This window comes from Eutrigla gurnardus (genome assembly GCF_963514095.1).
Source record: "Eutrigla gurnardus genome assembly, chromosome: 2".
Lineage (NCBI taxonomy): Eukaryota > Metazoa > Chordata > Actinopteri > Perciformes > Triglidae > Eutrigla > Eutrigla gurnardus.
Genome location: NC_139916.1, coordinates 27,448,059 through 27,592,237, shown reverse-complemented (window position 1 = coordinate 27,592,237; position 144,179 = coordinate 27,448,059). Strand labels below are relative to the sequence as shown.

General features: G+C 41.4%; 4 protein-coding genes, 2 long non-coding RNA genes and 1 pseudogene across 7 annotated transcripts; 3 read left to right on the top strand and 4 right to left on the bottom strand.

Annotated features, from left to right (window-relative positions):
- Positions 1-20,883: 20,883 nt before the first annotated feature.
- LOC311021243 lies at positions 20,884-22,407 on the top strand. Its single transcript, XR_014597997.1, has 3 exons — positions 20,884-21,146; positions 21,905-22,033; positions 22,150-22,407. It is a non-coding gene; the product is annotated as an uncharacterized lncRNA (long non-coding RNA).
- Positions 22,408-22,564: 157 nt separating this feature from the next.
- On the top strand, positions 22,565-23,900 carry LOC311021236. The gene is made up of 3 exons (XR_014597996.1): positions 22,565-22,788; positions 22,891-23,009; positions 23,589-23,900. It is a non-coding gene; the product is annotated as an uncharacterized lncRNA (long non-coding RNA).
- Positions 23,901-58,027: 34,127 nt separating this feature from the next.
- On the bottom strand, positions 58,028-60,912 carry LOC311028508 (P2Y purinoceptor 1 pseudogene; annotated as a pseudogene). Its single transcript has one exon. The product of its transcript is annotated as a P2Y purinoceptor 1 pseudogene (transcript).
- Positions 60,913-67,358: 6,446 nt separating this feature from the next.
- Positions 67,359-73,065, bottom strand: LOC311028514 (CCN family member 5-like). The gene is made up of 5 exons (XM_084033135.1): positions 72,980-73,065; positions 72,118-72,334; positions 70,124-70,372; positions 68,701-68,930; positions 67,359-67,656 (listed from the first exon to the last, which is right to left on the bottom strand). Exons 1-5 carry the CDS (start codon positions 73,034-73,036, stop codon positions 67,393-67,395), a joined length of 1,017 nt encoding a protein of 338 aa, XP_083889261.1. The 5' UTR covers positions 73,037-73,065; the 3' UTR covers positions 67,359-67,392.
- Positions 73,066-87,980: 14,915 nt separating this feature from the next.
- LOC311024575 (serine/threonine-protein kinase 35-like) lies at positions 87,981-99,594 on the top strand. Its single transcript, XM_084027038.1, has 3 exons — positions 87,981-88,586; positions 89,885-90,614; positions 97,025-99,594. The coding sequence occupies exons 1-2, from the start codon at positions 88,094-88,096 to the stop codon at positions 90,589-90,591; spliced, it is 1,200 nt and encodes a 399-aa protein (XP_083883164.1). The 5' UTR covers positions 87,981-88,093; the 3' UTR covers positions 90,592-90,614; positions 97,025-99,594.
- Positions 99,595-109,312: 9,718 nt separating this feature from the next.
- Positions 109,313-132,819, bottom strand: LOC311021744 (3'-5' exoribonuclease HELZ2-like). Its single transcript, XM_084022512.1, has 20 exons — positions 132,603-132,819; positions 128,531-130,096; positions 127,146-127,329; positions 126,425-126,532; positions 124,760-125,271; positions 124,050-124,676; positions 122,429-123,224; positions 122,192-122,267; positions 118,657-122,044; positions 118,404-118,489; positions 117,621-117,746; positions 117,387-117,539; positions 117,159-117,303; positions 116,943-117,071; positions 113,976-114,168; positions 113,417-113,563; positions 113,096-113,305; positions 110,959-111,115; positions 110,085-110,252; positions 109,313-109,997 (listed from the first exon to the last, which is right to left on the bottom strand). Exons 2-20 carry the CDS (start codon positions 129,883-129,885, stop codon positions 109,885-109,887), a joined length of 8,673 nt encoding a protein of 2,890 aa, XP_083878638.1. The 5' UTR covers positions 129,886-130,096; positions 132,603-132,819; the 3' UTR covers positions 109,313-109,884.
- A 1,570-nt stretch (positions 132,820-134,389) lies between these two features.
- Positions 134,390-138,225, bottom strand: stmn3 (stathmin-like 3). Its single transcript, XM_084025937.1, has 4 exons — positions 138,124-138,225; positions 137,090-137,256; positions 136,199-136,394; positions 134,390-134,662 (listed from the first exon to the last, which is right to left on the bottom strand). The coding sequence occupies exons 1-4, from the start codon at positions 138,194-138,196 to the stop codon at positions 134,607-134,609; spliced, it is 492 nt and encodes a 163-aa protein (XP_083882063.1). The 5' UTR covers positions 138,197-138,225; the 3' UTR covers positions 134,390-134,606.
- Positions 138,226-144,179: the final 5,954 nt, after the last annotated feature.

Here is a 144,179-nt window from a genome sequence, read left to right as displayed (position 1 = left end):
TAGTCGGACGGCACTGGGATTCACTATGCGATCGATGGTGTATGGGCCAATGTACTCGGGAGCCATTTTCCTGGAATCTGTGTGCAGAGGAAGGTCACGTGAGGAGAGCCAAACTTGTTGGCCTACCTTATAGTCTGGAGCAGGTGTCCGGTGGCGGTCGGCGATCTGCCGGTTACGGGCAGCTGTCCTTTCCAGAGCGGCGTGGGCTTCCCGCCAGACCCTGCGTGCCCGGCGGAAATGGGCCTGGAAGGTTGGCACCGCCACTTCGGTCTCCTGACTGGGGAACAAGGGGGGTTGGAAACCATTCATTACCATGAAGGGGGACATACCGGTAGCAGAGCAGACAAGGGAGTTGTGGGAGTACTCCACCCAGGGCAGGTGCGTAGACCAGGAGGCCGGGAGACATGATGCCACACAGCGCAGGGAGGATTCGAGGCTCTGGTTAGCCCGTTCCCTCTGGCCGTTTGACTGAGGATGATAACCGGAGGTTAGACTGGAAGCAACTCCGAGGGTCTCACAGAAGGACCTCCATACCCGTGATGTAAACTGGGGGCCTCTGTCGGAAACTACATCCTGAGGGATGCCATGAAGGCGAAACACGTGCTGAACGAGCAGGTCAGCTGTCTCCATTGCAGACGGGAGCTTGGGGAGGGGGACAAAATGGACAGCCTTAGAGAATCGGTCGACTATGGTTAGAATGGTTGTTTCCTTCGGACGGGGGGAGTCCGGTGACAAAGTCAACAGCAATGTGCGACCAGGGGCGGTGAGGGATGGGTAGAGGTTGGAGGAGGCCAGCTGGTGCACGGTGTGTGGGTTTATTTCGGGCACAGGTGGAGCAAGCTGCAATGAATCCCGGGTGTCAATTGCCATGGTTGGCCACCAGAAGCGCTGTTGAAGCAGGAAGAGGGTCCGGTGAACCCCAGGATGGCAGGCCATTTTGGAGGAGTGTCCCCACAGGAGCACAGGGGCCCTTGCAGGTGGTGGTACGTATAATCGTCCCTGGGGGCATCCTCCTGGCTCTGGGCCCTCCTGCTGGGCCTCCTGGACCAGCTGCTCCACCTCCCATCTCGTTGCTCCGACCACACAGGAGGGGGGCAAGATGGTCTCTGTGACTGCCTCTTCTTCTGCTGGAGAAAACTGCCTGGAGAGGGCATCGGGCTTGACATTTCGGGAGCCGGGCCGGTAGGTGAGAGCGAAGTTGAAGTAAAGGGACCATCGAGCCTGACGGGAGTTCAGCCTCCGGGCTGAACGGAGGTAGGAGAGGTTCTTATGGTCCGTCCATGATGAAGGAATGGGAGGCTCCCTCCAACCAGTGCCGCCATTCTTGAAGCGCCAAAACGACTGCCAGCAACTCTCGGTTCCCCACGTCGTAGTGTCTCTCGGCAGAGGTCAGGCGGCGGGAGAAGAATGCGCAGGGGTGGAGTTTCTGGTCCGCAGGGGAGTGCTGGGAGAGGACGGCCCCCACTCCTGAATCAGAGGCATCAACCTCCACAACGAATTGCAGGGCAGGATCTGGGTGGACCAAAACAGGAGCGTTAACAAACTTTGTTTTAAGCTTTTCAAAAGCTGCCTGGGCAGCGCATGACCATTCGAAGGACTTCTTTACAGAGGGTAACTGGGAGAGGGGTGCAGCCATGCGACTATAGTCCCGAATAAACCTTCTATAAAAGTTGGCAAACCCTAGAAACCTCTGTAGTTCCTTGCGGGTTGCCGGAACCGGCCACTCAGCAACTGCTTTCACCTTCTCAGGGTCAGGCTTCAGCTGCCCTTTCTCGACCACATAGCCTAAGAAAGAAATGGTTGACACATGAAATTCACATTTTTCTGCCTTCACAAAAAGCTTGTTCTCGAGGAGTCTTTGCAAAACGAGCCTCACTTGGCGCATATGTTCATCATAGTTCTTTGAAAAAATTAAGATATCGTCCAAATAAACAAAGACAAATCTGTTCAGCATGTCCCTTAAAACATCGTTCACCAATGCCTGAAATACAGCTGGCGCATTTGTCAAACCAAAGGGCATTACTAAGTATTCGAAATGTCCCAGATGTGTGTTGAAGTCGGTTTTCCACTCGTCTCCTTCACGGATTCTGACTAAGTGGTACGTTTTCCTCAGGTCCAACTTTGAGAATATGGTGGCATCGTGGAGTGGAGTAAAGGCCGAATCCATGAGAGGGAGAGGGTATTTATTTTTAACAGTGATGTCATTCAGTCCTGTGTAGTCTATACAGGGTCGCAATGTCTTATCCTTCTTTTCCATAAAGAAGAAACCCGCCCCTAGAGGGGATGATGAGGGTCGGATAAGGCCTGTCGCTAGAGAGTCAGTGATGTAGGTCTCCATAGCTTCTTTCTCCGGTTTTGAGAGGTTGTAGAGCCTCTTGGTGGGATGTGATGAACCAGGGAGCAAATCTATGGAGCAATCATAAGGCCGGTGTGGTGGTAGTGCCAGTGCTCTGTCCTTACTAAAGGCGTCTTTAAGGTTGTGATATTCTCTGGGGATGTTGGTCAAAACTATGTTCTCAGGTGGCTTAGGTGTTTGGAGAACTTGTGTTGGGACAGCCGACTATGTGTGGATTGTGAGTCTGTAGCCATGGTAAACCAACAACTATCGGGTTGAGGGGAGAGGAAATAACATAAAGCTCTATGTGTTCATGATGGTTGCCGGACAGGATGAGTTTTACCGGGTTAGTCTTGTATGTGACATGCTCAATGACTTTACCATCTATGGCCAGCACCTTCCTAGGGGTCTCAAGTTCGTACACTGGTAGGTCATGAAGCTTTACCAACCGTGAGTCGATGAAGCTGTCGTCCCTTCAGCCCTGAGTCGATCAACACCTGGACTGGAAGACTCTGGTGGGACCAGTGCAGCATGCCGTTGGCCCGAATTCGCTGAGCGGGAGGAGCGGTTGAGGAGATTCGGCTCACCAGCGCCCCCCTGCCTGCTGGCGAGCCTCGGCTTTTGGCACCACTGGGCATTGGGCGAGGTAATGCCCCTTTTCAGCACAGTAGATGCAGAGGTGGTTCCTCAGTTGTCGCTGCCTTTCTTCAGGGGTCAGCTTGGCTCGCCCTAGCTGCATGGGCTCGTCAAGGACCGCTAGGGCTGGGGGAGCAGGGCCTCCTCCGGGGAAACTGGAACATGGGGTCGAGGGTGCGGCGATGGGTCCCATGGAACTGGCTGAAGAGGTGATAAGCCTCATAAGCAAAGATTCTGCTTGGTATCGGCACATGTTGCTGTTGTTTTGCAACCACTTAATCAAAATCTACAAAACAAACATGATAATCAACAACAATAACAATAATAATGATATGGTTTAGCTCACCTCTGGCAAAATTACCTGTGAAAGGATTGCTGCTTCTCTACTACAGGTCCAGGCACTGACAGGATTTTTTCCAGTCGCTCAATAAATTCTTCTGTCTGGGTTAACACGTAAAGATGAAACGTGGAAAAACAATATTGTCACTATTTATCAATTCCTCTCTTTCCCCCATCCTCTGCCTAAAAGTACTGTTACTTAACATTTGGTAAGTCATGTCATTCCTCCCATTCACCAGCATTTCTCTGTCAAAAAAGACTTCTTCCCTAATAGTTGTCATATATTACTTACAAATCTTTACAAAAATGTAAGTATGTTTTGGAATATAAATTCTAGAAAATCGTGATTTCCAGATATTAGTCACTCCCATCCTGTTGTTTGCAATTATTTGAAGACAAATAAGATATGTGTGCAAATAAGACAAAAAGAGAACACCGTACATACCTTTGTGTCACTGAATAAAGTGAAACGTTCACTGTAGTGTCTTTGAAGGGCTGGATCAAATCCTCTGTGCTTCCACAGATACATTCTGTTGGACAGAACATGTCCACTCTGTAGGTCTCTCTCCAAATCCTATAATATTAGATATATTTATATTAATTAGAAGATTACAGCCTAACAGTTTGTGTAATTAATGAATGCCATATAGGTTAAAAAAATGTACAGCTCACTGTACTGATGCTGTTACCTTTATGTCTCCATCTGTCAGAATTTGGTCTGCTTTAACAGACTCAAGGATGTCGTCTCTGTTAAAGACAAAAGAAATGCCCAAATTGGAACAAGATCTTAACGTGTCTAACTTTGACAGTGTTCACATTACATGACCAAATATATCAAAGTGTACATTGCTTATAGCTAGCCTCTCGCCTTTTCATATGTAGCTACAGGCTTAAAAACCTGCTTTGTGTAACAAGGTGAAATTTGAATTTTTTCAGTAATAATGCCTACTCATGCTAACCTTAATGATGTAAAAGATGTTTTTCTAAGATTAGTTGGACACATTAAGGGAAATTCCTGCCTGTTTTTCTACGTCTTTCACAAACAAAACCATAACAATTATTGCTTCATTCCGTGGCAGAAATTAGTCTGATATGTATGACATAATTCTTACACATCTGGGACAAGGTTGCATCCATAAAAAAAAAAATCTTTTGAAGTCCAGTCGCCCTCCACACCAGCACACTGAAAATGCAGCCAGTTTTTGCAAGCTGTGCATTGTACCCATGGGTAGTGCTTTATGTGGTCATGGAAGACACTGGTGAAAAACAGTGAGACAACTTCACTAATACTTCACACTTCATCTTTAGAAATACTACAAAATTGGTCCATAATTCCATAATTATTCCAGGTTGTCATTTCTGATGTACATACCTGGTTGTCCCAGTTGCTCGCTGGAACAAACATGACTTTATTTGCCATGCCAGGCAATGGCTGCTGGAGTCTGTCTTTTTGGCCTCAGCTTGCTGGAGTTTAACTTCTTCCTGCTCCATCAGTAGCATTTCTGCTGCAGTAAGTGGGAAGTCCTGTGTGACAAAGACCTTTGCTGTAACCTAAGCATTTGCTTTATTACCAGTTAAGATTTTGACACATGAAGATATCAAGTAGTCTAACCTTAGCATTCACATCTTTGATCATTTGCGTTGCATGGTGCAGACGAAGAGCCCTGCACTGGCTGAGAGTCAGAGCCTCCGCAGTGGCCTCAAGATTTCGCACCTCATTCTCAGCAGCCTAGTTAGTAGCAAAACGATTGATTTTGATAAACCCACAGACCACCAATGCTGAACAGGAAGTCAAGTATCTTATAGAACTGGGACTTACAGAACACACAAATACTCCACAATTAACAGAGTCTTGCTGCTTCCACTGTGAGGGATATGTGACTGTCCAGTCTTGAAGGCCGCCTGGAAATCTGAAGACGTTTCTAAAAAAAAGAAGGTGGCAATAGTTAGGTATTATCATACTGTCATATTACCTTACCAATACATTATAAATGTTGTATGTTATGTGACTCACTTTAGAAGGGCCATGTCTTTTATGCTGATTTTTGTGTAGGAAGCAAGTGAATCATATACACGTATCTCTTTTGCTTTGAAGTCAAACACCTACAAGGAAAATAAAGCTTTAGCTCAACTGACATTACAGTTTAAATGTAGGGATTTAGCTCATTCTGTATAATTTCATGTAGGCTGCTCAACAAAACCACTTCCATAAGAAATATCATACAGACCTAACCTTTACCTATCCAATTCCATATAAGCAAAAATATACATTATAAGCTTTAAATCAGTGGTGGCTCACCCAAAGAATGAAATGGTTCCCTGTCTCTGGAGAAGAATGACCCACAATTCTGGGGAGAAATAGCTTGTACGAGACCTACAGCATAACAATAAAATCAGGTAGTACAGCACAGTCCATGTTAATAACATTTGTGTTTGTTTCTTTCTTTGTTTTGTACAGTGTCTTCTATTAAACAAAAAAAGAGTCAAAAAAGGACCTACAGGGATGCGTTTCACTTCTCGCTTGCTGACTCCTCCGCTGTTGACCATTCGCGGTGCTAAAGATCCACACTGTAACAGAAAACATAGCATTTATGTTTTTAATAAAAGTTAAAGAAACATTCTAAAATCATAAAGGGAGGAAATTAAAATGTATCACCATGTTTTCTTGTGCCAGCTGTGCCACTCTGTAGTTAACTGCCTGGGATTTAAAAATGTTTATAATACAATTCAGAGTTTGTGATAACAGTATAAAGTAAACATTTCTTCTTCACAAACACTGATGTCCTTGCAGTTCATTTAATTATATATTAGTTCAAAAGCAAGATTTCTTTGTTAAACTTACATCATCAGTCAACCATGGCATAACCATTGAAGACTGACTCAACAACTCCAGTGGGCAAACACAGACAATGTCCTTAACTGTAACTGGAAATCTCCTTGTGGCATGAGTCAGTATCTGCTTCTCATCATGCGACCCAGACAGTAAATCCTTCAGTTTTGCCTTAACACAAAGATTATGACAAAATAGTAATTGTTGACACCTTCCATTTATTACTTGATTTTTAGACTGAAGGAAAATGGCTCAGCGATCTATTAATTACCTTGTCTTTATCTTCAATAGCATACAATTGTGCTTTGAATGAAGACTTGCTGTCCGGTTGGATGTTGACAGTGCCCTCTGACCTTGGAAGGAGATTTTCCTTCCCCTCTAATGAATAACCAGGAACAAAGTAGTACTTTTCAGAAAAACATATTTAGTTTGTAACTACATTTTTCACCTGTTTGGACCACATCATAACGATTAGATACAGTTCTATGTTATGGCATATTACTATGTAATATTGGATATTGACCAAACTTACCAGCAGACTGAAGTCCCAGCATCCCACACAGACCAATACACAATTGGGTTTTACATAGGGCCTCCATTTCAGCCTTAAAACTGTTGTTTATCTTTTCATTGTGGAGGTCGATCATCACCCTTACTGTCTGCTTGAAATGTGGCTCACTCATTTGACAAAGAGAGTACTTGACAGCTGCCAGTTCATGGTTGAACTGCTCAGCAACTGCTGAATTAACTTTGGTCCGTAGGGTGGGACAGATGTTGAGGCTCCTTCTGGACATTTGTGGTTGCTCTGATGAAATCTGTCATAGAGTGAGTATCGCTCATTGGTGCCTGTGATTGGATGTTTGGCTGACATCCAGTCACTGTCTGGTTCTTCACCCACTGCAGGTCAGCCACCAGCTCTTTTTTTGTTGCCCGCTGTACATTGTCCGATGTTGGGGCACAGAGTCTTCCATCGTTGTCTTTAAAGAACAGTTGTTTGGTACGGTTGTTGGTGTGCCTTGCAACCTGTCCTGCTACATCTGATATGTAACAGGTTGGGAGGTATTTAAAGCTGAGCAGTCCATCTGCGTGGTCTCTTGCAGACTCTGTCCAGAAGAGAAAGTTTAAATAGTACACAACACCGTGCACACGAGAAATGGAGGACACCACCTAAAGAATAGCACAAAAGATTTTACAGCCCAATCATGTTATTGGACATTAAGAAATATTTCAAAAGTCATATACTAAGCTAGTTCTAACCACCAGCTTTCTGAAGCTTCACAAAGAGTTTGGGGTAAACATCCTTGAAGTTCAGGAGCTCCTGAAGCCTGTTTATCATGTCACGGCCCTGCTGGCCTTAACCTTTCATCCCTGCAGGAGGTGCTGGTGACGGTGATGAGGCTGATTGGGTGCACCTGGGCTCAGTCCTGTAGGAGGCTTTAAAACCCCAGCCCAGCTCAGTGCTCTCGCGCTTCGCCCTGCCTGCTGATGTACATTTTGGTTTGCTGTCTTTTGGTTTTACATCCATCATGACATCCACACACCGCAGCCACTAACCCACATTTACACTACTGATTATACAGATGAACATACCTCATCTTTTGTCTCTTAAACTTAAACTCTTGTGTTAATAAATTACTTCATTTATTGGCACTCTTGCGTTCCGTTGTTGCTTTTGTCACTGCTTTTTGAGCCAGGCTGTGACAGTCTTTAAACACAAACACAACTCCACAGGTACTGTTCCTTCCAATAAGTCATGTAAAAAGTCCGGTGGAAAACCGGTTACACAGTGAAAGTAGGTTAGTTTGTTTAGAACACAATCCCTTTTCACTCCATCAACAACAAGACCATCAGTCTCTTTCACTCTTTGAACAGCTTCAGTGTGCAATATTTTTGTTGTTAGTGGAAACAAACCATCCTTTAGGGTGGATTGCCCTAATGTGGGACATTTTTTGCTTTTCAGACTTCTGTAGAATATTACGATGTGAAGGCAACACATTAAATCCACATCCCATACCTTTTTGAAACCCTCAGGGGGTGTCCTAATCAAATAAAAAGAGAAAATACAGATGACACATTCATAAAAGAAATGATATAGATATCAGTGCTCTAAGTGCCAAACTGTCTTAGAAAATGTGCAGCTTCCTAATGTGGGACAGTCATTTGCCTAATGTGGGACACTGTAAAGTCTGTTAAAAGGTCTAAACCATGGTGCACCTTCATTCATGAATGATAGTAAAACTTCCTCAATAAGTAATTCTGTAGGTTATTTTTATGTTCAGTCATTATATCATTTGCAATGTTGTTCCTGTTAAAAAAAACAAGGTTTATGATGAACGTTGGAAAATTGAGCATCATCAAGCAAATAAAACAATATGATGGTTTTGATGCATTTATTATGAACTCATGAAGTATATTTAAAGGTAAATATATAAAAATGTTGCATCTAGGCCTATTACAATATAACAAACAACAGCAGATAAAAACAGCAGATAACAAATGGCCCACAGAAGTTAATAAGTCACTACATTTCTGGGAACAGGCAACCTTTAGGCTACATGTAAAGGCATTGTCGTCGTCAATCACCCCATTGTCCTCTGCACAGCTTTCATGAAACCAATGGGAACAGACTGCACAAGAAATCCACTCCTCTGTTGACTTGGGATCATCTGAGTCGCCATGAGAATGCTGACAGACATTACACGGATCCTGGTTGACTTGACAGACTTTCTTGAGTGTTATCTTTGCTGTGGATTACTTCATTGATTTCTTTGCTGGCTTTTGCTTTTGCTTGTTTTTTAGTACTTTTTCTTCAATGAAAGAAAAGTGGTCATCACTGGTGAGATCATATGACGGTGGCTTTGCCCTCTGGCGGCTGGTTGTAGGTCGTTCTCCGACCGGAAGGGTGATCAGAGACTTAAAGGAGACCTCTGGCTGTGTTGCTACTTCAACTTTGTGTGCCAGAGGTTGTGGGGTCACAATGGCGGACAGAAGGAGGTGCTGTGGAGATTTTGGAGGAGGAGAGCTTGCTGGCTGAACAGCATCATGCAGAGGGTGGCTGGGTAGGTGGGTGTCCTCCATCATCATCATCATCATCCCTGTTATTGTCATCACACAGAGGATGGCTTGGAGTTGCGATTGCAGGCTCTAAGGGACTCTCCGTGGTGTCTGATGGCATGAAAAGAATTTTCTTGATCTTGTCTGGGTTGAATGGGAAGATCCCTGACCCACGAAATCCAGACTGGGCATTTGAGGGTGTTGCAGCTTGCCTCCAGGCCTTGGAAAACAATGGCATGAACAACGCCCTGTCCAGACGCTTCCCTCCACTCTCCCTGGTGACCCTTCGTCCCTCAATCCTCCAGTGCTTTAAACTCTTGAATAGAGCTCTATCTGCAGGCTGCAGATAGTGTGTAGTGTGAGGGGGAAGGCTAAACACACATACATTGTTGTCTTTCATCAAATTCAGAAATTCAATGTTGTACACATGGGAGGAGTGGCCATCAACAAGGAGCAAGTGGGGTCGTGGATCATCTTTTGGCAGGCTTTGGAGAAAAAACTTGCCCCATTCAGTGAATAAGTCGGGAGCCCCAAAGAGCCAATCTGCCTTCATCCTCTTGCACTTGAGGATGACAAGGTTTGGGCCATACCAACCACCAGCGTTGATGCTGGAAAGGCAGGTTGAGGTTTCTCCTTTTACCCCTCAGTGATCTCAAAACGAGGTGACCCAGCCTCGGCAACCACCCTGGTGGAGAGGAAGTGATCCTGGAGCCCAGTCTCATCACAATTCCAGATATGGTCTGGATTGTTCTCCAACCCCAGTCTGTCAATTGTGTCCTGATATTTTTTGAACCACGTATTCACAACAGTGGGGTTAAATCCAGCAGCTCTTTTGGCTGAGAGAGCCTCGGGTTTCCTGATCCTGAGTTTCTGGTTGCGTCTCAAAAAAAACCCCCTAAACCATTTGTAACCAGCCTTTTCCTTTACTTCACTGAATCCCCTGATTCCTTTCTTGGTGGCAAACTGGTAGGACCGTTGCTGTGTATCACTCATCCTCTGGGGGAATCCTCGTTTTGCTAATGTGACTATCATCTCCCCAACCTCTACCTCATCCTCACTGCTGATGATCGGCTTTCTCCCTATTGTGTGCTCAGAGTGACCATTACCTTTTACCCTGCGCTGGAGAGTAGACTTAGGTACGTTCCATGCCCTAGCCAGCAGTCTCAGGTTAGGGACCCCACTATTCTCAATGACCTGCCTGTACTCCTCTATTGCTCCTTTCATCCTGTCCTGCTTCCACTGATTTAATTTCCTTGTCTTATCCTTTGCCTGCCTCTCTCCCTGTGTCTTTCTTGCCTTCGCCATTGTGATCTGAAATACATTTTATTAAAGTTAACACTATATTTATGGAATAAAATGCCATATTGAGTTGCTCCCTACTCCCTTCACACACACACAACCGCCATAAAAATGTCCCTCGCACTTAAATATCTGTAGTAATAAAGTATTTCAATACTGCAAAAGATCACTAATAACATGTAAATAACCATTACTGTTGCATAAACCATGCTCCACCACACATTCTTGACTGGGTTGAAGTTTTACAACTGTCCCACATTAGGCTAATCATACTGTCCCACTTTAGGACACATACTTGTCCTAAAGTGGGACAATAGAAAAATCAATGAAAATCAAATATATAGTTTAAATATACACCATGCTATACAATTTTTTTATGAACAAACATTACATAAACACATTAAGATAAAAATTAGCATGATTATTTTGATAATAATTAATTTATACTCTTAACTCCAAATTGGTCAAAACTGTATGTCACTGAACTTCTGGTAGCTTTCACAGCAGGTACTTCCTGTTTGATGATTGCCCCGCCCTAATTTATGACCGGACAGTTCAAAGGTTAAATGATTTTGATCACATGACACTACAGCTTTGGTGTTCCCATAGTTTCACTAACATTCATTTGTTTGGGGAAGAGCCACACCCACTGGAGCTCAGGTGTCCCACATTAGGCAGTGTCCCACATTGGGGCAATCCACCCTACAGAAACAGTCTGAATGGCATCATGGCTGGCGAAGCAGAATCTACAAAATTTACGAACACGAAATGACTCTTGAAACCCAGCCAAAGAATGAGCTCCTAAGCTGTCTGATGACACATACAGGACTGTGCCTTTGATACAAGTACCCAACCTATCAATGTAAAATTCCTGGTTTTCAAGTACACAAAGCTCTCTAAGTAGTGGTTCAAAAATTAGTCATGGACATCATGACATAGGCTACCCCTTAAAAACCAATCCACCCGAGCTAGGCTAAAACCAGCTAACTGTTACAACATCAATATTACTTCAAGCTACGTTAGCTACTGCTACGTTAGCTAACTTAGCTGCTCCTAATTTACCAAGCAGTAGCTAACTTAGCTGCTGCTAACTTACCAAGTTAGCAAAAGAAAGACGAGGAAAAAGCAATTTTACTAACTCAACCCACCTTGATGAGAAACTGTAGAGCAGGGGTCTCAGACCCGTGGCCCGGTGGCTAATTGGAGCCCCCGGAATGATATTTTGTGGCCCCCCTACCTGAAATCAAAGCTTGGTGTTAGTGCGGCCCGCACATTTTTTTTCTTCACTTCATCTGCGTGAGTCGTTGCCCTGTGCGCTTTGTATTTTTTAATGCTTGTGGGCTACCATAGCTCAGGCTCGTGACAACAACACGAATTAGCAACGTTGGTCACTTGTACTGTAATTTACGGACTATTGAGCGCACCTGAATATAGTATATAGCAGGAGGAAGTAAGAGAAGCCTATGTTCAGAAGAACCGTCCATGTTCTGCATGTTCTGAATTGTTATTAGTAAAGATTGAGAAGATTGGATCGGTTGTACATTTTTTGTGGAATACTTGATGTGGCCCAGTCTCACCCAGACTCTACCTCCAGCGGCCCACAGGTATATTGAGTTTGAGACCCCTGCTGTAGCGCATGCTCCAGTTTGGAGAGTGTCTCTGTGCAGCGGCTGTGGGTTTCTCTGTCACCTGCCGGGATATAATCAGCTCAGCCTCGTGCTGTGGACAGGGAGGCGGGGTCATGAGCGACATCGCAGTTACATTCAAGTGTAAGGGATATCAGAGATATCAAGAAAAGGCTTTGAAAAATATTGTTTTCCCTCTCTTCTATTTTCAAATAACTTTTGATATAGGTTTTGCTGAGCGAGCAGAAGCAGGTCCATCTGGTTGCTTCTGGTGATTAATGCAAATAAAGCTAAACATTGATTATAATATCAATTATTATTATATAATAATTATGTGCCAAACTTTTAGCTCTAACTTAAAGCTAACTATCTAGTTACCTCAGATTCCAGCGGGGTACTGAGCAGATTTGGGTGTGGTGAATGAGAGAGAAAATGGCGGCCAGCAGAAATGGGTTACTTTGGAGACGTTAGTTGAAGTGCCTACATCAGCCACAAGTGATTATCTGAACATCCTTTTGACTGACATTCTTAATTTCAGTTAAAACATGTTTCTTAATTTGAAAAATGTCACTAGTTGAGAAGACATAAACACAAAATTCTCAGTTATCACAACTATTTCAATAATTTGTAGTCATACTGACAACTAATTTTACAGTGTACTGCTCCTCCTCCTGCTACTCCTCCTACTGCTGCTGTTCTTACTGCTGCTGTTACGGGTCCCAGGCGGGAATTCAACTGGTAAATCATTGACCAGTAGAAGCAGGTTTCTGTGCAGTGTCCGCAATCTTCCTTTGAATGACATACACTGGATTGTCTGCTACTTGCTCCTTCACTACATATATCATCTTCTCCCAGTAGGAACGTAGTTTGCCAGGCCCACCTCGCTCTCCCAGATTTCTAACCAACACCCTATCACCAGGCTGCAGGACCACTCCCCTCACCTTCCGATCATAGTAGGACTTTCCCTTTGCACTCGAAGACAGGCTGTTGTCGTATGCTTCTGCCATCCGTTTCTGCCACTTCTCAGTGTAACCTTTGTGTGTCACTGGATTCGCCTCCTCGGCCAAACCAAACGAGATCCACAGGAAGCCGAGGGTGTCGACCATAGAGCAGATAATGAGGCCAATAACCAGTAGACCCATGGCGGGTGCAGTTATATGCATATACAACCTGTGGGAGGTGTTCTTTCCATGCCTCCTTTTCTTTATCTGTCAAGTTTCGCAGCATCTGTAGTAAGGTCCTGTTGAATCGCTCTGCTAGATTACTTTGAGGGTGATATGGCGATGTTCTGGAATGTCCCACTCCCGAGAGCTGTCCAAGGGTTCGAAACAGTTCATTCTCAAACTCCCGTCCTTGGTCATGATGGAGTTTGTTCAGGAATCCAAAACGTGGTACAAAGTCATTGTATATACATTCTGCTGCCGTCCGGCCAGCCTTGTTTTTTGTAGGATAGGCCTGAGCAAACCTGGTAAAATGGTCGATTACTACCAGGATGTACTCGTAACCCCCTTTGCTCTTTTCCAGGTGTAAGAAGTCGATGCAAACTAGGGGTGCAGAAAATAATCGATTCAAAGATGCATCGAGATGCTTAATGGGACGATTCTGAATCGATGCAGTAACGTCACATGATCGATTATTGCGTTTCCCGTTCCTGCTGGACAATAAAGTTGTAAAGTTCAAGTTGCATTGTGGGTGAAGGACGGACAAGCGAGCGAACACCGTAACCATCATAACATGGAGGAACGCAGTAGCGGCAGCCGATGCGCGATAAAAACAATCCACACAATTTAAAAGCGGATATCTGGGAACATTTCGCATTTCATGAAGCTGCTGGGACGCGACGACAACTGGACAAGACCCATGCTATTTGTAAAACTTGCCACGCTAAATTCAAATACTTCGGTAACACCGCTAACATGAGGAACCACATTAGCCCGTGGCACGCTGAGCTAATGTTAGCCTCTGGTCACAACGGAAAGAAAACTACTGAACCAGCACAGCCAAAGATCGACGAGTCCGTGAGAAAGCCATCCAAGAGAGCCCAGAGGATAACTCGGTGTGTAGGAGCTTATAGTGAAGGACTTACGGCTTTATAGCGTCGTCATTAACGTGAATGAGGAATTAAAATTAAAACACGTTGGTAGGATTGGCCTATAATTATATTTTTCTTTACAACTTAATGTAACAAAACATGTGAAATTTGTTAACATCTGAATTTAAAAGCAGCTTTCTAAATAAAGAGTTCATATTTATCTGACTGTTTGTTTTAATTGATGAAAAAGCCATTTGTGGTAATATAGAAAATTGAGGATGAAATGCATCGAGAAGATGCATCGAGATGTATCAAGAAGATGCATCGAGATGCATCAAGATGCATCGTAGAATCGAATCGAATCGCATCGTAGACTGGTGAATCGTAATCGAATCGTGGGGGCAGTGAAGATGCACACCTCTAATGCAAACCATCTCCAAGGTTGAGTTAGACTTCAAACCATTCATTGGTGCATGAACATGGACTGAAGGCTTCTTCTGCTTGATGCAACTACACTTTTTGGTCACATATTCTTCGACACACCTTTTCATGTAGGGCCAGTAAAACCTCTCCCTGGCGAGGTGAAGGACTCTCTCCATGCCCACATGCCCCATGTTGTCGTGGAGGTGTTTTAATACCACAGGTTGGTATTTCAGAGGTAGGACTAACTGCTTCCCATCCATTGTTCTTCTGTATAGCAGTCCATCCTCAATGTGCAACCTGCTCCACTCATGTAGGATCTTGCATGCAGTTCCTTTCATGGTTCTTCTGATGTCATCTGTCAGTTTTGTATTCGTCTCTTTGAGCTTATAGATCTCTCCAATGTCAATATCTTCTTTCTGAGCTTGAACCAAGTCATCACGACTTATGCTGTGTAGAGGGGCACAAGGCTGTAGGACAACATCTTGAGAGGAGACAGCAAGAGCAGCCACCCATGCCACATCTTTCCTCTGGGCTGCTTGACTTCCTTCCCACGCTGCATGCACTACATCCTGTGACAATTCTTCTCTGCACGTTGCCATGAACTGGTCAATATCAAGATGGACTCTGGACAGAGTATCTGCATCCATGTTGACTCTTCCTGGCCTGTACTTAATGTCAAAATGGAAGTCTGACAATTCTCCCACCCACCGGTGACAAACCGCATTGAGTTTGGCGGTGCTCATGACATAAGTAAGTGGATTGTTGTCAGTGAAGATGGTAAAGTGTGGAGCATAGAAGAGAAAGTACCTAAATTTTGAGTGTAAGGAACTCCAACTTGCCTTTTATGTAGATGGTAGTTCCTCTCTGCAGCTGTTAATGTCCGTGACCCGTACCCAATGACTCGCAATTTCCCTTCCTGTTGTTGGTAGAGAACAGCTCCAAGACCTTGTTCTGATGCATCAGTATGCAAGACGAACGGCATGTCAAAGTTTGGGTATGCCAAAACTGGTGGTTGAGTCAACATATCAATGAGTTTCTCGAGTACACTTTGATGTTCAGCAGTCCACTCTATGGGTGTCCTTGATGACAGTTGAGGTCCCTTGGCTTTAACTTGTCCCGGCTTGACTGGTTGTGTTGAGGATTTCCCTTGGAGCATCTCATGTAATGGCTTTGCTATCTTTGAGTTCTGGATGTACGACCTATAGTAACTGAGAAACCCGAGTACCCTTCTCAAATCACCTACGGTCTGCGGCATTTTGTCTTTCAAAGCCAGCACAGCATCCATGTCCTTGGAGTCAACTCGAACACCATCAGCAGAGACAGGGCAACCAACATAGCGAACTTCCTGTTTGAATAATTCACACTTTCCAGGTCTGAGCTTAACCCCTTGATGTTGCAGAGCCTGGAGAACCTTGCGGACGACTTCCACATGATCCTCAAACGACCACGAGTAGCAGAGGATGTCATCGAGGTAGGGTATACAGCACTCGTCCCTCAGAGAACTCAACATCTCCTCCATACTTCTCTAGAATGCTGCTGGCGCATTTGATAGACCAAATGGGATTCTTACCCACTCATAGAGCCCCCAGGGTGTGATGAACAGTGTTGGGAACGTTACTTTAAAAAAGTAATTAGTTATAGTTACTCACTACTTGTTCCAAAAAGTAACTGAGTTAGTAACTGAATTACTTTATAATAAAAGTAACTAGTTACCAGGGAAAGTAACTATTTGCGTTACTGTAAAAAAAAAAAAGTTGCTTTATGTCAAAGAATTCGGGTTTTTCTTGTAATGAGATGGCAAACTGTAGTCTTGTAGTCTACTCCTATAGTTGCGTAGCGTGTAGTCTTGTGTATAATAATTGAGATCGCATTCTCCGCACCTCGCATGCGGGAATAATTCAAACTTGAGGAGAAATTATACAGTGGGAGACGCTGTGTCTGTCATATATCACAAAACAGGGCCAGAGCGCACAGCAGTAGACATAATCCAGCAAGTCTCGTATTCGAGGTAGTGGGTGTCTGTCCGGCACAGTTTTCTGATTCAATAGGCGGTAATGTATGCAGAGGCGCAGCGTGCCATCTTTCTTCCGCACACATACAACTGGAGCTGCAAAGGAGGACTTCGATTTCACAATCCATCCCTTCAAGGAGATCTTGAACATATTCCTTCACCTCTTTCAACAGGGGTTTTGGTATGGATGTGTACGCCCTCTGCACAAGAATGTCATCTTTCAGATGTATCACCCTTTGCAAGCTCGGGTTGCATCCAATGTCATTCTCATCTTTGGCAAAAGCGTTTTACTAACAATCTCTTGCTGATTTTCCTCCAGGTGATCAAGGTTCACCGACGGATGCCACCTTGGGGGAGTTGACTGAAGAGGTTGAGAGGTAACCTCGTTGACTGCTGCCATGAGTGCTGTTTTGCTTGGAGAGTCAGCTTCCACAACCCTTTCAATACACTGTAGGGTGCCCAGGGTTGTCCTACGTGGCAAGATGATGACATGGTTGGTATTGTTGCCAACAGCAATGGTGACATATGGTTCCAAAGGATTCTGCATTTCAACCAAACCTGCTCCTAGATCTAACTGTTCTAAAGGCTGACTGTCCTCGTCGGCTTCGAACAGCACCAGACATTCGGAGGAGTTCATAGCTGGGGGAACCTGGCATCTCACCCAGCTGATTTGTCCAGCTGGAATGACCATGTCCTTTGTACCAGTTCTTAGGCACCCTTGTGACATGTTTGGCTCCACTGTCTGAATAAAGCTCACCACTGCTTCCGCTTGCTCACTCGACACACTGATGGCATGCTGAAACAACTGGATCAGTGTAGGCACTAACCGTTCTGGTTGTCCCTCAACCAGCTGCTCTAGAACATTAAAGCCAATTAATGGTCTTTCCATGGTCAAGATGCTGACTAAGAATGGGATGGCAAGACTTGGGTCCTCATTCCCAGGTAGGTTGGTCATTATGGGAACCCATCCATCAAATGGAATGAGCTCTCCGTTGACGGCATAAACCTTTAGCTCATCCTGTCCCTCAGTGATCTCAGACATTGGTCGAATATCCAGGTCAGGTAGGTGTAGGTCTTTCCAGGCACGGCTTATTATACTAATTTACTTGAATCAAGCAATGCAGTTACTGCCAAACCACTTAGATGACATTGCATCAGAGCCTTCTTTCCTATTAGATTGGCAACAGCTTTACGTTTGGTACATTGTGGTTCAAATGAGAATTGAGAAGATGATTTGCTTTGTTTGTCATTACAATCAGTTTGAGTTTTGGGACGTTTCTCTGGTCCGATCACTGGGTGCCCCGTGGCAGTGACCGGTACGAGTTTCCCTGACTCTTCTGTCTCTTTAAGCAGCTGACAGCTCTGTGGCCTCCCTCCCCACATGAGAAACAATGGTTACAGTCTGGGCGGTTTTGTTCAACACATTCTAGACAACCATATGGCTTATCTCTCTTGGGTCTCATTTTGTTTTGAGAATATTGGTTCAACACATCTGTTGGCTGTGGTTTAATTTGTTGTTTCATTGCCTCAATCATGATTGTGAGCTCATCTACTTTGGCTGCAAGCTCCTTAATTGGGTCGGCCTTCAACTTGGTTGTCGAGCTATCTTGCCTACTGCACTGTTCTTTTGTAGTATTAAGACTCAAATTGTACACCATGTGTACTGCAGCTTGCCGACGAGAGGGACCTATGCGCTTTTGTCTTTCACTTTCCTCACTGGTGATTCTCATTACATGGTGCAGAATCGTCTCATCACTTACATCACCACTTGATAAGAGAGGTCTTATTTCCCGTGTTCACGTGTGTCTCTTCCGTTGTTTAGCTTAGTTTTGTGTGTTAGGTAGTTAGGTAATGAGGCTTTGTTAATTGCAGTGTTATTGATTGTGATCATTATTACTGATTTTAATAAATCTTATCATATTATAACTAGCGGTCTCTTGTGCTTGTTGTGTATATGTCACTGGATAACAGCAGGTTGTGAAGGCTAGTGCTCGAATTTCACGCCTTTTTAATTTTTCGATTGTTTTTATACTTCTATGCCAATGATCACGATGATTGGCATGTGAGTATATAACCTTTATATTCAGACTGAATACAGTTTTAGGTTATCTTTTCCCTGATCCCAGGGTGGTGCCCTGTTTATTCATGATTATATCATGATGATATATTAAATATAATTATTAATATCGATAATCATATTGACATTAATAATCAACTGTTGATAACCAAATCTGCTCCTGCTACATCCCCAACAACTGTCTTCTAACTCTAACAAGTCCTTACTCTGCATGAACGAACTGATGTAGTCGAAGCAACCTTCATGGTCTCCTTCGTGGAGATCAGACTGTTCCCAATCTGACACTGGACCCACCTCTCTGGCGATGTGAAAGAGCTCTCCAGCTGACAAGGTGAGCAGTGACTTCCTAATGTCCCACACTAGGCTCTTCCTCCCACTCTCCGACATGGCAGTAGCTTTTCAGTCTTTCGCGATGAATCACACAGTTCAGCAATGGCACAGTCTCCGCTCCGGCTCACCACCTTCGGCACTCAGCTTGTATCAGCCTCAGTCTCAGATGTCATTTGTTGATCAGCTCCAGCTCCTACCAGGAAGTGGTGCCGATCCCGGACGAGCCCCCAAGATCTGTTACGGGTCCCAGGATAGGGCACCGTAAGGCAGATATACACTCACAGGCCACTTTATTAGGTACACCTTGCTAGTACCGGGTTGGACCCCCTTTTGCCTTCAGAACTGCGTTAATCCTTCGTGGCATAGATTCAACAAGGTAATGGAAACATTTCTCAGAGAGTTTGGTCCATATTGACATGATAGTATCACGCAGTTGCTGCTGGACTTCAAAATATTTCTTTTGTGGATGCAACCTTGTCCCAGATGTGTAAGAATTATGTCATACATATCAGACCCATTTCTGCCACGGAAATGAAGCAATACTTGTTATGGTTTTGTTTGTTAAAGAAGTAGAAAAGCAGGCAGGAATTTCCCTTAATGTGTCCAATTAATCTTAGAAAAACTTCTTTTACATCATTTAGGTTAGCATGAGTAGGCAATATTACTGAAAAAATTCAAATTTTACCTTGTTACACAAAGCAGGTTTTTAGCCTGTAGCTACATATGAAAAGGCTAGAGGCTAGTTATAAGCAATGTACACTTTGATATACAGTATGTCCTGTTAAGGAAAGCAGGTACGACAGCAAATATCTCTAATTTTATCCAGCTCAAATATCCAATCACAGTTCACAGGTTTCACACACAAACAATCACCATGTATATACTTTACACAATTATATTTAGATTTTATACATCAATAAACATTTCAAGGTATTTAAATAACCTTCTTTGTAATTTTTTGCAACATACTAAAAGTTGGCATTTGGCCCCTTGTAAAGATTGCCATCAAGTCACCTTTTTCTGGCTGGGATAAATGAGGGTATGATGCATATGTATGTATGATAAATATGTGTTATTTTGCTCATTGAATATTATGCCATTTATGTCAATTTGATGGTCGGCCAAGTGTGTGGAATGCGCGTTGGTGGATAGGGCCGGACTTCTATGCCATTGTCTATATATGGGGATGGGGCGAGCGCTCGCCCCGGGGGCGGAAATGCTTGACCGAAATCCGGTATTGGGAACCTGCGCACGACTGAGGCCCGACTGCTGGAAAAATACCGTGACCCTGTCGGAATTTAACTGTTTTTGTGGATTAGCTTTTTTGGGGGATCATGGGGGTGATGCAGGACAAGGACATTTCTTCTGGCGTGCGTTCATGGAGGGATTGCGCCGCGTAACAGGATACCCGCAGCGGCGTCTCTTCAGACTGTGAGGCAAACATTTCCCTTTTTTTTTTTTTTGTTCTTTTGTCGGTAGTTCAGGCTTGGTCCGTGTACTTTGCGGCCAATGGATTTTCGTTTTGAAATGAGAAAACCAAAATCGGGAAACGAGCTGTTTCCCGATTACCATATAGAGATAGGAAAACAAAATTCCGAAAATGACCCATTTTCCGAATTTTGTTTTGATAATAGAAAACGGAAAACGGTAAAACGACCAGTTATCTGATTTTCTTTGATGTGCTTAAACATGGACATGGGGAATTAAAATACTGCGTGGAAATCTTCTTTCTCAATTTTGCGAAGATTTTTGTGTTGTGACCCGGAAGCTATCAGTAGTTGGCGGTGTATTTAATTTGGAGCCAAGCTATCAGTAGTTGGCGGTGTATTTAATTTGGAGCCAAGCTATCAGTAGTTGGCGGTGTATTTAATTTGGAGCCAAGCTATCAGTAGTTGGCAGTGTATTTAATTTGGAGCCAGACATCCTTGAGACGCACCTCAAAATGGCATTGCACGAATATGCAGGTTTTATTTCAGAACACCGAAATAATGGAATGTCCTGTGGGGATATCGCCACTGCGTTATGCACCCAGTTTGGAACTACACGGGGGTTTTCCGAGAGGAATGTGCGGAGGTGGTGTGCTGAGCAGGGGCTTGTCAGGGACTTCTGCCCTGATAGTCAACTTGAAGTTGAAGTCGCTGAAGGTATTCTCGAGGTAGGTTTTTTTTTTTATCATCCACCTTTCACGATTACCGCTTTTGTTAAACATACAAAGGAATGCTACTCTTACATAAAAAGCTGACCACAGTTATATGCAAAGTCGGGCATCTGACTGGTGCTAATGCAATTTATGGATTTAATTCATAAACACGTTGGTTGTTAATCAACAGAAAATATTTCTGTATTTTTAAAAAATGCACGTCTTAATCACATTATTATCAAATGTAACATTTAGTATAAAATTTACATTTAAACTAAGATGATTTATTATTTATAATTAAATATATATATTTAAGCAATATAGTAGGCTGCGAGTGGGGTAGGTAAGGGATATTCCCACGGGTGGTGTTCGGCCGTAGGTAACAGCAGGTAACAATATCCCTTACCTACCCGTCGCACGAGGACTATATTGCTTTTATAAAACAATTTTATATTCAACCAATTAACATTTCAACACGAAGTTATTGATTTAAAAAATGTTAATTTCACCATTGTTTCTCCGCAACAAAAAATAGTTCCAGTCAACGTCTTGGTTTGGAATTACAAGAACTAACAGTTATCATCAACGCGCTTTAGAGTGTTTCATCGCAGAGTGATTTATTAGCTGTGAAAGTCCGAGTTGGGATGTCCTGGGATATTCCAACTCATGGAACGTCTCTCGTCCAATCAGAAACAGCTTAATAACTTGATAGAACCCAATTGTTTTGTATATATATTATGTATGCTAAACATCATACCTACCCCACCCCCCAGACTGGATCGTCTTTTGGTCGAAAAATGATGACTGGATATCTATCCGCAAAAGGGGTTAAAGCTTCTGAAGGCAGAGTGGGCAATGTGTTGAGAAGTATTCATCAACCCTACCACATTGCAAGACAGCAGGTAAGGTCAAATAGCATTGTGTTTTCTACATTTCAATAGAACATACGTGTTGAGATTCTAATCATACGAATGAAAGATTATTGAGTTTTTATTATAATGTAATTCTTATATTTTAGGGTGCCCGGAATCTGAACCCCATACCCTACAATGCAGAATACATGGGTCACAAGCTGCATGTAGATCAGAATGAGAAGCTTGTTATGTTTGGAGTGACTCATGTTATGGCCATCGATGGTTTCAGCAAGAAGGTGGTTGGTCACTCCACCATGCCAATAAAGAACAACATCGTGATTTATGAGGAAGTATACCGGTAAATTAACTTCACAGACTTTGTAAGGTGGAACCCAAAGTTGTCTCCTTAGGAGGACCCAAACTTGAACAAGTACATTAAAAAAGGTTAAAACCTAGATTTGTAATATGGAAATAATTAATTTGGAAAAAACTAAACTTTTTCCCTCTTCCAGTTTCTTAGTTCATTTTCCAGTTTTACTATTATTGATATCATTCCAATTTTGACCAAAAAATGTAATTGTCACTTTAGCTGGCCATGGCTAAGAGACTGATGCTGTTTATGTATATTTTATGTTTGTCTGTGATTTATCTTCAGGCCTGCTGTTCTTTCCTATGGACTATGGGACCAGGTCAGAGTTGACTGTGGGAAAGAATTCTATCTGGCTTTATTCATCCAGGAAAAACTGGCAGAACATCGACACAATACTCAAAGGCAGCCCTACCTTCAGACACCTTCTACAAGGGTAAAATAAATGTGTTGTTAAAAATGAATCCTGGTTTCTCGCCATTGAGGCTTATTTCTAATGAGGGCAGGCAGACTGACACTATCCTTATAACCTGCACAGAACCATGTGATAGAGAGAATGTGGTCGGAGGTGAATGCTCGAGTCAACTACCCTTTGAAGACAGCTCTGGTACAGCTGGTGGACCAGGAGGAACTGGACATGGAGGACAACACATCCAGGTATTGTGTGTCGAACCTGACATGCCAGCTGGCTAGGATTGGCATCACAAATGTCGTACAGGCATGGAATGCACACAGGATCCCAGGTATGATTAATTTCATTTTACTGGCTGTATTACAGGCATAACTTGCTAATAAAGCAGTGTAAATTAATTTTGATGTTCTATTGTAGAGTTCAATCTGAAATGGATTCACAAATGTGTAGCTCAAATTGCAACACTGCAAATCCAGTACTTACTGCAGAGGGGCAGATTCAATTAGTAAAACATGTTATTAGTTAGAATCAAGTTTTTTGGACGTTGACCATGTTCTTGCTATTTTAGATGACTTACAGGTTTGGAGTTGAATGTAAATGAATACATGCTCAAAGCACAGACATTCATCTTTAATTTTAGAGCATTTACATTGGGTGAATTTTGTAGGAATGACCCCCATCTGAATGAAGCTTAGTCATTATTGTCAACTCCAATATGCTGTGAAAGACAACTAAAATAACAAGTCAAAACATCATTGGCAAAATGATTACCTCCCCACAAGTGTAACCCCTTTAATCTCACTACTCACTTTACTGTCTTGCAGGAAGGGGAATACCAAACGAACTGGCTAAAGAAGGGTGTCCTGCAAAACTTTCTGAGGACCTTCTGCCAGTCGGTGCAGTTGCAGCTGACCTGTATCAGCAGGAAATGGGATCAGCCTTGAAAAGAGAATCCATTTTTGGAAGTGATCCTTTCCCCTCTGAAGAAGCCCAACAATGGACTGAAACTGAGTTTGGTTCTCTCTTTGATTTGCTATCCCTCTACCAAAATGTGGTTAACCATAACTATGGCCCTTTTAAAAATGCAGTGAGGTCTCTGATTGATATCACCTCAAGACATGTGCGACCTGTTACACAGTGACCTGCAATGTTCAATGAAGAAAAATAACATTTTATTACAACAGTGACAAAGTGGAAGTTGTCTTTTTTTCTTTTTTTTTTAAACGGTCACACAATATAAACATTACAACAAACAACATCTTTCTGGTCATGTACCCATAATAACATCCAACAAACAAACTGAGGTAGTTCCAGTAATGTAAACATAACAAACAATTGTCTATCAAATCTATTCAATTATTCTCTCCTTGAAAAGTGACAAGGCAGCAGAGAGACCCTTCACTTCATGTATTTTATTTTCAAAGTCTCCTGCCCTGCATTTCAAGCAGTGGTCTGATGTGACTAACCACAGCTCCACACAGGTACGACATCCAATTATCGATTCACAGCATGTGGCGAACATGGGATCTGCCATTACAGCTGCAAGGTTAAAGAAATATACATTATAAATTGATGCAGAAAATAACATTTAATTGTTAGTTGCAATATAGAAGGAAATTCACTGTAAGCAATCAGAAGTGTGTTTTATCGCCGAGTGAATGTTGAAGATGGCGATGAACACCCGTGACAGCTGGTCAGCGCAGTGCTTGAGGGTGGCAGGTGGCTATGTTTTGTACTGTAGAATGACCTACTGTTACATATCTTACACGTACCTTTACACACAAGACATGCAAAGGCTTCCTTTAAGGGCTGCAAACCAACATTTGCCATGATCTCCTCCTTTTGAGACTTGGCCAGCTGAGACAGCTGGTTGATTGAATCAGTGACCTCTTGGAGACTCCCGGCGGCTTGCTTCAGCTGGTCAACACGTCCAAGGACCTCCTGCAGGCTTGAATCTCCATCCCTTCGACTTAAATGTATGAACAGAAAAGGAAGGATTAAAGATTTTTTTCAAATGGTGCATATGAACAAATGTTTGAATATCTTTCTGAATATTTTATAAATCTTTATTTTACTCTGTAAAAGCGTCAACCTATGAGACATTGTTGAATCATAATGACTTCATTCATGATCACTCAAAAAAGCAGACCAAATTAAGTTCAAATAATAATTATTCTTCCACTCTACTTTCTTTTCTTTTTCCTTTCTTAACTTTTGCATTACACTGGTATTTCCTTCAGGAAGTTTTAGTTCATATATGAATTTGCCTACAGATCAAATGTTGTATTACCTTGTTTTAGCTCTTCTCCCATTCTGAAACTCCACAAAGTCACTTTCAGGCACAGCATATATTTTTCTTGAGTTCTGTTTCCAGAACTGGGAACCTAAGAAGTCAGAAAACATTAACTTCACTTCTGTTTTTAAAAGGGGTCATTGACTTTTTGGGGGTATTTCACACGGTTCCTTACGGTCTCCGAATAGGGTATGTAACATTGGTTGGGCTGTAAACAAACACGTGTTATTTATTTGAATGAAACACAGTCAGGGACATGAAATAACGTTAGCCACATTGCCAATAAACTAAGCCATCACATCTACCGATAATAGAAACAGGGAGGATACGTTAGCAACAACATAATACTACAGCTTGCGGTTGTAATGAACAAAGGGTCAGAACAGCACCTTTCCAGCTACATCTTCTTAGCAAATCCTGCTTTACATACCTACTGGTTTTTAATTATGAGATTTGCATATGAAAGAAGTGTCAATGGACTTTAAGGGTTCATTGTATGTACATTTTACCCACTGAACTGTCGTTAATCAACTGTGACAAGGTTAATTTGTTTTTTGCAATCAATGACTCCTTTAAAAAACATTAAGGTTTATTAGAAACCACAAATGAGAAGCAAGTTTCTGATCATACAACTTACTTCTTGTGCCCTCAGAGTCCATTATTTCGTTTCCTTGGGTGTCCGTCAAGGTAATAGGCTCATCAGAGCCCACGGCATCTTGAACTTTGGCCGAAATTCGTTCAACGCAGGCCTCAGCTTCCAAAAAGCGCACAACTACTGTCCTGGAAGGACTGAGTTTCTCATTAACAATTTCTGCCAGATGGATTGACCTGGGGATAAATCAGACCGTCTTAAAATCACACCTATGGGCCTAAAATGATATTTATATATTATAGGACGAGATTTTAGCAGCAGAGATCAGTTACATATTTAACAAGTAACCTTTGGAATGATCTTCCCTGGAACAAGCTAGCTCCACTAGCTCGTGGAGTTCCAGCTCGTGGTGGTGGTGGTGGTGTTTCAGTGGAAAAACCAGACGCAGAAAAAGATGTGGCAGAAGCAGAAGCCAGTGAGGGTCGGCGCATGAATCCAAAAGCAGGAGCACCAGCAGCGGGTGGAAGGTGCTCTGCATCGCCGTGGACCTCATAATGACTGCGATTAGTTAGATTAATTATTGAAAAATGGCCTGCTGGCTCTGGAAATATTGCCGTGTTGGAGTCGTCCGTGATATAAAGACTGCTGCAACTGACCTGTTTAATAGAATTAAATGAAAAATACCATAAAGGATTAAAAAACATTGTAATTAAACAGTACAAATACTATGCTAATCCCGTGTTTCCATAACAAATATACATCACAGGTCAACATACTTAAAACAATTCATATATATATTAGGGCTGTGAAATGATCAACAAAAAAAGTCTGGATTAATCTGTGGATTAATCATGATTTATCACATATTACCGATTTTCTCTGTAGGCCTATATTAATCATGACAAAAGACGGATATATACATTTAACATGTTTTCTTTTTTCATTAATGAAAAACTAAAACAATGGTGCTGCAACTCAGCAGTTCTTTAATAATAATTATACCGGTAATAATAATTAATTTTATTTGTAACGCACTCCTCAGAAGTTTGTTCAGAAGAATCTCAGAGCGCCAAGTCTTTAGCAGTTCTCTTTGCTTTTCCATATGGAACATTAATATATCATCATCCCAAAAAGAATTCGGGCTTTTTAGCTATTGTTTGGTTGAATTCAAATGTTTCTTATCTTTTCAAATCAAACAGAAATGATTTGGGCTTCTTAGCCATTGTTTTAGTGGATGGTTGAAAATGTATCTTTATTGTCAAACAACCATTGACCACACCATGACACAATCTAGTCTTCCTTTCGCCAGCTGGTGTGGCAAACTACCTTGTTCACATTCCCTGACAGTAAAGCTGACGGCTTCTTTAGCACCATGTGTCCTGTGACTGACAAGTGACAACAACGTCTTTCACACGGCATCGTGGATGAAGGAGTGGCTAGATATTTGCGAGCCCTGGCAGTTAGATTTTAACGCTGTGAAAAATGCTGTGTGAGCATTTTTTTTGCAATGGATAAAAGTGTCAATTATAAGTTGAAAAGTAACATCACCTGAAAAATCCTGCAAATTTTGTCTGCCGACATGTCCTCTTGCTTCATAGTCAGCCGTTTGGGTCCGCGAAACAATATGAAGCTCTCCATTTCCATTCCATGCTTCGGTTAAGCTTGTGAGAGCAACTTCCGGGTCACAAAACAAAATCTTCGCAAAATTGAGAAAGAAGATTTCCACGCAGTATTTCAATTCCCCATGTCCATGTTTAAGCACATCAAAGAAAATCAGATAACTGGTCGTTTTACCGTTTTCCGTTTTCTATTATCAAAACAAAATTCGGAAAATGGGTCATTTTCCGAATTTTTGTTTTCCTATCTCTATATGGTAATCGGGAAACAGCTCGTTTCCCGATTTTGGTTTTCTCATTTCAAAACGAAAATCCATTGGCCGCAAAGTACACGGACCAGGCTTGGACTCAGGACACCGTTTTTGGAAGGTTTGATTTTGTGGTTGAGGGTTGGGGTGTATGGACGCTGGGTTTGCAAGGGTTGAGCGTGTGTTGAGTGTCTTTCAATTGATTGTTAACGAGTCAGCTTTCGCCGTTAAAAAAAAAGAATATTACGTGTCAGTGCGCCTGCCTTCACGCGCAACCAGTGTCAACTGAATATAAAGTGATTCAATGCATATGGTGGTTTCATCATTTGTAAGTGCAATATTTCTTTCCATTCCTGTCACTGATAGGGAGGCCAGGCCTTCCGTTGGTTTTCATTAGTCGGTACTGCAGCCATAATTTTCGCAACATTGCGCAACCGATCCTCCCGAAACCTTATTTGTGCATTGTGGCAGCGAGCGTCTAATTAAATAAGGGCGTGAACTGTTACACCCTTTAATACGCCAAAATCCTCACCACAGCATCTGTACTAAATACAGGTTATGGAATGACTCATCAAGAATGCTAATGCTACATGTCATATTATCCTCACACACACACAATAAGACATATTAACAACCAGTAACTTATTACGTTGTGCGCTTATTACAATGTCATCTTAATAAAGTGCACATTTTTATAAACAGCGTTCGGACTTAACTTTCACCGTGTACCGGAGCATTTTGAAACCGTTCCCGCTAACTTGGTCCCAATTATCAATGCACACGTGTGCGCAACATGGCGTCTCCATGTTATTAGCATAGGGAGATGTCTCGCTAACTTTCTCAGACGTACACCTGTTAACAATTTTAACACTCAAACAAAATACCAAATATCCACATAAACACATTCAACTTCAACAGTGCATATTTTACAGGTTTAATACAGTTTACCGACCTGTTAAGGAAAGCAGGTACGACAGCAAATGAGGACACGCATTATTTACGGTCCCCACAACAACTGGAGTGACACAAACGTTCCGCCCCACTGTCACACATTATACTCTGCTCTGATCATCCTGTAACCTGTCCCCTCATTAAATATAAATGAAAATACAAAAAAAAAATACATTTAACAATTCAAATGATTTATATTTGAATTTCCTGCCGAATCTTTATTAAATAACTCAAATCAATGTGCTCACACAGTCTTAGGTGTGCCACACTGCTCCTACTGCTGCTCCTCCTACTGCTAGTAAAAAATAAAGGACTATGAAAACTCAAAAATTCTAGGTAACTGGCTGCAATAGATTTTTGCGTTTTGAGTTCAACTAAAACTCAAGTTTTGAAGAAAACTACATACATTTAAGAACAAATTATCTTTTGTTGAGATAACTTATAAATTACCTTTGAGATACTTAAACACCTAAAATTCAGCAGTCTTAACTAATTATTTTTGTTTCAGATAAGTTACCTCTCAAATGCAACACTTGTTGACCTGATAATACAAGCATTTATAAAAATGTGTTGACCTGATAATACAAGCATTTATGAAAATGACCCTAACCCAGCAAAACTTTTTCATACTCTCGCGTGAAACTCGCGTCACGGAAAAAGCTGGGTACACACGGAAGTGGTGTCTAAGCAGCGGTAGCGTTAGCAGCAGAGGACAGAAGCTATCAGGCGAGTGTTCTTTTAAATAAACTCCTGGTGTACTTACAAACTTTCAAATGCCTTGTTTTGTGAGTACAGGTCCTATGTGTACTACTGCAGAAGTTTGATACCATTCCATGCATTATTAGTAGGGAAATTTACAAGATATACAAGATGTACCGTTCGTGCTTAGTACTAAGCCATTCGGCTGATAGCCCTATCTTGACGAATGTTGACCATCGCTAAAAATGCTGCTGAGGGGGTATTTGGCTGGATGTCATGGTGGAAAAGACCTAGGGTGCATTTTACTCTGAACCATCACAAAAGTTAGCAAACTGATGTAGTCGTAGTGAATCCACTAACTGGACAAAGTGTAACATGACTACTATGAATATTTTTTTCCTTGTAAGTTACTATATTAGACAAGATCATTTTACAATTACAAATACATATTTTTTTTTACACAGGGTATATACAGGAATCCTGAAGCTAATTTCAATACCTTTTTAAGACTTTTTCAAGACCATCCCAGTATTTTTTAATACCTCACCGCCACTTCAATATGCAACATTTACATCAGTGACACTTTTAACTTAACAGTTTTAGTTTGTGATAAAGACTACAGACCACTAAGACCACCATGTTACAACAGAATTCAAAATAGGCTGGGACTCAAGGGCAAAGTTAATTAAAAAAAAAAAACAAAAAAAAAAACATTGCTCCACTCTCAAAAAACAACAATCAGGACAGTCATGACATGTTTCTTTTTTGTAGATTTGTTGAGCGGCTCATCAAACATTATGACGAACTGCCCAGCCTTGTTGATTGTGTTGATGAGCTCCTGCTTGAAGTATGGTGCTAAGCCAAGTCGTATAATGTAACCAGATTTGTCCTTACCACAAGCAAAAGTCTTGGCTATGTCTGAATCGGGAAACATGGCCCTGAAAACGTCAGCCAAGTTTTCGTTACTGTTAAGCGAGTGGTGTTTCTCCGCTGTGTGGAGACACCACAACACCTCCGCACACAGCGTTGCTGTGCCGCCCAGCGCCACCCTGATGGCCTGAGGTCGTAGCCGTAAAGTTAGGTTCAGGTGCGGCTGCCGGTGGTAGTGTGACGGCACTAGGTTGTGGTAGTGCACAGAAAGCAGCAATGGAGAGCTGCCGCTCTCGGCGGCTAGCAGCGGCTTTGTGGCTAGCACAACACATGTGGGACCTTAATGCCTTAATTCCCATAGACACGATGTTAATCCTCTTCTTGCACAGTGTACAATATGCCTCCTTAGTATTCCCCTCCACTGGCTGCAGCCATTCTTTGAAGTCCGGCATGTCAAGCCAGGACTCCGCAAACTTGCACTTCCCCATGACCGTTCACCAAGCCTTCTCTTCTGTTTTTTCGCGCTGAGAGCGTCATGTGAAAAAAAGTGCGTTCGTAATGGGCACTGGGAGCGCCAGAGCGTACTTTGTGAATTTCCGAGTGCACTCTGGCGCTCTCGGAGACGGTTTACGAACGCACCCACAATAGCGTAGTTTTTTATTTACATGGTGTATTAGAGTTGGGCGGTATCCAAATTTTGATACCGTCAAACCTCCTCCCTATTTTACCCCGGTATACGGCATTACCGTGACTAATTAAAAATTATGACGTAAGGCTCAGACGACTTCACAAAAGTCCATATTGAAAATAAATTAATCTCTGGTCTACGATTTGAAAGGGAGTGTTAGGGAGTGTTTATTGTGGCCAATTAATTGGCCATAATAAACACTATTACTGCTTTGTACATGTTGTGGAAGTCCCGGAAGACACCGGGAAACTAAACGGTGTCCTGCCTGAGTTCATAAGCGGAGGGAATGTTCCCATTCATTGTCTATGTAAGAAGCCGTGTAATGCCGTCGCGGAGCAGCGAGCTTCGAGAGACGGTGCCGCCGCCCGCAAGCTCTCGATAATCTTTTAAACTGACCGTTGTCGATCTAAAATAAAGACAGATTCAGCAACTGCATAGCTTATTTCTAATGTTTTCAGAAACACATTTCGCTGAACTATTTTTATAAAATTAGAGGGAGGTGGGAGGCTGCGAGGGGAGAACGACAGAGCTTGGAGGAGCACAGAGGGGAGGGGTGTCTGTGTGTGTGTGTGTGTGTGTGGGGGGGGGGGGGTGCTTTTTTCAAACCTTTCAAATTGTAGACTAGAGCTTTAAATTACATTAACCATGTCAATCTATAATTAATATGGCTTGTCACTTAATGGTATCGTTTATTAATGGGAATATTAATTACCACTGTGCTAGCTATGTATAAACATTAATATGGGTTAAAATAACAGCTTTAACGTTACCTCCCCACGGCTCTCTCCCAGCCGGAGATTAACAAGCCGCCGGTGTCGCCGCAGCCGCCTCTCCTCTTCCTCCAACAAAAAATACATAAAAAAAACAAAAGCAAAATCTCTGGCTCCATCATTGTGGTCTGTCAGTTGTATTGTCTGTGTCATCTGTCAGTTGTGTTTTCTATATGTCATCTGTCAGTTGTATTTTTAGTTGTGACCGGTGTTTTTCCCAGGCATGGCCGGCAGAAGTGATGACGTCGTGTCGCAATCAGGAAATGTTCCGTAGGTTAGACCGTCCCATTTACCCACGGTTGACGCGTTGCCTCCGTAGACCACGTAGTCCTCCGAAGGCTGCAGCCCCTGAATTGGGACACAGTAATAGTGTTTATTACGGCCATGAATGATGAAACATTATGAGTGTAAATGCAGCGGAATTTTGAATTTTGACAAATCTTTCAAATCGTAGACTACAGCTTGTTTCTCTGTCGAGCTATGAGCGTGTGAACATGAAAGAGGCGGCGTTTGCTGTTTGACCAATCACAAACATGGATCAGTCCACGGCAGTGGAGCGGCGTATTTCACGTATGAGGAGCAAACCATAATCTTACAGAAATATGAAGAAGTTAAAGATATAATACAGGCAAAAAGCAACAGTTTCATCTGCCAAATGCAGGAAGGACAGTTGGCAAAAACTCACCGACTATGTGAATGCGGAAGTCGTATTAATAGTAGTATAATATGACTGCCCATCATGAGGGAACTACTAAATCTGACTGATTAAATAAATGCATTAACTGCGCTGATAGTTCAGTGGTAGAACTACCGCCCCATGTACCGAGGCTCTCTGCAGCGGTCCCGTGTTCGAATCCACCCTGCGGCCGTCTTTTAAATCATGTCGTCGCTTTCTCTCATCCCTTTAACTCTCACGATGTCCTCCCGCAATAAAAAGCAGAAAAAATAACTTTAAACAAATGAATGTGTTGCTTTAATGTATTCTTATAACGTGGTGTATGACAATATCAGCCTCATTCTTTCAGCTGGAATCCCGGGGGTGTAAAACGGATTGGGAGCAAATAAAAATAAATATAAAAACATAATTCAAAGGTCAGTAGGCTGTACGCTGACACAGATAAGTCATGCCCTCCGATGAGAATCTGTATCTAATATAAACATCGTCAGGGAAAGAAAAAGGGTTTTGCTGGTCTCTGAACACTAAGAGACCCTCTCACGATCCACAAGCTTCTTTTTTTTTTATCTTTTATTTTTTTATTTAACCTTTATTTAACCAGGAAAACATCTTATTGAGATTAAAAATCTCTTTTTCAAAAGAGTCCTGGCCAAGACAGGCAGCAGCACAGATTTGGTAACAGACAATCATTTAAAAACAACAGAGAACATACAAATAGAGCCACAGTTAAAACATCATCAAACAAAGCATGTACAGACAGAAGAGCCAGCTTCAACATCATTAAGTAATGCCTTAAACATGTTCATAGAAACCAGCTCCTTAAGTTTCAGCGCATTTTGCAGCTGGTTCCATGAAAAAGGAGCAGCATAACTAAATGCCCTTTTTCCCAGTTCAGTATGAACTCTAGGCACATCAGTAAAAACAAGTCCTCAGAGCAGAGCTGGTACTTTCCTGTGCTTTTCTGAATGACATACTTCTGCAGGTATGTTGGAAGAACACCGAGGATAGTTTTATAAATTAAGATATGCCAATGATGGAGTCTGCGGGTGGACAGGGCAAACCATCCAACTCGAGCATACAAAGAGCAGTGGTGCGTGAGGGTTTTAAAATTAGTAACAAATCTCAGTGCTCCGTGATAGACCGTGTCCAAAGACTGTAGGCATTTTGAAGATGCATTCATATATAAAACATCACCATAATCCAACACAGACAAAAAGGTTGCAGCAACAAGTCTTTTTTTGGCTTCAAAAGAAAAACAAGATTTGTTTCTAAAGTAAAAACCTAGTTTTATCTTTAGTTTTTTCAAAAGCTGCTGGATATGAGGTTTAAAAGAGAGAGCCTCATCAATTATAATTCCCAGATATTTATATTGAGACACAGATTCAATGACAGAGCCCTGGAAAGTGGTGATAGGAGGAAGGTCAGAGGGCTTTGATTTAGCTTTTGTGACCAGCATGAGCTTTGTCTTTTCAGCATTTAAAACAAGTTTTAAATCATACAGGTTACGTTGCACAGTGTTGAAAGCAATTTGGAGCTTACAGAGAGCCTGATTTGGGGTAGACGCAGAGCAATATATCACAGTGTCATCGGCATAAAAGTGAAAATTTGTGTTTGGGGCTTTACAATCCAGACAATTGATGTAAATAGTAAATAATAAAGGTCCTAGAACCGATCCCTGTGGCACAGCCTTGGATACATTAAGAGAGCTAGAAGTAATGCCTTCTGCTCGCACACACTGCGAACCAAGAGAGCTGATTGGTCAGTAGGCTGTGTTTTTCCTCCACATTGATCTACTATGGCGATCTACCCCGGTAAGAAGTGAACCAGCGTCGTAGGACGGAAAACCCAGAGTTAACCCTGAAGTTACCTCGCTAAGGCCAAATCCTGCTCCGTAGTACAGGCCCCAGGTGCAATTACACTGCACACAAACAAAAAAAAAAGCAGACTGATCCTAAAAACATCCTGGTTTGAAGACAAATTAAAACAGTCTAAACTACAACACAGTTCAAAAGCACTGTAATAACAATCCTGAGCTTAGCAACACTAGACGTGAGACATTACTTATGCATGGCAGTTTTAGCTTCAGATGATTGCTTTTCCACCCTAATGTTAACATTTTTAATCGTGTGAAAAAAAAAGTTATTTTCTGGAAAAAGAAAAAAAAAACATCTTTCTAGAACTGTAGGAAAATAACCCTGACAGGGATGAGTCCTTTGCTTTCAAAACAGGCCCAAAAGCCAGCCAACATAAAAAATAACAAAAAAAATCAAATGTAATGTAAATAAAAGGGCGGGCTTGTGGCTAAGAGTGAGGCCTTGTTGTCATCAGGCTTCTTACGGCAAGAGCTTTGTTTTCAGGCTCCGCACACGGTGTGAACAACAGTAAGCTCCATAAAGATGTGCTGCACTCTTTCAAACATCTAGAATGTCTTGGGAACTCTATGTTGAATGTATAAAGTAGGCCAAACAGGTAAGCAAAGGCAGTGGGAAGGTCTGGAATGTCTTTGAGCACAATAGTCTCCTCCAGCACCACAGCAATGCTGTTAACAGTTTGAAGCATCCACGAACACGGAGACAGTCTTGTGTAAACCTGTAGTTTACAGTTAATGTTCTATACAGTTTTTTTGCCTGTGATCCTGATTGCTATTCATTTGTACATGTGCTGTAGCATGATAATTAATGTGCACTGACCAAAAACAGACATTCTGTACTCGCCAGGAATTTCAGGAAAAGCTTCTCTGAAGTGTCATGGAGAAAAAAACGTAGACCTTCTAGACATGCCCTGCTTCGATGCATTGTGATGTCAGATGTCTGGAAATTGGACAAAGGAAAGACATCCGACATTTGGTTAAAAACATTGCAGCTAAGATTTATTTGACACTAGTTTAACCTGTCTTATAATAAAGAAAATATATAATAAAAATCCCCAAATATGAAAATCAAAGTTCACACTTAAATCAGGTTCTGTTACAATTACATAGAACAATTACATGTTAATAAAATGATTCAACATCACTCTGTTAAGCTTTTATTAAATAAGCTAAAGACACCTCAACCACTAAAGTGTAATCAATAATTGGGTTCAAGCCTAACTCTAATAAGCCCCTCCCCTCTCTTTTGGAACCAGCTCTCACCCTGGGCCGAAGACACTCTCTCCACTTTTCAGAACCGGCTCAAAACCTTCCTCTATGAGCTTTTCATAAGGGCTGGCTCAGGTAACCCTGAACCATAATCAAAAATAAATTATGTTTATTACATGAATTCACCTGTTCATCAAGAACACCCAAGACGCTCTCCATGTCTTGTCCTAAGGCCCCTTTCCTGGCACGATAGAGTTTGAGTAGTCAAGGACAATAGGTGTTTGGGGCTGCTCTAAATGTCCCTAACAGGTCCTTGGTAGTTACACAGTAGAACTCACTGCAAATATGTGGAGCATGAAAGAAACAACAACAAGAAGACGCACACAAAAAACAGCACACATAAATGCAACCAAACCAAGCAATAGTTTTGTGATATCAAATCGTTAGCTTTTTCACACACACTTTTAATTACCTTTTTATTAAAGTGATGGTTCGGAGTGAAATGCACCCTAGGTAATTTCCACCATGACATCCAGCCAAATACCCCCTCGGAAGCATTTTTAGCGATGGTCAACATTGGTCAAGATAGCCACTATCAGCCGAATGGCTTAGTACTGGCGCTATGGTACAGTGGGTATATCTCGTAAATTACCCCACTAATAATGCATGGAATGTTACCAAACTTCTGCAGTAGTACACATAGGGTCTGTACTCACAAAACAAGGCATTTGAAAGTTTGTAAGTACACCAGGAGTTTATTTAAAAGAACACTTGCCTGATAGCTTCTATCCTCGGCTGCTATGCTACCGCAGCGTAGACGCCACTTCCGTGTTTACCCAGCCGTTAGCGTGACGCGAGTTTCACGCGAGAGTATGAAAAAGTTTCGCTGAGTTTTTATAAATGCTCGTATTATCAGGTCAACACATTTTTATAAATGCTTGTATTATCAGGTCAACAAGTGTTGACAAGTGTTGACCTGATAATACAAGCATTTATAAACATTTAGCGAAACTTTTTCATGCTCTCGCGTGAAAGCATAGCAGCCGAGGATAGAAGCTATCAGGCAAGTGTTCTTTTAAATAAACTCCTGGTGTACTTACAAACTTTCAAATGCCTCGTTTTGTGAGTACAGACCCTATGTGTACTACTGCAGAAGTTTGGTAACATTCCATGCATTATTAGTGGGGTAATTTACGAGATATACCCTCTGTACCATAGCGCTAGTACTAAGCCATTCGGCTGATAGCGGCTATCTTGACCAATGCTGACCATTTGCTAAAAATACTTCCGAAGGGGTATTTGGCTGGATGTCATGATGGAAATTACCTCGGGTGCATTTTACTCCGAATCATCACTTTAAGAAACAGGGCAGGCCATCTCTCCTGGATTTCCGTGACCATGGGCTGCACCTCAATCATCTCCTTTCTCCTGAGGGAAAATGTGAGTTCCATCTCCTGACTGATAAGTTACATGTCTTTCCACTTATTTTTGGTTTCATCCACCAGAACACATCTTTCATCTTCTAGAGTGTCATCATCAAAGTTTTCTGGATGCTCAGGCAAATGATTGACTTCGCCTCGCTTTGGTTTTTTCAAGGAAAAGCCACCTTCATCAGAATCTTCAGACCGCCATCTTCTCCAGTTTACACTCACCTCTTGACAACCAGCCTGTCAGAGCTTTGCTCGGTAATTCCCAAGCTTGTACTTGATGCTTGTTGTCCAGCCATCATATCCTGTTCCACTACCAGGCTCCTTGAGGCATGGATGTTTGCAGATAAGTTCAGAAGCAACTGATTGAATTTGACTTTTATCAGGGTAAGCTTTCAGAGCAAACATTTCTTGTGCCAGCTTGTCTGGAATTTCCATCTCTTGTTAGACTCGGACCTTTTCCCCGTTTAAAAAAAAAAAATGTCTCATATACCTTGCGCAGTTTTAACTCAACATGCAAATAAAGGAACTTGAAAAGGAGAAGGCCACTCTAAGGCACTTCGCAAAATGGTCTGAATAATGTAAGATGTGCTGTGGGAAGAGTTAGGCGAACTGATACTGGCTGTATCAAGAGAAGAGATAGACGCTTGACTTGGTGTTTGTGATTCATCACCACCATTCTAAACAATGTGCAAGACAGCCTTTTCTGCAGGCAACTCTACCATGTACATTAAGTTGGAGAGTGCATTCTCAAAGTATGGATCCTCATATTGTACAGAGAAATCACCTTCTAGTTCAAGTTTTTCCCGTAGCTCATCAAGTAGTTGCTCCACAGATTCAGGTCTCATAGTATGTATAGTATGTGTTGTCATACATACTGGTGGTATAAACTGTGATTAGATTTAGATTTAGAATTAGATACATGGTTTCATTTTTCATCTCCTACACTTTACACTCTGGTCCAAACCGCATCACTGACAGAGCGTCATGACATAATAAATTGCAAAAATGAGTCGCTAAACTTGAACATCAAAGACATACATGCACAGTATACAGTATATATTTGTAGGACTGCTTATTTTGTTTAATAAATGAGCTCCAGTTCGACTCCATTAGTTCCGCACTAACGGAGTCAACAGAGCTAACGGAGCTAACGTAGCTAACTGGTAAACAGACGGACATTTTCAGCAGTATGGGAGGCATATCTGATGCCAGTATTGGAATCGGAACAGCTCTAGTCCGGTCCAGTGTTATATATTGATGACTCTGGCTGTTTAATTTTAACTTGGTAATACATTTTGAGTTGCTAACAGGCTACCTTGCTAACACGACATACACAAAGTGTACAAAGCCCTCACACAACAACCACAGGTAGCGAGTGAGCTCGGTGTGTCTGTGTGCTCCCCAGTGCCCGCTCATACTAGGCTGTGCACCCATTGTTAAGTTACTGGCATATTTAAACGAGTCCTTCCCATTTGATTTATACATGATTAATGCATTGAAAGAACTCTCTTTAGCCAAGAGAGGGATACTTCTCCGGATCCTAATGTTGAGGAGGGCTCCGACACGCGTATGTTGGAGGAGGGCTCGTCACACATATGTTGGAGGTGGAGGGCTCCGTCACACTTATGTAGGAGGTGGATGTATGTAGGAGGAGCACGACTTTAGTGAGAGAACATTAAAATGAGCAAGAATAATACAAGACATCCTTTTCTGTGTTGTGCCATTAAAGAAAGTCTGATAACAATATGAATGCAAATCATCTTGGTGGACAAATAAGACCTGCAATCAAACAACAGCTGCAAGAAGTTCACTATAAGGTGGATGTGGTACATTTTGACCAAAGTGGACTTACTTTGATGAGGAAGTTTGTGACGGAGGAGGAGGTGCTGCAGAGGTAGGAGGAATGTAGCCATACAGCACGTTTCCATTTCTACACACAGAGGTTCTTTGACACATCTTCAGGCAGATGCACCACTGGAAGGTTCAGCTGGAGACAAACACACACAGAGCAGCTGGTTAGACATCCTGACGGTTGTATTGGATTGTATTTTATTTTATTTATTAATTTAACATTAGCCTTATATAAAACAAGGAGAGATGCAATGAGTCCAAAACCACAAAATGCTCATCTTTTTTTAATGCAACTCTTCTGCTAACTGTCCCTAACCTCTACTGAGTATCTTACCGGTGCCTGTCTATGTGGACCTGCTGTATTGAACAGGACACTTGGCTGCTCAACGCTGTGCGGAGCCGCTCCCAGGGGGGTGCACACATCATATATACCGCTCAGCTGAGGCTGGACAGTGACTTGTGTCCCAATGGGGACAGGAGGAGGAGAAGGAGCTGCTGTCGGAGGACTGGGCCCGTCCCACCATTTGATGAGGTCAGCAAAGACAGAAGAAAACTGTTCTCCATAGTCCATACTCTCCTGCATATACATATATAATTCTACTTCTTCACAAACATTCATTTTGTCTGCAGACATGTTGGATGCTGCTCTGACTGAACTTCTGAAGAATGACTGTCTGGTGCAACGTGCAACCTGTGACAAAATGGACAAGAAGCTGACGTTGAGACACTTTTATAGGATGTAAAATCAGGATCAGGATAAATACTTATTTTGAGCAGTTTTTGCTGGTGATACTTTTGACAAATGTGCTCAGAGAGATAACAGTAATAATATCAACGTATCGTACGTATCACCACGGGTCACCTCTATACTTACTTTACAAGTGACTGACGACTCTGTTCGCTCGCTAGATCAGTGATTTTCAACCTTTTTTGAGCCGCGGCACACTTTTTACATTTACAAAATCCTGGGGCACACCACCAACCAAAATGAGACAAAATGACACTCTAACACAGTACATATAATACATATAGTTAATAATATAGTTTTTAAATTTATTGTGGGCCTGGCGAGCAGTACAGGAAGGACGAGACGGGAGCCCAGATTACGCAGTGACGCAACTCTCGTGCCCCATACACCGCACGACAACGAGAGCTGCCTTTATTTAACGCACATACCACATGACAGAAACACGGCACACCTGACCAACGGACACGTCACTCTCAGTGACGGTGTCAACAACAATGAAAATGAACATGTTAATAGAACACACACACAACCATATAACATCCCGAACCCATTAACCCCACTTAGCCCTAACAACAGAATAACTTAACAAAACCCCTTTTGTCAACTGACAACCCCAATTCCCAGAATCCCCCCCGCGGCGTGGCGCCATGTTCCGGAGCCGCACTTCTGCCATACTTCTCACTTAGTGTGAAACCTGGGCCTGTTTCGATGAACACAAAATGGATATCCTGGCAGGAATGGTAGAAGGACACACACGAAGCTCTTCCTCAACAGCTCTCAATCTCTCTCTGTTTTTAGTTTTTATCGCAGTCAAGCTTGAGAAGCTCAGCTCACACAGATATGTGGTTGAAAACGGGAGCAATGTCAAAATAGCTTTGTTGGCCAGAAGGGGGAACTCCTTGGCAACAGACAACCAAAAACTGTCCAAAGGAAGATCAGCAAAGTTTAGCTTTAAACCGCGATCTTGTTTCAGTTCAATGAGTTCCTCTTGCTCCTTTAAAGTCATGTCCTTTCCAGCAACAGATGCTGAGCTGTATGGGTCCCTAACCCAGTCAAGGCATTCTGTGAAGGCTGAAGAGAAATAAAATGACAACTTCTCCTCCAGAGTTTTCAAATGTTTGCCAATCACCTCGCACATTGCAGCAGTGTTGCCATCATGCAGTTTCACGGTGAGTGGGAACATCTCAAGGTTGCCACGCTGCACATGTTGTTGCCAGAGCTGCACCTTTAAACGGAATCCGTTCATTTTATCAGTGCTTGTAAGCAGGTTTTCATTTCGGCCTTGCATCCGTGTGTTCAGTTCATTCAGATGATGAAATATATCAGCCAGGTATGCCAGCTTTGCACACCACTCATCACTTGAAAGCGGCTTTGAGAAATCGGACCTCTCGTCTGTCAGAAACACTTTCAGTTCCTCTCGCAGCTCATACACACGGGCCAGCACTTTGCCGCGCGACAGCCACCGGACCTCCGTGTGGAGCAATAAGACTTTATGTTCCGCCCCCATTTCCTCACACAAAGACGCAAATAAGCGAGATTTCAAAGGTCGCGTCTTCACAAAGTTCACTATGCGCACAACATCATCCAACACAGGAGCTAGATCTGCTGGTAAGGTCTTTGCAACGAGGGCCTCACGGTGCAAAAAACAGTGCGTAACAGTAACATCTGGGTTTCTTTCTTTGACCCTACTTACGAAGCCTTTGATGCGCCCGACCATGGCTGCGGCTCCATCAGTGCAGACACCTGTGCAGTTTTCCCACGTAAGCTCGCTTTTGTCAAGATATTCCGACGTGACCCGAAATATTTCCTCTCCTGTTGATTTTTCTGGCAGTGCCTTGCAAAATAGGAAGTTTTCTCTAATGGCTTCTCCATCCACAAAACGCACGTTGGCCAAGAGCTGACAATGTCCACTAATATCCGTCGACTCATCAAGTTGCAAGGCAAATTTCTTACTGATGCGCATCTTTTCCAAAACAACAGTTTCGATGTCCGCAGACATGTCATCAATACGTCTCGCAATTGTGTTATCTGAGAGAGGCACTTTAGCTATCTCTTTGGCCGCGTCAGGGCCGAGCATCTCATTCACAATGGCTTTACAAGCTGGCAGTATTAATGTTTCTGCCACAGTGTGGGACTTTTTTGTTTTAGCTACGAGTTCAGCAACAAGGTAGCTAGCTTTGAGGGCTCTCTCATTTACCTTTGTGGTTTTTCTCAAAAGAGTTGCCTGTTTCTCATTGTTTGTACGTAAGCGTACAAAATAGTCCATCGGCTTGTTTTGAACGGAAGGGTGTTTCGTTTGGAGATGGCGTTTAAGCTTGCTTGGCACCATGGCGCTATTGGATAGCTTCTCACCACACACCAAGCACAGCGGACTCTGTGCCGTTGCATCCCCGGTGAAAGTAAATCCAAATGAAAGATAGCTTTCGCTGTATTGCCTCGAGCTCACCGTCTTGTCTTTTTTCTTTTGTCGACCACTCATACTTGGGCCTTCATCTGGGTCAGAATTTTGTCCAGGGCCCTGTTCGGCATTTGCATTTTCCCTTCTCAAAAACTTCTCCATCACTTTTTTTTTCTTCGTCGCTGTCACTTGCTCGTCTTGCTTTGATCCCAAACTGTCACTGTCAGGTGTCGCGCCGCACTAACTATTGTCTTTACAGGCATTTAAAGCCCTCTGCTGCCACCCACTGAACTTAGAAGAGTATTACATTATCTGCGACTCTTTATTACACCACAGACACCCGACAATGGTTAATTTTTCGCGCCGGATGCTGCGTCGCGCAACATGCCCCTCCTACCGGGAGCTGCGTAGCGCAACATTAGCACTTCTGCCGGCTGCTGCGTGGCGCAGCATTTTGGACAATTCTTACAATTTTCTCTGAAAACCCTCAGGCCATGAGGTTCTTTTTCCTAGAATAGCATAGGATTTTAGCAGGCGTTTTCAGCAGGCGCTTTAGGAGTAAATGGGTTAACCGTTAAGTGATATTAGAAAATTTCCCACGGCACACTAGTGTGCCGCGGCACACTGGTTGAAAATCACTGCGCTAGATGATGAAGTTTCGAGGACGAGAAAGAAAGACGTCTCGATCGGGTCTGCTGGCGTTCTGAGCTCCAATCCTGCCCCGCGTTATTGACTGGTGTGTGGCTGACGTCATTCTGTGATGAGCGGGACCCATTATTAGGCCTATATGATTTAGTCATATGAAATTAGTTTTTTTATTATTATTATTATTATTAGTAGTAGTAGGCTAGTAGTAGTAGTATTGTTGGCCTTACAATACACCATCATCCATCCATCCATTTTCTACCGCTTATCCTGTATTTAGGGTCACGGGGGGGGGCTGGAGCCGATCCCAGCTGATACACCATCATTTCATAGAAAAACAAAAAATGTATCCAAAAATAGACACTCAGTTTAAAAGCATAGTTCATGATCAATACTTCAGAATTTCATTGTTGACGAGATCCATGAATCCTGAAATCACTGTCTGACAAAATTGTTGAACTTTATCACATCAAGATTAAACAACAATTATCACCAGAATAGAACGTTTTATGAAATGAGCTTCATATGAAAGTCCTTGTGACATTTTTTTTTTTTGTACCTGTTTGTCCACGTTTATGTCTTATCTAGAGATTTCGAAATTAGCATTCAGTGTAGGTGGCTACTGATAGTGTTTCGTATAAGATAATCTATTAGTCATCACTTGGTCCTGTCAGGTCCTCTCCATATTAATCATGTAGGTAGCATATTGTTCCAGTGGTCATCGAGCGTTGTTTCGGTTTCCCATTCGCAGTCACTCAATGCTGTGTGGATGTTGTGGATTGTGAAACTGAAATTGTGCAAATCTGGTGATAACATATCAGACCTTAGGCTAGGCCACTTGAGAGAGTCCCACCTGCAGATGACGTCCACATCTACTTAAAACCTCAAGGTTATGTTATTGAATGCTTAATCGAAAAATGTCAGGTGTATTCATTATGTCGGTTCTTGAGTTTTTATGAAATCACTAAGTTTCCCGCCACAATTGTACATTCCATTGGCAGATCCAGTTTTAAGGCCTCCACCAGAGCAAAAGTTGTGTACTACTCTATACTTGATCCTGTTCTGCCTCAGCCATATGAAGCAGCTTCCGTTCAGGCATCAGGAAGACTCAGACAACAAAAAAATAGTTACAACCTTACTCAGGATTTATCAAGCTTCTGGTTTCTGTCCTTTAATTTCCTCCTTGTCAAAAAAACACTATGAGCTGTCCCATTAATCATAAAGGAGATTGTTGGTAACAAAGGCAAAGCACTGCAGAAAAAGTACCACGACAGTCCGTCACTACAGGCCAGAACTGAGCCCATACTATGGCTTTCAAAGAATTGGAGCACTTGTTGTTCCAATGACTCTAGCTCCCTCGGTTGGGCTTCTTCCCCTCTTCCCCCACCTGCCACTCGAGCATAGGCTTGATGTTTTGTCACTAGTCCACTTATTATCAAATCGTCCATTCTTGAATATTGCTCCAAGTCGACAACTCGTCGCTCCAGGAGTTATTTTCATGTCCTTCTCCTTCAGTGTTTCACAGACATTGACGAGACTATGGCGCACCTATGTGCATTTTTAAATTTCCCCAGAGGAAATTCATATACGTAAAATTTTGCATTGAAGTGAATGGGACGGGCGGGAAAAAAAAGAGCAATCATTGTAGTTTTTCAAACGTCTTCTGCTCAGGCATACTTTCACGAAACTCCATTTAAACTTTAAACAGTAGACACAGGTCTTGTGTATTGGTGTATTAATCCACGTTTCAATAGGTCATATAGTTTTTGATCAATCAATTTTCAATGACCATGATCGTTTCGGGAGAAATTATGAAATTATAATGGGTGTTAGAGTGTTAGAGTGTGTGACATCATCGGTCAGAGTGGGAGAGAACCCCAAAAAATTTCAGATTTTTTCTCTTTCCAAACTCCTCCCGGCCACAATTTACACTCTACACACATGATTTTTTCCAAATTTGTAGACAAACTGTTTCTCACAATGTGCTCAAAAAATCTGTGAGATTTACAAAATTTGAATTAGCAGGCTCTAACTGCAGCCACGTCTGTCTTTTTCCTCATTGACTCCAATACAAAATTTTCTGAGAGAAGCAGAGAGAGGACCCCTGTTTTAAACTTGCAACTGTCTCCAAAATATTTACTGCAGAAACACCAAAATCATATCAAATCGTTCAAGAAAGCCTTACAGCGATGATGGTCTGTTTTTTTTCTGATAGGTGCTACCCTTTTGTCAGAATGTGCCCAAATGTGAGACCAGTGCAGTAGCATAAAATTGCTGTTTTTCTGCATGTTTCTGTCTGCCTCAGCCTGGGGTTCCTCTATCGTCATGGCAACCACTTCAAGTTGCCCTGGTGAACTTTGAGCCTCAGGCCAGAGCCACAATTAAAGGCATAGTTCAACATTTTGGCAAATTGTCATTGCCATAATCCCTATAGTCACAGCAGTAGGTTCATTACCTTTATTTGTCTGTGTAAACTATTTTTAGCTGCTCAGAGCTACGCTACGGAGGCTAATGGGATTTCTTGGTTTCCCTCATCAAACTCATCAAATACACAATGTAACAACTCCAAAATACTACGTGGACAAGTTGTGGCCTGCTCTTTTTTGAATTTTGGCAGTGTTTGCACCACTAGAGGTAGCATGAGGCGGTTTCTCCAACCCACAGAAGTTGCCTAGTTAGTGCAATTCATCCAGGATGGCACATCAATGTGTCCCCCAGCACAGTGTCAAGAGCATGGAAGAGATTCCAGGAGACAGGCCAGTACACCAGGAGACGTGAAGGGGGCCGAAAAAGGACACAACCCAACAGCAGGACCGATATCTGCTCCTTTGTGCACGGAGGAACAGAAGGAGCACTGCCAGAGCCCTACAAAATTACCTCCAGCAGGCCACTGATGTTCAAGTTCCAACTCAAACGGTCTGAAATCGACTCCATTAGGGTGGCGTGCAATGCAATTGGCATTTGCTAGAGATCACAGAGATTGGCAGATTCACCATTTGCGCCCTGTGCTCTTCACGGATGAGAGCAGGTTCACCCTGAGCACATGTGACCGACGTGATGCCGCGGTGAACGTTCTGCTGCTGCAACATCCTCCAGCATGACCGGTTTGGCGGTGGGTCAGTGATAGTCTGGGAAGGTATTTCTTTGTCGCACAGCCCTCCATGTGCCATGACCGGTTGCTGGTAATGACTGGGCCTGGTGGTCGCTAATTGATAGTAGCTAATTGCTACAAGCTACTGAGTAAACCAGCAGGGCTCACTCAGGACATCACAGGAGCAAGCCGGGAGAATACAATCCACCAAAAATCACACTTTTAATGATCAATTAAAAGTGTCAGTGGCACACAACTTACAACTTACACACTTTTTCAAATTTCGCATAAGGGTGCTACAACACATACACACTAACAACAAACAAAGCCAAGTGTTCCTCTGCAGCTGTTCCTGCTTTCTGACAGTAGATGGAGGTGTTACACAAGGAGTCACCATCCACTCACTGACATCCATCCTTCTCCTCTCTGGCCTCCTCTATGCTCTCCCTTTAGTCTGGGGAATGAAGAGGAGAGACTTCAAAGGTCTCTTCTCCAGTGAGACTTTACACTTTGATGAAAGGTGTAAGGCATATGCTTAACAAAAAGCAAGATATTTAAAAAAGGAATATTGTGTAAATGACGATCAAAATAAGAGTGTTACTCATAACGAAGTTGAAATGGCAATCGATAGAGTAAAATTGGGCATCTGGAGCTGAAAACAAATCATATGAGATACTATCCATCTATAATACCAATACCATATTCCAATACCAAAATCCCAAAGCAGCGCCACGGTTTTAGCTAAAACAATGCCCATATAAACCAATTGGACAACTCACACAGGATGCAACGTCACTATAGCTGGAAACGGTGTAAACCAGTTGAAATGGACTCAAATAGGAATGCAAAAAAGATGCTCTTATTATCGTCTTCGAAAACGCCCTTTGAACTGGACTGATGATCCTGAATTCTTGTCTCTGTAATTTATTTCATACCAGTTTTCTCCTGTTTATCAGACACAATAATTAATCTGATGTAGTTAATATGTGTGTCATAATTAGAGAAGGCAACCAGATGATCCAGATTCTTTGTGGTTTTGGCTCTCACATGTGACAGCGCTAATACAGAACTTTCCCTTTCTAATGCCAGTTTGCAAAATAAGTCATTGCTGTTGAACACACAAAAGGTCGATTGACAGCCTTACAGAGGCAGCACACACAAGGTGAGGGTTAGTAGGACGAAAAAAGACAGTGAGCTTTAAAATGTAACCAAATCCATACACGCACAACAACATGCTGCGGCAAATAAAATGACTGAGACTCATAGCAGAATGAATATACTGGGCGTGGTTCTGCAGGTTTGCCATGTGTGTGAAGAAGCCAGCATGAGAAATCTCTCGTCTGAAGTGACCTGTGGTGAGGAAGAGGCAGCTCGTGGATACCGTCTCACCCAGTGAACTGTTGTTATTCTATCAGCAGATGCTTGACTGTATTTTAGGCTGAATAAGTCATTTCCGTTTACATATTTCTTGCTGATTCACTGCATGGACTTTTTTCCAGGTGAAAACACTGGTGGTCTGGCTTTGGTGGACAGATGTGGAGAAAGGAGTGAGGTCGACTTTGAGGGGAAATGGAAATTGACTTGTCGTGATAAAGTGAAATGTAACGGAACAAACACATATATCATGTCAATATATGAAGATTGGCCTGAAGCACAGTTTAATATAAATGGAATCATCAACTTTCTGGCCCAGTGTAAAACTGGTTTGTGGGATTATGTCTATAAATAAACACCTAAGAGGACAAGTGACGTGGAGTTCTCCAAGACTCTATTCTGGGATCTCTTCTGTTTAACATCTACATGCTGCCACTCAGATTAAAGAAAACCCCAAAGATACAATTCACCATAATTATGCAGATGGAACACACATTTACATAAACTCATCACCAGGGGAAGGAGGTCCAAATTCAATTGCAGCACGTCTGGTCCTAACCTGATAGATGATACGCTTACATCTCTCTAAGTCCTATAGGAGAATACACTTTGAAAAGATGACTCACGAATGGAGTAAGTGTTGGGCCAACAGTCAACAATTTCATTGCCTTTCACCATGAGTTAACATGAACAACATTCACAGCAATACTAGATGTATGAAAAATATAATATTGCTCTTAAATAATGAATCAAAAGAATATGTCCTTTTGAGTTGGGTGTTCCAACTCTATTGCTCCTCTGTATTGAGGAAGAAATGTTCAACCTCCTGTATGCGTGTTCAATGTCAGGTTCTACTACTACTACTACTACTACTACTACTACTACTATTACTACTACTACTTCCCGGGTAAGTTAGTGTGCGTTTCTTATCTATGTCAGAATGAATGAATCTGCAAATCCAAGTCCTCTATGGCATGTTTTACAACTGGCCGTAAGAAGTATATGAAATTAACTGTCATGTATCACAAAAATAAATATTCACTTTTCTGAGTCAACATTTCTTTTGAACTCTTTTTTAATATTTTACATTTGAAACATGAAAGCAACGCAAAATAAGTGAAATGTTCCTTTAATTTTTCACCACCATGCCGGTCTATTATTTTACTAACCAGTATTAACAATTAGATTAATGATTAGCAAAACAATTAGCACAGTTTGTCAACAACTGTCGAGCTGCTAGTGTTAGCATCTTAGCTAGCATTTAATTATAACTTTAGAGGTCTATTTTTCACATTAACAAAGAGCACCAAAGTACAGGAAACATGAAAAACCTTCACATAGCCTATCTCCATTTCCATTATCTCCAGTGTTGTGTGAATTTAAACAGCATTTATCCTTTATTTTCTCCTCACTGTGGCTAGCAAAACAACAGATTAGCATGCGACAAGTGCAACAACTCACCAGAGTTCAAAGACATTTTTCACACGTGTTACACAAGCACTCACTCAATGTATTGGACAAATCAACGACTGGATGTGCCGACATTTTCTAGAATTAAGCAAATATAAAACTGAGGTGGAGCCAATGAGAAATTATTAAAAGTCACAGCTCAACTTCAATCAGCAATGAACCAAACAAACCACACACCCAGCCAGATATCTGTTAATAGTCAAGGACTCGTGGTGGATTGTGGTCTTTGCACTGGCTTCCTGTCAGTGAAATAATTGATTTCACAGTACAACTGTTTCATAAAGCACTGAATGGTTTAGGGTTGCCAAAATACATCTCTGGTCTGCTGCTACATAATGAACAATCCAGTTCTCTCAGGTGGTCTGCTTCAGGTCTGCTTTCTTTCCCCAAAGTCAAAGCTAAACATGGAGAGGCAGCGTCCAGTTTTTATGCTCCAAATGTCTGGAATAAACAACTGCAGTTCAGCTGCAACTCTCACTCAGACTTTTCTGTTTGTTGCTGCTTTTTATTCAATCATATATGCTGTGTTCACACCAATCAAAGCAAATGTTTTGCACAGTTCAACTACATACAAAGGCAATGCAAACAGGTAAATAGATGTCATTTCGTATATATACGATCCAGAAAGATGAGACATTTTGTTGCCTTAAAAAGGTTATAGTTTATAGCAGGGATGCCGTTTTAAGGTGAAAGAAAAACCTTGCAAATTGATGTGACATATAGTCTCTTTGCTTTCACTGCTATGCTCCACTGACTTAATGAGCTTTGCCACTGCATTTCAAGGGTTATATCTTCGCATTTAAGAGTGTACTTTTATTGTGACCAGCCTAAGGCACACCTGTGCAATAATCATGCTATCTAATCAGCATCTTGATATGCAACACTTGCCAGCAAAATTTGAGAGAAATAGACCTTGTGTATGTAGAAAAAGTCTTAGATCTTTGACGCCAGTTCATGAAAAATTGGAGAAAATACAAAAAGTGTTGTGTTTATATTTTTGTCCAGTGGATAATAATTAAGATATTTTTTTGCATTATTTTTATCCTACAGCACGATAAAAATATTGTCCGTTCGAATGTGTTTGACCACTACAATGCGCACGCAACTGCAGTGATGTCAAAGTGGTGTCAACTCCAAAATGGTCAATATAATCTTTATAACTCAAAGTGACTACTAAAATATAATTCAGAATCAACGTGAATGACGTCGCCGTCAAACAATATGTGACGTGGAATATAAAAGCATGTAGGACCAAATGCAGAACCTGAGGACGAATCACGAATAAACAGAGGCCCCAGGTGGACGCTCCAAGGACAAGGGATCATATAGGTGCATATCAGCCACTAACAGCGACATTTATTATTTTATGATTCAATACAAAAGCTATAAAACAGCTGTGGCCAAGACAGCAGTGCCGGATACGGCAATCAGGGAAGGAAACTTTGTTCTACTAGAGCTGTGCAGACTGCTGGCTATTTTTATTATTTAACTCCAAATTGAAAGAAATTGCCCAGAACCAGGTCTCAAGGATGACTCAGCACTCCCTCTAATGAAACACTCCCAAATAAATCACTCATTAAACTATGACAACTATGAGCGTTCAAAAGTGAAAAATGTCTTATTGGTCTCAGGAGATTGCCCCCTGATGGCCAGCAGAGATAATGCAAGGTCAAGGCATTTCAGCTTTGGCTTCTCCAGAACCAGAGCCCGCCTCCTGGTTGGGCCCCACTGGGCTCAGGTCATTTGCAGAACTCTAATCAGATGCTGTCTGATGGGCCAGTCATTTCCTCCATGGGCGGCATCTGTTTTAGTCGTCCATTAGCACACTCTGTTTTCATTTGTGTGGAAAAGCTCATACCAACCCTGTGTTTTCTTACTGGTTTTTTTTAGTTTTTTTTAACTGTAGTTATATAGTACATGAGTTTCAGTATACTATATATTTGTTTGGAAGATTAGCAGCCTACCATTTTCTACTACAACTTGAGTCTGACTGAACTCAAAGGTGATGCAGGCTTCTGTTGCCATTCCGTAACCATGAAGATTAACAATTGAACTATACAATAATAACAACAATAACGCATAACAGGAAGCCCAGGTAGCCTGAAACAAAGGAAAGTAGGCTAAAATGTTCAATACTAACTATCCTAAAGAGTATTGCATAGCTTATTGTTTGGTAGGTGATTGTATTCTCATTGTCATGAGTTTGTTAATAATTCATAATTCTGTTCACTTTAAGAAATCATGCTGGCTTGTTGGTAAACTAGCATGGTTGAGTTCGCTTAACTGGAGCTTTTTCGTGCCACGCATTTGGAATATGCAAATGTATTCACCTTAGTATTTTGGCCTGATTTGTGACTTATGTGACTTTATGACTTTAGTGCACGCAACGCACATTAAAAATCATAAGACATGCTAATGGGATTAAACAAATAATACAAACTCACAATCCTGTTTTCAATCATTTCCACCACAGTTACACACAAGCACAGTCAAAATAATAGAGACCTATAGAATATCATATTGTTAATAATGAAAAAAACAACAACCATAAATAAATGAATTAGTGTTAAAGTAAGCTAAATGTAAACGTGAATGAACAAAATGCTATTTCAGGTAATGCTGAATCTTTTTCCCAGAATACTGAACCTTTATTGAGATTTATAGATGGATAGTAATTGCATGTATATGTTTAATACAAAGCGGTGTGTCGACAGATCAGTGGGATCGGCTGGTGGGTTTTGCACTTTGGAGTAGTTATGGTAACGTTGAGCGGCTGGCTGGCAGACACTGGGCTGTTTGGTGCCTGGATGTAATCTTACTCACATTATCGTCAATACTGTGATGACTTTATTGGTTGGAATTTGGTCAACACTAGGATTGTGATATGTAATAAAAGATTAATCACACATTATTCCCCTCATCATGAACAATGTAGTAAAAAAAGTTATTTTCTATTTCAGTTTCACTTGAGGTTATTTCAGTGACATCAAACACTTCTATTCAGGTTTCAATTTCTAAATACTACTACAGTACTACATTTGCATTTGTTTCCACAGTAGGTACTTCATGATAGTATTGGAAAATGGAGTTTTATACCAAAGTAAGTCATTTATCAGACTAAGTGACCACCCCGTCCCGGTTAGTGTGCCGTACGGTGGAGCTGGCTATGAAGTGTCTACTGGAATATTATTGATTTGTTATCATATGTCATAAGGTTAGTACAGCATGTTGTAAATTACATCTTTAGAGAGCAAAGGGAAATGGACAGGCCTTGGAAGCTGCCGTTTTTAACATGAAGCAATCTTTGTGTGTTGTCCAGTGCCAAAGCCTGGAAATGACACTGTGTTAAAAAACCACAAGGGGATTAGTTGATGTTGATACAAGTCCAGATGGGTCAATGGATTTAAAAAATACTTATTATGCTTTTCTGCCTCTTTCCTTTAGTGTGTTTATAGTTTTTGCATATAGAATGTCTCCAGAGTGTCAAAGTCCACGTCCAAATAGAATTTGTCTCCCCCACAGGAAATCTGCTTCTGAACTGCTTCAAATTCCTCATTAAAATCTTGCCTTTTCTTGCGCAAAGTGGTGACATCACCAAGTAACAATATCTTTAATAAAATCTGCCCAGCTGTCTGTTTGTCACACCCTTAAACAAAGCTAGTCTCCTGAACAGACAAACTTCTAGAGGAAGCCACTGCCAAATCACAGCAAAGTGGGGCAGTTAAGCAATCAGAGCAGACTGGGCTTTTTGGGAGGGAGGGGCGGGAGCTAAAACAGAGTGTTTCAGAGAGAGGACGAGAAGAGCTGCTGCAGCACAGCCTGATGGGAAAAATAAATGGAAGCATGTAAATGTGTTGTAGTAGAGAGCTGAAATATGAGTATGCACAAGAGAAGCAGCACAATAGTTCCTCTTTAATAATAATAAATGATTAATAATAATAATGGGTTGAAGGCTTGTCACATGCCAAAACACGGCACAGCCATTTATATTTTTACAACTCTGAACTTTAGAACCACTACTACAAAAATTGTATACTTTAACAGTTAGACGATTAAATCTCTTGACGTTGACACCCATATTTATTTTTTCCAAAATAAGGTCTCATCGGGAACAGCGGGACTTTGCCTCTCTATTAGCCAGAGTAATTGAAAACACCTGTGTGAGTTTGGGTCTTCTAAGAGCCTTCACGAGTATGAATGTACTGTCTTGAGGGATGTGATTTGAGAGGCTGCTGAGCACATAGCAGCGATATGTTGATTCATGAGATAATGTGATGTATTTCCAAGGTGAAGCAAGAACAGCTGTGGCTCATGCAGAGGAGCTCGTACTACTTGGAAATCTGACGCGATGGTGTGTCACAAACTGCAGACTAGCAGCAGCACGCTCTCCAGTCGTCCGACAGCATGTTGTGGACTCTTGACAAGCCGAGGCTGCAGCGTGCCATTAGGCTGGCGAACAACTATGTGAAGCTCCTGCTCACTGTTCTAGGACTGCTCCACGAAGAGATCGTCAGGGGCCATCGGGAGCTGGAAGCCTTCATCGTGGAGTCCAACCAGGGTTTGGTGGACAGTCGCCTTGCAGCTTCCATGCAGCAGAAGCTCCAGCGAACCGTCAAGTACCTGAACGACTTTGAGAACAGGCTGACTTGTAACCTCGGCCCACTGCGCCTGCAGATCCAGCTCGACCCAGCACAGGAAACACGCTACGCACAATGCATCGCTGGCCGTCATGATGCCTGTGCTATTTAACACGCTGGAGTCGCACACGACATCCGACGCTGCGCATCTGTGTTGGGAAGTGGGAGGAGAGCAGTCCACGGAAGTGGACCAGCAGTTTGAGATCCACGTCGAGAACCTTCCCCAAAACTCTGCTGAACATGGCCAGGTTACTAAATCTATATGCCAGTCATACTTCCTACAGGTCGACAACCTGCTACCTAACTGCTACTAAGTTCTCTGTCAAGAGAGTAGATGCTGTAAACCAACTCTCCACCGTTTTAATGCTGCCGCTCAGAGCGCTTCAAGTTGAACATCTCTGCACTGATGAGAAAACCTCTGGTGACGACTCTGTAGAAAAGGGAGGAGAGGTTTGATTTGTCTGTGTCCGTCCTGAAAAGTGAAGCCAAGGCTGAAGTGCCTTAAACTTTTATTCTCTCTACTGGCCATCAAAGAATAAAATATGATCTGGCTCAAAATCATATAACGTTAGTTACCTCTTTGACACTCTTTCTTGTTAACCGCAGCTAGTTCCTAAGCGATGAAAGTGGCAAATGTGAAGCAAACAGGAAATTGTGAATGAACTGAAACGATAATGACTTTTACAAAAACAACACATCAAATGGCAACAGAAAAGGGGGCCCTGCACTCCACTCTTAAAACACCAGCACACAGTATGTTGTCATGGCAACATCACCTGTCCAATGATTAGAGGGAGTCAATGTCAGACTGAAGATGCCAGCGGTGTGTAAAGAGTTTACAGTCCTGTCTGATATCAGGCAACGAGAAACATCCTTAAAAAAAGTACATTTGAATGTCTACAACTCCACGACATGTAGCAAACGCCAGGTAATGCTGCTAAATGTTTTTAGGTGAGACTGCTTTGTCAGTGTCATTCATAATTATAATTCACAATTATTAGAAGTCAGAATAATATTGGTGGTTTACTTCCTTTCTGTGGTTTTCTGTGGTGGAAAAGGCTGGTGTCAGTGGTTGATGTCAATCAGAGCTCAACAAGGAAAACGTCATGATCTCATGACAGTTGATGGTTGTGTTGCCAGGGAGACGGCACTGTTTAATTAAATTCAACCCAAACCATGCACCACACAGTCCCGATGAGACACATCAGTAAACTATTATTGATTTAGATATGAGGATGTTTTCCTCTGAACATTGTTGATTAAGTCATACTGTTCATTCTATGTATCTTTCTTGTTTTCATTGCATGCCAGTGAAATAAAAATAAATGTTCTTATTTGAGAATCCCGATGATTTGCTGTGTGAGAGCAAACAAACACTATAAATCTTGTCAGTGCACTATAAATAAATGTTTATGCAGCCATGTTTGTAATCTCTGATAATCACCAGATCCCCAGTAGAAATCACCAACTGCTGCAGAATGAAACTGAGATTAATGGCCACCGCCACTTAATGGACCATACTGATTCTGTTTTTAAGAGAGCCATGTGGAGATGGTATCTACCTGATTAAATGATTCAAGGATTGGAATAGATGTGACAATCTGGTGGAAAGTATTTCCTTTTCTGACATGATCATCAGGAACATAATAAATGCAACCAGGAGAGAAATATCAGCATGTGGTACATAATTCTGAGCTTTTACCTTCAGGGAGGCATTCTTGTCATATAAACCATATAAAGGGGGAAAAACAATGCTGCGTTCAGGTCGGACGGTTTCCAGCAGTCTTCAAACAAATTTACAGGAAGTCACAGAAATAGGGTGTGGCTGCTTTGAGTGACAGGTGTCACTTCACGTTGCAGGAACATACAACATTTATGAAGTTGGTTTGTGGACTTTTGTTTTAAGGCATTTTACATTTACATTTAGGTCATTTAGCAGACGCTTTGGTCCAAAGCGACTTACAATAAGTACAGAAACACAACCAAGCCCACATTTTGGTATTTTGGCTGCCGCCCTCTTGTTTTTTAGCAACCAGAAGTGATAGGAAAGGGTGGAGTGTAGTACAAACTCCGGTTCTGAAAAGTGAAGCCAAAGCTGAAGTGCCTTAAACTTGCATCCTCTCTGCTGACAGTTTCAGAACAAGTTCATGGTTGTTTGACCATCAAATCCTGGAAATAACTTTCTTTAGGTTTGGCAAGACGCAACAAAACAACCGCTCCTTAAGACGTTGGCTCACTCAAACACAACGTCAGTCAGAGAAAAGCTGAAGCGGCAGGATTACGCAAACAAGTGTTTCTCCAAGCCTTTAACAGTGCATGGCCTCTGGCTGCAGCTGATCCTGGTGTTTCCTCTATGCCCATCCATCACGCCGCTCTGTGTTTCTCTTACCAGACTGCGTTTACAGAATCGGACAAGGAGTGGGAGAGAAGCTGAGCGCGATGGTAATATTTATCTGTGGAAGACAACACGTCCTGCTCAGACACCATGAAGGCACAGAGGACACGGATGGAATGAGCTGTCTGTTGTGGGCCGCTGGCTTTGAGACGTGACTGGACTGGGTTTCTGATCGGGAACTCTCAGTGGTTGGCGGTAGACCTCTGCAGTGTGAAGCAACAGGAAAATCATTTCACCACAAAGGAATGACGCCCGACAGTGTTGAGATTCAAACTAAGTTCCTGTGTTTTTTACAGTTATTACATGACACACTGCAGGCTAGCATTCTTACACAATAGCCTGCTTTGGTGGGGAAAAGCCTTGTGCATATTTTATTTCTGCAGAATGAATTTCTGCCTGCAAGTTCAATCAGAAACCACTTGTGGCTTTTGTGTAAACGTCAATAGGCCACGGGAATGTTGGACATTTTTATTGTGTTGAATGTTCCTGCTTATAGCACTTGTCTGATTCGCAAGAATCGAGTGATTACTCACAAGCCAGGAAGCCACATGAAGGCTGCTGGGGCAGAGCAGGTCATGCATCAGTATAATCCCCCAGTTCACACGCTTCAGGCGGCGACATGCCCTTGACTTGCTTCAGGAACACAGGATGGCCTAGGTCATTACGAAGCAGTTCCAGATAACCCTCAACAATGGATGACATTACTTCTTTCCCAGTCATGATCGACAGTCATATTTATTTTAACTTTCCCTTTCACTTTGGTTTCAGAGAAATAAGTCAACGGATAGGCCCTTTCCACAAAAAAAATAAATTGCTCCTCATCTGTGGAACAGCGACTGCAGTGTCATTTTGCCGAATGAATCTGGCACCGATAAAATACTTCCTCCTGGTACTGTAATAGTACTTTTGAAGTGAAGTGACGCGGTGGTGACAGTTTTCCTAAACCTAACCTAGAGGTTTTGTTGCCTAAACCCAACAGGACCGTTATTTAAAGCCCAAACATGATGTTTTTCCTCAAGCCGTTGGTTTTGTTTTCTAAACTAATTTAGTTTCGTAGCGTAATGTCGTCCAGACTGACAGAAAAAAAATGTGGTGCAGGTACGGACCGCATTTCCAAATACAATACATTAGTTTGAATGCTTTACTTGTCCTGAGTCTGTTAAGGAAGTGGCCCACTACAACGGTTACACTTCCATGTGGCCACCGCTCTGACCATCCTACACTCATTTGAACGGAAATGTCTGTTCTACTTTTATTTGAATTCTTTGGCTTAGCTGTTACCCCTGGGTCATTCCATGCCAACTCACCTACATTTCAGGAGCCTCCCCAGGTCACTGCCTCAGATTTTGCTGGAAAAATGTAGATCTGTATGTCTGTACCCACCATGCAAAATTCAAGCCTTCAATTCGGCATAGTTTCAGAAATACAGACATTTGAAATGTGGCCACAAAAAAAGCCATGAGCAGAAAATGCATTTTTTTCCAACTTCAGGAAGTTATTATTTTATAATGGATTGATCTGCTAATAGTGCAGATATTTACTAAATGGCATCCACATGTTTCAAATGCATCAGTTAGCCTCTGGGAAGCTTATTTACCACTCTTATTTATCAATCATAAATAATCAGATATGAAAACAGATTTCATAGGCCCCTAATTACATATACTGCATGGGATGACAAACTGTTAAGTTGGAGATGACTTTTGGTATTTTGCAGTTCAGTTGGCTCTCCTCTGGACTTTGTCTTGTGGCTCTATGGAAAACATTGTGAGGATCACTGCTCTAGGAAGCTAAAAATGGATTATTGGACAAAACGATCTCAAATAAGGTGGAACTATGCCATCCTGAGAATATGGAACTCAGATTTTTTCCCCTCATAACACAGAAATGATATTGTCATGATCAATTCTCATGTATATTTTTGCCATAACACAGTCAGCCCTTTCCTCCAAGGGCTATACAAATGTTTTCCCTTGATTTGACCGTTGTCTTTCAGGATCTTCACATTTTTTCTCAAGATTTTCTCACGTAAATTAATCTACAGACCAATTTATTTTAATGAACATGTCTTCATAAATACATTTATATCTTATATATCTAAGAAAGTTTTTAGAAATATTCACTTTGTTCCATATTCAGGGGCTCATAAATCTGAAATGGAACTAGCAAAGTGATATTGCAGATATTTATCAACTGGTATACATAATTTCAGATTAAGCATGCCTGAAGAATGTTTGTTTTTCTGTAGGCAGCGGAAAGTGGCAATTTGGCCAAATATGGAAAATATGCAGGGGTCTAACCCCTTAAATGGTTATGTGACATTGTATTGTATTCATAAATGGTACTTTGGGAACATTGTCACACGCATGATGAAAGGGATGTGTTTGTGAATTTCATGAAGCGAGGAAGGGGGGATTTTTTGGGGGGAGGAGGGGGGAATTTCAAAGGTCTGTAGTTCTAAAACTATGAGGAAGTGAAAACGAATATTTTGCATGGTGGGTAGAAACATATATCTACATTTAAGAATTCCCCAGCAAAATCTGAGGAGGTGACCTGGTGACCCCTAGGAGAGTTGATCCTCCTTTGTTCCTCATTGTCTTGTTTTCTTTTCATTTTATTGGTGTGATCAAATGAAATTACACTGTAAATATATTAGCTATTTTAAAGTGGTGCCAACCTTGATTTTTTTTTAAATAAAATACAAAATACAGTCACTATTACGACTAAACTAAATAACTGGAGATGTACAGGAACAGAGAAAACACCGTAGCTTCTGCTTCCTGAAATGATCCCAGCAAGTCAAACTTTATTTGGAGAGCACATTTAATAAACAACCACAGTTGACCAAAGTGCTAAACAAGCAAGATGCGAGGTAATAAAAAAAAGGTAAAAATGCCACATAGAATTGGTCTAATCCTCTAAAAGAGCTCCTAAATTGACAGACATTTTTCACGTTTTCTGACGTTTTATAAATTAAATGATAAACCGATTAATAAACAAAATAATTAACACATTAATTGATATCGAAATATATAATTTTAGAAATGTATAGATTGCAAACACCACTGTGCAATCTTAATATTCTATCCACTATCAACATTTCATATCAATATTTCATCTATGCTATTTTCTATGTACAATAATGTGAATTCAACCACGCAATCTGTCTATGATTGTTTTTATAATTATGTATTTTTTATATTTACTGTTACCTACTTGTGCATTTCCCTGCCCATTTTTATTTTGATATATACATATTTATATCTATTTTTTTTATTCATTGCTTAAGAAAATATTGTAAAATGCCTGTCAATTTTCAAAAGCTTTAATAAGATGACCAATTGCAACCTCCACAAGTGTATATACATATATATATATATTCTGTATATATAATTGCATAGATATATACAGTATATCTAGTATAATAAATACTCCGCAGTAATACTTCATTGAAGTAAACATTTTCATATAGTTGTTTGACTTTTTACAGCGGGGTATGTACTTCTACTTCATCGCTGTTGCAGTTCCTCAATAAATCCATGTGGTTTCATGAGCGGTGAAACCGTGAAGTGTGCCTCTGTTACATAAACACGGAAAACACAGAGCACTGCCAGAAAGATCAGACGCGTCACCTGTAACACTGCAGAGAGAGAATGATGCATATCACCAATTATAAACAAGGGCCTGCAGGCTTCACACGACACTTTAAATGGAGCTTCTCCTTTTTTTTTTCTCCTTTTTTTCCCCGGCCCATGAACCGGCCCAGAAAAGGCCAATTGTTTGGCCCAAAACACTTTAGTCAGAAATATCACGTTTTTTTTCAGGATCCTTCACCATACGTCAAACAGCTGCATAATACGAGCACCAGCGTGGCACAATACTGAATAGTTGATGCAATAAATAAGTGCATTGTGTGAGATATTAATATGAGCTCCGGCTGCAAACCAAACCGTATTTAGCAGCCTAATCATTTGCAGCAGACAGAGAGATCATACTATTGTACTTGATGTCCGGGACTGTGATACGCGGGGACTCAGCCCTCGGCTGTGCGTCTTATCTCCATCAGTTTGGAGCAGTGATGCAGTTGTTCCGTCAGTTGACACTTTATCCACCCAGCACCCGTAGAAAGCCTCCTCCGTCCTACACCGTTGGTTCGCCGTTGTTTACGCGCGAATCCGCGTCCGCTTCCATCGGTTTGCGGTAAAGGACCGCGCCTCCCAGGCCGGCCAGAGACTGCCGGGCCCGCATGTTGAGGCGATGCAGCTTCATGAGGAAATCGTCGTTGCCGACGATGTAAATGAGCGGGTTTATCGCGCTGTTCAGGCACGCCAGGCACCGACCCACCTGATGCGCAATGTAGATGTCGCGGAAGCTGCGGTGGCAAACCCCGTTCCGTTTCAAAATCCGGGTCGTCAGATTCACATTTCGGAACACGTGGTATGGGATGAAGCAGACGGAGAACAGGATGACCAGGATCACCACCAGCTTCAGACACCGCTGCTTCAGCAGAGGGTTGACGTTGGCCTTCGTGGAGAGAACCACGACGACGTGTCCGTAACACGCCAGGATGATGACCAGCGGGACGGCGAACCCCGTGACGGTCCAGCCGATGCTGTACGGCAGGTAGTCTGTGATGTGCTCGTTCGCGGTGGTGTCATAGCACGCGTCCGTGGAGTTGAAGCCATTCTTGTCGAAGAACACGTCAGGGAGGATCTGAACGACGACGAGCAGCCAGACCAGCGCGCTGATGGCCAGCGAGTGGCGGCTGGTGATTTTGCCCATCACCCTCATGGGGTGCACGATGCCCAGGTACCTGTAGATGCTGATGCAGGTGAGGAAGCCGATGCTGCCGTACAGGTTGAGGTTGAAGCAGAAGCGCGTCACCTTGCAGAAAGGCTGGCCGAAATGCCAGCGGCTGTTGTGCGCGTAATAGTGCACGAGGAAGGGCAGGGTGAACAGGTAGAGCAGGTCCGCCACGCCGAGGTTGAACATGAAGATGTTGATGTTTCCGATCTTGTTCCAGCTGTTCCGCACGCTTCTGAGCCCCCAGATGTTGGACAGCGTCCCGACGAGGAACACAGTGACGAAGACGGGCGGCAGAAAGGCGTGCGTAAAGTTCAGGTTGACGCTCTCGCACGCTCTGGGTGTGATGTTTCCAGACATCTCTCCGCTGCTTTTTGGTGTATCTTTAATTCAGAACGAGCTTTTTTTCTTCTTCACGAAGATAAAAGAGCAGCATGTGCCCGACTCACTCGGATCAAACATCTCTGGGAAGTACGCGCACGTGCTGCAGGATGCCGAGGTAACGAAAGCAAAAGATGCAAAGATTCCCGCCCACTTCCGCGAAGAGCCGTGCAGCGCGCTCGGAAGTAGAAAGGGGAAACAATAAATCACAGACGTAGACAATCAAAGGATTTATTCCTGAGGAAATTACATCCTACCTGTCACGGCAGAATATTGTGCACGCGCAGCTAACTGTCATACACATCCCTTTTTTCTGCATCTATGGTTACAAACATGCTATTTCACTGCGACACACAACAACATATCAAAACGCTCCCTCCCTCTTGTCAAACACTGATTGCGTAACAACTCTTCACAAGGGAGTGTGTACTAACATGTCAATCAAATGTGGATGATCAAATATCACTAAGATATTCATCCTCTGCTACATTCTGATGAATCGATGTTTCAAAAAACAGACTTAATTGTGGTTTTGTGCAATGTGTTCTTGAATTAAGAAACGATCATCTTATGCTCTCTCTAGATGCTCTCTCTAGAGCCATGTTTATAACATTTTACTAAAATGTAGCTTAACCATGTCATGTGATTTGAAATTAACCACTCTGACCACACAGTCCAGCCATATTGGTTTCCTTGTTCAAGTCCAGAAAGTCTCAGTTTGTCGTCGCTAATGATCACACTGATCATTAGCTCAGTGTGAAACCGCTCAGTGAACTACATCTCTGCTCTCACACAACATACACAACACAGCTGTAAGCTGCAATTTCCCACTTTCTGGTGCATTCTCACCATAACCTACTTAAATCATCCGTGCCACCCATTTGTTTCTCATCTCCACCACCTTTTTTTTTCGTTTGTTTTCTCTGTGTAACTTCAGAGGGAACTAAGCAGACTCGTTGGAGATGAGCCAGGCCTGCGCAGAATCGATCACCGGCGATCGCCGCACAATGCATGCCGGTTAGTTTTGTGTAAGACTTGATCCCGACTTGCTCACGTCATGCACACGTGGGCAACGGTAACCTCACGAGATCAAGGCGGCCGCAGGTTTTAGAGACAGGCACTGCAGTTGCTCTGAACCGACTGAAAGCCCCGGTGCATGATGGGAAACGCCATGGCTCTCACCTCATCTAAGAGCTGATTGGCTCTTAGTTTTGAGAAAAACAGCACCTTTAGTGGCAAATGCAAATTTCTTGTATGAGTCAAATATTTAATGCTAGATTGTGGGCTGTTCTCAGTCTCATGTTGCGCAATAAAAGTTCAGTCTGTTAACAAACATATCTCATGTGGTTGATAATAATAATCATCATAACAACGATAAAAGAGGTTATTTATAAAGCCCTTATCAAAACAATAAATTAGCCTACGGTGTGCTTTAAGAGGCAGACATAAAAAAACCCCGCCAGAAACACACACATTTAATACAGTACACTATAACTGTCAAACTTTACTTATGTGAACTAGAACCTATGATACTACCTCAACAGCAGCTACACTACTGCAGCATTTATATATATATATATATATATATATATTTATATTATGTACATTACAAATACTTAGTTGCATTATTTTATAGGCTACTTTCTATTTTTATACTTATTTGACTTTTTCTTTCTCTTATGAGGCAACTGCAGTTCGAGATGAACTGCTCCTCGCCTGGAAAGTAGACGAGAGCAGGCGGAGCAGCAGGAAGCTGCGCTTCAGTCGGACAGTTTCCATCAGCCTTCGAAGATTTGACAGGAAGTCATAGAAAAAGTTACATCCTGTTAGACGTAATCTGAAGGCTTTTTATAGTTTGTGACCACATTCACATTTATTTATATTTGTTCATAAATATCTGTGGAAATCAGAATCAGAATACTTTAGTAACGCCTCGGGAAAATGTACAGCTGCAGTTGCTACATAAGAGAAATAAGAGAGTAAAATAAGTATAAAAATATAAAGTATAAAATAATGCCACTAAATAAAAGTAATGTATAAATATAATGGATGTATATAAAACATTATATGGTATAGTCGTGTATCTGTTGTTAAGGTAGTATGATATAATCTAGTGCACATAAGTAAAGTTTGACAGTTAAACTGTATTAAATGTGTATCTGTTTTTTTTATGTCTGCCTCTTAAAGCACACCGTTTTATGATTATTTTTAATTTTATCAACCACATGAGATGTTTGTCAACAGAATTAACTTTAATTTTACAACATGAGACTTACAGCCCATGATCTAGCATTAAATATCAGACTCACACAGGAAATTTGCATTTTCTACTAAATGTGGTGTTAAAACTGAGCCAATCAGCTCTTAGCGTGATGAGCAATGGTGGTGCGCACAGGTAGTGAGGCAGGTGCTACAGGTGCCGTCTCCGCTGTTCCTCAGTCAAACAATAAGTTTGCTTTGTGTTTTAAAACCAACGCAACACAAAGGGCAATGATCGCAGACTTGATTCAGGCATTCATGGTCATAAGCTACATCGTTACCCTCCTGGTTTTATCTTTACGTTGTTGTTGGGCAACCTGTTGAGCAAACCTACAGCAACAGAGAGAAAGCAGTGTTTTTACCTGTGATACATGGAGTCAGCTCATCTCCTATTCCACGATATTGAACGACGGAAAAGCGACTGCTCCTACAAAGCAAGTCCGATCCACGGAGAGAGACAGGCCATCCAGGCAGCTGGGGAGATCGGTCAGCTACCTCGTTGTCATACTCCTGCTGGCTGGCGATGTCCACCAAAACCCAGGGCCTAACTCCAGCTGTAATGGTGATTCACGGCACGCTATTGCGTCCATCAAACAAGGTACTGTTGATCCGTCTAACTTCGAGTTGCCCCAGCAAAGTGACAATAATCCACCATCTTCGAAACTTTCTGTCACACCGACAAATGTGAATGGAGTGCTCCCAGCTATGTCCACCATGCGTAGTAAAATTCCCAATCACAAACAACGCAACTTTCTGCTACTCCAAACAACCAACCATGCGAAAGTTCTATGGGATCCGCGCGCAAAGCCCAAGGGACTACTTGGGGGGGCATTTTAAACATCCGAAGTGTCGCTTCCATAACGGAGCAACTCGAAATACTGCTCATGGACTCAAATCTCGATTTTCTTTGTTTGTCAGAATCATGGCTGACGGACTCATCACCTGACACGGCATGTATTGTACCTGGTTATAATGTTTTTAGAAAAGATAGGAAGACTGGTAGAGGAGGTGGGCTACTGATGTATGTAAAAAAAACACATTAACTGCAAGGAAATTGAACTGAACTGTATGGACATGGAATGTATGGCAGTACGAATGATCCTATCTACCAACATGTCTTTTACTGTCATTTGTATATATACAAATGACAGTAAAAGACATGTTGGTAGATAGGATCATATGAATACTTGAGAAAACTTGAAAGAATTTGACAGAAACAAAGAACTAATTTTACTTGGTGATTTTATACTGGATGGAGAAAGAAAAAAGAAAAAAAACTCAAAGATATTACAAACCAATTTGATTTAACACAATTAGTCCAAGGCCCCACTAGAATCACTCCATCATCTCAAACACAGATTGATCTAATATTTAGTAACAAGGCAGAGAGAATAATTAAAATGTTTAATTTTCTGACCGGGCTATCAGATCACAATTTGACACTGATCTCCAGGAAACTAACTAAACAAAGGTTTAAGTATCAACAGGAAAGTGAAAAGGTCTTTAACGTCATACCAAAGAAGCTTATCAATGACTTTGAAAGCCAATTCAGACGACTTTCTTGGAGTGAGTTGCTTGACACAGATAACGTTGATGATGCTTCTGAGAGCTTAATGACCATGATTAACAAAGTTAAAAGTGAATTCAGTAGAAATATCACTTACTCTAAGAAAAAGCAAAACTTGCCCTGGCTTAGTGAACAAGTATAGGCTTTAATGAGGCAGACGGACTATGCATTAAAATCTGCAGTTAGGTCTGGGTTAGCCCACGATAGGAGACCCTTTCAACAATTGCGTAACAAAGTTGGAAAAGAATTGAGAAAGTCTAAAGCAAATGTCTTTATCAACATCAACATTATTTCCTCAAAAGGAAATAGTAGGCAAACTTGGAAGAACATTAATATGGTCCTTAAAAAGGAGCATAACAGTAATAGAGATAAGAGGTTTGAACTACAAGTACAGGGCAATTTAACTCAAGACAAAGTCAAAATCTGTTCTGAGTTTAACAATTATTTTATTGATTCTGTGCAAGACTTAGCGAAAGGATTTGGACCCAGAGAGAAGTGCATTACATCGCCTAATGATAATCTCCCACTTTTTAACATATCTGAGGTCACAGAACCCTCTATAGTTAAAACCATAGGCCATCTTAAGAACTCTAAGGCTAAAGATGTTTTTGATTGTGACTCTGCATTTGTGAGGAAGTATAAAAACATCCTCTCCACTCCAATTACACATCTAGTCAACTTGTCTATTAAACATCGTTTTTTTCCCATGGCCTGGAAGACGGCAGCGATAACTCCTGTTTTCAAGGCTGATGATGTAACTGATGTCACCAGCTACAGACCTATCGGTATACTCCCTGTTATCTCTAAAGTAACTGAAGTGATAGTATGCGACCAGTTGATGGACCATTTAAATCAGGGCCATTTTCACTGCACCTATGCAATTTGTTTTTAGAAAAGAAACACTCAACTGAGACAGCAAACCGCTACTTTATTGAGCAAATTAAATCCAGCCTTGATAATGGGGGTGTTGTTTGTGCTGCTTTCCTTGATTTAAAAAAAGCTTTTGACACCGTAAATCATAATGTTCTGTTGTCAAAGTTATCCAAGTTTAATTTTTCCTCTAAAGCTCTGACATGGATGGAGTCTTATTTAGATTCAAGGAAGCAGTTCACCAGAATTAATGATGCATGCTCCTCATTTGCCAATAGTTCAATTGGAGTCGCACAGGGATCAATTTTAGGACCAATTTTATTTAGTTGATATATTAATGACCTGCCTCTGATTTGCTCAGACGTTCATATCCAAATGTATGCGGGTGATACAGTAATCTATACGCATGCCAAGAATAGAGAACAGTCTGCATCAAAACTTGCAGTGCTAAGCAAAGTGTCAATGTAGGCAAAACTCTTGGTATGTATTTCTCCAACAAGAGAAATGCACAGCAACAGCCAGACATCTTGGTCAAAGGAGAGGTGATTAAAATTGTTGACAACTTTAAATACCTGGGCATAATCATTGATTCCAACCTAAATTTTAAAAAACATATTAAGAAGATATCCAGAAATGTTAGAGCGAGTTTGATTACTTTTAGACATATTAGACATCAATTACCCCTACATACTGCTTAACTGTTTATGCATTCAATGATTCTTTGCCATTTGTCCTATATTGTGCTACAAGCTGGTCCCAGGCAGGTGCGGCCGCCTTGATGTCGTGAGATTATCGTTGCCCACGTGTTCATGACGTAAGAGCAAGTCGGGATCAAGTCGGACACAGAACTAACCGGCATGCATGGTGCGGCGATCCATTCTGCGCAGGCCTGCCCTCGAGCCTGCTGTCTGCGGATGCGTTAAACGGCAGTGTTACAGCGGAGGGCCGTACCGTCACCTGTTTTAATACGTCCATGATCGTATCTAACATCTGAAATTGAAATCTGACCGATGTCCAGTCCGCCCCTGTTGCTGGCCTTTACTCGTTGACCAAGTAGCTGCAAGAAACAAACTTCCTTTAGTGCTTTAAGGCGAGTCCACACCGGACCGAAAATCGGCGTCTTTGAGAGAGTCGGCGTCCGTGACATGAGTCTCCTTGGTGTGGTCGCTGGAATCGGCCCACGTCGGCGTTCATTTCAGCCGATTCAAATGTGTAATCCGCTATTCGAGTCGGCCATATTAAGTAGCCCGACTTCATTTACCGACGCGAGTCGGGCAGTCGGTGTGGTGTGGGCCCTGCCTTTAGGGTGTGTGTGTAGGAAAGCAGGAAAACACGGAGTGGTTTCCTATTGCTGTGGGTATTCTCTTACTGATAAAGTGGAACAGATTTGATCGTGAAGCAATGAAAAGTGGTCCAAACAACTATTTTTTAAAAGGAGGGGGGGTTCCAACCTCATATATGGTGAAGACGCCCATGCATGGTGTGAGTAACTTTACATCCTGGTACCCAACACACAGAGAGACCTGTTGTTATAGTAACGTTACATCCTGGTACCCAACACACAGAGAGACCTGTTGTTATAGTAACGTTACATCCTGGTACCCAACACACAGACATCGTAGCTTCAGAGAAACAACACTTACCTAACTGTTGGTGGAAAGTCTTTATCATTATGTATTATCACAATCTTATCTTTGTTTGACAACAAAATGCACTGTTCTTGACTTGCAAAATGTATATTTTAAATCGACAAACATGTGTAATTCATGGAATTCAATTCAAACGGGATCAAAACATTATTTGTCTCTCGCTGTTAATTTCTGAATCAAGGAAGGGGCGGGACTTAGCCTCTCTACATAGATATGGAGGGCTCATTCTAAGCTAACAATAACACAATTACTATTCTTAGTTTCAAGTGATTATGAATAAAAAACATGATTATAAATATTACATGAAATTTGTGGCAAGAACTTCTACACACTGAATCCCACACACTGGACCTTTAAAATATGCATAGGGTGTACAGTGGGTCCAGGTTCATGTAACTCAATGGTGAGAACATTTTTTTTTTCAAATCAGTCTACATTTTGCCCAACCTTTGGCAGTAAATGTTTCTCATCCAGATTGTAATATTTTCATCATGTTGAAACGCTGGCTCAGCTTTTCTGTGTGTGGTCACTCTCCTCACAGATGGGACCCGCCCATCTGTGTTGTAGCCGGATGCATCTCATAGCCAGGACAGGAGACTGCGGCAGTTGGAGATGCTGCAGGAGCAGGACTCGATCATCATCACCTGCAGATGGGCGAGTCTGTCGTGGGGGCAACGGAAAACCATCTGCACTGTCCTGGTGAGGGAGGGGCTGCAGCAGCGTCCCTCAGGACACGTCAAGGCACAGTACCTGGGACGGTAGGCTCTGGTGCTCCAGCAGCCCTGATGGTCCAGCTGAATGGACAGAGGTGAACTGAAGCTGCTCTCACACGACCCCGGACCCTGAAATACACAGTGACCCAGTGACATGTTTAATATCATAATATTGTACCGAAAAAGGCTGCTGTTTAAATCCAGATGTCTGCTGTGTGAAAGATCGACTGTGAGGGAAACTCTGGCATTACAAGTGATACGTGGAATAAAATACATTGGAAAAAGGACATTTTAAACATGCAAAGGACATAAATAAGAAAATAACTCTAAAAATACGGATAAAGGAAATAAAGTTTTATAATAGTGAGGTGAGTTTTTGAATCATAGCTTGTAGGTCTTTTTACGTGATTTTGTCAACGTTAGTGTGGAGTTACTCCCAGCCATCCAGAGGTAGCTTTAAATATTGAATTAAAAATGTTAGCAGCATCTAAATGTCTGGTTGTTACATGTGCGGTTGTCAGAAGTTCTACTGAATCCAGAAAGGGTCATGACTCTTTCAGAGTGTGTGTTTCCCTTTTACCAGTGATCGTGTTAACTGGTGACTTTCACCTTCAGCGGCTGGCGTAGATAACAAACACAGATGTTATCTACAAACACAAATGTCTGCAAGTTATTAAACATGTGACTACCAATGGACTGGTTGTAGCGGCCATTTTAAAACTCAATAATGTCAAACCTTTGACTCTAAAGTCTAAACTCGTGTCCCAATTCAGCGGCCGCGTCCTAAGACTGCAAAGGCCGAACCAAGCAGTCTCCTAAATGAGACGTCTGTTCTACAGAGATTTCCTGTTTACGCCACTTTTGCTTCTCCCGTCGCCGAGCAACCAGCTGCTGTTTACCATTAAGAGCATAGATTTTATAACTATTGTTATCTGATTAAAATGGAGCCAATCATCATATTTGGTCATTAATATTCTTACATAGCTTGACAAGCTGTTGTACGTAGTACATCATCATAGTTTACAAACTGTAAATTTTTTAATGTACAGTATTTTCAGATAATTATTGATTTTGTAATGTTTTATCTATAAAATATTGACAAGTTTTTCAGTGGAACTTTACTTTGAAAAGTATTGGAACTGATTGATGTGTGTTATTTAATTAAGCACTGACCGGATGAAGCCTTCGGAGACCTGGCAGCAGAGTCTGGCATGGCCGGACCTGGCACAGTCTGGTCTCAGTGTGCAGGCGACAAGCCCAGTTCCTGTTTGTGGTGCGGGTGGAGACACCTGGGCCACAGCTGTGGGAGCAGGAGCTCCAGTCGGAGGTCCACTCGATACAGTTGGAGATGGAGCCAAACAACGGTCCGGACAGCCCACCCCCGTAGTCCTGACGCGTCTGCTCTACGACCCGAAAGAAACACAGACGAGGAAAATATTTGCCCTGTGCATCAAGCTGAAAGTTGTTTGAAGCGGTCAGCTTTGAGTCAGAATATTCAGCACACATGTGGTCTGAAATGTTGTAAACATGTGTTCAGCTTGCTAAGAATAGTTTCCCACAGCTGTTTGATCTTCCTGACTCTTCTTTGGTGTTGAATCCTGAAACATTCTGGTAGTCGACTGTGAGCCCATGTGTCTAAACACATGCTGACCTGGATTTCAAAGCTGCCTCCGGTGTCGCCAGCTCAGATTTCCAGCCCAATCACAAATTCAAATCAACCCAATTCAACGTTGACATGGACCAGTGTAAAAGAATAGAAAACATAAGCACACAAAGCTTCATGTCGGCATCAAAGAACCAAAAATAATATGTTAGATAAAATGGTTATTGCAACCACACTGTATATAAGAAGTGGACGTAGTCATGGTGACGTCATCCATTGGTTTGTGGACTATTTCAAGCTCGTCATTTCGCCATCTTGGAATTTTTGCAACCAATGAATGGAAAAGAACATATTTGGACTGCGGAGGAGCGATTGGTGGATCTGATGAACATAGTAGCGGCAACTCGAGCAGCAACCCCACTGGATCTGGATCTGGCAAGTTAGGTCTGGCTTAAAATGACCATTGAAACAAACAAAAACAGAAATGGTTCACATGAGACACGAACAGCAGTCTCCTGGGTGAAAGTCCATCTACCACCCTGATGTCCTTATCCGGACATCCATGACTAAATATGTTTCCCTTGAAAGCAGATTTGTTGTGGGAGAACCCTCATTTTTAGGAGACCAGGCTGCTATTACCCATTGTTTAACCAGGACTAGCTGCGAACCCAAAAAAAAAACAACTGAAAACTGAACATGAAGAAATCCTGAAGAAAGTCTCTGGAGCACAGTTCACATTGTTGTTGGACAGAATGATATTCATCAATCATTTCACAGCCTGCAGTTGTATATCACCTTTTGTGTGCATGTGAAAATAAAGTGCATGCACATTTGAATTTTGCAGCTGTAAAAAATATTCTGTACACATGTAAAAACTTTTTGTAGCTGTAGAAATATTGTGTGTATGTGTAATAAAAATATGTGCAGGAATATTGTCAACAGTGAGGTTTCACAAAGTCTAAGAGACGAAAACCATTGTTTGGTTCACATTACCTGCTGATGGATTTGGGGAAATACTGTTGTCCAGGCCTTTGCACACCCACTCTTTGCAGCAGCGGCCTGGTAGCCGCACCAGCTGGGCGCTGGGGCACTTATCAGTGGGGCTCTGCAGATCATCACTGCACAGGGGCACGCAGGTCACCCCTCCCCCCAGACAGTGGCAGAGCTGGGCACAGGAGGGTTGAAACACTTGTCCCTCCTCCAGCCTCCTTCCATTCATCTCACAGCCCAGCTCGTTCCCACCTGATCACAGCAAAGGGAGGATTTAGGGGAAGTGAGGTGGAAGTTAACTTCTGCACCTATTATGAGGTGAGTTATGTGAAACATGTACAGACAAATAACCTGCAGGAAATTCATCCAACCAGCCAGAGATACTGTTCTCCTTATCAAACAAGTGATTGTCTTTGCTTGAAAAATGACTTCAGCCCTCATCACATCGAAACACGTCACAACAGGCGCAGCCGCTCCAAAAACACCTCCTGTCTGAGGGCATCAAGTTAAACCAGCTGATGATCCTTTGTAGCGGGTTTGTGTTTGTGCCTCCTGCTTGATTCGACTGGCTGACTAGGCCAAGTGTGACATAAGCCCCTTTTAGACAGACGATTGCACAATAATGGCAGAAATATCCTTAACCAGAAGTCATTATATACATTTATTGTTCTCTGTTACTTCCATATATGACCTTCTGCGTCAAGATATGGGGTAACGCATATAAAACCAACACTCAACCTACTTTTAAATTACAAAAGAAAGCTATGAGAACTATAAATCGATCAAAACCTTCAGAGCCACGAATGCTTTTTTTATTCAGTTAAACACCCTTACATTTTATGATTAAGTGAAATTTAAAATGGCACAAATCATGTTTAAAATGCATAATAATATGCTTATGAAATCAGAGAGAGTCGGTATGAACTGAGGGGATTGGTGTTTTTAAAAAACCTCAAATAAGAACTAATATTAAACAGCGATGTATTTCTGTCATCAGGTGTTAACCTGTGGAATAACTCTGATGATGAAATAAGAATGTGTAGTTCGATTTTCTCTTCCAAAAATATGTTTAAAACCAAAGTACTAAAAGAATATATAAATGTGTTGTGAAAGTATGCTTGTTTGATCTAAATCCTTATGGTATAACTCAGACCATGTAGTCTAAAAGTTGTCTTGTTGAATTTCTTTTCTCATTCATTTTGGTAAAAAGGGTAGGCATCATAAGTATGAGCTTCAGCCTACACCTTTTCGATTAGCACTCCTCATTGTATTATGTATTTGTGTATATTAAGTAAATTCTATCTGTTGAGAAGGGGGGGGGGGATGAAATGCTAATCGAATAAACTGAACTGAACTGAAAAAAAAAACTGAAAGGCGAGTCAAAATATGTTGCGAACCAGTGCGTTTAGATCGAACATTGTTGTCGGCATAATGCCGCAGTGGTGTGTGCGTTTAGAGTGAGAGTTCCCACAGCGCGGCCACGGTCTCGTCTATGGACTCGTCGGCCATGTGACGTAATCAATGAGCGTCGGAAATCTGATTTGCTTGGTGTAACAAAACAACTACGAAAGGTGAACTTTTGCTCGTCTCGCATATTTACACGACTCTTCAATTTACTCTTCTCAATATTCTGCTACGCCTTTCCGCCATGGCGAGCGTTTAGATCGACAACGGGGCGGAAAAACAGCGGAATACTCTTGCAACAAAAAGGCAGTCTAAGGGGCTTTTGATGTGCAGTGAGGTTCCATGCCAGGCCCTGAAAAGTCGAAAATATTTAAACTTTCATAAAAAAAAAAAAATCAGGTGGGTTTCACTGGGCTGGGTTTCTTCAAAAACTAGCATACTCCTGCTTGTTGCTTTCTGCTCTCAATGGTAGCTCCCTACCTTTGATGATAGATAGCATAGTTAGCATAGTCGTGGCATAGCAGTTTTGTCAGTCGTGGTAGCACTTGCAGCTCTAAAGAATCAGTTTCTAGTTGAGTATATTCTGTTCGCACCGACACACTGTCCTGGCCCTCCCGGAAAGCTGGCGCTGTAGTCACATTGCAGCCCTCGGCGGGTGTCACAGGGCAGCTGGTGGGTGCAGGCCTCGCCCTCCTGCCTAGCACACACCTGACAGCACCCGCAGCTGTCTACCACCAGAGGGACACCAACAGGACAGCGCGGCATGGTGGGTGGGCACTGGCACGGTCCAGTACAGAGTTGGCACCACACCTAAGTGAGAGTAACAAGACACAGCTGGCATTTCCATTATCACTCAGTAGCATTAGTGCTTTATGAGATCTGGCTCTGCTGATATTAAGTCCAAGATACGCCAGGGAACCAAACATCTGTTTCCTCCTCTTCAGTGGCGACACGAGGACAATCTCAACGCTGACAGGCTTCAGAGACACAGCGTCACGAGTTGAAATGTCAACAATATAATAATAATAATAATAATAATAATAATATTAATAATAAAATGTGATTTTATGACGTTTTTTTTAAAAGGTCTAAAAGCAATATGTCAATTCTATCAATATTTTAAAAAACATGATAAATAAAAAAATTAAGTTGAATAAAAGAAAAATTGACATTGACGGCCGTTTCGTGTAAACTAGAGTAAAACTCATTACCAACTACGGCAGTGATTCCCCGTCATGATGACAACAAAATCTACGTCATTATGAAAGCAGTGGGGACATCCCCTTCCCAAATGTCATCTTGATAAGATGAAAGCAAGCATTCACATAGATCACAGAGGCCCACTTGACTGCGGTCAACTGGTTTCTGTGATAACCTCTTCAAGTGATTGCATTTTGACAAACAGAAGGACTACTTTTGTAACTAATCCAACATTTCACAGAGGACGAGGCTCACCTGAGTGATGATACACGACAGCAAGCAACAAACCAGCTGGGCATCTCTTCTGTCCATCTTCCTCACCGTTTCTTTCTGTGCTCCTTCTTTTGTCCCGTCTACCTCCCTTCTCCTCCTCCTCCTCCTCTAGACAGGAGTAGATGTATTATGAAAGAAGCCTGTCTCCAGTCCTTTATACAGTTTAGGTTCACAGGTGGTGGGCTGCAATGTAAATAGTTACTGGAGAAGAAAAAAAAAACTCCCAGGCCCATCTCCACAGCAGCAGTGCTTTGGCTGTGTCCCCTCCTATTTTAAGCGTGCTGCCATACAACCTCCAAAAAAATAGAAAAAGGTTGTGGCTAACCAACTCACAGCTTTTCTTGGGAATTTGGAACTTTATGAGAAATTTCACTTTGGTTTTGGGAAAAGGCACTCAAAAGAGACAGCTCTGTTAAGGGTGCATAATGATATTCAGATGGCCTCTGACGGTGGATATTGCTCATCACTTGTGCTCCTTGACCTTAGCTCTGCCTTTGATACTGTTGATCACCATCTACTGATCAAGAGATTACATGATTGGTTGGGTGTTTCAGGTACTGCCCTAGACTGGTTTACGTCATATCTTACTGATAGGAGTTTTGCAGTTTCATCTGGAGACTTTCTCTCCACATCCTTACCTCTGTCATGTGGTGTTCCACAGGGTTCAGTGTTAGGCCCCATTCAATTCACCCTATATATTCTGCCTCTCGCTCAGATCATACGCAGTTTTACCATCAAACATTACTTTTATGCAGATGATATACAACTTCATTTCACTTTTAGACAAATTGAGACGGCCAGTCTTTCAAGACTCCTTGACTGCATTGATGCTATAAATGGATGGCAGAAAACTTTCTACAGTTAGATACCAACAAGACAGAGGTGCTAATCATAGCTACTGACAGAAGTCTACCTATGATTAACCAAAGCATTGGGTCCCTGTCAGGAGCTGTCTGCCCAAGCCTGACAAACCTTGGAATGACATTTGACAAATCTCTGTCATTTGAAACTCATTAAATCACTTACTAAATCATGTTTCTTTCATCTGCTCAATATCAGCAAACTTAGGGGTGTGCTAATAGCTCTCTACACTGTTCTTGATCTAATCTGAAGGCCACATGAAGTTTGGAGGTCTGTAGCGATTGACTCTGCAGAAAGTTGGTGACCTCTGCCTACTATGTGCCTCAGCATCCGCTGGCCCCCGCTCCATCTTTTTACGTGATCTACCACTTCTTGTTGAGTTGCTGTCGTTCCCAATCGCTTCCACTTTGTTATAATCCCACTGACAGTTGACTGTGGAATATTTAGGAGTGAGGACATTTACTTGTTGCACAGGTGGCATCCTATCACAGTACCACGCTGGAATTCACTGAGCTCCTGAGAGCGACCCATTCTTTCACAGATGTTTGTAGAAACAGTCTGCATGCCTAGGTGTTTGCTTTTATACACCTGTGACCATGGAAGTGATTGGAACACCTGATTTCAATTATTTGAATGGGTGAGTGAATACTTTTGGCAATATAGTGTATCTTGGCTCTACGATGACTGTTTATAAAATTGTCCTTCTCCAATGTGTTTCATTTGCACTTTGTCCTTTGAGGTTTTATGTAGAGCACTTTGAATTGACGTGCTGAAATATGCTGTATCGATGAACCTGCCTTGAACTTTCTTTGCTTGAATTTTTTTTTTACGTCTCAGATTTAAACATCGTCCCTTTCTAATGTTTCCATTGAGGCTTCTGTCTCGACTTATTACACTTCAAATAAAGCTGCAGTAATTCATTTCTGATCAGCAGGAGATTGGATTTGTTATTGACTCTATATCATTGTAGAGTGCCTCAGTAAACCCTCAGTGAATCATGTATAAATAGGGTTGTGTTGATGAAGGTCTAAATAGGCAATGGTGTGGTAACTCCCCATCAACTTATATCTTGTATTTTATTTTTGTATTCTGTATTTGTATTTTTCCAACATCTCATCTTAAGTCTTTTTGAGCACCCAAACATGCACTATATAAGTCCTATGAATTATCGTTATTTGTAGCTGCCATCAAGGACAGTTGAATAAATAGGTTAAATAAATAAATAAGTTAATACATATTTGAATCAATCAATGAGTTAATACACATACATAGTAATACATACACAAGTTAATACATATAAATAGTAAGACATAAGAACGATTTAATGTCAACTGCCTTTGTTTTGTTTTATTTGTTTTCTTTGAAGTTACAAGTCTTAGGGGCTTGAAGTGAGTCATAACTCATGTCGGAACCAAAGTTCTGAAGTGACAGACGGGGGCGGGTTTACTGAAGGGATTGTGATTGTTTTGGGGGGAGTAACATTATTATTACTACTACTATCTCGATAAGGTTTAAAATGCATTGTATTTACCCACCACTCTTTGTTTGAATGTCAGAATGTTATGATCTAGTGCCCTAAAACATAGGAAGTCAGAGACATTTTTTTGCTAACAGCCCCATTTTCAAACTATCGCTCGAGTAGGCTAGTTCAGTGACGACACAAAATGACTGACATTCATTCGTCTCACATGAGCAGAGACCAAGTCAGACATCGAGTAAGCTGGTCTGTGTCGGTTATATGGGAATGATGAATGCGTGAACACGTGAGTGAGTATGGACCCGGAGGCAACCTCTGGTTCTGAAGAGTGAAGTCAATGCTTAAGTAGCTTAAACTTGCATTCTCTCTTCTGGCCATCAAGGGGCGACTCCTCTGGTTGCAAGAAGAAGTCACATTGTATAGAAGTCTATGAGAAAATGACTCTACTTCTCTCTTGATTTATTATCTCAGTAAACATGAGTTTATGGTCTCAATCTCTAGTTTCACATCTTCTTCAATAAAACATGATGTTCATTTCGTTGAATATGGTCCATTTATTTAAAAAAGTAATATCAAGAAGAAAGAAATAGATAACTCCTCTCAACTGGATTTAAACTGAGGTAACGAGTCTGTTTTGTTTTGATGATCTTCTCACCTCTTTGTTAATTACTAAGACACTTTGTTAACAGCTTCACACCAGAATCCAGAAGGTTGCTGCACACACAACACTTTTTATTGCAGATGTCATGTCCAGAAAACACACGTGTCTGAGTGTGTAGCTCAGGATGTAAACTGTTGAAAACTACTGTTACTGCTGAGGACAGATGAATGTGTGCAGCTATGATTGGCAGAAACAATGCTGGCTGTTTGTCTCCACCTAGTGGTTGAAGTAGATCAATGACTTTAACCTCATTCACTTATGTCAATGCTGTTCGCTGAGTAAAATGTTTTTTTTTTTCTTGTGCTCCTTTTTGCAATCAGTTACTTCCACGTTTTGGAAACACTAGACGATACTTTAGTAAAGGAAAGGCTATGACTAGCACAGAAGTCCAATAACAAACGACCACTCGGATTAGATCAGGGAGGCCGTTCCTTCCAATCACGCTGCTCCAGTTTCTCTATCGTTGCCCACTTGCCAGTGCTGTCACAGACTTCCTGTAGCTGAACAGCGTTCTTTTGCAGTAGCTCTGGTGTGTGGACCAGGGGGAGCCTTTATGCGGATAAAACTTTGAAAAACAGAAAGTGATGTCAGAGAGACGTAGACAGGAAAGTTGGATGGATTTATTTACTTTAAATCTAGCTTTGGATGGATTCATCCAGGATGTCAAATCGACTCATAGGTGAAAAACAAGTTAAAAAGATGAAGATAGAAGCTAAAGCATCATGTTCTGTTGTTGTTGCTACCGACAGGCTCAGGTTGTTATTTACTTCTTCAAACCAAAAACGGCAGCTAGCTCTCACCAAATACACCAGACTCCATTGACAAAAACAATCATTTTTACTGTGTATTTATTTAGCTTTGACACATCCCCCCACCTCCTTTAACCCTTGAACTAGCTAATAACACCATCAATAACGTTATAGCCTATTTTACCCAATATAATATAGCCTACCTGATAAAAAATACTTCTAATCAAAATATATTAGAGTACAACTATACATGACAAATTGAAGTTCTACTCTTATTTCCCTCTGTACAACATCTCATAAAACAAACTGTATCATGGGGGGACCCTATAAAAAGGCTCTAAAATCAGTGACCTGCTCCGGAGCAGATTAGCTCAGGTTAGGTTATTGAATTAAAATGCTCATTTTAAATATTCATTCATTAGAACTGAAATAAACGTTAAATAAGCAAAACTAGACAATTAACATTTCAATCAGGCGACATATTGCCTAAAGCCTATGGAGGACTAAAAGTGCCATAATTAAATCATTAAATACACCACTAAAGAATTAATTAAATGGGTCATTGATTAATTAAATGTGTCATTAATTCATTAAAATACCAATTTGTTTAATGTAAAAAAACCACATAATTGTTTCACTATTTAACTAATTATTTCATGGTCCTGTGTTGCAGTGCTTCATGAATTTATTTTATCTGTCAAACTCGCCCATCAAAGTCAGTGGGCGGGGATAATGCGAATCTAGTCTAATCCATTGATTTGGTCGGAAGTCTTGAATCCGAAAGACTGTGTCCCAATTCAGGGTCTGCAGCCTTCGGAGGAGTCTCCGAAGGCCTTCGAAGGCTAGTATTTTTTTGCCAGTTATTTATTGTATTTTCCTCCCCTCAGTCTCAAGACTGCAAGAGTCTTTGCGCAGTCGATGCAGAGGGAGTCCATATGAGACGTCTAAGGCTACGTGTATTAAGGCGACGGCAGTATTCTGTTCCTGGCCCAAACTCTTTATGGCATATAGATGGCAACCATAAGCTCATTAGGTCAGAGATGGACAATAAACAATGCATCATTTTATAGATGTCATTAGAATGTTTTTTATAATAAAATTGTGCTTTTTTGTGTGTCCACAATTGCCTGACAGGTGGAGACTCGTTGTCCATGGTGGGGTGGATGGATTCAGTCGTTTAGTGGTCTACCTGACTGTGGCTGGCAATAATAGAGCTAGTATGTTCTTACAGAGCTTTATCACTGCTGTATGGGCTGCCATCACGGTCAGATAAAGGGGGAGAGAAAGCAGATGTAGCAGAATCCATGATCAGGAGCAGAGGTACCGACAGGAATTCGCACATCACAGGCAGAAGTGTCCACTATCAGCGGTAAATAAATGTTACGGCAACTACGCTCACACAACAAACGTACCAGTTGAATGTACTTCTTTAGCATATGTCACACCTCAATTAACACCTTGTCATTTTCATCCTAAACACAGAATAGAGAGGATGTGGAGAGATGTTTATGAACATGCTCTGGACCTTTTCTATCAGATCTTTACTTCATTGGAAGATCACTGAATCCAGACAATGAAGTCCATCTTTTCGCACTGCACCGGATCTTCCTTCCACAAATCCAGCAAAGCCTCAACTCTTTCAGAGATGCTTGGAACCTTCATGGTCTTAGAACCGAAAGGAATCAGTCACCACAGCAACTCTGGAGAAGATACAGAGAGCAAGGGCCTATGGAAGTTCCTACCGAGGTTAAAAAAAAGATCAACTTCAACACTTTTTTGAACTGTCTGTTTCCCCAAAGGAATTATAGGAGAAAATAATGTGCCACTTTAAATGGTTATAGTCTCTTCAAAGTCTCCTGAGCTTTCAAAGACCAACCTCTGAGCTGTAGTTTCTATGGTGCATAATATGCATAACTATATTTTACAAAACTGAATAGGCAACATATAGAAGATTGATCATGCTTGTCATCCATTCAGGATTATGAAGACTATGGGATCGACTGGAACGGACCTCACAGACTTCATGGAGGCACTGTGCCAGTCCCTGAGGTTCTGCTGGCCCGTGAGCTCTCAGACGAGGAGGTTGCCATTTTGCCAGCTCCAGGAGTTTCTGTAACTGATGCACTTGGATTATATGTAGAGACTGTGCAGGTTTTGTTGAGAATCATAGCAGACTGATGTCCAACCCATGCTTTTATTCAGCATCTTAAAACAAGCAAGCATACACTGTAAAAGTTTGCTTTCCTTAAAAAGAAAAAAGAGCTGTTTTACTTTAAAGCTCATAAAAGGGAGTTTATGCACACTACTGCAAACTACTTCATGAACATTAACACACTCCTTTTCTTTCCGTCTCATTATTGGCCACAGAATGAATAACATGAATGTTATTTTGTTAACACAGAAAGCTGAATATGCAGAACTGTTTGGTTTCAGTTAATGGAAAAAATGTGTTGAATAAAAAATAAATTGTAAACTACTTCACAGTATGTTAAATGTTTTCAAAGACACTGAACTTGTGTCAATTGACCTCACCTAGTGAACAGTGCATTCAATGACATCTGTCTGAAAAACAACTTAAACAAGTCCAAATCCAGTCTGTGTACTATTTATGGCAGCGACAAGTGCTTTCTCAAAGTCAATGTAGGCTTTGAAATGAGCTGGCAGCTTTAGTGTTTCAAAGCATGTGGAGGACGTAGGAAGGGTTCCACCAGAAATCTCCACTTTCAGTTCAGGAGGAAGCTTCTCCCAGCCAACCCAGAACGTCAGCAGCTGAGCCAGTGTGCCTGATGAAGCTAAAATCATAACATGGATTCAAGACAACATTTAGTTAAGTTTAGTTGATCATATCGATCCATGAGACATAAGCATTTGTAAAGAGAATGCATGAGCCAAATACGGTGTTTTACCTGAGGTAACACTGAACTTAATTGCTGCTATCAATGCTATGAATGACATATATTGGTAATTTATGTATTTTCATCATATAATAAAACTCTACAGTTTAACATGTCCTTGATTCAGGTGGGATTGTCTAATGTACCATAAGACACAGTTAAAAGCTTCTCCCTTAAGTCACATTTGAACCAGCAAACTAACGATGTCTGATATTTCTACTACCCTCCACTCATTTTACAATAGAGACTTGCTAGAGCTAAGTAACTGTGGAAGATGCACTTTCACTTTGCACTGATACTTTTAGCAGCTATGTGGCCCTCCTGAACAGTTAGAGGTTGCTTACGTTGTCTGAATGCGACCCAGAGATTTAAATGTCACTCACAGGACTTGATAGTTGCCCAGGGCCTCCCCGGGTGGGCTGCGATTCCAGCGGCAGTCTGGGATGTCCCCGTTTGGCGTGACGATGTTGAGGGTGTCGTTGATGAGGTTGTACTTCAGGATGCGGTCGTTGGCTGTGCTGGAGGTCAGCGAGGGAGAGGCATTGACCTGAGAATGACATGGACACAGATATCTGTGTTTACATTTGAAGAGAAGGTAGGACCCATACAGGCATCATCACATTTCTTCCAATCCCCATATAGAATTTCTTATTGGCCAGGAAATTGTGCTGGTGGGTGCGAGGGAATTTTCTCTATACCCGATTCCCTCAGTGTAAGATTAATACATGTCATTTTATGAATAGGTTCACATTTAATCTTAGTTATTAAGTGTGTGCTTCTCCAGGTGAGGCGAGGTCACAAACAAGACACAAGCGTGTCTCTCAGGGCCGAACACAAAGTTCTTACCTTTAACCTAGACATAATACAGACGCCGTGGCGGCTTCCTCAAGATAACTTAGGATAGCTTAACTTAGCATAGCCTTTATGCTTTCCCAGGAGGGACAGGAGGCAGAATTGGAATTGGCACAATCGGCATCGGGCATCAACTCATACATATTTGCGTAACAGTGGGGTGCAATAACAGCAGTGGTCATGAACATACATTCAAAGAAGAATGAGTTCCCAGAGATGAAGCAGCGGCACAAACAATGAATTCCTTGACGATAGAAAAGAGTTTAGCTTCTAAGCTTCTGTCACGCCTTGCTTAGAAGAACACTTGCAGGAATAATGAACCAAGGACAGCGTTACTGACCTAATATCTGGTACATGTTCTTTTCAGTCCCTCGCTGCTTATGTTGCCCAAAATCGATCAGATAGGTGTCTGTTAACAGAAATAGTTCAGATCTAACCTTGAAACCCAGCTGTCAAAATGAGTGCAGTAAAACATGACAGCCACATGACAAGCACAATATTTACAATGTAAAAAACATTATACAGTGATGACAGAGGCATCCTATTTTAAGTTAAAGACTAGCTCTTATCAGCCTGTATGAGCTGGTGCTACTCAGTGAAAACAGCAATGTGTTTCAGTAAAGACACCTTTAGCACCCATTTGAATACAGAAAAGCACACGTCCAAACATAGGCACACAAAGATCAACCTCGAGGGCATTTAAAGATGCTTCACACTCAAGGAAAAGGAACGTGGAGTCACTGTGCAAGCATGTTAAGTGTCTTGGGGCTTGGCAAAGTATGCAACAGGAACAAAGATCTCAAAGCTGAGTTTCAATTAGTAACTTGAACGGATGTTGATGCAATTGCATGTGAATTTGCATGTAATAACTTGTGTTAAATGACTCACCTGAATAAGTCATGACAAATTAAATGGAATTGCTTGATGCATCTCTGACTATGAATGAGTCCCTCACTTAAAAGAGAATCCTTTCGAGGCGGATTTGAAGTGACCTAAGGATATCTTCTTAGCTAAATACAGGCCTCCGCTCTAACAACTGAGCTATCGAAGGGTGCTAAAAAACCAATATCCACTCCTAGAATGATTTCTAATACTTGTACTTTTCAGCTGTTTATTATCACCGTGTTGTAACAAGCAGATTATATCACATGAAACGCTGTCGAGTAAGTGATGATGATAGATCAGTGTATTGGGAGTAAACAGATGTAAGTAAGCATTTAAAGTTGCTTATCTCTCAAGGAAAAGAAACATGAGGTCATTGTGCAAGCATGTTAAGTATGTTTGGCCTTGGGAAAATACAGCGAATAAAACTATTGGCATTATTAAAATGTCTAGTGTTATTTATACAAATTTAACCCATTCGCACATTTCCAACTCTTCTAACTACTTTACCTTCTTCTTACTGAGGCATTGTAACTGGAGACAACAAACACATTATAAAACTGTCTTCAAATGGAACTAATTTTCTCCAATTATTATCCAATAAATATCACAATATACAACAGCAAATATCAACATTACAAATGTTTGTTTCGTGTTAGGATAAAACCTGCTGTTCCTTCCAAAGCTAGTTATCTAGTTATATAATGGCACAATCTCTACAATGATACAGCATCCTTTGGACATGTTTCACCACATTTGGTCAAAAGTCAAAGAAGTCTGCATCACTCCGCATGTCACTTTACTTTGATGTTCTAAAAGTGTTGGTTTTTATTGCTTTCTTTTATATTATATATTATTTATTATTATTTAATATTTAGATATAAATATTAGATGTAAATATTGTTTTAACCAGTAAAAATACAAACCGGTATGCAATGGCAACAATATAATACACATATCCAGTGTTGTATCTTTATACTCTTTTTATTAGTGAGATCCATCTATCTTGCTTTTTCCAGGTCACTTATTAATCTCACAGAGCTGCTTCTTTTTTTAGCACCTGTATGGTGGGTCTAGTTTAAAGACCCCCTCCAGGCATGTTTTTAAGTATATAAAAATAATCTGCAATGCCTAATATTTTGTTTAACATTGTTTCCCCAAATAAAAAGTAAAAAAAAACTCTGAAATTGGGCTCTAAGGACATCCACTGCTCTCTCCTCATGGAGGAATTCTGAGACACTGAATATTCATGATATGCAAATACCACAGGCCGCGCGCCCTGACCATTTTACCATCCACAGTCATCCTAGGAGAGGGATCTTCTTTTTGAATTTCCTCTATCAAGTTATCGTGTTTCTCCCATTCTATCATTTAGTATTTTGGGAAGGTTCTCCTTAACGTAATCGGGAGCTTGAGCTTGGGTGGGAACTGTCGTCACTGCTGCTGTTGAGACATTGACCCCACCATCAACATAACATCTACATTTTTAGTTAGTCATTCATACAAACGACGCCAAACGCCAGCCTTTAAACTCTCCACACACGACCACATTGTTGATTCCCCCCCCCCCCCCTTGTCGCCCCCTGTGAACTCTCAGTGAAATGTGGAGACAGGGCAGAGCCGTCCTCCGTCGAATAGCTGGGATAAAAATAAATAAATAAATAAAAAATCTGGTTCTTTTTCATCCCCTTGTGCCCCACCGTTAGACCCTGTTATAATGAACTGGAAGTCATTAAGAGTCAGCAACACCACCTCACTTCCGGCTGGTGGCAGCCGGGCGAACGTCGGCACTCCCCTTGGTGACCTTTGACAGACAGACTCTGAAAACGACTGCATCTTCCCATCTGATGGTTCAAACGCAGGACAGGAAATTATTATGAAGGGATCATGTCACACGTTGTATTTTAATCAGAATATCTATTACACATTCATACCTCCAGAGAACTCTGTAGTAATCTGGCCTGCCTGCAAGCTCCAGAAGACTTTCCCAGAGTGGAAGGTCTGGCTACTGGCCATGATTGAGACGGACTTTAACTTCATTCCAGCCGGCGCAAAGTCAAACTTCCAGCTAATTCTTCCCATCGAGGAGCCTTCTGTTCAAGCAATGTAAACCTGAAGAAAGAAATACAATCTGCTCATCTGCTGCAAATTGTTCCAGGATCTAAAAGAGGTGGCTCGTAGTATGAGCAGAGTTTTTTCTCATTTCCTACAAGCCCTTATTATTTTACACCAGTGTAGGTCTTATTTCCTCATCTCAGTCATGTTCACAATAACATCAAACGAACTGCAGCATCTAAGTGCTTGTTTTGACTCTTCTGTGAAAAAACAGAAGGTGCCTTCTCCGACCATTAACACCCACTCTTGTGTCTCAGCGTGGTTCTCAACAGCATGATTTAATCAAACAATGACTACAACTTATTTAAAAATGCAAATGAGGCCTATTTTACATATTCTAATGGAATCTAAAGTGTTCTTTTGTGTGTGTGTGTGTGTGTGTGTGTGTGTGTGTGTGTGTGTGTGTGTGTGTGTGTGTGTGTGTGTGTGTGTGTGCGTGTGTGTGTGTGTCTGTGTGTGTGTGTTTAAATAGCACTCCACCAGTTTTACAAATCAGTTTACTCATTAAGGTGACTACTAGTTAGCTTGTAAAAATAAGGTATATTATGCTTGATGTTTCTTTGCCTCTTCCACAAAAACTTCCAGATATTCATGGTCTCCAAAGGATGAATCCTAATTGACCTGGGTGAACTTTAATCTACCACATCTTCTGGTCAAGTTTTTATTTTTTTCCCTGAATACTTTGGCATATGACTAAATACAGTACATGCAAGACTATTGGCATTCCCATCAGCCTCAGCTGTTTTTTGTGTTTAGTGCACCATTATGGGCCGCGAAGCCTGCAGAGAGTGGTAAAGACTGCTGAGAAGATCATCAGGGTGCCTCTATCATCTCTGCAGGGCATCTACCACCACAGATACCATAGCAGAGCCTGCAGTATTAACAAAGACTCCACGCACTCCCAACACAGGGGTTCCCACATGTATGCCATCTGGCAGGAGGTACAGGACAGAATGTCTAGCTTTTATCCTCAGACCATCAGACTCATTAACAGACCAAAGCCACTGGCCTTGCCCCCACCCTAACCCACCTCTCCATACTGAAAACTTAATTTAGCTTGCCAATGTTAGTTGTTAGCATCTATTCAACACAAGTACCAAAACTTTATGTGAGCATAATAATAAACAATGCTGATAGCATTTACTAGCTTCTCCTTGATGAGTGAAGTTTTCTGTGACGTTAAACTTGCCTATCTCTTTCAGCAACTTAATCCTAGTTAACTTGAAGGAAAACTGCTCATAAACTCCTTGATTTGGGTGGTAAGAACAACCAAAATGTTACAAAAACACACGCACAGACCTAGGAAATCTGGTGGAGAGCTGGCAGCTCTGACAGTAGTGGTTCTCCACTCGCTGGGCTCCCCATCGGATGTCATCGGTGCTGGGACTGAGGGAGCTGGAATTCTGGGTCGGGCCTTTGCAGCGGCTGCAGGGCAGACAGTCGACCCAGGAGAAGAAGTCCTGTTTGAACCACCTGAGCAACTCCAGCACCAGGAAGTCCTCTAGTCCAAGTTTACATTCTACGGACAGGAAAACAGGTCAGTTGGTTGGTTTGCATACAGCATGATCCAGAAATTGATCATTTTGAATGAATAAAGAGATGTCACCTGGATCAGCCTCTGCTGCCTCCTTCAGCTTGTGTTCAGCAGCAGAGGACAGCTGTTGGTGAGGAATGTGGCTCCGGGCTTTTGCTGCAGCTCAGGGTTTTCATACAGCATCACGTGTTGGAAGTTTGACTGGAGAGTCACAAAGAAGCTCATACTGCTCTCCTGACAGAAAGACGAGAAAACATCCAGATTATACACAAACCACAAATGAAAAATCAAAACAGAGACAATCTGAACTGAAGAAGGTATGCATGGGTGTTTATCAGAGTTGGGTGGAGCTGAATGTTATATTTCACTTTTTAAAAAGCCCTAGCCATCCCAAGTGTATTACCAATTTCTTTGTGCCCTCCCCTTGACTTACAAAGATGATTGCTTGTTTGACAGATAAAATAAATACATGAAGCACTGCAACACAGGACCATGACATACTTAATTAAAGAGTGAAATAATTATGTGTGTGGTTTTTTTTTTTCAGATAAAATGAATTGGTATTTTAATGAATTGATGACACATTTAATTAATCAATGACACATCTAATTATTTCTTTAGTGGTGTATTTAATTATTTAATTATGGCACTTTAAGTCCTCCATAAAAGTCACGATACTTTTAAACTCAATAAATACAACTACATTTTACACTATGTCTTGCTTTGTTTTTTTTTTGTTTTTTTTTTCAATAAATCTTTATTGACATAAATATAATCAATACAAAGGCGGTTATTATTAATTTACCTTCAAACAAACAATTGAAAAACAGCCAGGGGGTAGGCTATTAAATAAATAGAGAGAATAAAGAGCACAAATCATATGTTTTCATAGCTTTCTTATTATTCGAGTCACAGATACTTTGCATGTACTGTTCCGTTTCCCTTTGGAATGCCAGAAACAGGGTTTAGAGTGACTACATTTAGCTTTGTGTATGTGATATTTCCCTAATATTATTATCAAGTTTATGACATACAGTTCTTTCTGTTTCTTACTTTTGACATCGTGGACACCAAAAAGTACATTGTTCCAATCTAAAGAAAAATCTGAGTCAACCTTCAATGTGATGTAACGCATTACTTCTTTCCAGTAGGTGGCAGTAGAGTTACAGTTCAGTATCAGGCTCAGACTCACACAGAGAACAATTCACACATAAATCTTTCTTAAATTTTAACAAATAATGTTTGGCAGGGTAATATCTATGAATTAGTTTGTAAGACACTTCTCTCACTTTATTTGTAATTAGGTATTTGTATGGAAGGTTCCATATTTGGATCCAGTTCAGTCCATGAACAATATTAGACCAGTACTGAACAACAGATGGAGTCGTGGTAATATCAGTTTGTCTTTTTAGATAATTCCTTTTTTTAGTTTTAACAGAAAAACACATATGCCCTACTGGTGTTAATATGGGATCTAAAGGAGGACAAACTGGTTTACCAGCACCTCTTAATAGAGTTAGGATACCAGAAGGAACAGCATCCATTACAATTGTAAAGTCCCTTGGGGTCACAGGAATACGTTGAAAGGAATTCAGTGTAATTTAATACATTTCCATTATCATTGAGTAGTTGGGTAACTAAAATAAAGTTATTATCAAACCATGAATTAAGAAATAGAGATTTATTTTTATATTTGATGTGTTGATTGTTCCAAATAAAGCATCTATGTGGAGAGAAGTTGTGCATATAGATTAAAGACCATGCCAACAGCATTTGCTTATGAAAGTTGGATAGAATTAGGGGAAGTTTTTCTATTTTATAATCACATAATAGCACATATTCAAGGCCTCCAATGGTAGAAAAAATAAATGTGGGTATAAAATTCTAAGTGGATGTAGGATTATGTAAGAACTGCTTTATCCAGTTAATTTTAAAGGTATTGTTGAGGGTAGTAAAGTCAAGAACATTTAGACCACCAGACTCATAAGTGTTCATAATAACTGATTTTTTCACATAATGCGTCTTGTTTTTCCAAATAAAATTAAATAATAACTTATCAATGGCACTACAGATTTGTTTTTCGACAGACAAGGGCATAGCTGCATAAGTAAGACGAGACGATCCTTCTGTTAGCAGTATTCGACCTTTTAGAGATAAATCCCTTTGAAGCCATTGGTTTAGCTTTTTCCTCGTCTTATCAATAATCATATTCAAATTTTCAGAGCACCTATCTGTCTGATTTTTTATAATGGTAATCCCAAGGTATATTGTATATATATTGTAAATCATTGAATCTGCTTTGTTTTGCTATGAACCTGCTTCGTTTGTGACGTATCCTACGATGTACAACGTCATCTCCTCTGCTCGATTCGTGCTTCGGTACACGTGCCCTAGCTGGGATCGCGCGCACGTGAAGTACCATGCTGGACCAGACTTGGGGGAAGAAACCATCCGTCAAAAACAGTTGGGGTCGTTTATTATAAATAAAGTTTTGTAGAACAGACCCAAACGACGCATACGTTTTTGACGATAATGAAGTGTTTATCGCATTATATCACAATGTTTGAACGAACGCCCAATCGTTATTACATCTAAATTGACAAGCAACGTTACAAAATTGGAAAGTTCCATTTATTTGGTGAAGATAACGTTTACAAAGATTCGCATATCTACGAACACAAACCAGGCGGAAGTGCTTGAGTATCAGAGGGCCAAGACTTCGTCATACTGGATAATGGATGTATTACGATACTAATAATACAAAAATATCACATTAAGAGACTTTGTGTCCTCTGCAAAACAAACATACAAGATCTATACAACCACAAAACAAACAGAAAGACACGCATTTATCATTTCTGATTTTATTTTGAAGGTCCTGATCGGAAACGTGGTTTAATCACGGCGGGCTTCACTCGCCGTTCCCTCCGTACCGCCCCCCTCCCCCTGCTCGAGCCGGTTACCATTCCGTTTGCTGCTGAAAGCTGAGCAATGGATTGTGAGGTTCTTGTCGACATCATGTGGATGTTTTTCTGTTTAATGTTTGAGTCGTGAAGGATTCGAGGGGACGTATGGATACAGTTGGTGGCGACAACTGGCGGAGACGCACGAGGAGCGCGCGAGCCTGCTGCAAACAACACACAGGAGCTAAAGCTGACGAGTCCGGTGTGCTCCGGAGTCTGAGCGTTGGCAACACGGAAGACGGCCATGACATGGAGGAGGACATCGGCCTCTTCAAGCAGGACAGTTTGGAGCGCCGGGTTATGGCGCCCCGCTACAGCCTGCTGCGGGAGGTGGGGAGAGGGACGTACGGCGTGGTGTACGAAGCGGTGGCCCGGAGGTCCGGTGCTAAAGTTGCCGTGAAGAAACTGCGATGCGACGCGCCGGAAAACGTTGAGCTCGCCTTACAGGAGTTCTGGGCGCTGGCGAGTATGGAGAAGCGGCACCAGAATGTGGTGCAGCTGGAAGAGTGCGTGCTACAGAGGAACGGCATGGCACAGAAAATGAGCCATGGGAATAAACGGTCCAAACAGTACCTGCGTCTGGTAGAGACTTCACTCAAAGGTGAGGCTCTTTAGCCCTCGTACGCTAGCTGAGTTGGTTTAAATCAATGCCGAATTAATATCCAGCCCATAATACTCCAGAAACTAGTGTTATGCTGTGACAATAGGCCGGGTGGTCATGCGATATGTCCCACGTAACGTTAAATCGCCAGATATGTGAATGTAGTTTGGACTAATAACCCCGAGCAGGTATTGTTTTGGTCGCCATGACGCAGGCTCGCTGGGGGGGATGGGTCGATTTCGAAGGAGCTCTCGAGGCTCACGCTCACTAAAATGGAGTCTGCTGAGTTGGCTGTATCGACCCATTACTTTGACGCCCATTGTACTTTTACCAAACCCACCACACCAACAAATATTTCTCCATTTTCTAAATCCTGTCTTCGTGTGCTGTGTAGATTCCTCTGTGCTAATATAGAGCATGTTTTGTGCCTTTTTAAATGTATAAAGCTCTCTATATAAACCACCGTTTGGTAATGGTGTGGAAACGTGGTTTATCTCAACTATCGCCTCCTTTATAACTGTAGCACCCGGTCTGTATGTAAGTTAACTGTGCAAATCAATCAATGGCCTGTATTGAGTATTGGGCTGAATGATGCATACACATCAGTTTAATTGGCTCACAGTAGGTTGTTTATAATGTTATTTATAACAGTCAGTCAGTGCAAATCTAAAAAAAATCAGTTAAATGCTCCAAAAACCCTGATAAAGTGAGGTAGGACAGCTCCAAAGAGATTGGCCATTTGCCTGGAAACACCCACAGTAGGTGTGCATATTCACTTCCTGTTGGGGAATTGAAACCCAGGACTTAGGATAATTTTCCTTCCTGCTCAAAGATCGCAGGATACTTCATCGCCCAAGGTGTCACAAAGTTCCTTTTTTGTTTGAAGTACAAGTTCATCTTGTTCTTTTGTCAGATGTATCAATTTGCACATTTGTTTGTCATGTTGGCGGGTTAGTAAACAAACATGCAGCTTCTCTTGTTTGACTGTAATGGTAATATTTAAGTATCACTAATGCAACAAATATTAAGTCTTTATATTATACTATTTTTCGTATGTTTTAAAAGTGGTAGTCACCGATGCCAGTTGTTGCCAATTGGCAACCATTTTAGAAAATGGCAACAATTATTCATATACAATTGCAGGAAGTTGGCTTAGTCTAATAAAGCATAATCCATAGTTGCCCAGCTGTATCTTCTCAGGTTAATAATTGATCATGTTTTTCTGTGCGCATGCAGCTATTTGGAGTCGCATGTATGGTTGCATCGCCGTGTGATTGACTGATGTCCATCCGTTGCAGGTGAGCGAGTGCTTGGTCCTCCAGAGGAGCCCTGTTACCTCTGGTTTGTCATGGAGTTCTGCGAGGGCGGCGACCTCAACCAGTTCATCCTGTCCCGGCAGCCTGACCCACGGACCAACAACAGCTTCATGCTCCAGCTGACCAGCGCCGTTGCCTTCCTGCACAAAAACAACATCGTTCACAGAGACCTGAAACCTGACAACATCCTCATCTCAGAGAAGTCGGGCATTCCAGTTCTCAAGGTGGCCGACTTTGGCCTGAGCAAAGTTTGCGCTGGTTTAGGAAACCCCAACGAGAGCAAAGAAGATAAGAATAAAAACCTTAACAAGTTTTGGTTGTCATCTGCGTGTGGCTCAGACTTCTTCATGGCTCCTGAGGTGTGGGAGGGCCACTACACAGCCAAGGCTGACATATTCGCCCTCGGCATCATCATCTGGGCCATGGTGGAGAGGATTACGTTCATAGATGCCGAGTCTAAGCGGGAGCTACTAGGCACATATGTGAGACAGGGATTGGACATCGTGCCGGTGGGCGAGGCGCTGCTAGAGAACCCAAAGATGGTACTGAACATCCCGCAGAAACGCAGGTCGTGCATGTCTGACGGAGTGAGGAAGCTGCTGCAGGACATGCTCGCCGTCAACCCTCAGGACCGACCCGATGCTTTTGAGCTGCAGGCCAGAGTAGACCAGGTTATGTGTGCTGCATGACCCTCAACCACATTGTTTGACAGGTACGTAATCTTCATTTGTGTTTAATGTGCTGCCTTTTCTGCCCTAAATGTGGAAATAACATATGTATGTGGATCACAGTAGAGGGTGACAGATGGGGGATTTTTAATATTTCTGATATGATAATAACCATTGAAGAAGACAAAGCCATCGAACTGATAGTAATGAATATGGATACCTAAATAAGTATGTACATCTGGAACTGAACATCAAACTACCATCAAGTATGTATTGGCTGGCCTGCACGGCAGTTACTTCTACTTCAGTGACTAAAGGCATTCCCCCTTCACTTAAAAGGTTCTCATCAGATAGCAAATATACCATATATGATTTTCATAGTCAATTTCCATTATCAGTATAATCATAAACATCACCACCAAATATCACGTAGCTCGCTGTCGTGGTAGTGAAGAGAAAAATAGAGCCTGATTTTAATACAGGATTCAAAATGCATATGATTTATTTATCACTTATTTATGCAGGGAAACCATATGATTTTATAATTACCAACAAATAAATCCGTGAATATAAATATACTTATTTGTCATTCAAGTAATGAATCATACACCAGCAACGTGGCAAAAAATCTTCATATTTAACAGATCAACAAGTATATAGCAGGGCTCCAGACTAACTTTTTGCATTGGTTGCACTGGTACGCCTAACTTTTTTTTTTAAGGTGCACCAGCACAAAATTAAGGTGCACCCACCTTTTTCATCGCGTTGCCTTTAACGCCAAAAAGTCCCCTTTTTAACGCTCTCCTTTTACATAATGACACCCCCTTATGGCCTAGGTTAACTGCAGCACAATCAGCACCCAGAGCACCCCTTTTCTCCAGCCAATCTGCACACTGATGCCCAAACGCAGTAAATGCTTGCTTTGTGGCATAAATTCCTCAAGAATAAAAAGATCATACAGGTCACTAGTCTATAGATTGCAAATGGAAAACTGTTTATGTGATCTTAGCCTAGCCTACTTATATTTTTACTTCATTTTTAATAATATTAGGAATAGGCTACTATACAATTTCCTATTCATGATGTCTCATGCTGTAATGTGGGCCTTCAAACACTGTGCGTGTCCATGCTCCACCCGACATGTCCAATTAACATGTTGACCGGCCTCCCTTTATGCAAAATGCGGCAGTAGACAATAACGCACTCCTTCGTAGAGACGTCTGTGTCGCCGTCGATCATGAAGGACGTGTACGCGGCGTTTCCAACCTCAGCTGTCTTGTTCTTCAGTCTGTCAGTGTTTTTTTTTCATCAGAATAATTTCTGACTTAAATTTAGTGAACGGCAACTCCTCCTTTGCAATATTGTATGCGACGTTGAATTTTATAATCATTTCAGATTCCTCAGCGGACCTGATTGATACAGCCTGACGCTGAAATGCAGCTGGATGAGGGGCCGCTTTATTAACACACTTATCACGGCATGTAGTATGCTTTTTGGACATATTGCGCTTTTTCAACGTCTCAATGCGAAATGTTGTTGACTCCTCCACAAACGCACTATTACTGGCCAAATTCTGACCGCACTCCCGACAATAAATGCAGTGCATTGAGTCCCTTTCTTCATCGTACATCAGCCAGGGAAATTGCTTCAACCAGTCCTGTCTGAAGGTATATTTTTGGACTTTTTAATTAGAGTCTCCGGGCTAGGCTTTCTGCCTCTCTTCATTTTCGAAGCGCTCGCATTTGCGACCAAAATGGTCGCACTCTGGAGCCCTGTATAGACTGTGAATTGAATCGACTAGATCGTTGAAGTGCAGTGACGTGTAGCCTGTAGTGGTTTTTGGTTCTCAGGGACCAATGTGAGGTTAATGGCTTTGCAGCAGGAGTGATGCGTTTAAATGCTCTGCTCATGTCAGAATCTTTCTCCTCAGGCCTGTAATTTAATTGTACTGCAGAGGACTAGTGTTAAAATTAATTTAAGCCGTTATTCTGTGGGGGAGAATAACTCCATTTGGACACAGAGACCTTTTGCATGCACCAAAAACTATAAACACTAGGGCTGGGTAAAAAAATTGATTAAATCGATTTTGGATCGATTTCATTTAAATTTTGCAATATCGATTCATAGGGCATGAGATGGATTTTTCCCCATGAAGTTTACCCCTCGTGCGTGATGCAGCAGTGGCGCGTTTACGTCCGGTTGACGTTCATTCATGCGCACAAGCGTGCAAGATGGCTGACGCAGGTAAAACTCCGCTCAGCAAGCCGTCCCAACTTAAGTCTGACGTCTGGAACCATTTCGGATGTAAAACAACAAAGGACAAAGAGCCGGATAAAACCAAAGTGGTTTGCAAGATCTGCCAAGCGGAGGTCAGTTATTGTAGAAATACTACAAACCTCAGAAACTAGTTGACAAGGTATCACGCTACGCTAACGTTAGCTCCCGACAACAAGCCGCCCGGGGCAAAAGAAACTGAGGGAATCACTAACATTACCAGCCGATTCTCCGCGGGCCATAAAGATAACAGAGGCCATCGCAACTTTTGTTTGCAAATATTGACGCCCGTACTCGGTAGTGAAAAACGAAGGCTTCAAGCAGCTCGTTCAGGTGTTCGATCCACACTACGTTATGGTGCAAGGTAAATCTGACTGAAACAGTTATCCCCATGATGTATACGTGTGTGGAAGACGACATACTAACGAAAATGCAGTCAGCAGAGAGAGTCGGCAGAACTTGTGACACTTGTGTTGTTTATGGTGAAGAGCAAAAAATAAAGTACATGTGTATTTTGTAACACAGTTGAGCCATTTTCATTATGTAAGAGTCAATCGAATCGAATCGATTCAGGACCTTATGAATCGAAATCGAATCGATTTAGGGAATTGGCCACGATACCCAGCCCTAATAAACACACCAAAGGAAAGAGAACAAGAATAAAATAATAATTCCTCTTTAATGGCTCTTGCAGAAAATGACAATTGACGTGTGAGGCGTGGAAGCATGTTCCATGTTTATGTGCACAATGATGGTAAAGAGCCAGGGTGGGGTTGTTTTTAGAGTCATGTTTGTTAACTTCACTGACTGTTCTGAGTCTTATGCAACCAAAGCCCAGCCACCTCCCCTGGCCCCGGGGCCACAGATCCATCAGCACACACAGCCTGTGTTTTCATGTACCAGCTCCTTTTGTTCTTCTACATAAGGGTTCACTTGATGGTGAGCTTCTTGTCCCTTAACTGAGCCAGCAGAATCTCTTTATTCCGTGCATGTGTGAAAGACGCTGTATGGCAGTGTTTGCTTTTGTTTGTTCGTCTTACATCATGGCTTGCTCTTGGAGGGGGATGGGTAGCGTACATGTCATGTGAGCAGTGTGGGGGTGGGAGCTGCAAACACCCCAGCTGACCTGCTCTGCTTTCTGCATGTCAGTCTGCTGACCGTCTCTTCCACCTGTCATGACAAAACGTTGCCAGCAGTGAATTAATCAGTTGCTGTTTATTGATGTTTAATTCTGAGTAGCGTGGCCTTTGGGCTGTTCCTTTGTTAGTTAAAAACATAAAAACACTCTTGAAGGGGTGCTACCGATCACAAAACTCAAATCACTGTTTTGAGTCTAGAATCAGATCAGTAAAAAAAGGAGCAAATATAACTTTTAATAGCCCAATGAAATCCGTTAACGTTTGTCCAGATTCCGTTTTATATTTTCACAAATTCTGTATTTTGCAATTGAAGAGCATTTTTTTTTTCATCAGATGGTGTCTAAATCATGTGGTAGATGAGTCAAAATTCAACACCTCAATAAGAAAATATTTACTGAAGAAACTTTCTAGTAGTTCTAATTCCTTGTCATTCAGTGACCCTGCAAATGTGCAGACATTTGCAAATGTATGTATCATTTATGACAGGCCTCCAGAGTGGGACCAAAACATTTGCACATGTGACCAAAAATGTGTGAAGTGCAACTAATAATATCCCTTGGCTGCACCAGTGCGTCTAACATTAAGGCTATACACCACAGTATGAGCCAATAAGAGGCAGAGTAGGGGCGGGCCTTCGTCCCTGATTGGGCTCAGAACCCTGTAATCTGCTTCACTGATTGTTGGTGGGAAAAAGGTCCTGTCTCATCCATCTGACTCTGAGCAGGTGTTGCAAAAAGGGCTTGGTCTTATTTTTAAGAACCGGACGTTTGATTCGGCCTCTAGTCCCCCCCCCCCCCCCCCCCCCCCCCCCTTCAAACAACTGCAGGGCTGGACGTCTACTGAATATACTGTATATGATTCTGTTTTACAATGTCCCGATTTGATTTGACATCCATTAATTTAGAGACATTCCAATACCAATTTGTCTTGGTAATTAAAGAGATTTTCAGAGAGCTAATGCTGTAAATTGTACAAAGGTGGAACTATCTAACCTGGAACAGTGTCACTCTGCGGTCAGACAGAGGCAATAATTCAAGCAGTGCAACGAGAACAGACGTAGCGTGGTTCCAGTATATTAACAAGTCATCACATGTCCTGGCTTATGAACGTCGCCTCAGTTATTTTTTGGGCATGTGGAGAATTTGGCGATAATTTGACTGTAAATATTGTCCCCGGTGCAGTCCGATTGGACTCCGACGTCCTTGCTGATAGCATTTGTGGGTGATTTTGGGTTAAATGGTTTCAGAGATTTGTGGCATTTCCACAACATTTGACCTCTAGTTTCACATCTTGCGTATGGCTTTGCTGTTGTCCTCATACTTTAGTTTTGGTTCACTAAGGCAGAGGATATGGGAAACTAGTTTTCTCCACTGATTATCAAACGCAATGGCATAATTAACTATGTTTTATCATGTTAAACACCCCTACTCAATCCTTGCAACATTAGTGTGTTAGCAGAAGTAGCATGTAGACCAGGGTTCCCCAATTAGTTTTCACTGAGGGCCAAATTATGTCCAGGTTGCCAAATCGAGGGCCAAATTGTCTGTTTTTTTTTGTTATTATTATTGTTGCTGCTATTATTAGAAGTATTATTATTGTGATGATTAGTACTACCAGTGGTAGTTGTAGTAGCAGATATAGTAGTAGTCATAGCCTGTGTTGAGGGACAGATAAAAATGCACATTTGAAAGAAAATAAGTCCAATATCAACGATATTTATTTGAATGCCCCTGCAGAATATTTTGATCAACAAAATATGACCAGTTTGATCAACAACAAAAAACAACAGCACTACAGCAAGTGATGGACAAGAGGGAAAAAAAGATTGTATAACAGTGGAGTTAATGTCCCTGCACACACTACAGAGGCATCATTTGTGTTTGAAAAACCATTTCACTTCAGATTTATTGATACTGGAAGTTTGAATCTGTGAATATATTTCAAACTTTACCGAACTCTTTACTTGACCTGATGGCAGGTTAGTGCATAGTGTCACTGGGTCCACACGGACCGGACACTTTGCTCTTGCGGGCCGGATTTGGCCCGCAGGCCGCTAATTGGGGATGGCTGATGTAGACAGTATAGCTAGCTAACATTATAACACCACTGGTCAACCTGTGATCTACGGAGATAGAAATCATGTGTAAACTAGAAATTGAGACCATAAACTCATGTTAACAATGTTTACTGAGATAATAAATCAAGTGAGAAGGAGGGTTATTTTCTCATAGTCTTCCAAGCAATTGGAGAGGAGTCGCCCCCTGATGGCCAATAGAGGGAATGCAAATGTATGTCTTCATAATGGGGACATTTTGGCTGGTCAACACTTCATCAACGGGCCTGTTTGAGAGTTCACTCTTGGGTTTCAAGGTTCATGTAATAATTGAGGGTGGGAGTTAGATGTTTAGTTTGGATGGTTAGGATAAGAGGCCAGGGAATGCTATGTCGATGATTGTCCTCACAAAGATAGAATTCCAGGTGTGTGTGTCACTCTGCAGTGGGCATTGCTTGTAAGAGTCAGATGATACGCTGCAATAGTGTTTCATTGCTGCAGTGACTCAGCAAATCTGTGTTTATAGGCTGCTGCTGCTGCAACCCCCACCCTCACTGCTGCACAGTACGACTCAGTGTTTCAAATCAGGCTGGCAGACAAACACACACACACACACACACACACACACACACACACACACACACACACACACATTGTTTTTAGGCTGTGTGAAACAGCTGGCTGTTGGGTGAAATCCTCCGGGGGTCCCCTAAATGAAAACACAGCGTGTTTAGATCGCTCGTCGTGCGCGAAGAACCGCCCATGTGAGGTTTCCAGTCACGACTATACGTTAGGTACTAACGTTATGAATCACAGAGAGACTATGAGTCAAACGTAACAACTTAATGCTTCATCCACACACTGATCACGGTGCTGATTCCAGTCACAGGGTTGGTTCTCTCTATAAGCCTCCCAGTACACCACATTGACCGTTGATCCACCTGTTTTGATACACTTTTAATGTTGTTTTTCTTCCGTTTCTCTGCAGACTTGTGATTCTACCGGAGCTTCTACGTGAACGAGGGTCTCGCTGTTTTAATCTGAAGACTGTGAAGATACAGGAGAAGTAAAGGAAACGCGTTGCTCCTGAAGTTTGGATGCCGAAACAGGATTTTAGTTTTCTTTTCAACTTGTTTACAGTGAGGTCGTCTGCCAATTCTGATAGCAAATGTTTGTCTTGCTCTGAATATTATACAAATAATAATAATAAAAAGCAAGAAACACTACGTCTGCTGCTTAGTGGGATCTTTAAGCGATAAGGCCAAGGACAAAGGTCTGGAGAAATTCAAAACACGAGGGTGACACTGCTGAGCCAACCTCAGTTGAAGCTATGGTGCAGCATTAGTTTAGTTTCTTCAGTGAAACACGGCCTTATGTTGGATGTTTTACTCTGCTGACTGTTAGCATTGTATTGCGCATACTCAATTGTCTCGCGATGGCATTTTTTCCGTCGTCACGACGAGTAGACAATGTTGCCATGTGTTGCCCCGGTGAGATTTGACGGCTTAATATACCGACAGAACACATTGACTACATTTACATGCCAAATATTCCTGTTTTTGCCCTTATTTGGAAAAAAAACAGTATTCCCACTAAGCTGTTTACAAAAATGTTCTACAAATATTCCCATTTCCATGCAGCCGTGCATATTCCCATTAACAGTAGGCCTTTTTTCACAGCAGCTATTTTGTCCTGTCGAGATGGGTAAACGGGTGTTATTAATCACATTAAATAGGGCCCTGTTCCATGTAGTTGGACCAGGGTCCTGGTATTAACGTGCTAACTCATTGGAATGACTGAGAAACACTAAATGGAATGGGGCCGTAGTTAACTTGATCATTTACACCTGTTTACCCTGCCTTTACATGTCAACATGGCTGCTGAGTAAAGGGCCTGTAGGCAATAGTAGTGGAATATGAGTGAGCATGTAAACGTAGTCGGTCTCCGGCCTTCTTCTGTTGTTGGGTTTTCATCGTCTCTGGTCTACATGGAAGTACACTACAGGGGTTATTGAGATGGTGTATGTAGGTTTAGATTGCGGTATCGATATAAAAATAATATATGCAGTCAATTTGCCGTAAATTCAATTGGAACTGTTTTGGTTAATCTAGTGAGTTAAAGAGTAACTAAAGCCCAGAGTTTATACCCTGGAAATGTAAAACATGCCTCTATGGGTTTTTTTTGTTGTATTTTTTTGGAAAAGCTTAAATGCTGCAAAGTTAAGCTGAATTGTAGTAAAAGAGTTTGGGTTTTCCTGCCCATTTTAGTCATTAAAATGTGTTTAATTTTCAAAATGTGAAAATAGCTTGTCATGGAAAGGAACTGTGTCTAAAAGAAAAGCAGAAACACACGATGCAGTGAATGTTTCAATAAGGAGTATGTCTCATCTCCAACGTGACTTTACTTTGACTAGAAACTCAGTCGTTTTTTTCCAGCCTTTTAATTGGATTGAACAGACACTTAATCTCACTGTTTATGCCTACGGTGCCTTGGATTTGCTAGTCAGGTAAAAATTGGCTCAAGATCAGCTGCTGTGTTTTTCTCTGATTTGGCGCTCCATGTACATTATTCAGGGTTTATGGTCTTGATGATTTAGTTTCTTCAATAGTTTGGGTGTAATTATGGATGAGGAATGATGCACGTAATACACTCCCCACGCGGTCATTTGGAATAAGGCTTATTATTTAGAGACAGTATTTACTAAATGTAGCTGTTTTTCTGTGGACCATTTGTGGTGAGTAAAATGACCATTTAAAGGGAACTGGAGACTTAAAGTTTGAATGGGTGCCATTCATGTGAAAGGAGCAAAAACTCTACAGGTTCGACTATGTGATGAAAACAATTTGTCTCACGCTGAGAAATATTCACACCTTGATGTAATCAGTCGCAGGCCTTTGTGAGGTTTAATCGTGTCTGAGATTAAACCTGGAATGTGAATAGTTTAGAAGCCTTTTAAAACATTTGTACGTGAACCACAGCTGGATATGTGTACGTTGTATCTGTTAAACCAAAGGTCTGAAGTCTGTCATATGCTGAACTGAACTGATGTAAAAGAAGCATGTTTCTTTTTAATTGTACTACCTCACGTTTCTGCACATCTTTTGTACTGAGCCATAGTTAGGTTTTCCAACAAAGACATTCCTCAGTTAGACAACCTGGCAGTTTTTTTCTTTTCTTTAATGTCATTGCTGTGTTTCTTGGTTGGTTTGGTTCACTTCTTTCTGTTTTTGCTGATGTATTTTGGGGATTTTTTTTTTTTTCATGGATCCAGATGTTTACACCCCTCGAGCTCAACACAGGCCATGATAAACTTTGGTTCATTTCTTTAAAATGTCTGTGAAACCCGTACCTCGGATCCCCGCTTGGCTGACATGCAGCGTGTGTGATTCTGCAGGGCAGTAACGATAATCTTGAACTGGAGACGAGCTAAAGGGAGCGCTCGGCTCCAGATATCCGCTCACACAGCAGTTCTCTAATCTGATTTCTGATAATCGCTTTTATTTGACTTTAATGTAGAGGAATGTGTGTAATATGATATTCAAGAAAACCCTCAAAATATTCCTTTTGGTGTCTGCTGCCTCCTGTTTTGGAATAATGTACCTGGGTCACTTGTGTAACACTCTTCTATGCAACTCTGCCTCGCTGGATACACTGTGGAACAATTCAGGCCGATTGTGTTTTTAGTCCTCCGCTTCTCCCGGCAGGAACTATAATATACAGCTGGGCCGCGTCATGTTCAGGTGATCGGACCCTTTAACTTAACAGAACTGCTAGCCTTTGGTTGTAAAGCCGTTTTCTTGAATTGAACTTTGTACATATCAGGACTCTGTTTCAATAAAGGTTGGAAATACCTCAAATCTGTGTGGAAACGTGACATTTTGTAGGAGCACAGAAATGCATAGAAGACGTGGGAAGGCTTTCAATAACAAAGATTCATAATTCACTTGTCAACAAGTCTCATGAAAAAATGTCATAATAAAAGATTCATAATTCAAAGATTTCCATCCATTTCCAAAGAAGTCCATCTCATGGGACCTTATTCCAGAAAAGAGACGGAGACAAATCTTTTTGTTTTTTAATCCCATTTGAAATATGCCATCAATTGCACATATGTTCGTCAATATAAAAGATAATTTCGCACCTCAACAAAGCCATATTTGGTGGTATAACTTTTGAAGTATACGACTGGCGTCTCTCTCTTAAGCTCCGATCCCTGTGTGCCTTCTTTCTCTTCCCGGCTGACAAACCGTTGCTGGATAAATACGACAACAAAGTCATCTTTTAAACTAACAAACCCTCATGTGTGTAATTCTTGGTACAGTTCAAATGGGGGACACTGGAAGGGGTGGCACTCAGCCTCTATTGACCTGGATTCTTTGCAATAGGGCCAACTTTGCTCTTAATAATATCAATATATCATTATTGTTCTCATTTGCCCCCTTTCATGTGATTTCTTGACAACACTCTGTTAAAGGGCAGTCACTAAACTTGATGTTTTAATTTTTAATGTTTAATGATGTGTAAAATCAACCGCTTTACCCGTGCCCACTCCTGAAATCTCATTGGCTTCCCCGTATCTGATAGGTAGTTATGCTGCTTTCATGTGCTGCATCCCACTCGTGAAGTTGGAACTCAGACAATGTCATGTTCAAGTGCTTTGTTGGGACGAATTGGAAAAAATGGTGGACTGAAGGTTTGTTTTTACCTGCGTATTGATTCCATTATGATAAAAATAAAATGTTGTGGCAGAAGGAACCAACAGTGCAGGTTAACGTAAACTAATGTAATAACTGCATCACGCTAGCAGCCTAGAGTCCGTCTGTTCCCATGACAACGTCCACTTCTTCTCATAACCATTCAAAGGGCAACAGTATGTTCTTCTCTAGAAGTCCCCAAATGTCTTAATTCCCTGATTGTGTCATTTCTAAGTACATTTGGTAAAGCAGGGTGGTTGTGATGTATTATGGGTCATACTTAGCATCAGGTTCTCTGCCTTCTGACCGTGAGCTCTGACTAGTCTCACTAGCTGGAGTTGACAAGCCGTGATCTGTGTAATTAATCACCAACAATGGAGCACTCTTTCCCGCTCAGACGTTCCCAGCCCTGAAAGGATGCACAGTTGGAATGTGACAGGCTGAACATTGTCTGGCATTCAGCATGCAGAAGCAGGACCTGCAACGGTTCCCGCAACCTTACCAGTTGTTGTCCTTCACTGACGCTCTGCAGCTTAAATGTCACTGACCTGTTTAACCACTGAAACAATGGAGTGTGTTATTGTGAGGGACAAGCATAAAAACCAGAGAGCCTTGACCATTGACTGCATATAAGAAGTGGACCTTGAGCAGCGACAGCTGGATCTGATGAACACAAGCAGGAGAGCGTCATCCCGAGCAGCAACCTTATTAGATCTGGATCCATCTGGGTTCTGGTGTGAAGCTGTTAACAAAGTTAGCTTCATAATTCAAGTTCAACTTTACAGCTAAATGTTGAAGTCATCTTAGTAGCTAAAGCATTGGTTGTGACAGCAGTGATGCCGTGCTTATAGTGGCTAAAGTTCCCTTAATGTGTTCGGTAAGTATTTCTAAACATTTAACCACTCTAGACGGGAAGAACGAGTCTCTACGCGTGTTTGTATTTGAACGACGGTAGAAAACGGTGTGTTCGCTCCGTCTTTTACTGAATGTTCACAAAAAAGGTACAACACACACAGTTTTCCCTCTCTCTGGCTGCGCAAGCTCCTACGTCACAGCTCTGTATGCGCTCCATTATAAATCAAAACAATATTAGCACATGGAACAACTAAAATGCAATTAATTAATTGGGGATGGCTGATGTAGACATTATAGCTAGCTAACATTATAACACCACTGGTCAACCTGTGATCTACGGAGATAGAAATAATGTGTAAACTAGAAATTGAGACCATAAACTCATGTTAACAATGTTTACTGAGATAATAAATCAAGTGAGAAGGAGGGTTATTTTCTCATTTCTATCTATACAACCAGAGAGCAGTCGCCCCCTGGTGACCAACAGAGAGAATGTTTTGGGCACCTTGGCTTTAGCTTCACTTTCAGAACCACAGGTGACAAGTGGTGTTTATTACTATACCCTCCACTTAAAACCTCAGTGTCCAAAACATACTAGCTGGCTTAAAAGCTCCAGTCATCCATCAACTTTTAAAGTTGAGATGAAACAGAATAATTATCGCATTTCCATACATGAGACATGAAAGACGGCGTTGGGAGGAATTTGATGTGATGGTTGGAAAGATTAGTTCATGATCTTCTCTAGCTCTGTGCTGCTAAACGTTGCAGATTTCAGATATAAAAATACAAAGTTAATCCTTTGTAATTCTTTCGGCACATATTGTAGAATGGGTGGACGATATGACTGGGGATATGATGATGAGCACTGGATGTCTGGGTGGTGAAGGTGTTTACCTTGTTGGGTTTGACAGACGTTTCCGATGTCGGATCTCACCACGAGACACCTTTGACCAAACATCAGTAATTTTATCTTGCAGAACATGGGAGTTGCTGGTCTACCGCCTGCCTCGATTGGTTTGTTCGTTATTGTGTGATTGTGTTCAGGAAACCGAGCTAACCAAAACCACAACTAGAAAAACAATCTAAGAAGAAATTGCAGTGTGAATGCAGAATGCTCAAAAGCTGAAGCTACGCTGAATTCCTGCTGAAGTAGTAGAAATATGGCTCCATGTAGCCAATGTGTCGGTCTGTTTGCTTTCACAGAGACATTGTATGAAAGAGCACACGTTTCCCTATATAGTGACCTGAAGTTATGTATGAAGAGTGCAAAGTGTATATGAATAGATACATTTATATTTATGTGATATTTGCTTAAATGGCATTCCCTAGTCTCTGTAATCTGTAAATATAACATACACGCTGATTCTTTAAGGTTAAACTTTTTAAGTTGATCATCATTAGTGTAGCATTCGTTTGAGCTGGAGTCATTATCTTGATTTCACCAAATCGCTGTTTAACCAGCTAAAACCAGATCAAAGTGCACACGGTTGTAATTGACATGATCAATTACCACTGATACCAGAGTAGCCAATCAATCACCGTTGATAAGAAAAGCTGAGTCATTGTCTCCGTGTGCTACTGTGATGAGGTCATGTGTTGACCCTTTGATGTCAGCCTTCAGAATATTCTTTGGACATTTGCGTTCATGTAAGCATTAATAAGGAGGCGACGGTGAACCTTATAAGAAGATCATTTCAAAATTATACACAAGTCTTCAATCTCTGAACAAAGAAAATATATCTAATGTAAAATCAAGATGGGAAACTGAAGGCAACATCATAATCTCACAGGAGAACTGGAAGGACATTTTTAAACAACAATGGAAAACAACAAATTCTCCACTTTGGAGAGAATATACATGGAAAAATGTCATCCGCTATTTCTGCACTCCATATCAAAAGAGATCATATTCCAATCAGACAGAATGTTGGAGATGTTGTGGAGGAAAAGTGGCGAATCACTATCATATATTCTGGTGTTGCCCCGTTGTGATCCCATTTTGGTTGCGCGTACACCAAATTCTAGAGACTGTGTTTTCAACAAAAATAACTTCTTGTTTCAATTTGTTATATTTGGTGGATCTAGAGGAACTGGAGTGGAGGAACAAAGATATATATTTGCTGAGAATATTACTTGTGGCTTGTAAGAAATCAATAACGAAGAAATGGCTGAAGAGGAAGGCAACCTGGTGTAGATGAATGGATGATACTGTGCACAGCATCATTGTAATGGAAAGAATTACTTTTAATCCAAGAACACAAAAAGAGGTATTTATTGAAAATTGGCAAAAAATGGATTACATATGTCTCTACCATTAGACCGGACTTCAGGTAATCTCAGATTGGACCATCAGAATATTTTATGTATTTACTTTTCTCTCTACCTTTTCTTTTTTTTCACTTTCACGACTGGAGTTGTTTACCAGTCCCCTTATGTATGCTTTTACTCTCCCCCTGATATTTTTTGTACTCATTCTATAGGTGTTCATGTTGATTGTTTGTTCGTTTATATGCAAAATAAAAATTAAAAAATTAAAAAATAAGGAGGCGACGGCTTGAAGGTCTCAGGTTGCCCCACCAGAGGAGCTGGTCTCAGGCTTCAGAGAGGACCGGTGTGGATTTCTTCCTGCTCAGTGTGACATTTATATCACAGACATGACGCGCATTAAAGTGAGCACTTCCACATTCACCACTCTTTCTTATTTATGATTTATTTCTGTATTATTGAAGTTCAATCCAACAACTATATTTATTTATATATTTCAACATAGCTACATATTCCCGCGACCACAGTTATACATATACTTATCCAACACACACATTTTAAAATTACTATTCTAAAAAAACAACCTTGCAGTGAAACTGCAAAACAGCTAAACATGCACATCCCTTCCGTTTCTGTAACCTTCTCCTGAGAGTTTTTGTGCCCAAGGACAGCTGCTGTTGGGTCTGACAGAAAAAGACAGAAACATCTCAGGCCCAATGATGTCCAACAGCGGCACCAGGAGGTGAAACATCTGTACTACAACCCAGTCATTAAAGTCCCAGTCGGCAACATTTCTTTGATCATTTTCACTGAAGCCGACACTACGCTCCGATAGAACAACATAAATCATTCGGTTTTAGAAAAAAAACGCGCCTCTACGTGCACGTAGAGCCTGTTGTTTGTTTTGCAAAACATCAACAGCGCCCGGATCATCCTGTCCAATCAGCACGCAGGGCTGTGTCCGTGCACACACAGAGCCCCTCCCCCCTCGGGTCGTTCCACTATCACAGAGGGGAGGCGAAGGGAAGAAGCAACAAGCTTCCAATTCCTCGTTAAAAACCGAAACGAAGAGGTCCAAAACAACCAAGGAAAAGAAAACACCGGTGGAAAAGAAGGAAAAAAAGAAAGATTGCGATGATGGCCGTGATAAAACCAGAGTCAACATCAGACCAACGTTTCAAAGGTGGCGTGATCTAAGGGATTTCAAAGGGCAGGAAGTCGAGGGGAAGGAGCTCGGTGGTCGTGGGGGAGGAGCGTGAGAGTTGTAAACATTCAAAATCTGACAAAGTGCCCTCCTTCTGCCGGACTTGCCGACTGGGATTTTAACTGTGGCCTAAACTCGAAGCAAGCATAATAATGGCATTATTTATTATTCTTACATGAATCTTTTTATTTTGTTTCTGTAGGTTTAAGCTGCTTTACTATTGTAATTGTTTTATTACTATTGTTATTAAAATGATTATTATTGTTTTATTTTATCTAATTTTTGTTTACATTTATTTCATTTTAAATGTTAAATAAATAACTGGTAAATGGCCTCATTTATATAGTGCTTTTCTCCAAAGCGCTTTACAGGAATGACTGACATTCACCCATTCATTCACACACCGACGGCGGAGTCAACCACGCAGGGTGACAGCCAGCTCGTCAGGAGCATTTAGGGTGAGGTGTCTTGCTCAGGGACACCAGGCACTCAGCTAGGAGGAGCCGGGGATCGAACCAGCAATCTTGCGGATACCAGCCAACCCGCTCTAGCGCCCCCCCCCCCCATCCCCCCTGCATTTTAATTAATTTTAAAGCACTTTGAATGAAAACAGTGTATGATATTGTGCTATATAAATAAATTTGACTTTGACTTATCAGAGCAGAATAATTAATCTGAAATCAAACAAGAAAATAAGACGTCATGCAAATCAATTCAAAGCAGCTGTACTTTTATTTGTTTCTGGTTGATTTGGGGGGGGGGGGGGGGGTCATGATCTGAGGAGGAGTTATAACAGATATAACAGAATATGCTTCCATCAAGCAGGAGCTTGTAAATAAAAGGGATTACATTTTTGACCACATGATTTCTATGCTCTTTAAAACAAGGCTTTGAAACAGTATTCAAACGGATACGTTTACAGAGCAGCTTAATTAATCAGTAAAAATAAAGTATATAATAGAAGGAAGTATCCTCAGTAGACGAGGCGCCAACTCTACCACTGAGCTGTCACCCACAACATGCTAATTCAATAGAATACACAAATGTAGTTACAGTCAGATCTACAGGTCAACAGTCACGCACGTGCAGATTGGACAGCATGGAGGAGGTTGAGGATCAGCTCTAAAAAGGGAGGAACGATTCCAGAACAAGAAGATGGGAGGAGAAACTAGTCAGCAGTGGGTCCTTCTTCTGCAGTTTGTCAGAGAGCCGATGGATGTCCTCCTTAAGGTCTGATATCTTTGTATTTGCCTTTTTTAAAAGCTCACTGTCTTCACAGGGCATGGCAGGCATGGTTGTCACGGCCTCGGCTTCCCCAACAGTAGGAGGAGAGTACGGTTCTCGGTAGATGTCCGATCATTAAAATATGCAAGCCCGATAACAAATGTGCCAAATAGACCAGTAAAAAGAAAAGCGTGTGATAAAATATAAGATGAAATGGATAAAAGAGTAACAAAGGATAAAAGCGAGCTGAAGTGGCCACTAACCGGGAGGAAATGGCGAAGTTAAGGGCAGCGAAAGCTGCAGAGGACAGTGATGTTTAATAAAAAAAAAAAAAAGAAATAAAAAAAAGGGCTCCCACACCATCCTAACAAATAGTAGCTACACTGGACTTTTTTGTTCTCTGTCGATTGGACCCCCTTCAGACTTTGTTACATGATGAGACTGCTGTTCACTCGTGATGAACTAATACGGACACGTGTGCAGAGACACGTAATCTGTATGCACTGGACTTCAGCTCTCTGTACCACCTACTGCTGTAACATGTTATGTCAAATGTCACAAGTAAAAGGAAAAGTTATGTCAAGTGAAAAATGCAAAAGACAAGAAAAGACTATGATGTTGATTTTTTTATTTTTTTTATTTATTTTTCTTTCTTTTCCCCCCTGTGGGTAATGGGGGCGGGACTAGATAAGCCTCGGCTTCTCCCGCTTTCCCTTTCCCTTTCGGCCATGTGTATTTTTACTGTGTGAACAAGATGTGTGATGATGATTTAACGGACATGCCCGAAATAAACAAATAAATAAAATAAAAAAATAAATAAAAGACTAAATAATAAAAAAAAAAAAAATTAAACTATAAGGGGAGCAGTTTCCCCTGGCGCCAAACAAAACGGTGCACAGACGTAGGAACTGTGCGTCACAGAATCAGGTCGGGCACTCGCTGAGCACTCTGGCACTGTTACAACTTACCATTCTCACACAGTTGGTGATTTTTTGCAAGCTGTCCTTCCTGCATTTGGCAGCTGCAACTGTGTTGCTTTTTTCCTGTATTATATGTTTAACTTCTTTGTATTTCTGTAATATTATGGTTTGCTCCTCGTACAAATATCAGTGTTTCCCCTAGAATTTTTTTCAGGCCCGGTGGTACCCGCCGAAAAAACCCTATACAGACGAGACGCGTGGGATGGTGTATTGGTGCAGTTGGATTAAGTCAGGTGGCACAGCAAGCAGTCTGCAATTCTGCAATTATTATATTTGCATTCAACATTTTTGTTCAACCAGAGTGTATTCAAGGTTTTCAAGGATTCAAGGAGAGAGTGACTTATTAAGGTGCCGGTTGATGGAAATGATCCAAAATTAGGGGCCGGAAAAATATGGCTTGAAAATGAGGAGCATCACATTAATAGCTACAGATACTGTAAAACACTACAACGACATGAGTGCATATATTGTCTTATTTTATCAAGTATAATATAAGTTATAGGTTTACTCAACAGCCTGATAGTTCATAGAAATTCAGGTAGAAATAGGTTAACTCAGAGTTCCACAGCTTATCAAAAACAATCCTTATTTTATTAACATAGGCTGCCTAAGGGCGCGATCAGTAGCGTGCCTCAGCACGATTGCCCCAGGGGGTCCCCCGCGGCTTTGCATTCACACTGCTCCAGCCCAAACGGGCTTTGGCCCGTTAGCCGGTTGTACATACGTCATCACGTCCTAATACTACACACGCATGGCTTGATGTTGTTTTGAAGGAGCGCCGTCTCTGCATACAGTATATTTATAGTAAACACTCGACCTGCATCAGCGAATGTGCGCACGAGCGGATCTGTGCGAGCAGGCAGCGCGAGGAAAGCGGATTTTGGACGGAGAAACACAGCGCATTTTTCTTATAAATGCACCGGTCCGGTTCCGGTACCGGTCCGGTTCCGCTCACACCACGAGTCTAAAGAGTGCAACAGCTTGTCAAAATACAGTGTCAACTTTCCGTGTTTTCAAAGTAGAAAGCGACATCGTGGTGGTTTAACGAGGCGGAACGGCATCAGAACAACATCAAGCGTGTAAAGTACACGAAGAAGAACGTAGCGGGAGCGCGCGGTGAGGGTTGTTGCGGCCGCGCATCTTGCGGAGCAAGTCTACTGTCCTGCGCGGTGGCGCTCCTAATGTAAATGATTATTGATTTATGAATTAATTGATAGGTAGCTTATTTTTGGCGTATTGATTTTTTTTTTTGGCCAGGCGGCAGGTCTCCTTGGCCTGGCGGCCCCGCCAGGCCTGTACAATGGTAGGGTAAACACTGAATATGCAGCCTGTAGACTGATCCAAATGCAGCAAACCCGCCTCTTTTATGTGCTTGTGCTCATAGCTGGATTGGGAAACCCTGGGTTAATTTACCCAGTTGATAACCAGGGCCGTACACAGGTTTAGAAATACCAAGGTCCAAAAACTGAGTTTGCTAGGGGGGGTTGGGGGGGCATGCCCCGTTGAAAAAAAACTTATTTCCCTGATCTAAATTTAACAATAGCTTTAAAACCATGTCAGTGGGCAGCAGCATAAATCTTCTTATAGAGTCCATGTGTCACACATTTTGATCAATTATATTGCATTATAATGGGATTCTAACTTACTGTAAGTCCTAATTGTTTGCTTTTAGTACAGTGCAAAAAAATATGAAATTCATGCAAGAAACAAAATGTTAAATACATTCTTACACTTGTGGGCACACAGTCTGCATACATGTGAAACTCTGTCCATCCGCACCTGGTTCTTGTTTGTGTAAAAAATAACTACATTAATGTGGTGAATGAATCCCTGAACGTCACCAGTGTGCGTTTGGGTCGTGTCCCTGTTGCTTTGCCCTCACAGCCATAAAGCAGCACCTATCAGTTAGCATTGGAATTGTTAGCTTTTGTTAGCCCCAAGCCTGTGTTTCCTGAATGTGAGCATCCTGTCAAGGGACTCATCTTACCAGCAGGAATGAAAATAGGGGTTTTGAAAGATGCACCAAAAAATGCTTTCCCCCCCCAACATCAATGTCAATGAAAATGTTTTATTAAGATTTCTGCTGCCAAAACTAATCCCATACAACAACAATACATACAACATCTTAAAAAACATTTAAAAAATCCCCAGAGACTAGACTCACTAAATGGTGAGGCAGCTTAAGTGTCATTCACAAGTAATGCTTCACAGTGGTAAATACATTAAAAATAAACCTGAAGATGAATTAATACAGCTGCACTTGGTGTCTGTCTCTCTGCCCTTACTTTAGATAAGTATTTATGGTTACCGACAACTTTTCTTAAAAACAATGTCTTGAATCTAATAATAATAAAATTCTGCAGTTCATACAGCTGATATAGAAATTGTGGGATTTCCTATTTACAGATGCATACATATTACAGAGAAATGTGCATGTATATCAGAACACATTAAAAACTGTCAAATACAATATAAAAAAACAGAAATATACTATAAATCTGTAAAAAGAGGGCATAAAAAGTCAGTGCGACATCATAGAAGGAACTAAAAACATGTATATATTTCATGAAGCCGTGCTCTTGCATCTGGAGTCCTGCTTGTAGGTATCAAGTCCAGATGAGTTCAGCTATGTAGCACAAGCCACTGAAATCTTGTTCACATCTGTCACCGCACTATGACGCCTGTAGTGGTTCAGGAGATTTCCCCAAGATCTCGAGCAGCTCAGCAACTCCTGATCCCCTTTGAAAGGACACAAACAATTTGAGTGATGAATCCTATTCTATAATAATGCATGTATATAAATAAGAGCTAAGCTGCTCATCTTACCGATGATGCACAGTCCCTCCTTGGCCCTGGTGATGCCCACGTTGATCTGGTTGGGATCCCTCACAAAGCCCAGATGTTTTGACAACCAAGCTCGCTCTGGCTCTTCCTCGATCTCTTCACTTGGCAGAGAGCACACTGTGGATATGATGACGTAACGCCATTCACTTCCTAGTAGACAAAAAGCTGCGTGTCAGTTGCATGGACGTAGTCATGGTGACGTCACAGCGTTTGTTTGTGGACTACAGTTCGGCTCAAGTTCGGCATTTTGGCCGTCGCAATCTTGGAATTTTTGAAACCATGGAAGGAAGTGACCATATTTGGACTGTGGAGGTGAGACAGGTGGATCTGATGGTTACAAGCAGCAGAGTGGGTGCCCCCCAGCAAGTTTACTGGATCTACATTTTCCTGGGTTCTGGTGTGAATCTGCTAATTAGCTTCATAATTCAAGGTCGACTTTACAGCTAAGAGCTAAAGTCATCTCAGCATCTCAAATACATTGGTAGTGACGGTAGCGAGGCCGCGGTACCGGCGCTGTAGTAGTGACCTGTCAATCACAAGCATCACAGATTCAGTGTTTTTATCTGAGCAGACCAGAGCATATTCAGTTAAAACAGATCCTCTTTGCTCTCTGTGAAGTTTACAGGAAGTGATGTAATGTTGCCCAGGTGCGCTTCATGTGGAGTCGGCACTGAACCAGACTCTATTTAAAAAATAGCCTTTTATCTGCTGGATTGCTTGTCATCAAACGTTCCTCAACCAGCTTGAGAAGTGAACTATTTTCTTTTTAAAGAAGTGTGTGTGGTGGATCTGATGTATGCCGATTTTTTCCCCTCATTCAGTCAAGGATCTGTCGTTAGGTAAGTCAGGCTGTCACCTTGGCTTTTAGTGATTGTGGTAACCGTGATGTCCGTCATTTTCTTCTTTTTCAGCTCTTCTCTGATTTCTGACACCTGGGCATTGTAGGGCGACAGAATCACAATGCTCTGCTGTTCGATTTTGGCAACCGTCACCAGCTTTTCAGCGATGTCGATCTGCAAAAGAACCAAAGTGAAACCAGTGATTAAAAGCAAGGATAAATCGGGTCACTTGTCGTGATTCCATATAATTGTCGAGCGATCTAACAAAGAAATTTGAATTAGGAGCATATCCATCAACTGGTTTGCAGCGAAGGAAGTCGGCTCAGGCGTAGTTCGGTCAGAAGTTGGTGTTATAGGCTACACACAGCTGTAATCTGTTACTAAACAGAGTAGAAGAAATATAAGTCGCAAACTGGAAATAAAACAAGTCACCATGGTCATTTAACTCATCTATGATATGAAAATGGAGAGCGGTCGTCAGATATTGTTTTCAGTGGGGTGCTTTCCTTTTTTCACCGGCGCTCCACTGACAGCAATGAGCCTGGATGAATATAACTTATGGTTATATCCATCCAGTTGTAAAGTTATGTATGGTGAATGTCTTGTTTTATCTCTGTTGGCTTTGCTTTACGTTTATTGCCACATTTAAATCTGGTTACGGGTACAGCCACAGATCAGCTGATATTTGTTCCAAATAGTTTAATCATTAGTCTCTCTAAAAGCCGATCAGATGACTCATCGATTTAGAACTTTAATCCGCTCAGAGCGACACGATGTTGATGCAGAGCCATGTGTTTGTGCTACAGGATACGACTGAATAAGCGTGTGTGCGTCCTGTCAGAACAGCTCAATTGGTTATATAGACGTTACTGAACCTATAGACTTGTTGACCTCCCTAGTTTGTGATTTATACCGTGTGCCGTAAACCCCCTGGTGAAATGTCAGAAAGGTATTAAAGTGATGGTTCGGAGTAAAATGCACCCTAGGTAATATCCACCATGACATCCAGCCAAACACCCCCTCAGAAGCATTTTTAGCGATGGTCAGCATTGTTTCAAGATAGGGCGATCAGCCGAATGGCTTAGTAATAGCGCTAAGTAAGGTACATAGTGTATATCTCGTAAATTTCCCCACTAATAATGCATGGAATGTTACCAAACTTCTGCAGTAGTACACATAGGGTCTGTACTCACAAAACGAGGCATTTGAAAGTTTGTAAGTACATTAGGAGTTTATTTAAAAGAACACTTGCCTGATAGCTTCTACTGCTAAAGCTACCGCTGTTGCGTAGACGGCACTTCCGTGTTTACCCAGCTTCTTCTTCTTCTTCGTTGGTGTTCACGAGTTTCACGTGAGAGTATGAAAAGGTTTTGCTTAATTTTTTTTATAAATGCTTCTATTATCAGGTTGACATGATAATACAAGCATTTATGAAAAATCAATCATTACAAACTTTCAAATGCCTCTTTTTGTGAGTACAGACCCTATGTGTACTACTGCAGAAGTTTGGTAACATTCCATGCATTATTAGTGGGGAAATATACGAGATATACAGTATGTACCATCGCGCTAGTACTAAGCCATTCGGCTGATCGCCCTATCTTGACCAATGTTGACCATCGCTAATAATGCTTCCGAGGGGGTATTTGGCTGGATGTCATGGTGGAAATTACCTAGGGTGCATTTTACTCCGAACCATCACTTTAACAAACAGATGCTGCCCAAGCCTATTCCATACAGGCTTTCTAATGCGATACTTCAAAATGCACATGAAAATATGTGAATGGGAACTCGGCTCGTAGGTACTATCGGGTTAACACGAAAGGTGTTACAGTTCCTCAGAAACATTTTTGTTGTATTTGTTGAGATTCTCTTTATATCCCGACAGCAGTCAATGAATGAGTTTATCTATGTCTGTCCCAGGAAATTAATAAGCTTTTCATTTCATTTGGCCCAAATGAAATGATTGGACGACTGCCTGCCTGTCTACCTGCGTGCACTCTACTTCATTACAGTTTTTAGGTTGGATTATTTTTAAATAGTGTTCTCTTGCTCACATTACCAACCCTAGCTGTAATGACTATAGTAACTTTTACACATATATTTCAATATGTTTAAAATCTACAAGGAAACTGAGAGTGCCCAATACAGTACCACTTTGTCTCTCTCTTCCTGGTTTGCTTTAGAGTTCTCATTGCCCTTGGCTGTGTGGACAACCAGACTGATGGTGTTTCCTTTGATGTCTCCAAAGACGATTGGCATGGTCTTGTTTTCAACACGCAGGACGCTGCTCGGCTGCTTGACACCAGTTTTCAGTTTTCCCTCATAATATTCCTGTGACGGGAACTTGCATATGTCCTCATGCTGTAAAGGCACATAATTGATAGTTTGAAAGACTAAACTCATTTGCGAAAATAAATCCACATATACATGAATACATATACTGTATGTATAGTGTGTATTTAATGTTCTCACCATTCTGTACTGGGTGTCCAGCATCACTGCCTTGTCCTTGTGCATTGTATGGTAGCGCTCAAACAGAGACTTGGCCATCCCCAGCCTCCTCACACGCTCATTCTTCACAATGGGTTGTAACTGTTTGTGGTCCCCGATCAAAACAATCTGAAAGTGATATGGTAAGGAATTAGAATTGCAGTTAGTGTTATTGGCTTCTGACATCTAGGTGCTAATAATATCTGCCCTTTTTATTATGTTATGTTTTTTTTTTTTTTCCTTATTTATTCGGGAAGGTGGTCCTCAATTCTTTTAACAATAAGAATTGCCCTTAAGTTACAAAAGGTTGAGTGCTTTTAGTTAAACCTGCACAAGGAGAGAAGCACTCCAGGGTATCTTAAATTTTTTTTTAAATACCATTATATGTTTGATAAGGATGATACAAATGATAAAAGATGTTCTCACATTAAAACTCACAATTTCTGAAAATAAATGAAGGCACACAGAGGGAAACATTCATCATTCAGACGGTGTTAATGGAAATCACCATGCAATACTGATGGTTAAATGTAAAGCACACCTTTTCTGGTTTGTTGCAGATTAGTGGGATTAGGGCCTGGGGTTCAGTAGCCATTGCACATTCATCAATGAGGATCTGACGTGCGCTGACTGTGGAAGTCAAACTCGGGCTGGAAGACTGTGTACATGTGCACAGTATGATGTCATGCTGTTGAAACTCATGCTTCCGTGCGTCCCCTAGAAGTAATTTGTATCTAGGAGGAAAAATAAATCCACAGTTAGGGCTCCAAATAAAGTCTTCAACATGCTCACTTACTGTTAACGATGCTAAAAAAACATGAGATCTAAGAGTTTTAAGAGGACTGTCTCATCAAACCACTGCCTGAAGTGGGGAAAAAGAAATAAGCGCCGGTAGTGGCCGGTATCAGTAATCATTATTACATTCTGAATGTATACAGTATCAGACTGATCTCATGAAGTGGCGTATGTATGACACGCCAACTCGTATGCTATTATGGCGTGTTATCACTTCGCACAATTGCCTTTTCGCGTGTTTATCAACACCGAACCCTAACCCTAACCCTAACCCTAAAGGGCGTTAACATACACGCGGATGTGATGGGTCGTTTCGCTAGAGGGCGCTGACAAACAGGCGGATGTGATGGGTCGTTTCGCTAGAGGGCGCTGACAAACACGCAGATGTGATGGGTGGTTTCGCTAGAGGGCGCTGACAAACACGCAGATGTGATGGGTCGTTTCGCTAGAGGGCACTGACAAACACGCGGATGTGATGGGTCGTTTCGCTAGAGGGCGCTGACAAACACGCAGATGTGATGGGTCGTTTCGCTAGAGGGCGCTGACAAACACGCAGATGTGATGGGTGGTTTCGCTAGAGGGCGCTGACAAACACGCAGATGTGATGGGTCGTTTCGCTAGAGGGCGCTGACAAACACGCAGATGTGATGGGTGGTTTCGCTCAGAACGTACACATACACAAGGATAGCTCGAATTGCATACAGATAACACGCCACAGGAAGTGGCGTGTATATTTACAAAAAGTCAAACATCTGGGATTTGTTGATCTATTGAAGGTTTTTGTCTCTCTATCCCAGGGTGCTGTTCAGACCTGTTCTCATTGTGTCAAGTCTTTTCACCACATTCCCTGGGATGTAGGACCCATTTGGGGTAATTTCTTAATGTAAACATTAATATTTTTAATAATGCACTAGGTTAGAGGGTTCCTTGTACAATTTACAGCATTAGTTCTATGAGAATCTATTTCATATCCAAGCAAAATTGGTATTGTAACTGAAATATCCCCAACGGAATCAATATTGAATCGAATTGAATTGAATCGAATCATAGAGTAAATCAAATCCGGACGTTGTGAATCGGAATCGAATCGATTCGGGAAATCAGTGGCGATACCCAGCCCTATTCATGTCAGCACATTTCATTTATTGATGGCAGTCGGTATGTTATGAGGATTTCAAGTAATATAACAGAAACTGTTTCTGAATAGAATCATCTTGTCAACATTTAAAACTATGAATGTCACATAATTGTAGTCCTTTATTATTATTACTTTAGAACATATATTATATATATATATATCAACAATATTTTTTCACCAACATCACAGCATTCCTCTGAGAATGTAATTAGTCTGGAAATATTTGAGGTGTTAAGTCATATTCTGTAAATCATTATATGAAAAGAATGCTGGCAGATTGTGACTATAGCTATGTTCAGACTGCAGGCAAATAATATATAGATTACAGTTTATACTTATAGCGTGAATTTTTCGGTGAAGATTCTCATTCATCCAGGTCATGGCAATCTTTGGAAGCTTTATTGTAGCCAAATTTAAACTGGACTTCAGTTTTTTGAAGACGTTTCTCCTCTCATCCAAGAGGGTTCGTCACTTCTAACTGACTTGGTGACTTTAGTGGCCTTGATGTTTACTTCTGACAGTGTGCTGCATGACGTTTTGTTCCTATGTGAGTCAGTTTAGGCCCATGAACCAGTTCAGTTCAGTTGGAATCTGATCTCCACAATATTATGGAGTCTCACTATTTATGAATGCACATAGAATGATTCAAAAATATGTTTTGTGATTTATATATAAATGTCTCCAGAAAAATATTTTTCAATGCAAACCAAACTAGTCCACATATTAAAAAGGTTTACAAATGTATTTCTGATCTGATGCACACACAAATGGGTTGTTTGTGAGTGTATTTTGAGACTGTCCTGATATCGCTCGATCCACAAATGCATTGGTTTGAATTGTTTTTATCCTTTAAATCTTTTCTCTTGTGAAACCTAAAAATCATGGTTCATAATTCAAAGGAACTTCGACAATTGAGACAAAAATATTTGAAAAAAAAAAAAAAAAAAGCTAACAATGAATTATATTAGAGGTGTAACGATTCATTCGATTAATCGATAAATCGATCGTCAGTCCTATAGATTCTACTAAATCGATCTGCTAAAATAAATAAATAGAATGAATCGTTTTGGCTTCACCAATAATCAATATTAATGCATTTAATCGGATTAATCATGATTCTTACTTATGATTAATGTTTTAAGACCTTTAAGACACTCTCTTCCCTGCCAGCATGTAGTCTATTGAAAAATGTTAAAAATAACTGAGCAGTGTTTAATTACATTTTTGTATTCAGCATAAAATATTATACAGGACTACTTTTTTCTAGAATAAATATGTTATTTTTTCACCTTTCAGAAGAATACAGATAGTCTCACTCGCATTATTGGATGTTTATTTCATGGATATAGAATTTTGGTTACAAGTTACTGAATTGAATCGTGGTTTACAGATTCGAATCGTTACAAAAAAAAATCGTCCTTGAATTGAATCGCCAACTACTGTATCGTTAATCGAATCAAATCGCTGTAAAGCCAAAGATTCACACCCCTAATATATATGAATTCCCTTCCACGAATAGGTGGCATTGAAATGCAGCTTTAAAGTTTGTGAAACCAATATTGTATCTGGACTTACTCTTTCACTTCTTCAGCGGTCAGCTTGTTTCCTGCTTCAAGGGCAAGTTTAATGCGCTCGTCAAAATCTTTGATTTTACCAGAACAAGGGTTTTGGTCCTCTCGCATGAGGTGATGCAGAGTGATGCTCCTAAAACCATGCAAAATACATCAGTGTTGGTTACTAATTAAGACATTTTTCAAAACTGAATTTCATCAAACGGTGTGATTACAAAACCTGAGCTCGGGTTTGGCACGTTCCCCTCGGAGCAACCTTCGGGAAAACTGAAGAGCGCCGTCTGGGTAAGGGTAATCAAGCATCTCCACTTGTTGGCTGTAGACCCTGAGGGGCCTTAGTCTGTCCACAAACTTCAACAAGTACTCTGTGTTACAGCAGTAAAAACATGGGTTATAGTAACTGTAAGAAATGCAGCTGAAATGTCAACAGAGAAACTAAGTAACTTGCCTGCAACAACATCAACTGACTTGTTGGATGGACCGCAGTAAAGAATAACTTGCTTCTTGCTCTTCTCTGGGCCGTCCAGTTTCCTTGGATTCTCACGGTTCAGCTCAAAGAAACGGAGCACTATAGACACACCTACTACTGTCTTTCCAGTGCCTGGGATACAAAATAGGGAAAATGGCGTAAACCTTTGCAGACACATGAAGCGTCACCGTGAATATAGTTTCCAGCTCTTACCAGGCGGTCCCTGTATGAGTGTGAAGGTATTATTCAGCGCATTCTGCACAGCAAGATGCTGACTCGGGTTAAACGGCGGCAGTCCATTTGGTAGGTGTCTCCTCGAGTAGTGCCACAGGGGTTGTACTAGAAAGTTGTACATTTGCATCCAGGAGAGACAAATTATTGCATATATATACAGTATATATATAAATTGCTGTTGGGGATAAATTGCTTTGTATAATGTATAAAGCAATTTACTAATTTACTAAACAAAATAGGAATGTACAACATGTGTTAGGGCTGCACAATATTGTAAAAAAATATTTTGCAATATTTTTTTTTCTGCAATATAAATTAGGTTATGAAAAATATTTGTACATTTTAAAATGAAATGCATCAATCTGGTGAACAAAATGAAGCAAAACATGCTGTGCTCTTGTAAACCTACACTGGAGCAGTGAGCCCCCTGCAACCTGGGCCTTCCCAAGCCAACCTAGAGCCAGTCGGGGGTCACCTGCAGCAAAGGCCAGCCAGCACACAGAGCCCACACTGAGCTTCCGTCTCTGACCCACCCATTTGAATACCCAGTTCCATATTGAGTGGAGGAGTCTTTAAATATTTTCGCTTCATTATGAAACTCTGGCGGGCCTATCGAGACTGTAGATTATTAATGTTGTCAACATTAATGACCTACAATGCAACTATTGATTGAAACCATATATGATGCAGCTCTAACGTGTGTTGTGTGACTGACATATATTGAGATAGTTGATGTCACATACTGCTGACTCATGGACATACCTTCTTTTGGAATGTGTTTTCCCAGCGCTATAGTCTTGACAAGATTACATGCATATGTTATGTTGTCCAAAGCATTTTCTTTCCGACTGCAAAAAAGAGAAGATCAAACTGTATGTTAACAGTTTAATTTAAAGCTGAAAAAATATATATCAACATATACAATCAATGTCAATGCAAGAAAAGTTAGAGATGAATAAAAAGTAGAAGAAAATGTTAGATTGATATGGTCAAATTGAAGTACACTTGAACTTACATGTCAGGCAGGAGCTTTGGGATGATTTCAACTGTGAAACCATTGTCTTTCTGAAAGACACAAGCAGGAATGTTCTCCATCGGCAGGTGATTGACATAGAACTCCACTTCACTTCCTTCATTTGGAGGTTTTTTTTGTTTTGTGACATTTCCTGTCACACCGTGAGCCACCCACGTGAACTCTCTTGGGTCCACAAGTGCAAAAGATTCCAGGGCCAGCTTCTGATCGAGAGTCAACTTCAGACCTCTTTTCCGTATGCACAGTAAGCACTTTGATAGGTTGCATTCAATGGCCCATTCATCGATCCATGCCAGAGGTAAGAAGAAGCTTCCCTTTAGTATGCCAGCCTGCTCTTGAATGAACTTCACCTCCAGGTTCTCAATGACTATGCTGTCACTTTCATCCACTGCGGTGGAAGCGGATTCCATCTCACACATGGGTTTCCAGATCTGTACGTAGTCCTCGAGGTCACAATAAAACATCTTTGCTGGATCACCTGCAGCTCTGGTGAAGCATGTGATAGGGCTCTGGACATGGTTCACGCAGATCTCAAACTTTGGTTTGATGCGCACCAACTGAACCGCAGGCATGTGGTAACCTCGTTTTATTTCGGTAGTAATTTGGATCTGAAGGGTGTCACCTCTCTGTAACTGGAGCGTGATGTCAACCTCGTGCTCCTGCTCCTCTTGCTTCTCAGAGGTGTTAGTCTTGCAATGAGGCAGAATATTTTGCTTTTCCACTCGCTTTGTATCAGCATCCATTGTAAGAAGCTTTGCACCACGCCAGTTTCCTTCATCAACTGCTCGAACAGTGGCTTTCCATACTTCCAGTGGAAGCTCAACATAGGGATAGCAGTATGGCATATTCAGCTCTTGGTGGATTTGCATGGTATCAACTGCATAGATACGCCTTTTCCACGTGAGAGTGACGCAGTCATTTGTTTCATCAAGCACAGGTTGGTCACACAACTGTAAATCCTTGTACATAATTGATAAACTCTCTGCAAATATGTTCTTGTTGAAAGGAAGTGCCACTGTTAAACAGTCACTGTTAGGACAAACAACAAAGGCTAGCTTCGAAGCGCTTTGTTGTTTCATGCTCACTGCATAGAAGATCTGCTCAGCCTTTTGTTCATATGCCTTGGCATTTTTGATGTTGTCCTCAAACTGACTGCACAAAGTCGTGATGTTATGTGCACTGTATTGAGCGGCCCTGTTACATATGAAGGAGTGCAAAAGTCTCTGCAAGATGATGTCCAGGTACCGGCGTATTGGTGAGGATGCTTGTGTGTAAGATCTTAGGCTCAGAGAATAATGCCCAACATGACTTTTGGCAGAGGAGTTGGAGCAGATGACTTCAGCTCTACTGGAGCACCTTCTGAACTGCTCAGTGACTGGCCGGAGCAAAGCATGGATGTCATCTGCAGCAATCAGGTCCACCATGTTGTCTATATCATCTGCTTTGGCAGCTGCCTGGATATCTTCCCACACTTCTGTCAGTATGCGGAAGTTTTCACAGTTTGGCGCTTGTCCTTCGTGCTTAACTTTGTGCCGCACGCTAAAAGACAACGGTATTAAGTCGCCATATTTCTTCTTGAACTCATCGATCTTGTTAGGATCTGGTTTTGCCTGACAACGAAGTGGTGTGCAATTCCTGGTTTCCTCTGAGCCAATCAAAGTCTCAGATGCAATTTTGTTGAATAACACACTCAGCTCTTCGATCATCAGATGTGCTTTGCGCTTTCCAGGCGTTCTCGTATCATCGGGTTGAGAATAAACCCAATCCAACCCAAGTCTAATCTTTCTTTGAGCTTTTGCAAAACAATAAGCCACTGTGACACAGTCTTCTACAGAATCAAACTTAGGTCTGTCTCTGTATCTTTCTGAGATGATGGGCTCTGCCTCTTCATAAGACAACTTACGATCAGACTTGATCAATGACAGTTGGAATTTGGACTTTCCAATGATCTCATTTGTTTTCTTGTTTACTTTGAACATTAATGAAATCACCCTGCGAACTTCACCTGGCAAAAGACTGAAGTGTCCAGTGCTGAAGTCAGGGGGGAACATATGCATCGGCTCTACCCCCTTGCGGTAATATGTAGCACCGCGTTGCTTGGCGTACTCATCTAGTTCATCACTTGGACTCACAAAGCTTGCCACATCTGCAATATGGACTCCCAACTCATAGTGGTCTCCAATATCTTTGACAGTGATGGCGTCATCCAGGTCCTTTGCTGCTTCTGGATCAACAGTGAACGTTTTTTCCTCACTTAAATCCACTCTGTGTGTCCTGTCTTCATCTTTGGAGGAGAGAACCTCGTCTGAAATACATCTATCGGGTGCAACTTTGAATTCTTCATTCAGGATGTTTAGTCCATCAGTTAAAGAACTTCCAATTGGAAGAATAGCTATGACGTTCCCCAATGGAATATGACAATTTTCTCTCCAGGCAATTACTTGAACCACAAACACATTTTCTTGTTTCAGCTTTTCATCAAGACGCCTATATGCTGTAGGCGTCCACCTTCCATGTTTTTGCTCCCATATTGGGAGGAGATTCCGTTTTTTCTTGCTGATCAGTATGCGTATTTTGGGTGCAGATTTTATAATGGGCACCATCGTCCTTTTGACAAATTTTTCTTCCAAATTCTGTCTCGATCTGCTGTAATCCTCATCCTCAAGCATGCACACGAGTACACGGGCTGATTCAGCTTCCTTGGTGATGCGGACCACCTTTGCTGTTTGCACAACAACTTCGTCTCCAGTGAAGCACTTTCCCAGGTTTGCCCTTCCCTTGATGCTGATGCGTTCGGTAGGGTTGTGAAATGGTTGGACATAACCTCTGTTATATCTCTCCCTGACCAACTTTCCCTGATCGTACACCCCTGTTGTTCCTGCACAGAACTCCAAACGGTCTGCATCCACATCGCCCATATTGTATGATGATCTTGACTTGTGGCTGTCAAAGTCTTCATATTTCAATCCGTCTTCATCTAAACTGTATTCTGTTCCCAGCTCTTCATATTCATCTTTCAATTCTTGAAGAATTGCATCGTTGAGGATGTTGCTTTCATCCACATTTTCAAGCTTTTGAAATCTTGCCGTTTCCATGATGTCTTTTTCAAAGAAATCTTTTGTGAAATGCTGTGGTGCAACACTGTTGTTGCTGATGCAATGGTCTATGTAGCTCTTCCAGACTCCTGAGCATTTCCCAAAGCAACAGAGGGCAGCAGCGTCTCCAACGACGACCACGTGGGACTGAGCCCTGGTTATTGCAGTGTTTAAAACACGGGCATCATTGAACAGCTCCAGACCAGGCAGGTGAGATGTTTCTAAGCTGTCGCGTGTTTGCACAGCTGTCATTATAACAGCCCTGAACTGTTTGCCTGTTAACACATAAAGGAAATGTGTATAAGTATATTTTAAATTGACTTTATTTAACCAAGTCCTTAGTAACAAATTCTGTTTTACAAATAAAAAAAATAACATGATGGATAATCATCCAGGACTTCTTAATGATTAATAAAAATTACCTTGCACATTTGCAAGATTCTCAACGTGGACTCCAGCAAGACTTGCTCTCGAAAGTGCTGTCCTAATTTGCCGAACCTATAAATAGTAAAATAATATTGAGATGATTAAGCCATTAAAACTCTATAACGACAAGTATTCAAAGACATTCTTTTTATCACTGCTGTAATTAACATTTTGGTTTTGCCACTCTTACTCCTGTCTTCTCTTGTTTCCACAATCAAAAATGTGAAACTTACCTGGATTCCTTCTGATAGAACGCAGATTGAGCTTTGGTTCTCGCTCCCCCAGGTCAACGGCCAGTGTTCAAGAATCTCCTTCACTGCTTCAACCACTTTGGCGACCTCTTCTTTGTTATACCAAGACATAGACCAAGTGTCCAAGAGACACTCTCCACGAACATGGTGGAACTTCAGGGCGTGGCCATTTGTAGGAGCCGGAATATTTCCTTCAGCTTTGATAACGTCATTCTTACCGACGTAGAAATGGGTGGAGACAAACTCCACAATCTCTTGGGTTGAGCGGTAGTTTTCACCGAAAATGATCCTGCTCTTCCGGGCAGCGTCACACGTGTGTTCTTGATAGTAGTGGAACAAACGATTAAGCAGTGTGTGATTTGAACGGTGATGATCATCAACTGAGAAAAGCTTGGGTCCCATTTGCATGTGATCTCCAGCCAAAACCACTCTGGTGTTTGGCCCAGCGAGACAAAGGGCCATCAACGCCTCACATTCGAGCATCTGAGAGGCTTCATCTATTAGAATGTGGGTGAAGTATCCCTCCGGGAGCTTGAGGTCATGAAAATGTCTTGCCATTGTTGTGGTGGTTATGACTATATTGTGGCAATCGAGGCCAGCTTTTGTAGGCTGTACAAAACAATGACGATCTTCTGATAGCAAACAGTATTTCAAAGTAATTTCATCTGTGGCAATCAAACCACTTTTACTGTTTGCTTTTATTCGAATTGGCCTCAGTCTATCATTTTTTTCGTTGATAGATGGGTGGAAGTGAACTCTGACGTACAGATCTGCAGAACTGAAAGAAAACAAAAATGTTGGTGTTGTTATTTGCAGACTTCTTTACAAAAGGTACAACTTAGATCAGGGGTGGATCAACTTTTTTCTTTGTGGGCTATATAGTTTTCTCATTTTGGGGTGAAACTGTAGATCAGGGCTATTCAATTGGTGGCCGCGTCAGATCCGGCCTGTAAATGTGTATATTTGCTGGCCCTTTTAGTGGACAAAGGCACGGTACAGTTTGAATGGCCCTGGTGTGAGTGGGCCCTTAGTTAGCACTTAGAGGCAGCCTGTGTTCATTAAATAAGGATTGTTTTTTGATAAAATGTGGAACTCTGAGTTAACCTATTTCTACCTGAATTTGAACTGTTAAGCTGTTGAATTAACCCTTTCAATTATATTTTACTTGATAAAATAAAGACAATGTATGCACTCATATGTCATAGTAGTGTTTTACAGTATCTGTAGCGATTTATGTGATGCTCATCATTCCAGCCCCTCATTTAGGATCATTTCCATCAACCGGCCCTCATTCAAAAGTAATTGAATAGCCGTGTTGTAGATGTTTAAATTTGGTGATTCTGAGCACTTTGATAACTTCTCGTCCATTTTGGCTTTAAAGTTTAACAGATTAATTATTATATGTATAACAATGCATGTGTTTCAATATTTGAAAGTCATACATAATCATATTCACCAAAAGCACCACCGAAGCATTTTTTCAGCTGAGAGCTCAGATTACAATAATACGGAATATGCACCGCGTTTTGGCTACACCTTACCCAGAACACGTGTTCAAATGAATCAATCAATATTTCATCAAACTTTTTCAATAATAAATTACCTGTTGGTGTGGGTGCAAATGAGCACTTTGTTGTGAGGCTGCTTACAAAGCTCGATGGCTGCTCTAGCCAGGGTGAATGTTTTCCCAGTTCCAAATGGTCCATAGATGAGGAGCGGCGCCACATATTTTTGGACGTCGGAATCTCCTGTGATGAAGTCAATTGCTGACTGCTGCTTTTTATTCAGCTTCTCGTAGTGGACGTCATTCACAGGAACTCCGCAGATTTGAAGGTCTGGTAGCACCATTTTGGTATCAGGAAGGAGGTCTACAGTCTTGTGCATGGCACAAAAGCTGTGGCGATTCAGCTGGAACTGCACCTCCATTCGATATGACTCGTTGCTTTTGAGTGTGAGATCAGAGCAGCATTTTTTAGACAGTTGCAAATACATTTTGTTCTCACTTGTCTTTTTTGGCAGAATGATGGCTTCATAGACCTTGGAGGTCTGACCACAAGAAGACAAAGGGGCAATCAGGCCACACTGGATGCTTCGTTTTAGTGCCAGTCCCTCAGGGGTGTCTGGTGTGAGATTACAAGGAATTGAGACGGCACAGAACAGCTCTCCCTGAGAAGCCACACTCGTACTGCTCAGCGTATCCAATGTTGTTATTTCTCCACGAACATTTAGTCTAAAATGAATAAAGAAAAAAGCTTAGATTTTGTACAAATTCCAAACATCATTCAAGGAAAACACTACAGGTGAGGATATTACCTTGACACAATGTTGTCCTCTGCCTGTTCCTCATTGTAAAGGAAGTGGTGCATTCTTTCTCTGTAGTTCTCATTGCTCAGAGGTGTTTGACTGTTGTAGGATTTATACAGGAAGCTCATCTGAAGAGGCTTGTACTCCTTTAACAGCTGCTCCTGTTCTTCTGTCCTGGACAAGCATGGGATGATAACCTTGTTCCCTCGATGCCAACGCTCGGCACTTTCAATGGTGGCTGCACCGTTCGTACTTGGTCGTTCAATGTCATCCAGCGACAGCTGTCCGACTCTCACTCTGAGTTTCTTCAAGAGCACTGGCCTCATGTCAAAATCTAGCACTAGCCACTGGTCATACAGGCCTGGGTTGAGGGACGTGAAAGACACAGTGATGTCATAGGTCTTGTCTTCATTGAGAAAGTCTTCACCGGAGGCGTAGATACAGGTCATGGGACTGATGTCACCAAGGGTGAATGAAGCTCCTGGTTCTTGCTTCAGCAGCGCCACATGGACAAGTTGTCTCTGTACATACAGACAAGTGGCAATTAAGAAAACTTAGACAAAACATTTTATTTGGTTTGTTTATTTCAAACATGTAAATTAAAACAGTGAAAAGTACAAAGTGCACTCAACACCAATTCAACAACAACAAATAAACCACAGAATAAATCTAACATGTACGAAAAGGAGTAGGAAGATGTTTTCACGTGTCTAGTCTTACCCCTTCTCCATAAGTCTATCAATTAAAGCATATTCATCAAATATACAACACAAACAACTATCCCAGGGGCCCGTTCCAGTAAGCAGGTTTTCCTGAAACTCTGAGTTTGTTAAACCTGAGAAGAGGGATGCTCTGAGTTTTCTGTTCCAGAAAGAGAGGTAACTCAACCTTTTAGGTCAGTTTCCATAGTAACTGACTCTGTGAACCTAACCTGCTCGCTGGCAGGTTTGCTTCAACAAACCCGGAGTTTCTCATACATGTCTCCGACTTTTTCCAGAATCTGAACCAACTCTGGAAAAAAAATTGCTGTCCTTTCCTTGTCACCCTAATCGATACGGAAATAAAAGTGATTCTAGCAGCTTTGCGTCGGGAGAGGATTTTGATTATATAATATATGAACTGATTGAAGAATAAAAACACTGTATATAGTATTTTAGAACATTTGAACACTTGGATTTGAACTCAATAGATGTTTATATTATAAAACATCTTTGACATTAAAGCGTTATAATGCTTATAGCGCTATAGAACATAAAAAAATAACATCAGTTACTTTGCTGAGTAACTAATTACTTTTACAATGTACTAACTGAGTTACAAAATCAATTACTTTTTAGGAGAAATAATTTGTAACTGTAACTACGGTAATTACTTTTTAAAAGTAAGATGAACAACACTGAACAAACTACAAAATAATGGGACAAAAAGAAATCAAGGGACATTTAGAATAGATAAAAAATGTGCGATTGATTGTGAGTTAACTATGACATTAATGCCATTAATCGTGATTAATATATATATATATATATATATACATACATACATCTATATCCATCGCTACACATTCACTTCCACTTTATTTCATGTATCAACCAACTGAATCTGTGAGACACTGGTCTGATGGTCAGATGTTCAGGAGCTGCACATTTCCATGGCATATTGTAAGCATCTTACCTCGGTTTCAACTTGGAAGTTCCATTGCAGTGTTGATTCGATGTGTTGACACTCCAGGGTTAAATCTTCATCACAAGAGATGCTGACGTCGTCAACTTGTTCTGATATCTGTTCGACATTTGAAAATAGAGAATTCAAATACTGTAAATAAAGACAGCGAGGAACTGAAGAGTAACCGTCAATTAGTAATATAAAAAACATGTATTTACTCTATTAACCAAATGCTTTTGATCGAAGCCACTAATAATTATGTGATATAGTTATAACAACCTATATCGAGTTTTTTATACATTTTGTGAATGAAAACCCAATTTAGGCTTTAATGTAGTCTTTCTATAAATGTGAGGATAAAGAGATTTATATGGAACATTCTACAGTCATGATAACATATGCATTATAGTCCATTCAAGATCCCCAAAACATGAGTGACTGCCTGGGTCCTAGGACCTGCACATGTTCACTTCACACTTGACGAGAACATCTGTTCTTATTAAATGTGCTTCCAGTATGTATGTGTTGTCCTCGTTTCAGGCCAGGCAGTACCTCAGGTTTCTTCTCTCCAGGACTGATAAGCTTTGCTATGACTTCTAGAAAGACTGTATGTAATAAAGACTCGTTGAGAACATGGTGTGCGTCTCAGTTGACTGAACCACCGACACATCCTGCCACATCAACTAGTTTAAACAGAATGAGATAATAATGAGAAGAGCGTCGTACTCACAATGTGTACTTCATTACTGCTGTTTTGGTATTCCTGCAAGAGCCTTTCATTATAGGACATGAGACCCTGGGCTCCGATGTTGTCTCTGATCCCCTTCTCCTCCTCAGCACGCATCAACCACTCTTGCAGTTCTTCCTCTGAATGAGCTTCTGGGCAGTTGTCGCCGTACTCGCACGTCTGTGGTCTAGGAGGAAATGGCAGCATTAAAGGTACCAAACAATAAGAATATGGCGATCAAACTAGCACAATTAGCTACCCGTTTGCTTTCAATAACTGATTGAAGCAGTTTTCACTGTGGCATAAATGTTACAGGGCACATTAAAATAAAATCCCAGCACAGAACATGAAGTGTGTTGTATTTCAAGTGTTGTCCTGCAGGAGGCAGCACAGATCCGTCAAAGTAAATGCAAAGCACTGTCACCAGCTTTCACGAGGAGGTGAGAGGAAACTTATTGTTTTTTAAACGGAGACACGTTTTCTTTTCTAAAATGAGAAACAATTCAATCAGTATTTTTGACAGAAGACTAAATAATCATCCTTCCAACTTGTTTTTCATTTAGTTCTGAAAAATACATTGAACACCGTATTATGCTTCACTTTCATGTTTGACATTTTGAAGAGATGTATACGCCTTTTTATTCATGTGTAATACTTGATGATTGAGACCAAATAAGTTAATTTAGGAAACAGTAACAAACTGTTTCATTCTTTTCATTTCTTCTAATCAGAAAAATAGACAGAATGAACGTTAGCATTCAATATTAGATTCAGCGTTATAGGTAGGCTTTGTTAGCAGAATAATATGAACATTTGTGGCATAAAGGTTTACTGCAGATATAAATGTTAAATAAAATACTATGGAACAAATTCTGATAATTTATTTGGTGATTTGGTTACTTTGGGAACGACTGCACTACAGCACCAAATCGGTATTAATTCACCGCTGAAATCAGATTTATTTTTGCAACTAGAGGAGTCGCCCTCTGATGGTCAGCAAAGAGAATGCAAGAGAAATCACTTATGAGAACTGAGGTTGCAGCCTGGTGCCAACTAATTTCAACAATAACAGATTTCAACTATTTCAATAAAAATGACATCCATTATTCAACCAACCTCCAACTTTTAGCAGCACAGAGCTAAAAGGTTGTGAGCTAATATTCTCAACCATCAAATCAAATTCCTCCCAACATTATGAGCCACCTGTCTATCCTGTTCACTGGGAAATATGCAGAAGATAGAAATAATACAGAAGACAGATAACTGGAAATTCAGCTCGATTCTAAGTTCTCAGTTATGTATGATGCTCCTCCGTAGTGAAACATAGTGATAAAGAATCTCAATAACTCTACAGTATGATTATCAAACATGTAAAGGAAGTCGTTTACCTCTCACAGAGACGAAACTCAGATCGGTGGTTGTGTGGAGGCTGTCGTCCTCTCCACTTGGTGATGATTTCCTCAGAGAGTAACTGGGCATGCTCCAAAGAGGTGCAGTGCTTGTAGAAGCTCTCCGGAGAGGAAAAGGCCACGAGGCAGACTTTGCAGTATATTTTGACCTTTCTGGGCTCCTTCTGTTCCCGCTGGCTCAACTGAAGGAGATGAGGCCGTACAGAGAGCCCACTGTGCTCCGCCTTCCATACGGCCATCTCCACCTCGCTCTGTGCAGACTTGCAGTGGCCGGGCTGGTGCCAGCAGGGCTTTGCTTGCCTGACGTGACTGCAGTACTTAAACTGGCAGTTCTGGTGAAGCGGCCGCACCTGACTGTAGATGTGCTTTCTACTGCTCTCTGACAGGTGATACACTAAGACCGGCTCCCAGGTGTGAGCTGCATCTCCTGAGCAAGTGGAATTTTGGCTTTTGGCTGTTAGTTTTTGTGGGCGATCTTCAAAGCAGTTTTTGCAGACTTCAATGAATTCTCCGGAAAACTGCTGGAGTATCTTTTCAGCTGCACTTTCTGGTGTCATCGGAATCGGCTCAGACTCAATTGGGAGTCTCAAGATCAAGTCGCCATTATTGATTTCATTGTCTCTAACATAGTTCCATACGGTGGCCTCTTCGTTGCTTCTGGCATATGTGCAATCCTGTCCATGTTGTGTACATCCCGAGCCCTCAACAAAGAAGGAACACGCCTGGTACAAAACATTCCGACCAAAGTTTCCACATAAAGGTGGGTCAGAGATGGGCCTCCATTGGTGAGAACCTTTGTCTTTGGCGAGAAGCAGATTTCTGCTGCACTTGTGAATAACTGGCTGAACTGTGTATGTTATTTCCCCCTCCTTGACAGAACACAGATCACACACAGCCTTCAAATCTAGCCATGACAAGAGGCCACCCACTGGTTCAGTGTTATCAGGCAGATCAGATCCTCTTTCAGACTTGGCTATGAGACTACAGAGAAGCACATGGTCTAACCTGTGACGCTTTTCAAATGTCCAAACGGCAGCTTCCTCATCACTCCGGGCAAAGGTGCACCGGTTCTTGTGGTACGTGCATCCAGAGCCCTCCACAAAGTGGCGGCACACTTCATACTGACTCGGATTTGGAAACGCGGGCCGCCTGGAAACCGGCCTCCATCTGCTGCTAACTTTGCCTTTGCAGAGCAGGAGATTGCGTGCACACTGGTGGGAGACTGATTTTAACGTATAGGTAATTTCTTTCTCCTGAACGGAGCACTGAGCACATGCCAGTTTGAGGTCATATGTTGATGAAAGTGGGGCCAGTTTGGATTCAGTAGCTGACATTGTGATACATTCATAATGCTGAAGTCAGCACCTGGAATCAAAACTGCAGCCTGTAGCAATTTGTTTGGAGCTTAAGCAATTTCCACGGTTTCAGTTGCGTTTACTGTTTGCAGCCGGTCACAACAGACCCAGCTTTAGTTACAAGTCATATTAACTTGTCCTTATCTACGACTAAACAGAAGGCCAGAGTCAGAGAAATGTCCAACTGTGTCTGAAAAAGAAAACAGCAGAGAAGATATGATGAGAAGTTTGCTCAATATATTTAATTCAGATAGTCAATTGCTTTTTTGTGATCAATTATTTATTGTGTATTTATGTAGAGGAGGCAACATCACAGGGCAAAGCAAGGCAAATCTATAATCCAAAAATGTCTTGCTCCCCAATCCCTTTGTTGTCTTCCCCCCAGTCCACTAACCCTGATAACCAAGGTGATGGAGCTGCAATTAATACTCAATTAACTGCTCAGTTAATCGAAAAGATGAATTGCAAGCCATTTTACCAGTCGATAGATCAGCTCAGTCATTTCTCAAGCAATAATATAAATTAGCTCCACTTCCCAAAATGTAAGAACCTGCCTCTCTTTGCTGTTTGTGATAAACATATGAGTCTTTATAGGCTTTAGACTGCCGACTATCCGAAGAGGCATTCAGAGAACATCACCTTAGGCTCTGGGAGAGTGTGATAATCATTTTCACAATTTTTAACACTTCATAGACTGAACGGCTGGTCGATCAACTTACATTTTTTTTTTTGCAGCACTACAAGGCAGCAGGCATGAATAAGAACACAAACAACCCACAAAAACATAAATAAAAACTACAAATACAAGCTATTCATTAATCCCAACCCCATCCCCCTGTTACCCAGGTATTGCATGACCATTGAAGCTAAACAGCATTAAGGTAAAAAAGGATTAAGTTCTTATGCCAATTTCCTGCATAATCCATGATATCCATAAAAATAGCCAAAGGTATGCATAAGGTATGTGTATTAGGGATGGGACAATATAGAATTATATTGTGATTAAAAAAACTAAAACAAACAAACAAACAAACAACAACACTTATTTTAAGTCGATCCTGGTGAATTACCATTTTAGGATAATTGTAAATATCGTCAGGAGTGACCAGCTCACTATCATGGTAGACAAGTGAAATATAGATTATAAATTTAAAAATCTATACATTTTTGTATTCATCATTTACTTATGAAGGGAGACTGACAGGGATGATTAATGATCATCTTATTTAAGATTATTTTTTTTAGAATATAAAGGATATTCACAAAAAAAAGATGTCTTATCTGTGATGCAATTTCTTAACAAAATGTATTATAATATTAATACCAGGAAATGTAAGTGTTGTCTTAAGAGTTTTAAGTAAAGAACTGAATGATTATGAGGATAATATCGTGAATTGCAGATTAGTTTGGCCAGGATAATAGTGACATGAAAAGTTCTTCCCATCCTTTATGTATATTAATGAAGTCAGTTTACATATAGGCCTAGTAGATGTAAGTATTAGATATATGGCTATGTTTTAAAAAATAATAAAACTCTAAATTCCCCTAGTAGGTTGTGACCAGTAAGTAATAACAATATTAATAATATTATTAATATTTAACTATTTTTTACACCACTTTGTGTTTGTTTGTCAGCAGAATCTAGTATTTATATATTATATTAGAAGACTCCGGCATAATAGTTAAGGGTCTAGACAAACAGGAAGGAGAGTGTGCTTGTTTCCATGGTTACCTGTGACTCGACCTTACCGAGAAGACGGAAAAGTACAGACGTTAAACATTCAAATACAGATACAAAAGTCCGAATAATTAAATTCACAGGTGAGATGGTGAAACGTGTGTGTCTACTTCAGTCATGTGTCTAAATATGTGTGTAACCGTGTACGTTAGCGGTTAACGACCTGACGGAGACGGGTGATAACTCGCTTCAACGACGGTTAGGGAAGCAAGCGAACCGGAAGAGGCGGAGGGCTCTCGGCAAGCCGTACGGACGTATTATTTGAGTAAAGCTCAGCCTGCATGAGTCCACCTTCTGTCCGACTCTTTCTGCCTCCGCTCTCTCTTTTTAACGGGAAAGTGCGCGCTTACATATACACGCACGCGCACAGATCATCTTCTTTTCCTTTATTTTGGTGTACGTCACTACGTAACGTAGCCTACAACTGTGTCCGGTACAACGGACCATACAGTGGAGCTAAACACGGGAAAGTATTCCTTATTCTAAACTGTCCCCCGGTCGCTCATGTCAATGACCCGCAGTTTGCCTCTACAGACCACGAGATGGCGCAAATTCCCATTTTCTTAATACAATAACACAGCAACCATGAGACACATTAGCACCGACTCACACAATGAATTCAGTGGCTCAAAAGGCTCAAATTACCAAGCAGAGACTGATAATTATAACTGTTAAGCTGTGGATTTTTTAAAATAACAAAATAGGCTGTCTGATTCCAAATCAGTCTTAACTCAACTCTCAGTCAAGTTTATTATTTCGACGATAATGCTACTGCTACTACTGCTACTACTACTACTACTACTAATACTAATACTAATACTAATACTAATACTAATACTAATAATAGGGTTATCACCGTGATAACAACAATAATACTTCTCATAATGATTACCGTCAAACAGGCTCATCTTCATAAAGGTTCATATCGTGGATGTCCTCCGTGTTAATGGAAGCTTACCTGATTAACAGCATCGTGTTGACTGACCGCGACCAGGTCTCGGACTGAAGTCCTGCAGCAGCAGCCTCCTCTCTCCGGAGACACCCCGTCTCTCCTTAAGTTTCGTTTTCCATACTTCCGCGTCACTATCAGGTTAAAATGATAGGCATGCGCTCTCTGTACACACAGGGTTTTTTTCTTTTCTTTTTTTTTTTTTGTTTGTTTTTGTCTGCATTCTCCGTGCTCTGATTCCTCTTCCTCTTTTTACCAGCAGCTGCCTTGTGTGACATCCCTTCATGCAAAACCTTCATGATGACACAAGTCTGACTCATTCTGTATCAAATTCATTCTGTTTCTTCAGAGATCATATACACTTTGAAGAGTGCACCTGTTTCTTGACATTAGCGCCATACTCCGGCATGTCCCGTGTTTCATTCCTACTTGTAACAAACAAATAAACGAAAACATAATTACAGATGTCGGTTCAAATGCCTGCTTCCAAATCAGTCAGCTGGTTGGATGCTGACTCTTCCACTTAACCAATCAGATGTGCCACAAACCAGATCCCGTCAGCTGTCAGTTCGAAAACTCCACTTCACCTCCACCTCCGCCTGTCCAGTAATCTCATTTAATTACGGTTTAAGCCTTGGAAAAATACAACTTGTTCATGGAAAAGAACCACTTGCTCTTCCCCCATGAAGAATGATGGTATTCATCATCCGGTTATCTGACCCTGGGCTCCTACGTTGTTATCAGTGAGGCCCTGGGCCCCTAAATAATAAGTCTCAGCATGGAAGACCTTGGGATCCTGACCTCACATTCCATTAGTGCATCCCTTTTTGTTAAGCAGACGTGGTTATACAGATGCTGAACTGTTTCACCAGCCAGCCTCAGACTGCTTAGCTCTTGAACCTCTTTTATTTTCAGATTTCCACCACAGCCACTCAATCCTGTGCGTTTGCCTAATATTTTTGTATTGTCTCCATAAGTTCTGCTGTTATTTTGCTTGTGTTATTTTTTGGGTTGTTTTTCCCTGCAAAAAGAGCCCCATTACAGCAGTGTTGTGTTGTGTTAGTTTCCACTTTTTGGTGACAAACTCTATTTATCATCTAACAGCATTTATTTTTAGATTATAGTTCTGTGGAAAGTCATGCCCCTTACAGAAGTACGGTAGTCAGGCCTAAAAGACAATCAACTTTCTTTCTTCATTCTGAAACTGAAAAAAGAAGAGTGTTTGAAAGATTACACAATTTCCTTGATGCCAGATAAGGAATCCTAATGACTGACAATTATACATGTTCATGCTAAATGTTACCATGATATCATAGTTACAGCATGCATGCTCACAGGTGAAATATTACATGCCACATATTAACATGCTAACTGAGCTGTTAGCATGGGAACTGTTGAAGGCTGAACATCAGCATCAGTGAAACTGTGTTTCACACTCAATATGATACAACAGACGGAAACTTTCTTCACTTCCGGATCCTCCTTTTTTTTCTCTTTTTTTTTGTCAGCACATTTGCTGCCAGGATGTAAAGGAAATTAAAGAAAATATAACAAAACATTTGTTTTTGAAAAACATGACCGAGTCTAGCTGGACTTCCCAGTTTTTGGCAACTCAAATATTGTTGATTTAAAGTTTTAAGCTCGGTTAGGGGAAGAGGCAGATCCTTAAAACTAATTCGGACAACTGAGCTGTAACTTTCAGTCACACCTCTGAACTAAAGCATTTGTTTTATTTAGATTGTCATGCCCCAGTATTTCTTCTCTCTGACAAGATAAACCCAACACAGACCTTGTTTGACTCAGGATTGGACTTTATTTCAGCTGTAACTTGCCTATGTCGGAATATGTGTCTCCACTTCCAAATGTGTTTGGTTAACCAAGAGTGAAACAGATGAGTAACATGATGTGTTGCAATTCACAACTAGTCTGAGTCCTGAACGGTGCACTGTAGGATGACGTGGTGAATATTGAACAATGGGAACACTTTGACACAGCGAAGTGTGTAAAGCATGTTCACTCCGAGAGGTCGGCCTGGAGCTCCTTGTTCCTGCGAACCTCAGCGGCGTGGACTTCCTGTAACATAAAAGTCATAAACTGTCAAATGCACATGAGGCAAAATGAAACTTAAACTAAGAATTACAGAAGGCGTGGCTTCTGTGGAACATGAAACTTAGATCATTTTTTTCCTGAAGTGGCTGGAAACGTTCATGGAAACAAAACAGAAAGTCAACTCCTGTTTGCATTCAGAGATGTGCTTTCTGTTACCGTGTTTATTTCTGGGGAAACTCTTGTTAACTTAACTTTTTTCCTTCAGTGTTTCTGGATGTAATATTGAGCCTTCCTGCTGTCGAATCAAATGTCTAGTTTAAGGTCCGCTATTGTTGTAATTCACTCAAGTTTGAAACAAAGTGATCCATAGAACTCTATTGGAAACATTTAAGACCTGTTCTAACTGGACAAAAAATCTCTAACACTATATAATAATAAAACATCCTGCAGGAAGGGTTCATTTACGTCCCTTTTTGGATACAATGCTAGTGATGTTCTTTAAAATGAATATAAAATCAATAAAATCAATTATTATATTGAATCAACATACAAAACTATCACATAACAGATAAAGCCAGCAGTTTGAGAGTTTCAAAGAGAGATTGAATAACTGAATAAAAACAAAAATAATCGGCGTACATTTTCTCTGTGTACTAACGCTGGTAGGTTTGTGACGTTGAACGTGCCACACCACGACAAACATATAAACTTGTCTGCTGGCAATGGGGGAGAAGCCAGCACCTTTTTTTTTTTACCAGTAAAACACTTTATTTTTGAAAGATATTTCTGACATATGATTGACTTCCTGAAATGAGAAGTAAAAAATAATCTAGCATTGAATCGAGACAAGAAGTGGTTTTATTTTGCATAGTAAAAATGAACAGTTGATTGAAATATGTATTATTTATGACAAAACTAACTATGTAATGCTCACATTAAAATTGCATTAAATCTGGAAGCGTTAAATTATGAGTTGCTCTTCATGTTCTGCGCTGGATTCAAACTGAGAACCTACACACACATGAAAGAGAAACGCTCCCATGTGTGAATTTCATAGAAGGTGGCTGTGGTTGATTTGGAGCTGCAGCTATAGTTGCTCTGTTGTATTTCTGACAGGGTAGCTTTTCAAAGCCTGTTTGTTGCCCCAGTGGTTCCAAACATGTGTGATTTTTAAACAATTCAGATAATAAAACAGATGGATCTTTACCAACAGAACCATCTTATTTAGTGCGCACACTTGTGGGTGGTATGACTATTCTCCTCTCATGTTCTCTATTAATCTTCTCATCAAACTGTGTTTGGATTAGAACTTTAATCAAGTAGCTTTAGTTTTTCAGTCGTAGCCACAGTGGCACAATCTTTGCTCTGAATGTAACCCAGAAGATTTGGAGAAACAGTACCACCATAATCACTTTATATTCTGAATTTATAATTTAAAAGGTTAAAAATGGGGATTGTGTCTAATTTGTGCTGGTGTAACATAATCCAAATTTGGAGGGAGAAACATTACTGTCACATATATTCCACAATCACAAATGATCACAGAATGGGAAGACTTGCTTTCTCATGCAGCCGTTGTTTGAGAGCATTGAGGTGGGCCTCCCGATTCTCCTTGTTGACCTCCATCTTTTGGATGAGCTTCTCCTCTGTCTTCTTACTAAAAATGTGGTTCTCCTCGCGTGCCTTGTGGAGAACCTCCTGCTCGTGCCCCCTCTTCTCCGCCAGCTGATTCAGCAACAGGGCCTCCTGGGACTACAGCAGAGCGTGACATACAGTAGATTGGGGTGTTGGCAGTTGGGGTTGACAAGGATTAATGAAAAGCAGTTAAGCAGGTTAATCCAGCAGGACCAAAAGTGTGAATGTCTCTTTGTCTGAATTTCCTGACAGCTTTCATGCAACGGTTGACAGTCACTTAATGACTCACATTGTTATGAAATCAAGACTTGCAGCACAGTGAAGTCTCAACATTTACTAAATTAACATCATGCATATTGTATAATACGAAACCAGAGATTAAGACTCATGTTAACAATGTTTACTGAGATTATACATCAAGTGAGAAGTCATTTTCTCCGATTTCTATACAATCAGACTTGTTTTTGCAGTCGCCCCCTGATGGCCAGCAGATATAATGCAAGTTTAAGGCACTTCAGCTTTCACTTCATTTTCAGAAAAGCTAGTGGCCTCCTGGGTGAAAGTCCGGTTGGCCTCTGACCCTATGTGGAGTTTATGATTTGTTATAATACGTCACCTGTCCTGGCTCACAATTACATACAAATTGATGAGTGAACCAAAATGTGTAAATTAAGTGCATCATTGTTCAATGAAAATATTAACGAATCAGTGGTGGGGCAAAACAATACATAGGAGGAAGTAAATTAGCGTAATGTGGCTCAATGCAGATTAATCACCAAAAACTGCATTGGCATACAAACATATCAGCTTACCTTCCTCCTCTCCTCAGCAGCTTCCAGCCTCTTCTGGAGGTCCTCCAGGGACACCTCCCTCCTTGGGGGGGAGGGCAGTGGCTGAGGCCTGGACTGATCGGGATCCTTCAGGATAACCTCAAACGACTGGCCTGATGCTCGTTTGTTCAAGCCCTTCACCTCCAGGTCTAAAAGTAAGGAAGAGATATATCAGTTGCATTCTTTCTTTCTATTTGCTTGCTTGCTCTCTCATAAATCAGAGAGGTGGCTGATACATCTATTGACTGTGTCTCAGCATTGTGGTCAAAATCACTGTATTTGGGGCTGCCCAAGGTTGAAGGCAGGGTTGAGTTTTGTGCACACCTATTGCATATAAGTGAATGCAAAGAGATGCAAATTCATGCCAGGTGGCACAAATTACTGAGGCAAATACGCAAAATTTTCGTCATTTGCCTATTCAAGTTGAAATAATTCACCTTGTTGTCTTGCAGACAGACCTAACAAAGCATGACTTCAGACTTTTTACTAATCACCATCATTATGTAAGTTTATTTTGGTTCATCCTGCTGTAGTAAACCAGCCAACGTGTGTCTTGCTAGATACAGTGAATACAGCTTGGTGAAATCCACCGAGCACCTCTGGATGATGTTATGAAGTCAGACAGGACGGTGTTTGGTTTCCTGGTGTATCTGGGACTTCAGTACAAAGCAGAAATAGGGCTAATTTCAGCCATGATGGATGAAACCTCGTTTCTACATGGAGGTAAACCCCATCTCCTCCTCTCCAGCATGTCTTGTGCAAGTGACCCGAATAAACACACACGATCCCACGACTCACAAATGAGCATGTGGTCAAACACACGTGAGTAATGCCAGCCGTCATTCGCCTCGCGTTTGGTGGGAATAATCTTTACATGTTGCTTTTTAAAGAAGCAAAAACTAAAGCAAAATCAAAAGTGGACTATTTACAGCAGAGAATAATAATTCAATAAATGTAATTTTTAGAGAAAAAAGACGGACAGATGGACAGACGGACAGAGGGACAGACAGACTGACCTCCATACTGATAGAGGCTGTTGGGATGTGGCTGTGTGTAGAAGCAGGAGCAGATCAGAGACAGCATGGACATCTCCTTGATCTTGTCTGTGTAGGCTGTTAGAGAGATAAAAGAAGAAAGGTTACATGTGAAACAATCGACAACCAACTGAATTAATACCAGTTACCAGTTCCTCTGTGGGGAATTAGCTTGGCTGTGCTAGGAATACAACACAGAAAAAAGTAAACAAAAGCCTTTAAATAACACAAAGACATATTTATATTTTAGAGAAAACAAGCCCAGGCTGTATGTAAGGAGGAGGGACGGGTGGATCTGATGAACACAAGCAGCAGAGCGGCACCTAACCTAGCTAGCTAACTAATTAACTAGCAAACTAGCCAGACATTTATCTCCGGAGCTTCGTCCTCTCTCTTCCTGGTGAACCGCCACAAAACTTTCCTGTTCAAATGACATGTGTTGTCACCATAAGAACTACAATCTCCATTTTCTTTTTGTACTTCGAATTAATAAGTTCAATGTACGTTCTACTCCTGTTTTATTTCCTCTCTCCTTGATACTACCCAAACAATAGGCACTCTGTTGAAATAGAAACTCATGACAGCTGTGTGCATGTGTTCAAATGTTAATAGATAATGCTGTGCTGAGGTCAGGTCAGACTTTAACTCTTTACTCATCTAGCTATCCTGCAAAATGACATTCACATACTGTACAACTAAACTGCACTGAACATTTTTTCTCCCACATAATGGTCACAGGTTGAAATGTGGTATAAAAGAAAAAGAAATCATGGTTACAGTACAATGTTGAGTGGTAACGTCATTCCCAGAGTATCTATCTTCTGTATGTGATGTATTTCCCAGTGAAACATGCAGGTTGGACATAATGTTGGGAAGAATTTTAATTTTATTGTTAAAATGAAGAGCTCATGACCTTCTGCAGCTCTGTGCTGCTAAATGTTGCAGGTGGATTGATGGATGGATTTCATGATATTGAAATTGGTTGGCACTAGCTGATGCAGCCAATCGTCATATTTCGTTTTCCAGGAAGAAAAAAACATTGAATATTTGATATAAAAACAAATGTTCATATTAAAATATGAAGAAAATTGTTGTTTTCCGGCATATTGTTAAATAGGTGAACAACATGACAGGATGTGATCTAAAAGGGTTAAAAAAAAGGCATTATTTCATTTCAGCTCGACCTGAGTCATACATTTACTTTTAATTTCACAACAGAGGACTCAATCAGAGTTATTAGAACTGTATTGCTGATGATGTTCAAAACAAACGGTATCTGTGACAAAATAGGTTTTCTTTGAAGTGTAATTCACAATGTAGTTTCATTGTATGGGAACATTTTGAGGAGACAGGGCTGCAATGACGGGCATACTGACTGACAAAAACAAAATGCAAGCATGAACATTTTTTATATATTAACTGCATATTGAAGTGCAAAGTTCTCAGTTGTGACTGAAGTGCAGACTTCATAATGCTTCAGACCATCATCAGTGCCAAACCGAGAACAGAGCAGCGCAACATGTCGCAAACAACTAGCATGTGCAGCTGTCTTGTGATTGGCTGAAAGGAGAGGGGGCGGGGACAATACTACATTCATAAAACTACATGAAGCAAAGCATAACTGGGGAAAACCATAGTGACATTTAAAAAAGGTATTGCCGGCTTATGAAATTGCACCTCACAAAAATTGTGCTTTGCATTTGGTGTGAATTATATAATGTGCATTATACACTCAACAAAAATATAAACGCAACACTTTTGTTTTTGCTCCCATTTTTCATGAGATGGACTTAAAGATCTAAAATTCATTCCAGATACACAATATTACCATTTCTCTCAAACATTGTTCACAAATCTGTCTAAATGTGTGATAGTGAGCACTTCTGCTTTGCTGAGATAATCCATCCCACCTCACAGGTGTGCCACATCAAGATGCTGATCTGACATCATGATTAGTGCACAGGTGTACCTTATACTGCCCACAATAAAAGGCCACTCTGAAATGTGCAGTTTTGTCTCACAGCAAAATGCCACAGATGCCACAAGCATTGAGGGAGCGTGCAATTGGCATGCTGACAGCAGGAATGTCAACCAGATCTGTTGCTCGTGCATTGAATGTTCATTTCTCCACCATAAGCCGTCTCCAAAGGCGTTTCAGAGAATATGGCAGTACATCCAACCGGCCTCACAACCGCAGACCACGTGTAACCACACCAGCCCAGGACCTCCACATCCAGCAGGTTCACCTCCAAGATCGTCTGAGACCAGCCACTCAGACAGCTGCTGAAACAATTGGTTTGCATAACCAAACAATTTCTGCACAAACTGTCAGAAACCGTCTCAGGGAAGCTCAACTGCATGCTCGTCGTCCTCATCGGGGTCTTGACCTGACTCCAGCTCGTCGCCGTAACAGACTTGAGTGGGCAAATGCTCACATTCGATGGCGTCTGGCACGTTGGAGAGGTGTTCTCTTCACGGATGAATCTCGGTTTACATTGTTCAGGGCAGATGGCAGACAGCGTGTGTGGCGTCGTGTGGGGTGAGCGCTTTGCTGATGTCAATGTTGTGGATCGAGTGGCCCATGGTGGTGGTGGGGTTATGGTATGGGCAGGCATCTGTTATGGACGAAGAACACAGGTGCATTTTATTGATGGCATTTTGAATGCACAGAGATACCGTGATGAGATCCTGAGGCCCATTGTTGTGCCATCCATCCATGAACATCACCTCATGTTTCAGCAAGATAATGCACGGCCCCATGTTGCAAGGATCTGTACACAATTCTTGGAAGCTGAAAATGTCCCAGTTCTTGCATGGCCAGCATACTCACCGGACATGTCACCCATTGAGCATGTTTGGGATGTGCTTGACCGGCGTATACGACAGCGTGTACCAGTTCCCACTAATATCCAGCAACTTCGCACAGCCATTGAAGAGGAGTGGACCAACATTCCACAGGCCACAATTGACAATTTGATAAACTCTATGCGAAGAAGATGTGTTGCACTGCATGAGGCAAATGGTGGTCACACCAGATACTGACTGGTTCTGAGTCCCCAGACCCCCAATAAAGCAAAAAAATGCACATTTCAGGGTGGCCTTTTATTGTGGGCAGTATAAGGTACACCTGTGCACTAATCATGATGTCAGATCAGCATCTTGATGTGGCACACCTGTGAGGTGGGATGGATTATCTCAGCAAAGCAGAAGTGCTCACTATCACACATTTAGACTGATTTGTGAACAATGTTTGAGAGAAATGGTAATATTGTGTATCTGGAATGAATTTTAGATCTTTAAGTCCATCTCATGAAAAATGGGAGCAAAAACAAAAGTGTTGCGTTTATATTTTTGTTGAGTGTACATTATATATACTTTTGGTTTAAATGTTAATATGTTTTACTCTACTAAATGTATATTCCTCGTATGGCTATTTTATATTGCACTGGTGTTAGTATTACTTCTTATGCACGTCATAGTTATCATCCAATTGTTTGTTTAAATGTATGTTGTGGCTGTATTGATTTTTCTTTCTCCTGTTGTCATTTTTGATCAACTCTTGTACTAGAATTTACATCTTATCATGAAATGATGACATAACATTCCATGAAGACCAACTCCTGTTTGATTTCTTTCTCCTACCAACTAGACATCGCAAACAATGAGACATGACCTCAGGCATCGTAGTGGAACCAGAGTGACAGGTCTGTCTTGTCAACTTGCTACTCTTTCACTTTATTTCAGCTTCCTTGTGTACTACACAGGCACTACTTTCAATCAAGTTAAAGGAGACATAATATGAGTTCCAGCTATTAGTTTTGTATTAAAAATCTTAGAGAAAGACAACATACATGATACTGCTGCTGCCACTGATTTAGAGTCATAAATGAAGCTTAGATGAAGTTCAGTCAGCATGACTTTGATTAACAACTCTCTCTCTCTCTCTCTCTCTCTCTCTCTCTCTCTCTCTCTCTCTTTCTCTCTCTCTCTCTCTCTCTCTCTCTCTCTCTCTCTCTCTCTCTCTCTCTCTCTCTCTCTCTCTCTCTCTCTCTTGTGTTCGGTACCAGGATGTAACGTTACTATAACAACAGGTCTCTCTGTGTGTTGGGTACCAGGATGTAACGTTACTATAACAACAGGTCTCTCTGTGTGTTGGGTACCAGGATGTAACGTTACTATAACAACAGGTCTCTCTGTGTGTTGGGTACCAGGATGTAATGTTATTATAACAACAGGTCTCTCTGTGTGTTGGGTACCAGGATGTAACGTTACTATAACAACAGGTCTCTCTGTGTGTTGGGTACCAGGATGTAACGTTACTTTAACAACAGGTCTCTCTGTGTGTTGGGTACCAGGATGTAACGTTACTATAACAACAGGTCTCTCTGTGTGTTGGGTACCAGGATGTAACGTTACTATAACAACAGGTCTCTGTGTGTTGGGTACCAGGATGTAACGTTTCTATAACAACAGGTCTCTCTGTGTGTTGGGTACCAGGATGTAACGTTACTATAACAACAGGTCTCTCTGTGTGTTGGGTACCAGGATGTAACGTTACTTTAACAACAGGTCTCTCTGTGTGTTGGGTACCAGGATGTAACGTTACTATAACAACAGGTCTCTCTGTGTGTTGGGTACCAGGATGTAACGTTACTATAACAACAGGTCTCTGTGTGTTGGGTACCAGGATGTAACGTTTCTATAACAACAGGTCTCTCTGTGTGTTGGGTACCAGGATGTAACGTTACTATAACAACAGGTCTCTCTGTGTGTTGGGTACCAGGATGTAATGTTATTATAACAACAGGTCTCTCTGTGTGTTGGGTACCAGGATGTAACGTTACTATAACAACAGGTCTCTCTGTGTGTTGGGTACCAGGATGTAACGTTACTTTAACAACAGGTCTCTCTGTGTGTTGGGTACCAGGATGTAACGTTACTATAACAACAGGTCTCTCTGTGTGTTGGGTACCAGGATGTAACGTTACTATAACAACAGGTCTCTGTGTGTTGGGTACCAGGATGTAACGTTTCTATAACAACAGGTCTCTCTGTGTGTTGGGTACCAGGATGTAACGTTACTATAACAACAGGTCTCCCTGTGTGTTGGGTACCAGGATGTAACGTTACTATAACAACAGGTCTCTGTGTGTTGGGTACCAGGATGTAACGTTACTATAACAACAGGTCTCTCTGTGTGTTGGGTACCAGGATGTAACGTTACTATAACAACAGGTCTCTCTGTGTGTTGGGTACCAGGATGTAACGTTACTATAACAACAGGTCTCTCTCTGTGTGTTGGGTACCAGGATGTAACGTTACTATAACAACAGGTCTCTCTGTGTGTTGGGTACCAGGATGTAACGTTACTATAACAACAGGTCTCTGTGTGTTGGGTACCAGGATGTAACGTTACTATAACAACAGTTCTCTCTGTGTGTTCGGTACCAGGATGTAACGTTACTATAACAACAGGTCTCTCTGTGTGTTGGGTACCAGGATGTAACGTTACTATAACAACAGGTCTCTCTGTGTGTTGGGTACCAGGATGTAACGTTACTATAACAACAGGTCTCTCTGTGTGTTCAGTACCAGGATGTAACGTTACTCACACTAAGGTCTCAATCTTCCTGCTGATGAAAAGAGTCGCAACAATGTAAGATTAATAGTATTTTCAAAAGATCAGTATCGCAAATGTTTTATGAGCAAGAAAACACAATCGGCACATATGTGTGTTCAGAAATGCATGTTTTGCTATTCAAAGCAGGAACTGACTGGTAGTAGCAGATCATCATCACATGTGACTTCTTCGGGTGTTGACATAGTCAAAATGATAGCAGCTGCTTTCCCCTGCCATTTAATGACTTGCAAAGTAACAGAAGTGAAGTTAAAAGCAGTGGAAGTATCAGGTTTGATCTCTGGGAGCTTTTATTGCGTGACTGAAACTACAGCACACAGTACATTTCAGGAAAAGTTGTTATTTTTAGGAAGATTTTGAATTATTAACATGTACTTCAAAATCACTTTCTGGCTCTGCA

Coding starts and splice junctions, on each gene's coding strand:
- LOC311028514 (XM_084033135.1), bottom strand. CDS start 73,036: ATGGACAGAAGAGATGCCCAGCTGGTTTGTTGCTTGCTGTCGTGTATC. Junction 68,931..70,123: donor TTCCCCAAATCCATCAGCAG/GTAATGTGAACC, acceptor TTCGGGTCGTAG/AGCAGACGCGTCAGGACTAC. Junction 67,657..68,700: donor GTCTCCGAAGGCTTCATCCG/GTCAGTGCTTAA, acceptor TGTGTATTTCAG/GGTCCGGGGTCGTGTGAGAG.
- LOC311024575 (XM_084027038.1), top strand. CDS start 88,094: ATGGATACAGTTGGTGGCGACAACTGGCGGAGACGCACGAGGAGCGCG. Junction 88,587..89,884: donor GGTAGAGACTTCACTCAAAG/GTGAGGCTCTTT, acceptor CATCCGTTGCAG/GTGAGCGAGTGCTTGGTCCT.
- LOC311021744 (XM_084022512.1), bottom strand. CDS start 129,885: ATGTCAGCTACTGAATCCAAACTGGCCCCACTTTCATCAACATATGAC. Junction 118,490..118,656: donor CCAAAGCTCCTGCCTGACAT/GTAAGTTCAAGT, acceptor TCTTTTTTGCAG/TCGGAAAGAAAATGCTTTGG. Junction 111,116..113,095: donor AGGAAGAGAGAGACAAAGTG/GTACTGTATTGG, acceptor GTTCTTTTGCAG/ATCGACATCGCTGAAAAGCT.
- stmn3 (XM_084025937.1), bottom strand. CDS start 138,196: ATGTCCATGCTGTCTCTGATCTGCTCCTGCTTCTACACACAGCCACAT. Junction 137,257..138,123: donor CAGCCTCTATCAGTATGGAG/GTCAGTCTGTCT, acceptor CCTTACTTTTAG/ACCTGGAGGTGAAGGGCTTG. Junction 134,663..136,198: donor ACGGCTGCATGAGAAAGCAA/GTCTTCCCATTC, acceptor TGTTACAGGAAG/TCCACGCCGCTGAGGTTCGC.